The sequence below is a fragment of the Vanellus vanellus genome (genome assembly GCF_965231255.1).
Source record: "Vanellus vanellus genome assembly, chromosome: Z".
Taxonomy (NCBI): Eukaryota; Metazoa; Chordata; class Aves; order Charadriiformes; family Charadriidae; genus Vanellus; species Vanellus vanellus.
In genome coordinates this window covers 61,019,469-61,141,364 of record NC_138908.1, presented here as the reverse complement: position 1 = coordinate 61,141,364, position 121,896 = coordinate 61,019,469, and the positions used below count along the sequence as shown (strand labels likewise).

The following is a 121,896-nucleotide window of genomic DNA, read 5'->3' as shown; positions in this document are numbered from 1 at the left end:
CCTGGCGGGCTCCGCCGCGACCTCCCGGGTCAGGCCGGCGGGCAGGACGCCGCCGGTAAGCTCTCAGAGTCGCGGTGCCTCCGCGGCTCACGCCGGTGCTGACCCACTGCCTGGATGCGCTGTACCGAGGCGTAAGAAAGTCGCGTAGTAATTCACAGCTCCCTGGCGTGTGGGAAGCAATGGTGCCCCCCGACACTCAAAACAACAACAAAAAAGCAATATTCGTGGCTTTCGGCCAAAGAGGAAGTAGGGTGGTTTTTTTGCCTACGAAGCACGGGAGGCTCCTTATTCTCTGTGGGCAGGGAGGCAGGTGTGACACGCGATGCTCTCCTCCCGTTTTGCAGGGCCATTGTGCGCTTCTGGGTTGGAGCAATCGCGGGCTGGCATGTTTAAATACAAACAAAATATAATCAGCAACGATTTTGCTGTGGATGATCTGTGCTCCGGCTTTTCCAAAACTGCTTCTTACACGTGCCGTTTTCATTTAGAAGTATTCCTAATAGCTCCACGTGGTACTGAGCTGTGAAGTGACAGTGTGAGTCTCAAAAAAGGATTCGCCGATGAAAAGGTTTCCCAAGAACTCCACCCAAAGTAGTTGTTGTCAATGACAAAATCGTTCACGCCAGCTCAGTCTTTCCACATGTAAATACATTTTTCATTCTCGTCTTCAGTGTGATGCATATAAACCCTAGTAACTCAGGACTCTGTGTGTCCCTCTGCCCTGCCAGCTGCTTTCTTAACACTCACGTTTTCTTGAGTATCTCACCTTTGTTACTTGAAAAGAGTGAAGCATTACCAGTGGGATTTCAGTTGTTTGATAATACGCACAGCAATTGGGATAATTGCATATGGATATGACTAAGTCAAAGCAATCCAGTGTTTTGTACACAGTTGCAACAATTACGTATAATTGATACACAATTTAAGACGACCTCTAGTATCTCGCTCTGCTCTCCACACTTTTTCCATACCAGTGGGTTTTTTTAATATTCCATGATGATTCAGCACATAATCAAAATGCTAATTTTATCAACTGGGAGTGTTGTCCCAAAGTGGGGTCATTTACCTGGTGCACAAGACGCCAACGCATGCACACAGAGTGGAAGATTTAAATCGTTTCTGCACAGAGACGGGTGCTTGGTGGTAATCCACAAAGCTTTCACACCTGGCTGCAAACTCTTTGGAATATTTATACAGTTTGAAACACAGAAATACACACCCTTAATTACAATTATTGGTTAGTACCTTAACAATTTCTATTGGTTAGTACGGACTCTCGCTGTCATTTAAAGCTATGATGTCCTTTAATTGCTGTGCACATGCTTCAGCAGGTGGGGGAAGTTCTCTTCAGTCTCTAATTGAGTCGGTGGTCGTGATCTCCCATTGCCACCTTTACCTTTCCCCCAGTTACTGCAAATCTTTGTTGGCTTTCTGCTTCTTCCAGCAGCTGTCTGGTTTTCAGCCAGTTTCAGCACCTTCTGCAGAGGGAAGTTCCCTCATTATCAGCTGTCTGTTCTTCTTCAGGGGTATATTCATTAGCAAGGCATGGATTGTATGTACAAAGTATCCTGTTTCACAAGGTCTTGTGACCTTTTGACACCTCTTTGCTCTTGCTCAGTGAGGATTTTTACTTTCTAAAATAGATTCTACCTTTTTAAAGTAAATTTTGCCTTTATTTTAAAGTACATCAGGAGCAGGAGCCACTGCGATGATGTTGAACTCGCGGCCTGTGCCAGTGCATGGCCTGACCCTTCCTGCCCTGCAGCGTTCCCAGCTGTACCCCTCGGGGTGCCCTGCCTGCAGCCCAGCTCCATGCCGACCGAGGACCCAGCTGCTGCAGAAGCGGAAGGCAAAGCCACAGAAGGACGGGGCTGCCTGAGGAAAACGTTGCTGCAATTAACAGAGGACCACCAGGTTACATACAAGAGTGCTGCTGCAAATACGGTGAAAATGCTGGCAACCAACAATTTGGTTATCTCAAGCACGATCCTGCTCTTGAACACATGAACCACTCATTGTGCGCAGGACAGTGGATGAAGTTACCTGCTTAAACATGGCCGTGGTGTTACCTGTAAAAAGGTCAAATTTCCAATTCTCCCGAAACACAGAGACTATGTTTATAGATGAGACATTGCTTTATTCTGGCTAGGTTGCACGGAAGAATATTTTCACAAATCATGCACACCGAACAGGACTCTACATGCAGCTTATATACATATTTTACAATGTAATTAGCATATTAGTCCCTCCTATATCTATTTTATTGGTTAGTAATTTACATATGATTGCACAATCAAGTTATAGCTACTATGCATGCTCAGGGGAAAGGTCTTCGCCTGGGCCAGGGTCTTCTTGACCTATGGGTGTGATTTTTACTATTATAATGAAAGTAGTTTGACTCTGGACACTCAGAATTTTCACTTTTCTGCCAGGTTTCAAAACATGTAAATTAGGGGCATTTTCAAGGTCTGTACGCTCATATGCTCCAGGATGTTTCACTTCAAGAATGGTAACAGTACTTGCTTTCATTGATTAGGAGTTCTGTCACTACGGACTGAAGGACAGAATCCTCATTGTCCGCGAGAACGTCTTCGAAGTTCCTCAACTAACCATCCCCGCCACTCGTAAAGAAACGGCCCCAAGGCCGACCATCTGACCAAGTACACAACGAAATACTCGTATGCAAGACCCTATATCAAAAGTAAAGCTAATGCCAATTGTTAACAAGCCCAGCTAAATTTAAGACTAACAAAACTGGCTAAAATTTTAGCGACAAGACAATGGAAGTACTCAAATTAGGGAAGGGGAGCAATTGTAGCTGTCACACAGGTTGGTACATTAAGTGCTTTTTAGCTCTGCTGAAGGATGTGTGCAACAGGGCCAGAGCCAGGAGCCCAAGGCCAGTGAGGAGGCACAGACCCCTGGCCGAAGGTGTGGGGATGGCATCGCCACCACAAGTAGGCCGAGGATAGTGGTGCTGAGGTAAACTCGTCCCAATGGCTCCGAAGGGAGAGCTGCCCTTAACTTCCACTGCCACCACCCCAACCTCACCCATTCTGGAGGGGCAGCGCTTGCTGTGAGCAACCTCCCCTCTCCCGGTGTGCCTCCCCGTGACCCCTCCAAGGGCAGCCGGGCGCCGCGGGGCTGGGGCCTCCATGAGATGGCCGCCACCCCCTCCGCCGGGGGACGCCGCGTGGCACGCTGGGGGAAGGCGCGGCCGCCAGCGACGCCCGGGGGAGCGGAGCGGAGGCGCCATGGAGGAGCGAAGCGGCAGCGGCGGCGGGGGGAGCGATAGCGACGAGATCATCGTGGAGGGTTCCGTGACGGAGAGCGATGTGGAGGAAGAGGAGCTCCGTAGGAGGACGTGGTAACGCGGTGTGGCGCTGAGAAGCGCGTTCCTGTGGGGAGCGCGGCGGCAGGTGCGGCGCACGGAGAAGCCCCGGCGCCCGCGGCGGCGGCATGAGGGGGCCGGGCCTGCGCCGCCCTGAGGAGAGGAGGGGAGCCGCGGTCCCCGGCCCGCCCGGCTCTGGGGTCGAGCTGAGGAAAAAGCCCGCCAGGCACAGTCGTCCCCTTCCCCCCGTCCCCCGTCCCCCCCCCCCCCCCCCCCTTTTTTTTTTGTGGGCCTCCGAGTTTGTGCCTCCAGACCCTCTTGAACAACATTTTAGCTAGTGGAAGTGAAACATAACCAGACCCCAGCTCAGAGAAAATAAAAGAAAACGCTGTTAAATACGATGGCTGCTGGTGTTATTTCTCCACAACTGTAACTTGGTACCATTTTCATGACGGTGTCTCTTGCATCTTTTAAGACATGTCCAGAGACAGGCAAAGAAGCTGGTGAAGGGTCTTGGGCACAAGTCTTACGAGGGGCGGCTGAGGGAACTGGGGTTGTTTCGCCTGGAGAAAAGGAAGCTGAGGGGAAATCTTATTGTTCTCTACAGCTACCTAAAGGAGGCTGTAGCAAGGTGGAGGTTGGTCTCTTCTCGTAACTAACAAGTGATAGGACACAAGGAAATGGCCTCAAGTTGCACCAGGGGAGGTTTAGACTGGATATTAGGAAAAATGTCTTCACTGAAAGGGGCATCAAGCATTGGAACAGACTGCCCAGGCCCGTGGTGGAATTGCCATTCCCAGAAGTATTTAAAAGACAAGTAGACATGGTGCGTAGGGACATTGTTTAGTGGCAGTGCTGGGTTGATGGTTGGACTCGGTGATCTTAAAGGTCCTCTCCAACCGAGACAATTCTACAAAATTCTATGGCAAAGAATTGAAACTACCAAGCAGCTGCACATTTTGTACTGGCTTTGTGACCCAGTGTTGCCTAGAAATACGTAAAACGGTGATGTACCTCCCTACTGAAGGTTTTCTATGCAGAGTATCACGTATCTCTTCGCAGTCAGGGGGTCCTTTACCATTGGTGTTAGCAGAGCATACAACTGTTTAACGGCCTTTTTTAAATTTATTTATTTTGCCAAGGTTGCCTTTTCTTGATAAGAACACGGATTTAACAACTGAAATAAGAATTAATGAAGGTAGGACAGATTCTTTTATCCGTCTGTTTCAGTCAGTTTCTATAAACTGTTGCTGTCCCTATTACTTAAGTGATACATGAAGTTCATTCTTGTGAACTGTATGTGCTTTCTTACTACATCAATAGTTTTAGCTTGTGTTTAGAAGAATGTGCAGCACAAATTTAATGTATGAAAAAGAGGTTTACTCTTAGTTTTCCATACTTCCTGTGTACTATAACTGAGAATGCCTGGCTTGAGAAGTGTTTGAACTATATGTAGGGATATCCTTTTTATTTAGAGATGTGTATTGTGTTTGAGCGGAATAAAATAAATGGAATCTAGACATGTAATAGTCATATAAATGGAATTGAGACATATAATAGTCATATGTAACTATAGTTGCATATTGTATTTTAAAAAAACCTTTAATATACAAAACCTTAACGTACAAAATTTGGGTAGGGATATTTAAGTGCATTATTTTAAGTGTAATATTAAATTACTTTAAACATAAATGCATGCATGCTCATTTAAAGGCCTAAAATCTTCCCTAATAACTCCCTTAGAGCAGGTTGCGTGAGCAATCATGTTGTAGTTACATAATAGTTTTACTGGTACCTCCTTGCCATTTTTGTATAATCCATCTGACTTCCATCCTGTAGGTTTTATTCCAGCAATACAGAGATTGCCAATTCTTTAAGTGAAACAGGGTGTTCTTTCAGATTTTTTTTTGTTTCTCTTTTTGCCAATTTGAAGACCTGGGCGGACTACCGTTTTTTATTAACCTACTCTGAGTTAATATAAATCTTATTGACAGCCCATTGAAATCTGCAGAAACTTTTCCTAGGGCTGTGATTTCCTGATGCTAAACCTTTCATAGTTGCTCAATAGTTTTGTCTGAGGAAAGAAGCATTATCCCATTTTGAACTTACCTGTGTTATCCACTGGAATTAAGACCTGGCAACTTTCAAGATACATGGTTTAAGGCATGTTTATTTGACTCATTGTTCAGGTTGTGGAGTGAGCATTTGTCTGAGGGTTAGGTGGTTTTTTTTGTCTCTGTAAATGTAATAGATTATGGTATTTTTAGCATTCTGCTTGTGGGATTTTATATTCTGTAAGGTGGACTTAGTATTTCATTATTTGTGTATTTGTGCTTACTTCTGTAGTGATGAGATTTGGTTATGAGATACATAACATAAAGATTAATTTGATGGGTATTTTATTAATGTCAGTAACAACATTCTAGGTTTGAAACTTAAGGGTCCAACCTTAAGGGTTTCTTTTTTTTCCAGAGAGAAGTTCTTCCTTTACATAGTCATTAAAGAAAGTATTCCGTATAGGAGTACAAATATTTTTAGTCAAATGGATCAAGCATCTTACCAAAATTCCAGTTGTTAGTTTAAAAAATAAGAGGAGTTAATCTCCGACATGAACTCAAGGAGAGTTCCAGAAAGCTAAGTGAAATAAATTTTCCTCCCAGCTGGTTTTATTAATTTCTGACCTCTTCTATATTGTACTTTCAAAATATAGTTAAATAGGCCGTTTAACTTCTTAAGTCCATTGCATATCAGAAGCTTTGATACATATACCTCAGTTACTGAGTTATGTATGGAAAGTTATGTAGAAATTAGGGCAATCAAAACTTCCTTTAATTACCATATTTTTCTTCTGGTTTTGTTTTTTTTTTTTTTCTTTTTTTTTCTAGGAGCTCTCTCTCCAGAAATCTGTTTTATACAGAATTTTTTTGATCCTACATATAGTCAGAAGGAAGAACAGGTAAATCCAGTAGATATAGAAATGGTACATCTCCTGCTACACATATCTAACTATTTATTATTAATAAACTCACTAGGCCTCCCATTCTTTTATGTGCAAAAGAGCCTGGTGGCTTGCAGCTGAAACTAATTTTATGGCAAGATAGTTGTCATGTGTATAGCATATTCACTGTGGGAGGGTATCAAAGTCTCTTCCCTGGTGTTTTATGAGGGTATAACCTTTCAAATTTGAGAATCAAGCCCATGACAAAGATGAAGAAGTTGTGGAGCACAAACTTTTTAGTATGTTCCCTTCAGAAGCTGAAAGATAACCATCTGGATTAACCATGCCAGAGTACACCCTTAGTTACTCATTATGAGATTAGCTGTGATCCAATGATTGGATAATTGTTTCTTTAAAAAAGAAAGAGATAATAATCTGAAATGTAAAAGGAAATGTAAAATAAAATATCTGCTTGCATGATGATGGGGTATTTATTCCACTCTATGGATAATTCTGCATTCCATAATCTATTAGTTAGCCTGTGTTTTAATATATTTGCCACAGCTGGTAGCTAGCCCATAAACTTCTGTACACTTGAGCAATCAGCTTTCCACCTGCCTATAAAATGGTCATGAAACAATTGGAAACAAACAGGTTTCTACTCTTTAACTGAGATTGTCTTAAAACCTGTGACTGTTACCCTCCTCCCCTTAGCACTGTGGATTCACCAATCCAAAGACCGCTATCTATGTATCCTTATTCCAGTATAAGAGGGTTTTTAAAAGAACTAAACTGCTTCTGAGATGACAAAAACAACATTGAAAAACCCCCACTTCTTCTACTGAAGTGAATGTTTTTAGAGAGCATTACAGAATTGCGAATAAATTTTGTCTCAGCTGACAGTGTGGGAAACAGTGAACAAAATCAAAAAGATGCTGTTGTTTCACTCATTTCTCCATCAGTTTATTTTGCTGCTTGTGTGTCCCAGTGTTTATCACAGTTTTCTAAGGACAGAGGGAATGAGGGAAGTGCCCATTTACTCTTTCCCGTTCTCCTCTGGGAGCTGATCTGACTACGTACTGCCTAACCAAAGTCTTTGGCTTCGTGGCTCTCACCAGGTAGCCAGTCTGCAATCCCAGTAAAGGATTGTTCCAAGTCTTAAGGACAAACCCCCTGTCAGCAAAAGGAAAAGTCAAAAAGCAAAGAAACTTTTCAACAAATATTTTGGGTAGCTCTCGCTATTTTTTTTTTGTGAGACCTGTATAGCACGCCACCGGCAGTTTGGTCATGCACAGGATGGGGACAGTATAAAATTTAAATCCTTACTGAATGCTGTAAGGAACTCTTGGTCTGTCATCCTTGATACCTGCATGTATAGATTGCACCAGTGTGGCTCTTCAGCCACTCTGAGAGCCAGCATGGGACGTGCGTCCAATAGAATCTTTCCCTTCTACTGTGTCCTCAGAAATGATCCTATGTGAATACAGCGTCTTGACACGATGTGATATGAGGGTCATGCAGCCTGGAGAGTCTGATTTTTTTCAGGAAATGTAACATCTGTTTCAGTTGTTCCAAAGAGTCTTGGCTTTCTCTGTACTTGAGGTGGGTTGGGGGAGGCTTGGGATATACAATCCTACCCTTGATTCTACTAGAGATTGTAAGTAAGACTTTTTTTCCACCAGAGATGCATTAGATATACAGACAGATTTTGTAGGATTCAGGTTCTTTCCAACTGACAAGTTGTCTCCATTATCTGTTGACACTGTATTCCATGGCTTATTCAGGCAGCCCTCATGATTCTAAGTTTGTGCTTTCACCTTTTCCAGGCTTTTTTTTTTTCTTGCCCAGTTTGTTGAAGTGCACCTAAAGTTGTTAGATGGCACTTACAGCTTTTAAGCATTACTCTTTTTTTTGAAACACATGCAGAGTCCCCTAAGATAGTTGGCTGTATAAATAAGTGCTCAAATGAGAAAAATCAGTTGAATTTTGCAGGAATTTCCTTACCAAAAAGAAAAGAGCTGGACAAAAGGCTGTTCACAGTACTTGCAGTCAGTGGCCACAAATACTATTTGTGTAACTGCTGTGATTTGAGACCCATGAGCTAATCAGCAATACACTGATTTTGCTTAGAACTAATTTTTTTAGCAGACAAAGTAGCTCCTCCTTCTTCTGAGATACCACAGTTCATTGAGATTTAAGCATATATCTGAGCAATGCTAGCCAGTCAAAGAGGTTTAGTAGATGTTCTGCCCTCCTCCTGACCTCGCTTGGTCTCTGGATAATGTTCTGTGTAAATACCCAGGCTGATTCGTACAAAGCGTGTATTTAGCAAAGTCAGTAACTTTCTGCCAACTGTCCCATTGCCGTATTTTGGAAATAGATCAGTCAATAATCATTGCACAAACTGTTTCTAAAGAGTCTGTTTTGTTCCAGGAAGCCTTTCAGCAGTCCTTCCTACTGGGCAATCTCCACCTGTTGGTCTTCATGTCATTTTTAAAATGGTTGTTCTTGTTGTGTTGCTAATACCTTGTGCAAACGATATAAGTCATCACTTGGTGTCCACACCGAGGTGTTCTTTCCCAGAGTTTACCTAGTGTTGTGAATGTTCTCTACTGTATGTCAATGATTTGTTTAAAATTGCAGCCAGTAGGCTGATAGTCCACTAGTAATGCCCCAGTCTTCAGCACATCTGGAAGAGAACTGTTCTGCAGTTTACTTGCCTATCTTAATCATTCCTAGGGTGCCTTGGACTTTAAATAAAGGCTCCTTTTTCCATGCTAGAGGAGATTTCTCCCATACGTATACTCAGAAGCACAAAAAGCAGATCGAAGCTCCTTTTACTGAAGAGTTTGAATTTGGCTCTTGCTCTGACATTAGCTCTCTGCTTACCCGCATGCCTCTTTCCTGGGTCTGCATCTAGCAGCCCTGACACTTAGAGCTTTCTGATGCATGGGACTTGTCAGCTAAGTTCCTTAATTCTGCCTTTTCCAGAGATACTGAGAGTTGTGTACTGAACTCTGCAGTCTCTGGAGCAGCACCCTGTCTTATTTAATCAAAAGAGGCAACTGTTACAAAAAAAAAAAAAAAAGATTAAAACTGGGAGTTGAAATAAAAATACTTTGTGATTTGGTCTTTTGATGTGTAAAACACCTGAAGTTTAAAGCAATCATGTCCCACTTGCATAGGTACATTTTCCTTCTGAGTGAGTGTTGTCTTTCATAGTCTTGATTTATTTTTCAACATTTTTCTCAAATAGGACAAGTAAAAAAGATTTAAGTGGAATGGCTTTTGTATCTCATTAGTAATGTATGTAAGGATCAGATCTAAAAATTCCATTTCCCAGCTCAATCACAGAAGGAAGAAGATAAGCATGTAGTAAAGCATAGAAAATAAATAATAAAGTACTTTGTTTTCTAAGTTGTTAATTTTTTTTTCCATTCAGATACCTCAAGAGGCATATGCATCTGACCAGTCTCAGTCTCTACTGCAGTAAGTACAATACATCACACAGGAATTCCAGTCAGGTATACTGTAATTAAACAATTCTGTTATACCTCCATTTGTATGTTATTTTATTCTTGGTGTTCTGTTGTGATGCAGCTTTCTTGTTTGCTTAGTGAAGGATCTATATTTATGTCCAGGGTAATTCTGTGTCTAATATGGTTCAAACTGTACCTGGATTTGTTTTTATTGATGATATTACTGTTAATGGTATAAGGGCATAAGCAAGAGGAATGACAGTAAACTACTCAGGGAAAACCATTAGACAAACAAAAAATTTTATTCTTAGAAGCTATGGAAGGATTTCAGTAGAAGATGGATTTATAATTGAAATACTGAAATAAGTAATAAAAAATGGGAAGCACCATTTTTTCACTTAGGGAATGAACGTACAAACATACCTAGCTCCACTTAGGAAATCTGGAAGTCTTAGTTACTGCATGTCCTTGTAAAGAGAAGTATGCTTCTAAAATAACTGCATTTGTTTCTACAAATAATTGTAAGTGCAAAACTGCATAAATAAACTCAAAGTACTGTTGAAATTTTTTTAAGCTGAGCAGATTACAATTCTTTCTGAATAAGAACTTTTTACTGTATTATTTAATTCTAGGGGTTGGATTAACTTTCCATCACTTCCTGAAAATATTTCTAAGCCTGGTTTTGCACTAAATGCTGCAGTAGAGGGACAGCAAAATAATTCTGTAGGTATGTTCTATTATTATATTTTACAAAACTGAAAGTTGCTCTAGCTGTGGCAAATTTATTTGAGCTACTGAAGATGAGTAACTGTGTAGGTTTATTTAGAATCTGACTATATGTGGCCATTACAACAGTTGTTTAGTTTTAATAGTTGTCTTGGACTACAAGTTATGTTTTTGTAACTATTCTGTTAGGTTTCTTTGAAAAAATAACTGTTTTCCCAAGACAGTGGTATATTTCCAGCTTAAAATTATTTCATTGCTGTGGAATTTTCTGACAAAAGTTACAGGCCACATAGTACTCAAGTACCATATGGATGTGTAAGGTAAGCATGGATGTAATAGTCATTGAGGGTTCCTACATGCTTCTTAATAAAATGTCCAAGAATCAAAGACATCTGTAAGAAAGAAGAAACAAAAGTGATACTGGTCATTCCCCAGATCTGTCTGTCACCCGCTGCTGCTTCAGTTGTACTGCTGTTCCTCTGTGCTCCTAGCAGTGCAGGCCTGCCCCATCTGTTTTGCTGTCTCCCTGTTTGAGCTAATTTTTGCTAACCCAAGAGAAAACCATTCACTTTATTTCTTATTAGGAAATTCCCAGGGAGTCACATGAATGTCAAAACATGGTGATGGGAGTGGGGGGGGAGGGACCAGCTCTTTGTAGAGGCAGTAAGTTACTGGATTGTTTTAGCTGTATTGTCCAGTTGCATTGTAATTACAGAGGGCAGGGGATAGGTCTCATCCTGTGCAGTGGGTAGCAATTCCATCTGCTGATAGTCTTTGGGAACACAGGCCTCTAAACCGCAATGAAGAAATGTGTCAAAATAGCTCTGGAAAATAATTTGGTGACTAACAGAGGCTAACTAGAAATCTTATTGTCAATTCCACTTACAGAACGTGACTACAGAAATTTTTAAGAACATGTGAAACTTTAGCCTTAATCAGGAAGAGAGGCCATTTTATTAGAGATGATGAGAACTTTCAGAATTGGAATTCAGTGATAGTACAACTGAAATATTTGTTTACTCTTTAAATTTAGATATCACATTGAAAGGATTTCAAAAAGATTCAGAAGAAAAGGTTAGTGTGTTTTTGCAACTGAATATATATAAAATATTTAATTTAATAAGCATATGTGGTTCTTTCATTTTACAAAGCAGGCACATAGCTGTTGAGGTGACACTGAGTGCATTAGGTGAAAACAGCTTAAGAGCTAACTTTTATTTTCTGCTTTTTGGGTAGGAATTGCAGTTATTAAGCTTGCAAGGCACAAGGGTAGAAGCATAGCAGTAACAGTACAGTAGGAAAGACATCACCATGACAGAGAATCTACAAGGGCTGTTACTTAAGCTAAAGTAATGAAGACTTTTGGTAACTTAAAACATGTTTTCCACCAATGAAAATTTTGGGAGGGGCGTTAGGGAGGTCTTCGATGAGGAACAGAGTATCTCTAACTGCCCTTCTGTTTGGGAGTAATGACTTGTGGCCAAAAATAGATAGTACCAGTCTTTTGATATATCTCTTTGGTCATCCTAAAGCTGCTCATGAGGGACAGGTTTCACTGCTGATGAGGTAAAAGTGAGGGAATAGCTTTGGAGCCACTTTTTCTCCTATTTGTCAGCTTCTTTCTCAGTGATAGTGAATTGGGGGTAATTCCGCTCAGTGTGAGCCTGTCTACTGGGTGTTGCAAGATACTGCCCTTTTTCTTTGCCATGCATTTCTTCTTTTTCCTTTGGGCTAACACTAGCGCTTATTTCATCTGCAGAATGAAGCAAGTTTTGGGGAACAACTGTCAGATGCTGTTCAATTTTTTTTTTGTTGACTTAGTTTTCAGCTGTGTTATCTTTTCAGTCCAGTTCCCCAGAAGATTAGTAAGTGCCAGTGCAGCACACATAGCTGAAGGCAAGTGGAAGGACAGGGACTGTACCAACCCTAATCTAGATAAGCTGCATACAGTCTGAATGTTACGAGTGTAGTTCACAAATAATACTGGTTATTTTAGTAATTACCTGCAGGCAAGCACTGTTTTTGCATGAAAAAGAAAGAAAACCTTGGAGGGAAGAAGGAATTCCCTGACAGCTTCCAGAAAACACAGTAGCAAAAATTCAATATATCCATGTGAACCATCTAACCCAGAAGTATCTTGAGCAAGAGTTGAAGGTTCTGCAACCACCAACATAAACATCCAGTGGTCAAGTGTTCCCTTTCTTCCTCTCCGCTTCCCCTCCCCACTTTTTCCATCCAGCACTCCTTCCATGCTTGGTTTGCAGTCAATGAAGTCCAAGCAACAGTGGAGTACTGGCAGCATTTCATGAAGGAGTTCTTCACCTTTGCCTCTGTATCATCTGTATCCTGTCATCTGCAACTACAATGTTACTTGTGTCTGCTCTGCTACTTCTGCATTGTTGCTGCCTTCTGTTGCCCCTCTGAGGCACAATGTCTTTGTTGTGCTTTTTGATTTCTAGTCTCAGTTCATCCCTGACTGCTTCATTGCTTTCAGGTCTATGTATGCTGGACAAAGAAACTGTCATTGAAATTTGCTCTGTTGCTGTTGCTGCAGCAAAAAGTAACTGCTATTACCAACTCCTATTGCAATGTCATGGACAATTTTGAGGGTTTCTGCAGCACTAATGACATCAACTGCATGGGTCCTAGAGAAGTGAGAGGATCTTACTGGGTATATGTAATGCTTCCTGCCATTTGCAGCTTCTTAGGAAACCTCTCATTAACCTACATCGGGATACCAGTTCTGTTATTTCTTCTCTGACATTCCAGTGTGGAACAATTTACAGCAATACGCAGTGTAATTGTCTGCTGAAATAACCTGTTTAATGCAGAGACCATAGCATTATGACTGTTTCATCTACTGCCATAGATTTGTATCTATAAGTTAAAAGTTAGAAAGCTATATAAATCAATTTTACTTTCCTTTTTTTTGAGGGACCCTGATTAAGGTTAATTTTGGGGGAAAAACAGTGCTTGCTAAAATAGACCAAAGACAAATTTGAGACTAGTACAGCAAATTGTTCATGTTGTGTAGCAAATATGATTGATTACATGGTTGAGTATCCCTTGTCTCAGAACAAAGAAAAAAATATTAAATTCCCTAGGCTATTCCTTTCTGAAAAATGTACAACTACCTATATATAAATATAATACCAAGTTTCTTAGGCCATCAATGGCCATCACAGGCTTCCATGTAGTGATTTAAAGAAAGGGCAGGACTGACACGTTGACAACCAGAAGTGAGTCACTAGGCATGTTAGTTTTTTGTATCTATTCCTGAAAATACAAGATAAATTCATTAATTAACATAATTTCTGCATAGAAGTTCTGAAACCATAAAATGAGTCTTGCTGTGTTTTCATGATTTTGATGACACAGCAGCTCTGATTTCTGTTAGTCTGTCAATAGTGGGGCCAATACTGGTCAGCATCTTCAGTAATGATCTGGAAAATGAAACAGAATGCACCCCCAGAAAGTTCAGAGATGGTACTGAGTGACTGATATACCAGATAGTTGTGTTGCCATTCAGAGGGGCTTGGACAGGTTGGAGAACTGGGCAGAGGGGAATCTCTTGAAGTTCAGCAAGGGGATATGCAAAGTCCTGCATCTGGGCAGGAATAACCTCAGTCACCAGTACGTGCTGGGGACCAACGGGCTGGAGAGTAGCTCTGCAGAGAAGGACCCGGGGATCCTGGTGGACAATAAACTGGCCATGAGCCAGTGGTACACCCTTGTGGCAAAGAAGGCAAACAGTGTCCTGGACTGAGTTAGGAAGAGTGTTTTGAGCAAGTTGAGGGAAGTGATCCTGTACTTTGAACTGGTAAGGCTACCTCTGGAGTACTGTGTCCAGTTCTGTGTCCTTAGTACAAGGAAGAGATGCACTGGAGAGAGTCCAGCACAGGGCCACACAGATGGTTAAAGGACTGATGCATCTTTCATATGAGGACAGGCTGAGAGATCCAGAACTGTTCAACCTGTAGAAAAGAAGGCTCAGGGGGATCTTACCAATGTGTATGAACAGCTAACAGGAAGGAATTAATATGAGAGAGCTAGACTTCTCGGTAGTACCCTCTGATAGGACAAGAGGCAGTGGACACAAAAAGAAATCCCATCTGAACACAAAAATGCACTTTTTAGCTGTGTGGGTAGTCAGACACTGGAACAGGTTACCTAGAGAGGTTGTGCGTTCTCCACCTGTGGAGATACTCAGAACCTGACTGGATGTGGTCCTGAGCAACCTGCTGCAGCTGACACTGCATGAGCAGTGAGGTTGGACTAGATAATCTCAAGATGTCCCTTCCAACCTCAACTGTTCTGTGATTCCCTCTGCATCCCTCATGTCCCAGTATATTGCAGTAATCTTCAGCGCAGCATTCTCACAAAAGGTGGTAATGTTGATCCTTCTGAAGCCTTAACTCTTTTATAGAGATGCTCTTATATGAATGTAGTGAAAGGCTGAACTTCTCTGCTGTTGTTTGACTCAGTGCTAGCAGATACAGGAGTCCATTTAACATTTCCAAACCACTCTCATTATTTAGACTTTAGTATTACTTAGTCCAGTTTTATCTTGTAACATTTGCAAGCCACAGTCTGTGACACCAGGTAGCCACCGGTTTCTTGATAACTTTTTAATTGTTCTCAAACACATGGAAAAAGAAATCCTTGCACGTCAAGATTCACCAAGGTGATGCGAATGCAGTGCCATCTGCTGGAGGTGACAGGCCAAATTTAAGCTTGCTTACATAGGGCACAGGGAGCGGTAGACAACTAAGGCTTGGCTAAGCCTGTCTTGCTCACTGGCCTTTGGTGCAGTGAGTTATTAACACACAGTTTTTATATCCACTGGCAAGTAAGTTGTTTTTTTTTCAGATGAGACCTCTGCTTGACTTCTCTGTCTATCTGCTTCCTCTGGTGCAGGGCTCTGAATCAAATGAGGCTGGAGTTGACTGTGTCCATGCCCAGCTGTTACCCAGTGTGTGCTTACTGGGTAAGATGGGGAGATGAGACTCTGGGCTGGTGCTAGCAGGTCAGCAGGATTTGTGCCTAGATTATGGAGCACCTTGATTTGGATTTGTACTGGGAATAATTGAGACATGAGGATAGTGGGATTTAAGGCTTTCGAAGTAGTATGCTCATGCTCAGTGGAAGAGATTCACAGAGGCCATGAAATGGTTGGCATTCAGACCCTAAAAAGAATTAACAGCCTTATGCCAAAGAGATACCTTTTTCTCTTTGCCATTTGTACATAGGAACCCCTTTTTGAAATGAGTTGCTTGAAGCATAGCTCTTCTGGTGGAGGATGGACCTGAACAGGCAATTACCACAATGTTGATGTTTAACTCGTGAGCTACCGACTGAGGGCAAATCCTGCTCCTCCTTTGAGTGAAACTTACATGTATTTGGACTATACTGACCAGACTGGGGTCCGCAGAAGAAAGAACTCCCGGGTTCGGTTCAGTTCCCAGCTGGCTCAGCCCTGCTCCTTCAGCAGCTCCTCTGTTCCTTTTCAACAGACAATTGAAGGTGCAGGGACCTTAGGCACTAGGGCTTTAAGCATCTTTATGAATAAGTGGCAGCTGAGGATGGGTTTTGGGGAGGGAAGGTTTTGACTTTTATTGTGTTCTGCAGGTCTTAACTACTCATAGAGCAAGTCCCATAGGATTTTGCCAACAGAAATGAGTGCTAAAGAAATTTAGGTACCTCTAGTTGGATGAGGGGGTTGTGAACACCCGTCACATTTACGTGTTGGATTTCAGTTCACATTTGGGTTTTTGGGAACTTACAAAATTAGTCATTTATGCCTGCATGATCCTTCTATATTAATCCTTCTATATTAATATAAATGTAAGTTTCCTCTGCCATTCAACAAATGCACCAAGCCTTTTTCTTGGGAAATCTATAATATATATACATGCTGTTTTTATCACAGTTCTTCAAGCACAGAAAGTTATGACAGTGGGTTTTTTTTCCTAATTGTTTAAAGCCTGCACCAATTAGAGGAGCGGTCTAAAAAGAAACTGTAACTCAATACAGCAAACTAAAAAGTAGTTAGTACTTAAAAAGGAACAATTAGCTTCAAACATACAAGATAGGAAGCAGCACACTGGGAAATAATTTTTCAACAAAAAATCAGAGATTTGTAATGGCTTACAAACTGAACATGAGTCAACGCTGTCGGAGTTCTGCTCTTTCTGTTTTATTGTGTGTGAGCTTTATCAGAAGTATGTTGCCAGTGGTTAAAGGGTTCTTGCACTGCCCAGTATTGCCACTTGCTGGCAGCAAGAGTCTAAAAATGTTTTGAAAGAGATTATCTTAAGATCCAGTATTACTAAGCAACACCACGATTAAATACAAATGTTATATAGAAAAAAAAAAGTTTTAGGTCTGCTGAGGCATCTGATTTTCTCCTGCAGATGCATTTGAAATAGGGATAGGAAAAAAAAACAAAAAAGCTATTAATTGGTATAAAAGTGAGTGCATCTGTTGAAAGCGGCTCAAAGTGATTAAGAAAACAGTAACAGTGTTACTTTTCCAAGAATGGTCAAGATTTTGTGGTTCTGTACTCAGTATGAAAACTCAAATGTGCAGCCTCCAAACATATTCCTAAGGTTTTGAATTGAAGCTTGTGAGGCACAAATGGTCCATACCTGTGTGGGATCCACATAAACATATAATCAAAACTCATATATTGTGTTTTATTAAGCATGCTTTTTATATTATTGTGAATATATTCACTTTTATTGTTTCTGGGTGACAAATTTTTAATGCCTTTCTTTTAAAGTTCTTTAACACCCTCAGGTCATTGGCAATGGTGTAATATATTTGACTTTGTACCAGATTTAGTCTCTCTTGCTCTGAATTTTCATTGCTAGGGAAGTCAACAGCTGAAGTGTGTTACTTTTGAAACTGAGATCCCAGTATAACCCTTGTTAAGAAATTCTGTGAGTTCCTAGGGAAGGCATTGAGTCTTGTAGTTTATGCAAAAATTGCAAATAAAAGATATGTATATATATGGATGACTTCTAAAGTGACTATTAATTACATGTTTTTTAAAACAGCTGTTTCATTCCTGTCTGTAAACTTTTTTTTTAATGTTTTGTTTTTACAGAAATTAAGTGATGAAGATCTGTCTCCAGAAGTAAGCCTCCGTCTAGACGCCCTTCTAGAGGATGTAGTAACGATTCCAAAGGAAGAGATGCCACAAGATGTATTTCTGCATGTTTCAGAAGATTGCCAGAGAACCTGCATGACCGTTATTTACACAGATAACAGAGTGAAAGAATATTCCCCTAATAATGATACAGATCTTTCACTGACATCCCCAGGGAAGACTTTCATGGAAGCATTCACTGAACAGAGTATAGACACTGGTGAATTTGAAATCAGTGATTTTTTGAGATCCCCCAGTGATTCTGAGAGTCTTAAAATGATAAACCCATTGCCTGACAAGTTAGAGTGTCAGGGTCATGCCTTTTCCATTGATCCATCAGCAGATGAGAACAGTGATACCCTGCCAGTGCAGCTTGTGACAGCTCTGAATGCCTTGCCAGCATCTGTAGTACAACCTATCACTCCTGTTGCCCCAAATGAGAGACAGTTTAACACTGAGGGAGAGCAGTTAAATTCAGAATCCAGTATTCCCCAGTTAGATGGTGACTGTACACAAATAGCAAATGTGATTGAGCCTCAACTTGCTGCAATTCAGGTAGAAGAAATAAAAACCTTAACAGGATCTAACTTGCAGAGGACAACAAATGAGCAAGTACATACCCAGTTTAATCAATATTTGAAAATTTTTGTTTATCATAAAATATTTTATAGACTAGCCAAATTACTCAGGGATGTGATGTGAATCTTAGTAAAGGATAAGCTGGCATCAATAATTTATGTTTAATATTTTAAAATTGTTTTTGTTTTAAAAGTCACAGAATCACAGAATGGTCAGGGTCTGATCTGGAGATCATCTAGTCCAACCCCTGTGCCGGAGCAAGGTCACCTACAGCAGGTTGCACAGGATGGCATCCAGGCAGGTTTTGGATGTCTCTAGAGTGGGAGACTCCACCACCTCTCTGGGCAGCCTGTTCCAGTGCTCTGCCACCCTCAAAGTAAAGAAGTTCCTCCTCATGTTCAGATGGAACTTCCTATGTTCAGTCCAGTAGTGTTTTTTCTGTTTTGATATATCAATGTTATGAAAATGATTGAGGTTACTGGGATGGGAAGTCTTAGTAAAGTTAATTCAGTGACTAACATGGAAATCTAGAATCAGCATGGAAGTTTCAAAAACTCCTGGTTCTGCTGTACATCTTCTATGTCTGGTGTTCTCTCCGAGGAAAGTACCAAAACACTGTTCAGTTATTTCATGTTAGCACATTGGCATATACCAGCTAATTTCAACTCTAGGTTCCTACCCCGTCCAGTTCTGTTTTTTTCTCCAGACTATAGTATGCTGTTTTCTGCTATCGTAGTTCTCACTGGTGTAGCATACAAATGCTTTGCAAGTATTACAAAAAGAATTATAGTTCTATGTTTCCTGTGGACTAGAAAGATTACTTATGGGGATTTTTTACATGTATATTTAGAAGTGCATTTATTTTGTTTAGTTCTGCCTGTGCGAGACTTACTGAAAAAAATTGAGGCATGGTTTTATGTTCATGTCCTCCCCTGAAGAAGCCAGTATGTATGGATACAAGATGTGATCCTTCTTTCTGTTTTCTTCTCTTACCCTATTCTGTTCTCTCCACAATGTTATGTGTTGGGCTGTAAAGGTGATCTGGAATAGGTCATTTGAATTCAACAACACAGATACAAAAATCTGTAGAGGAACATGAAGGGAAAGCAATGCTATAGTCTCTTCCCATTTAGGTTATGAGAAGGGAAAGAGAAAGACACACTGAAGATGTATGTTTATGGTGTAGAGTGTAGTATACATCCCTTGTAAACCTGGAATCAGATTCTCTGCTCTGTGTTGTCTTTGAATAATCTGGATCTGTAAATCGATGATCAGCTATGCATAACTAGCTATGTAAGGTGGTTTTACAGCCACTTTGCTTCCCCATGATGGCATAAAACATACAAAGACTGAGTTAATTCCATCTTTTGCTGGTAGTATTAACTGCATGTAACAGTATGTAATACAAGGTGCCACAAAGGTAGCTAATTTCAAGGTGCTGAAAGGTCTCTAGGCTAATTGTCTCAGAACCATAGCAACTTACAAAGATCTTTCTAGTGTTGATTTCTGAAATTTGTAGCACAGCTGCGTGAAGCATAATGTATAGATTTACTCAATATTGCAGTTAAGATTGTGAAGCAGGGTCCTGTGGGAATGGCTATCTGTAACCTTTTGTCGATTAATAATTGATTTTAGCTTTTTTGTGCCTCTGCCGCTCTTCTTGAAGGCAGAAATTAGGGAGACAATTTAATAAGGAAAAAATACCAGTTAGGTTTTTAGTAATTGTTTTGTTCTAACAGTATATTATTATTCACTTTGGACTTGTCTCGTCCTTGTTTCTTCAGCTTATCCTTGTTGTGGTGAAACAAGTACCCAAAAGACAAGAGCCTGTACCATCCTGTAGATGCAATCAGGTTGCTAGATAGCCCGTTTATTTTAATACATGGTCCCTTATAAAGCAAGTTGCTTTTTTTTCTCTTGGAAATGTTTTCTTCTTCTTCTCTAACCCTCCTACCATAGCAGATGTAATGCCATGGAAAGTACTGCGTTGACAGTTTTGTAAACTGAAATATTTGGTTTTCCCCAACTGCCACGTTAACATGCATCATCTCGACCTGGAGGGACCACTTGTAGCAACGCAGTTCACCTCTTCAGCAGCTTCTCTGCTGAATATGTCAATTAAAACAATTAATCACCGAATTCTGCGTTTCCATCTGTGTTCCAAGAAAGGACTAACAAGTTCTCCCATGTCACTATGAAAGAATTTATATGCATGTGTGCTGAGGATGTGTCCTAAGAGCTTTCAGCATTACTTAAGTGTGTCATAAGCTAATGAGTAGCCAGGTTTCAACAACTTGAGTGATAGTCAGCAGCACATCACACTTACTTGGCTAAAACAGTGAATAAATTCAAGTAACTCAAATTAACTCCCATGTGATTACATATCTTTAGGGTGGGATTTCTCTCCTTTACTGTTAGAGCTAAGCCTCTGGTATACACCAATCATTTAGGTTTCCCTTTGCACAACTTAGGACAAGGTGAATCACTGTCATTTCTGACAGTAGCTCTTTTTCTTCACCATTGGTAGGGGTAATGAGAATGCCTAGTGACATCTAGATGCCTGGCTTTTAGAAGGCTGAAGGTAAGTGAAGTGAAGTGAATCTTGTCTGTGGTGGCTGTAGCTCAGGGATGGTGTGTCTTAAGAAATAACTTCTCAGCTGGGAGTTACACTAGGAGTTACTGAACCTTAGGTGAAACGTGGATGTTGATCTTGTGCACTTTTCTAGGCTTGTGCAAGAGTGAGATGGGCTAGCTTAAGGCATCTTAAACATCACTTTATTTTTAGGACAGGAACTCATGTCTGAAATTAATCCATTAAAACAGGCTTTTCATATATGCCCGACCAAACAACTTTCAGATGGTAGCAACTTTTGTTCGCTGTCAGCCAGCGTAGATTTAAGTAAGTTGAGATTCTGAGTATCCTAATTCCTTGACTAATTCTGCCAGGGGCACATGCATACTAGTTCAGGAGTGCCTCTCCTATGGCAGCCTCTGTCTCTCATATCTGTATCATTCCAGTTATTCACTTAAGCAACCCCTCCATTGTCTGTGAGCACACATAAAATTTGTAAGGCAATATTCTTGTAGCTGTTATATATACATCCCTTGTTTTAACTGCATGCTTACCAGTTGCTTGTAATATTTCTCTTTTGTCACAGCCTGTGGGTGATCAGCAGAGAGAAAAAGAAGTAATTTCAGACTACTGGGGTGCCACCTCTAGTGAAAAGCAAACCGGGGAGGGAAGTTCACATTCAGTGGAGGCTGCAGCATGTGCAGAAACAGCCCCAACAACATCAAGGACAGTGATGCAGTTAAGAGAGACCTCCTCAAGGAAATGCAGAGATCGTGTGTCCGGTCAATGCCAAATACTGGAAGATACTCAGCAGAGAATGACTTACAGTGGCATTACAACACGAAGCAAAGCTAAGGCTTTTAAGTATGATAAAATCATGCATAATATTCTTAAATTCTTTTTTTAAATTAACATAACAAATGCAATGCATAGAGAATACTCATTCCTCATATGAATTACTTTAGATGATCAAAAGGTAAAGGTTTTACCTTTTATTTAAAGATCTGGAAGTTAGTTTGTCTCCTGACTTACTCTTTATTCAATACTATCTATGTTAGCCTATATACTTGCATGCTATTTTAGGCTTCCTTTTAAAATCAAATATTCACATTCTTAGCTCTACTATAAACATCAATTTATATAGAGAAGAGAGTATTTTTATTGATTCTAAGCAAATCTCTTGTCAGTAAAATTCAGAAATCTACTTCTAAAGACAAGCAGGAAGTAACTCTGAATAAGAACAGAAAAGCTGAGCAGAGAAGAAGGAGCAAGAGACTGAAAACCAAACGAAGTAAGATACTCTCTGATGTTTATCATACAGATTATTTTTTTGTTTGAACATCTGTACTGAATCAAATATAATTCATAATTGTTCTGATATATTGTGGCATGGATTTCTGTTAAAAAGATGATAGAAATGTTCATTTTAATAATTACTGATAATTTCCCTCTCTTGTTTAAACCTCCATATTAGCAACCTAACAGTGGACTTGTTTGCATAAACTCATTAGGAATCATGAGAATTTTTGTAGGATTTTTATCGCAGTGTTATATATGAAAAAAAAAATATAGTGGATTCTGAAAAATATTTTCATGCAGAGTGAAAATGTAGATCCTGATATACATTTATATATCCATCTGTAATCTAGTATTCTGTGTGCAACATCATTCTGAGGGCAGTGCCATTCCCAAGAATCAACCTATACAAAACAGTTTATTCTATTTTGAATGCCTGCTGTTATCCTGACTGTTTTAAATATAGGATTACAGGGCTGTCACTACCACAGTCACGGAACACTCTTTGAAGTATTTTTCCTTGCAATGTGCTTTGTCAGAGGGAAAGATTGCTATTTTTCATCCTTTGAAGATGCATGCAGAGAAATTCTTTGCCTCACAGAGGAAGTGTGTAGGAGAATACAGAATTTCCTCACTTAAGTGTTCACTCTATTACCTTTAAGATTGGGGTGGCAAAAGGTGTTTTTTTTAAACTAAGCCCATTCAGTTTGGATTTATCTGTGCACATTTAAATAATTTTAAATGTTGCATTGTTTAACTTCACATTTTAATATTACATTTAAATGTTAATCATTTAAAAGGTTACAAATTTTGGAAATATTTGAACTGTAACAGCTACATTGTAGATCTTACAAAATATGAGTAATTCTACCTCCAATTAACAACCCTTCTCTTTTGCAGTGTTTTAATTATTCCCAGGGGAAGGACAGTTTTAATGAGATTTAAAGTTGTATGACTTTGTATAGATGTGTGCTTATCTTTTTCAAATTGACTTAGTAGTTTCCACTCAAAAACCAAGCTGTTGTTTTTTTACCATGATGTCTGCAGAAGGAGTTGCACTGGCTATATAGGTAGCTTCGTGTTAATCCAAACTAGCAAGTTTAGCTCCCTTTTGCATCAGACCTAGTAATCATGACTCTGTGAGTCATCTTAGTTTGGTAATTCACTGAAAAAACAGCCCCACAAAAATTTTCGGTTTGGGTCAGCAAGCATCACTTGTTTTGCACAAGGTCAGACACAAGGAAGGCAGTAGGGAAAGCAAGGTAGAAGTTATGGGAAATACTCTTGAATTGACAAGTTAAATTAGGTTAGGCGTAACATAAAACTGTGCCTTGTTCTGTGTATGTCTGTGTGGTTTAACCCCTCCTGAATTGCTTGGCTAGTTTAAACCAGCTTTAACTAGGGACTACAGTATCTTAAATGATTAAGGTCTTGCAAGGCTGGACAGGTAGAGGAGAGGGACTGTCCATGTGCTCAGCTGAGGGAAGGTCCTGTGTAAACCTGTGTCTGTTAGATGCTAAAACTGCACACAGAGTGAAGAATTTAAAAAAGTTGGGAATAAGTCTGAGCTCACAGTATATCACCATGCAAAAACCAGCAGAGATGTGAGGCTTTGTGTTCTGTGTTTGAGTTGCAGTTCTAGCAGAACTGTGTTTTAAGGTCACACTTAAAATTCCTGATGCCCAGGCGGAGTTTTAGGACCAGTGAGCCACAGCTGCTACAACTTGCAGAGAGGAGCAGTGTACATACCCTGTTGTCCCTGAAAACCCAAGGTTTTTCATTAGTATGTCAATTAATGGCCTAGGCTATGCATTGTGCTTTCCTGCAGGCGACCCTCCTGTCCTTTGCTTCCTCCCTTCTTTCTTCTCTCCCTCGTTTTCAGAAGAGGCAGTAGACAGGATGCCCTTCTGCACATTATGAAGGGATGCTGGGATGGCACTGCTGGTGAAGTACAGAACCCGCTCATCTATGTGTTGGAAATAATTTCACCCAAGCTAAAAACTGTAATGAGTGCATAAGGGGAGATAGCATTTGTTTTGTAAAATAATAAACAAAAAATTAAAAATAGTATCTTTTACATTTTATTTTTTACATTTAGGCCTCATATTCCCAAGCAACTGTTCACGTTTCGCTCATTGCAGAAATGGCTGAACTGGTTGTGAAGTAATGGGGAAAAGTAATCTGAGAGCACTAATCTCAATCACTATCCTAGTGTAAATACTCCTTGCTTACAAACTGGAGGTTTTAAAACATGAGTACAGAAGTACTACTGATAAGTTTGACTTTTAAGAAAAGAGAAATTGTTGAATAACGAACTAGCTATTGAAATACTCATCTTATAAAGAATTGCAACCTAGAACAGCAGTTTTATCATCCAGTGGGAAACAATGCACTTTGCAAAAATGTCATTAAAAAACAAAAGGTCTAAACTTAACACTCTTTTACACAGTCATATTCCTCCATGTAGAATTTCAGTTGGAGTTTTGTTATGGAATTCACTATGGCATCCTTCATTGAATTGTATCTTTATTTAATTGGTAATGCGGTTTTTGCAATATTAATTTCTACTAGATTGAATGAGCATTTTTTCTCCAGAAAGCTTATTTACTAACTGTAGTGCGAAGTGAAGCCTAAGTGAGAGATGCAAGATACTTTTCTGTTCAACAGATCTTTTATATTATTTTTCAGGACAAGAAGCCTCTGGTAGGAAATCTGTAAATCCTGTTTGCCCTGTTTCACTTTCAGCAATCAATAGGAGGAATACTTACAGTGAGTTTGTGCAGTCAACAAAACTAGGTTTGTAACGAGTCAGTAGATTATTAAATTTTGATTGGTTTAACTTGGTTATTGTTCATAGGAAAATATATAGACCTATGTATAAAAGTATATTAAAAAAGAAAATTTTGCGGAAAAAGTGAGCACTTAAAAAATTACAAAGTGATGCAATTAAGTTTACTTAGCTTTAATTCAGCAATCCTGCGCATGCTTATCACAAAACAGTCCCTTAAGTAAATAACCAACATAATGTTTTTTTAAGAATTTTTTTTTGGTCCATTTCAGTGGCCAGCTTGAGATGCCATGATATAGATTTTCCAATTTAATTTTTCAGGGACTCTGATTTTGTCCCTTGCATCTTGAAGGAAGTTGTGGCTTCATAATTTAGCATTGCTTTGATTCGGTAAAGCTGTGAGTATTTGATATTTTGCATTTTTACTTCATCTTGGGCACACACAAAAAAAAAAGAATGACAAATAGAGGCCAGCTGTGAATGTTTTGGTTGAAGCAATTCACCTTATCCAGCTTCATGTGTGATACTCTGTGTCAAAAACATTGCTGCACCCTGAAGTATCAATTGATTGTTTCAAGTGTAAGTCTCTTGTTCGTTATTTTGAAGTTCCCTGTCTCATCCACTGGGCTCTGATAAACTTCCGTAACAAAAGAGAAAATGGTTTCACAGACAGTTGTCTCATTGGGTAGAAAACTTTGATTCATTCTTAGGGTGTTTCCATCCTGTGCAGTGGGTAGGATTTCAAAACTGTTCTGTAAGAACAACAACAAAAAAAGTGTTCTGCAATTAAAGGCTATTGCATAATGCTTGGCATATAACGGTCCAAAATAAAAGTAGAAGTTCTCTGTCTTCTGGAATATACTGAGAGATAGATTGGATCAGCAGCAAATTTCAGACTTTTACAGCATGGGACTCTAGTATTTAAGCTAACAGAGTGACTCATAATGTGTGTTAACTTGTAGTAGAGGTAGATGAAAATGTATTTTGTTGGTGGGTTTCAAATCCACCTGCTGACAACAGCAAAACATTGATAGTGTGGGTTCAGCTGCCGCCCCTGTGGGCAAGCAGCTAAAGATTGCACATTTTGCCAGGCTACTGTTAGTTTTTAGTGTGAAACTACTACAGCTGCACAAAATTTGGTTTAGTTGAACTCCATGAAGAGATGAGAGGCTGACCTGGCCCTACTTCATTCTCTTTTTTAATGAGGGAGGTATAACCAGAAAGAAGTAGTGTTGCCAGACCTGTGTCATTTTGAAATGCACTTCCATGTCCCCCTTTTTGGGAATCATTGTTCTGATGATTATATTCTGTCTCTGTGCCTTTTCTCTTCTTTTAAAGACCTCCACCAGTGATTATCCATATTTTAGTCTTGTATTTTTCGTTATTGCTGTATATCAGTACTCTGCTTCAGTACCTTACTAAGTTCTTGGGTTCTTTTTTTTTTTTCTCCTTTTCATTTCCTGGATGTCAGCACATAGGATATGGACAGCATGGGAAAGATACTGTCTGTGCTCTCTTTTTGAATCTTGATTCACAGTGCCTTGAGGAAGCTGAAAAACGGTTGCAATGAAACCTGTGTTTCTCCTTGGTCTGGAGCATGCACAGTGTCCTTGGAGAATTGTGTTGCTAAACTCTAATGATTATCAATTGAATATGTTGCAAGTTCAATTTTTCAGGGGCTTATTAGTATATCAGATAGAGGATGCTTTTTACGGAGGGAGAAATAGGTACTTTCCCCTCAGTGAACCTTTTTTATCCTCACCTTAACAGATTGTAAGTTTTTGCTCCAGAATATGGAGTTACTAGAGTTTTTCAATTAAATAGGCTCTATAAAACACAAGTAAAACGTTTTACAGATGATACGGTTAAAAATCGTTCATCTTGAGGCACTATCAACATTAAGCAATGTAGCTAAAACTTATTTGAGTTTCAAGCTTCAGGAACAAAGCCTAGTAGCACAAAAATTTTGGACAACCTGATACAACATCCTGTGCCCATAATGAAACCAGTTCTATAAAAATATACAATATTCTGGGTTGGCTGGAGTAGAAGAGAGCCTCAGGAGTTTCTCTTTCCATTGAAATTAAGATAATTGTGCTTAATGTGAGCAGAACAGTCTTAACAAGAATAATTCACATATTAATGCACATATTTAGTGTATGAATTAGACCCAGACAGCCTTCTGATAATGGGAGATGGTTGAAGAGTAAGGCTGTCCATCAAAATGGTCTTCTGGAGGAAAGGCTGGTTTAAGAGCTGGAACGTAAGAAGTGGAAGATCCTCTGTCTCTTTCCCTTACTTTTGTCAGTCTACAAAAACAGTCACATAATGAATGTTTAAGGAGCTGATGCAAGACTTTGCTAGACCCAGTTCAAAGACTTATTTTTCCTCAACACCTCCTTCATGGAGTAGAATTGTTATGTGGTTCATGAAGGTCATATCTTGGTTTATTCTGTATAACTGGGAGCGGATATGGAATTGCTAGTAATTCCATGGGCTTCACTGTCTGATACCTGAGCACCAGTGAGCACTCCTTACCCAGCACAGTTGCTGTACATTGGCAAAGTGTAAAAGATAATGGTGTCCAGCTTTTTCTTGGGCTGGAGCTACCTTTACATTTGAGAGGAAGATGTGAAGCATAATAGTTGTTGCCTATCTAAATGTAAGATGGGGCATGGCTGATGGTTGAGGTATGAGCTAGGGATAAATTTTGATTCTAAGCTGTCATAGAGGCTGAATTTTGAAGGATCCGTAAGATACAGGAGGAGGATCTAAGATTAGATCTAGATCTTAGGGGTTGTCAAGCCTTAACTGCTTATCCGTAACTGCTAGTGTTAGGGCTGGGACGAGGGTAATATTACTGTAGGTAACAGCTAGTGAGTTTGCAGGGGATTGTAGGTGAATGTTTTGGCTAAGGTGAGAGTTGGAACTTGAACAGTCTTAGGAACTAAATTAAGAAGAAGGTTCAGAAGAGGCTGCTTGGTCATGAGCAGGTACAAGGAAGTGCCACAAGATAAACCTTGATTAGTGGTAGAACTAAGACTATTGGACACCAATGGGCCAGCGTGAGCTGTGGCATGTTTAAGTCTGGAAAGAGTGTCCAGCCCTTGGACTATTACCCATTATTGCTCTTCCATGTGGGTGGCAATGAAGCCACAACGTGTAGTCCAAGGGCAATCAAAGAGACTTCAGGGCCTTGGAAGGGAATCTGGTGCACAGGTAAGTTTTAATTCTATCCTTCTAGTTGCGGGCAGCGACGCTGGAAGAAACAGACAGACCCAGTCTATTAATACATGGCTCTGTGGCTGGTGTCACTACCACAGTTTCGGGTTTTTTGATAATGGGATGGTCTGCATGGCACCAAACCTGCTGGTGTTGGATGGGATTCACGTTTCTCAAAGGAGAAAGAGGGTCTTTGCTCACAAGCTAACAGGACTCATTGCCAGAGCTCCAAACTAGACTTGAAAGGGGAGGGTGATAATGTCAGGCTTGCTTGAGACAAGCTGTGGGATGACACACCAAGGTTATAAGGCCAGGGTGCTAGCGACAGCCCTCAGCCTGTTGCTCTGAGATGTGCTGGGTAAACTGGAGCACACTTGAAGTCTTACAGACGTGAGCCAGGAGCTCCTGAGGCAATAGGAGCCAACAGGGAAACATCAGGGAAATGCCTCAAAGGAATTAAGGTGTGTTCCTCTAAAAAGGTAACAGGGCTGACAGTCCAGCTGAAGTGCCTTTACACCAATGCACGCAGCGTGGGCAACAAATAGAAGTTGGAAGCCTCCATGCTGGTGGAAAGCTGTGACCTAGTTGCCGTTACTGAAACTGGGTGGGCTACTTTGTAGCTACTGTAACAGATTAGCCTGACAGGGACTGCTGTATTTGGGAGGTCCCATGATTACAGGGACCTCGATATTCTGACCCTTACAAAGATTGGTAGGCTAAAAATATGTTCAAGATATGGTTTAGATTAGGGTTTGGCTTAATCAGTGCTCAATAGCTGGGCCATTTGGCTTAGTTTAGGACTAAGACTAGCAGGATCCAGTGGACTAACAGTGATCCTGAGGCTGGGGTTAACACCTGCCATGCCAGATTTCCTGAAGTAGTGGAGAAAGAGTTGCCATGCTGTGAAATACCTGTTAAATTTAAGGCTGGTTCCAGCATGGGTTGTTGGGAGATTCTTAGGGCTGGGGTTGGGGTTCACGTTGCAGTACAAAATAACAAAGGGTTATTTTATATGTATATATACATATATATGTGTGTGTATATATATACACATACATAATATGACATATTAGCCAGAAGTAAATGCATAGAGTTGCATGGATTAAGTAAGTATATTAATATCTAGGGTAAGATCTTAGTAGCTGCTATACTCTTTTTATGCCATTTTGTCAGCACAGAAGGGTAGCTGGAAAGCTAAAGCAAACAACCAGTAAGGCACTGAATTGGTGCTGGGGAATATCCGTGCCTATTTTTACACCAATGACTCCATCCCTTTCCCTGCCCAAATATGCTATACAGGGAAAAATGTAAGCTAGGCTGTCATCCCACCGTCACTGGCTTCAGAAAAATCTCTTGGGGATCAGGGAAACCTGTGAGAAGTTAGGGAAATATAGTAGCTCCTATAAGTTTCAAAAAGAATTGCTCAGGTCGCAAATCTTCAAAAAAATTTAGAAGCATAATGTCATACTTTACTCTCACCTGTCCTGGCTCGTACAAGATGCTGTCTGCAACAAAGATCAGACTCCAAGATTTTAATATGTATTTTATATATTGATATGTTTTAGATTCTAATAAAACCCTTATGGCTTGATAATTTTTCTGGATAGCTAAATGTGGTAAGTACTGTTACACACAAAATTGTGGACACGAGATAGTATTTAAAGAATTATGGTCTCTTTTCAGTTCTGGTTTCTTTGTGTCTTTCATTTTCATTTCAGGTGGAGGTAATTCAAAGAAAATGTTAAATACTAAAAGCATAGAGGATACAAACCCACACCAGGTACATCTTTACAAAGAATCCTGATGTTAGCTTGATACTGAATTGCTAAGGGCTTGGGTAGCAGTCTTCAGTAAACTAAAGCAGAAGACTATTTCTGAAATGTTCTTCAAAACCAGCACATAATGTACTAGATGCTTCATACCTAGCAGAGACTGAAACAGAGTGGCATTCAATTTTACACCAATTCTTTGGCAAGCAGTTGCTGATCCTTACTAGTACTTGGAATAAGTTGCAGCATCATGAGGATGCAAGACAGAGGCAATCGGCAGCCTCTCATGGACAGTGGTTCTTACTGAGTTTTTGCAAGTGCTGCAGAGGTGATTTACAACAAGCATGGTATGTCAGTGCCTCTTTGTATTTGCAGAAACCCGATTGAAGCTGCAAGATGTAGCCTGGCTTGTGGCAGTAGGGTAGCTGCTTCTTGCCTTTGTTTAGTAGGTTGTGTTGCATTTCGATAGGGAGCCACTGTCGTGCACAGGCGTTGCACAGTTCATGTCATGAGACCTCACTAAGATTTGGGAGCTAATGCCTCATGTGAAGACAAGACACCATGATCACTAACTCAGCTCATAGTTTGTTTGCATATAGCACAACAGCTTTTGGCATTAAAAGCTGTGCTCTCCCCCTCTCATTTTCTCCCCTTCGAACAATGATAACTCATAATATCTGAAACATATAATGCAGTGTGCACAGACACTTTATTCTTGCTTCCTAAACTTTTATGTGGTTGTGATAACTGTCCTTGTTACTTACAGTAGTGCAGTCTACAGTGTCCTTAGAAATGTTATGCTGTAACAGCGTCCATGGTGTGTAGTCTTAGATTACACTTTAAAACATTAGTTGATTGATGAAGGATATTCTCCAAGCAGAAGGTGTTGTAAACATTTAATTGGGAAAACCTATTACTGTGGCAGCGTACCTGGTGATTTCAATAGTTGTGTGTGTTGTTGCAGTGTTTGTGTTCTGGTTCTATCTTCAGATATGAAGTAATCAATGTTATAATTCTAGATAGTCATTGGCCTTTGGAGCAGTTTTGTGCTGAGATTGGCATAAGTTAATTCTGCATGGTTTTGCTGTGTTATTTCCCTTTCTTTATAATTTCCTAGAATCATTTCAGGCAGGTTTGCCAGAAATGTGAAACTGTAGCTCTGGTATATGACAACAGAATCAATGTAGGTGTAATTTTTTAAAGGCAGAGTATGAATTTGAAACCAATTCAATTTTAAAAAATAAATAAAAGTATAAAGCACTTCAGTAATATTTATAATTTGATTTCACCCATTAATTTTTAGGCTTTTATAGACATATTTCTTAGTTCCCTAATTTCTTTGTCCTGCTGTGTTAAAAAGCTGCACAGGCAGCAGAAATCAGTTAATTTTACAATAGCACATTTTTCTTTTAATATATAATAAAGCAATTTATCAGAAAATGAAAGAAAGTATATGGCCTGTTTTATAGGTAGAATTAAATGCAAATGGCACAGTTCAACATGATAATACTGAAGTGTCAAAGGAAGTTTTGCTAAAAATGAGCAAAGCAGAAAAACAAATTTGGTGAAATATAAAAAAACCCCAGTTCTTCAGGATTCTGAAGGCAAAAAAAAAAAAAAACCCGAAAAAAGTACAAGCTCAAAAAGCCAAATAGATTTGCTATTCTTATAGCAGAAGCTACAGCCAAGAGTAAAACTATTCAGAAATAATTTTTCATGTTAGATGGACCTCATGTTTAGGTCCACCTGCAAACCAAGGAACAGTTAAATTGCAGAAAACGTATTTCCCTGATGCTGGGCCTAATAAAATGGGCCACACTGTTGCTGTTTCTAATCATAATTGTTGCATCCCAGTTAATGTTGTAGGAAGACTGAGCCAAGTCAGAATTGCAACAGGAACATTAATTCAACAGTGGTAACAGTGAAAATCTGTTTACAGGAGAAAAGGGCAGAACCAGTGGAAGCTCAGCAACTTGTGTTGTAACAGGGGAGGAGATCACCAGTTTGCATTGCCCTACATCAGTGGTTTCTGGGAAAATAGTGTCTGCACAGCATTCTCAGACTACTGATTTAACAGGACTTGATTCTTGGTCAATACTTACTTTTTTTGACTTCTTCTCACAATGTATTTGTTTTAAAGTTATAGCAAGAAGTCAAGAGTTATGACATTGATCAACATAGTCTCTAGAAGAATAACAGTAGTAGTTTGAGTGACAGGAATCTAAATACTGATACGAGGATACTTTCAGAGCAAATTATTTCTTTGCAAAACTTGACAAATCGAGTTAAATCTGATGTTGATGGAAACAAAATTAATGGATCAGATCTAAGTTTAAAACTCTCTTTGCCTTTGTTTGAACAGATTTCCTTACAGACAGATGAGTCAGAACCAGTGTGTGCAAATCTTACGAATTCAGGCATCACAGACATACTGCAACAGACTATTGTAAGTGAGGTGCAAAACATTTGTACAAATATATCTGAAGATGGAACCAGCTGCACTGAACAGACACGTCAAGCAAATGCAGAAACACTGTTAGCACATGAACTTTTAGCAGCTACTAATGAAGAAAGTGTTTCTGGAAGTCCTTATAATTCTATTGGAGGTATACTAAACACCATTGAACAAAAGCCTCCACAGCTGGAAAAAGGAGGGAGGATCCTGCTTAATGCAGAAGAAAGTGTTGAAGGAAGTCACATTGAAACTGAAAATGCTAGTAGCTTAGAGATCGAGCCTGTAGCTTTACAACCCCATGAGAAGGGCACACTTCAAATTGGAGGAAAGAGAGAGGATCTTCAGGACACCAACTCAAAAACAGATTTGAATTTTGGTATTAATGTAGTCAGCAAGTCTCCTCATTCATTTCAGATTGTGGAAAATGTGGAGAAAGAAACCTCCCAGAAAACAGGTGCCATGTTTTGTTTGAAAATAATTATTTTGTGAGTTTTTTGTAAGCATTCTCTGTATTTTATTAAAAAAACCCACAGCTGTTGGTCTCTAGAGAATGTATTTTGACACAAATAAATAGCAGACACATGGAATGTGTTGTGGTAGAGACCACTATGCAAGATTAACTAGTTAGTAATTTTTACTTTGTGGTTTTTGGGGCTGTTTTATATCCAAGTCTCTGTTGTATTTACCAACCTGTGACCACAATGGTCATTACAATAATTAGAATGAAATTCCTAAGTACCTTATTTTTTTTAATACCTAAGAATCAGTAAAGGTCATATTGTCTCAAAAGAATCTTTGAATTGTTTTGGATTCAGTTTCAGTACATTAACATATGGTCAATAGTGGATAAAGGATTTATTATGTTAAAGTCTCTTCAAAAGTTGTGTGAGTTACTGCAGGCATTTTTTAACCTAGACTAGGTGGTCATTTTGAGATTCATTTTAATACCAGTTCTAATTTCTGAAATTACTGAATATTATGTCATAGATGCTCTTAAATTCTTTTATTAAACCAACAGATGAAGGAGTATTTGCTGGACTAAGCGGGACAGAAGGCACTGAAAAAAATGGAGAAGGAAATGCAAAGACCAATGTGCTTTCACAGTTTACTGAGACAGAGGGAGTCCAGACTAAAAGAGTAAGATTATACCCTCAGAAGACAAGCCAAAAGACAGCCTCATGTTCCAGTAGCAGGAAAACCAACCTTTCATCTAATCAATCACAATTCAGTCAAGCATCAGAACAGCAAATGTCTAAGAAATCAGGTGAAAAGTTAATAATATTTTATAAAAACAGCAGGTTTTTTCCAGACATACATGAAGAAGGCTTTTTGTAATACACGAGGGAAAGTTTAGAAAAATACATACAACGTGTTGAGCAAATACTCTAGTGAGTCCTAAATACTTGAACTATTTCCAGAACTTCTGTACTCTGTTTACAGAATGCACATACTTACTATATTTTGTTTATATTACATTCATCAGTCTTTCAGCATTGTGGTTGAGGGGATGCAGGATCATAACTGAGAGCTTAAAATATTATATTGATCCTTAGTTATCTATGTTACATAAATAATAGTTTAAAATGACACTGATGTGGTCCTCAGTTAACTATTTTACGTATCAGAGACCAAAGAAGAAAACCTGGCTCTCCGTATACTTGGCACACATATATCCACTTATAGACTGTATCCTCACCAGGTACAGCTCAGCATAGGTTCTGATTGTACTGTTACATTTGGTTTTAGCTGTAGTGTAGAAACAAACCTACTTACGTGAGAATGAAGGTTTAGTGTCCTCCAGTAGTTATATTCTCTTCTGCCTGCACATACAGCTTTCTGTTTAGCAGTTTCATCCCATGTCTAGGACTTGCATTTATCTTGTAGCCTTACCATCACAACAGAGCCCTGCTCTAACTGATTGCTCATTGTAACCCCTCAAGTATTTTTTACTTAGTGCTTTTTTGATAAAGCTGCCAGTCATTTTGTGTACTTTGGTTCTTTTTGGAACCAGAGAGAACCATAGCACTCAAGACCTACTAAAACCAAAATGTGTAGTTCAAACAGGATCCCTCCTCTCTTAAAACTTTTAAATGTAATATATCTGGACTGCTGATTCAAAAATTTTTATCCTCATATCATTTGGCATTCTCCTTAACTTGTGTTGAAATGAAAAAACCTGTGTCATTAGATGATAGGGATTTCTTGTGTAGCTTTGCCTCGATATGGAATGGAGTATTTCTCTTTTCTGTTTATCTTAGACAATTCTGTCATTTCTCTGTAGTAATCAAGAGTTTGGGAGTTATTTTTTCCAGTTTTGATATATTTTGAAATACTGCTTTTTAGGACCTTACCTGTCCGTGACTATCTCTTTGTATTCTTTTGTTTTCCACAGCAGTTTTCTACAATTCCTTATTTATATTTGCTACCATTCACTTCTGATTTTTTCATTTCTTATTTACTGTTGCTCTCTAATTCCTTTCCTAAGACAGGTCAGTTTTTGACTCGGTGCAGCTTTTCATCTTGAGTGTGGGGTATGTTGTGAAATGCTTCCTAGCTATTATTCATATTTTTCTGCTGACATTTTTTCTTCAAACTGTTTTTTATTTATAATTGTTTCCAGCTCTATGAAACTTTCCCTTTCAAATAACTACTGTGTCGACGTAAATGTATGCTTTGTATACACATACATAGGAAAAGGTGTTTTTTTTATACGTATAGGTTTATAGAAATATGTGTGAATGCATGTGTATTTGTGAGTGGATATAACATTTGATTTATGTTTTCTAAGTGTGTGTGGCAAAAAAATTTAGTTTGTCCTTGGACTACAGTTATGTGCTGCTGGGGTCTATAGGTCAAACTTTTGTTGCCTTTGAGTGGGGTGTAAATGAATGCTAGCATTAAGTAGTTTGTATTTTGAAAATCAATGGGATTCATGCTCTACATCCATGAAATGCTTTTAAAAACAGTGTGCATAACAGCGTGTATACTTAAAATAGTATGTATAATAAATATACACACCCACCCATACACACAAACACACACACACACACACTTGACAAATACATCTACGCACATACTGTCAACATTCTCGTTTGTTTACTTCTTTTTGTTATTTGCTTAGTACCGTCCTTCTCTTTGGAGACTTTGTCTGGATGCTTATTAGTCTTACAAGTTGATTTAAGGACTGATCAGCCAATCTCTGAATGTCCTGTAACACATGACAGGAAACATCCAGAAAACTATGTGAAGTTCCTGCTGATCCTTTTCTCATTGATAGTCACAGTCTTCTTGTCCTGTTCTACCTTCAGCTATTTCCTTTTCCTGTCTCAAGTAGTTGCTAGTTTTCAACCCATACTAAGTTCCTGCTCTCTTGAGTTTCTGGACTGCAAGCTCTCATTTTCTTTTGGAAGGTGCAGGGAGGAGGAAAGCATAGGTGCTTCTTGTTACTTACTGCTCTCCAGTACTTGGCAGCATCAGTACTTAACTTTCCTATCTCCAAATTGGTTCCTCTTGTTGTAGGAATGCCTTTATAGTTCATTCTGGAGAAAAATCCATGGCGTATCTGGTACATGTCATCATCCACTGCTAATCTTTGAAAGAATAAACAATGAACATAGAAATTGTTCCTTTCCCTACAGTTGTTCTTTTTGGTAGCTGCTGTATTCCTGCTCAATTGTTACAATAAGGTCTATGTGCATTAATACATTTTTGAATTTTTTTCCTTTACATTTTTTGCCTTCCATATACACAATTATGATTAAAAAAAACCCCCAACTTTATTCCAAACATGTGTCTTACATTTTGGTCCCCTCTGCAATAGCATTTCACAGATTATTTTTTCCCCCAAGAGAGATTCCTCAGGTAATGTTTTATTCAGCTAAAATTTAATTATTTCCTTCATCTCAGGAGAATGTTTCTGCTTGAGAGGTGGTGCGAGAAAGTATAGCCCTTCATACAGTTGAAGGCATTAATAGCATTAGAGACTGGGACAATGGCATTCAGATTGCAGCAGAAAAAAGTGGAAGATGGGATAATGTTTTCTGATTTGTGAGGTTTTCAGATTTTTTTGCTGTCTCATGCCTCTTCTTCATTAACTGGCTTTTGCATCTCATCTGATTGTTTCTGTGTCCCAGTGGTTTTTCTTATATTATTCTATTCTTGAATAAAAATACTTTCTTCCTAAATGACCGAGTGTCAGTTTCTTCTACAGTCAGTCACTTAACTAGAGTCTCAACATTCCTGTTCTGCTTATACAGAGGGAAGGTACCAACGGATTGCTTCTTTTCTTAAAGTTCAATCTGTGGAAATAATTACACATAGACCAATGTTGAAGTATTCAAATGTCTTTTTGAAGGAGGATATCCTTGACGTTGTTGAGATGTGGCAGCCTGATCTATTCTGATTGCTGGTTACTGTAATCTCTCCATCTTATCTTTGTACATGTGCTGACTGGGTTTTGTAATTGCCAAGTTCCTGATCTTTCCTGCTCGTGACCCAACTGGCAATGCATTCCACAGAGAACCAGTGTTTTGTGATTCACGTACCAATGTCCCATTATGTTTTTGCAAATTTTTCCTAAGAACCATGAAGAAAACTGTTGTGCATGACAACTTAACTGGAAAACTTTGCAATTATTTCTGTTCACTTGCAGCCAATATTGCTAAGGGTCATTAGCTTAATGAGCTGTTATGCACCTTTTTTTTTCTCCCACGTCTCTAAAGAGTCCCTAGGATATTCTCCCATGAATCAAAGGGGAAGAAAAGGAAGAACCAGAAAGCGGATGATTGCTTTGGGAGTTCAGACCCAGAAGCTTTCAGACAAAACACAGTACATTATCTTACAGAAAAGGAGGTCTCCGGTTGGAGGAGTATTTCAATAATGTGACCCCTCTGTGTGCTCTAGAATCTCAGCTTTCATTTAAAAAAAGAAACTCTCTAGCTCTTCTGGTTGCCAATACGGTGTGGGCCAAGCACCCCTAGTGCAAAGAGGACTGTCTGAATGCTTTCTGACAGGTTAGAATAGCTTCCAGTGAGCTCCATGCTGCCATAGGCTGGCTGCAGCAGTACCTGTGCAAGCTAGTTTAAAATTAGTATGGATGCATCCTTACTATATGTCTGTCTTTTGTATAGTTGCAGTGCGTCTTTCATGTTCTTCCAAACAGTCTTGGATGACAAGCTCAGTAGCTTACCTTAAAGGAAACCTTGGCAAATCAGATTTTCCAGAAGGCAGGATGACCCTGAAGAAAGGCAGCTGTCAAATCGTGGAAGATGTTTGATAGCAATGGATACTGATAACTGAAAAAAATTGAGGAGACAGCTTGTCAGATGAGACGAGGAAATGGGATACAGCAAGAAATTGTTCGTAGGAATAATTAGAAAAAAAAAAACAAACATGGATAAGAGTTGCAGAATACTTATTTTAAACCTTACACTTTCCTTTTTTTTGGTTGAATTATAGATTTTGAAGAAATCTGAGAGAGAATAGAGTGAAATTTTTAGAAACTCTGATAGCACAGTATTATAGCAGGAACAGGAGTTTAAATAAAAGCTAACATGCATGGTAGAGCTGTTGAAGATTTATACACCCTGCATTTTCAGTAGCAGTTTGGCGGAAGGGGTTGTCCTTACACTATATGCAGAATCAGTACTTTTTTAATCTTTTTTTTTTATTATTTGTATCTCTTACAATTTGATATGTCTGTTACGTGAAGCCTTAGAATTAGGACCTGTCTGATGATCACATGATAAAATTTAAAGTGGATGTTGTTTGCTTTGTGGACCAATAAGATAAGGATTAAATCGTTTATTTACATTTATGGGTCCAATTAAAAGGCAGTTCAGGTATGTCACTTGACATTAATTGAGGATCTGTAATAAGTCTACAGGACTTTTTCACATCACAGCTATAAAAATGCCTTATGTAGAAACCTATCCCTTCCCTGATACAGAATTAGGAACAGAAAAGAGGTGATGGTCAAGTCTTCACTTTTATATGGTTTCTTAAATACCTTTATGTGTGTACTTTATATGTTTAGCAGGCGTGCCTCCTAACTTGAAAGCAGTCCATGGAGAAACATAACACGCTCCCTACTTCTGTACAGTATAAAATTTCAACCTTGTTACCTTTTTTGTTGATCCCTAGTCCGTTGTACCCTTGTTAGGTCATCTAGATTTGAACTGTAGATTCTTTTGCATAGGGTCTGTTTGTTATCTGAACTGTTACACAGTACCTTTAATTTTTTGATGTAGTCAATTGATGTTATTGAATAATTAAGGCAACAGGATTGCACACATTTACATGAATTCAAATGGGTTATGAAGCTTAATTCTTTGTTTATGATGAAACTTTTTTGTGGTTCCTAATGAACACCCGGTATGTGTTTAGAATGCTCCCTGTCTACCAGAAAAGAAGCTGTAATTTTACATGGTACCTGTAATACAAGAGCTAAGAGAAAGACAAAAACTAGGAGAAATGAAAAAGGGGAAACTCAGCTGCATATTGCTGCTAGGAGAGGAGATTTGTCTTTGGTGAAAAATCTAATATCATCTGGAATTTGTGTCAATGAACAGGACTATGCAGGTTTGAAAATTTCTCTCTTTTGGGCTTGTTTTATGATATAATTTTATACAATTTATGGTCTATATGGTTGAATATTATTTGTTTAATTTTAATATAATTATGGATTCTTGATTTATGATATAATTGTGAGGAGGAAAGGAAGTCATTCAATGAGTGCAAGCACAATCAGTGAATCCCTGGATTTTATGTCTCAGCATGAAGATAATGCAGCCTTTTTCTCAGCAGGGGCATTAAATGGGTCTTGCTCCTCTGCTGAAGAGAACATTTTCAGAGATATGTATGGAAAGGCAACTTGAAAGTTCATTGGGACAGCTAATGCTTATGCACATGAATACATACACATGTGAAGCACATTCACACAAATCTTATTTCCTTAGGAAATGAAGACAAAAATCAGATGACAAGATTATTTTTTCTTTTTTTCTACCTAAATGTATAACACATTTCTATTTTTATAGTCTCAGAATGGATGGTATTCTATTTGGGATGCCTGGCAGACTTGATATTATAAAATGCCACTGGGATTAGAAATCAGACTGTTAATGTTATTCTTCTGAGTTTTTAGAGTCTTTCTATTCTATTGTTTTGGGATTTTAATTACTTTTAGTAGTGTAGTAGAAAAGTAAACAATATTTTTCTGCTTAATATTGGATACATTTTTCTCTAAAGTAAACTGAATTACACAGGAAATAATTTACCTCGGCATTTCAAGATGATTTTCTGTATAAGATTTGTTTTAAAGAGAGTAGTCTGTTGCTTGTAGTACAGCAAATGCAGCAAAATGTATAATCACTAATTAGTGATCTGTGTGGATCTTTCCAAATGAGATGCATGCTGTGTGTATCATTTTGCTTTTATTAGGTTGGACAGCAATTCATGAAGCTTCCAATAGGGGATTTACTGAAGTGATCATAGAATTACTGAAAGCTGGTGCTAATGTTAACAGCAGAAATGTGGATGGTATTTTGCCAATACACGATGCTGTTGCTGGCAATTATTTAGAGGTACGTTTTTCTTTTACATTTGATTTCCTGAGCCTGATTTCTAGCAGAAGGTCAGCAAAGCAAAACCCTGGTTTAAATAAGGAAAGTCAAAGCCACTAATACAATTTTAGTGTAGATTTGCATTTAGGTAATAAACCAAAATTCTTTAAAGTGATCAAAATTAGGGAAATATTTTTCAATAGCAGTAGCTGAATCTGTACAATTAGTTGACCGTTTCAGTCCAGCAGACAAATCAGAAAAATTCAGAAGCTCCCCATGGTTCTCTACCACATATTGGACTTTTTAAAAATAATACTGAAATTGAGCATTCTCAATTTGATCATGTCGTCCAACCCCCCTGCCATGGGGAGAGACATCTTTCACTAGACCAGCTTGCCCAAAGCCCCATCCAACCTGACTTTAAACACTTCCAGGGATGGGGCATCCACAACTTCTCTGGGCAACCTGTTCTAGTGCCTCACCACCCTCGTTGTAAAAATTTTTTTTTTTTGTAAAGAAAAACACCCTAGGCCTGCTGTTTAAAAATCAACCATTTTCTTTTTGCATTAAATGGTCCCTTCAAACTCAAGACATTCCTTGGTTCTATAGAATAGACTAGACTATTTATGTTGGAAGGGACCTAAAATCATCATCTGATCCGAATGCCTCACCAATTCAGGGCTGACCAGAAGTTAAAGCATGTTGTTAAGGGTGTTGTCCAAATGCCTCCTAAACACTGAGAGGCTGGGGGCATCGACCACCTCTCCAGGAATCCTCTTACAGTGTTTGACCACCCTTTGGGTGAAGAAATGCTTCCTAACATCCAGTCTAAACCTCCTCTGGTGCAGCTTTGAACCATTCCCATGTGTTCTATCACTCCATCCCAGGGAGAAGAGATCAGCACCTCCCTCTGCACTTCCCCTCCTCAGGAAGCTGCAGAGAGCAATGAGGTCACCCCTCAGCCTCCTTTTCTCCAAACTAGACAAACCCAAAGTCCTCAGCCACTCCTCATAGGACATGCTTTCCAGACCTTCCACCAGCTTGTTGCCCTCCTCTGGACTCTTTCAAGGATCTTCCCATCCTTCTTAAGTTGTGGGGCCCAGAACTGCACACAAGTAAATAAAATGTTGTTTTGGCACAGTAGGTTCCAGGGAACTGAGCATAAAAAGGTGGTGCCAGATTGACTCAAACAAACCACTTTTATTCCTGTCAGAAGAGCTGATATTTCATTACATTTATCTTTTCTGTGAGCAAAGATAAAACGAGGGGGATAATTTCACAGGCCTGGTGCCAAACTATCAGTAGGGTTCTTGAAAACATGTAAGCTATTATTCAGTGTTGTGGGGGAAAACTGATGAAGAAACTGATGACGAAGAACTTCTAGAGAGTATTCTGATACTTTCTGATACTTGATAGCACTCTGAATGTAAGAAGAAATGCTAAAGGTGAGAAGTCATACGTATGAAAATTCTTTACCATCCAAGCTCTGACCTCATCAACACTTTCCTATGATCTGAATTTTAGGGGGTAGATGATTCCACTGACACTACTAGTCTCATTTCCACATTTTACAGTTAAGCAAGTGATTTGGAATTAGGAAAAAAATAATCAGTGCATGTAAACAAAAAACAAACCCACTATTAAATAATTAAAGGGGAAAAGTCCACTTCTTTTCTGCACTTTGGTCTTAATACAATTGACCAGTCCCTTTTAATTTATATATATAAAGTTTTGTAATTGCTCTCTATAAAAATACCATAAAGTTGGTAGGTTTAATGTCAAGTTGTGAATTATTTGTGTATTTCAGGAGAAAAATTAGAGCTGTATGATGCAAGTCTGTGTTTATAATAGCCAATTAAACTTGATTTTTAATTGGTATTGCAAGTGTAACAGGTTTTAGAGTATCTTATTTGTACTTTTATTGTTTGTGATTTATAATAGATATAATACATATAGTTGTTTTGTGAGTCTGCAACAAGAATAATCACAATACAAATAATAATAATATATAATAGGCAGCCAGGATTCTACTACAGCATGGAGCGAGTCCCTGTGAGAGGAGTGGTTCAGGGAAAAGTGCTTTGGATGAAGCTTATGATGATGAAATGAAAGAACTGTTGGAGTCTTATAGTCCTATGGACTCTGTACTTCCTGTTAAGACTATTGAAATTACAGGTAAGTTTGTTTCATAATATAAATCAAAGGATTACCCTGTAGTCTTAAGGAAAAACTGTGCATTAGAATGCTGCTGATTTGCAGAGCTGTATGTTGCCTGGCACTGGTATTTTTAACTCTATTAACCACTGAATTTTATTTATTTATTTATTTTCAGAAAATAGGATACATAAGTTTGGGTTTTTTTTTCCTGAGAGAATGAGGTATAAGGACATATTTGACTCTTTTTATTATCCATATGTCCCTTCACAGGAACCTTGTGTTTTTGAAAGTGGTAACTTTGAAGACTTATTTCCTTATGCTACCTAAATTTGATCTAATTTGCATATACAAGGTTATTTTTTTACGATGTAATCTACCACTGCATCTTTGTAACCTATATTAGCTAATCTAACCTGTTATGCTCCTGCAAATTCATTTTAAATTCTATTATTTTTTTTTTTTATTGCGGAGAGAGGGAATGTCTTTCTAGGTCAAGAAGATCAAAACGTCTTTGTTGCAACTACTGTAAAAATGATGATGCAGCTTTGGAGACACAACATGAGAAATACAGTATTGTAAGTATAGATAATAGAGTTTTGTTAAACTATTTCATAGTATAGTACTGCATAGTGTCATTTACTGACTGAATAACATAAAAATATCATTTAAATAATTAACCCTTTAGAATGTATGTAAAAAACAGCATCATGCAGAAGCTTACAGTATATAAGCTGTGGTTTACAGTATATGTGTATATATTGTCACTTTTCTCTGTTCGTGATTCCTATGTACTTATATTTATTGTGCAAACAGTAGTCAGTACTTACATACATTTCTTATTGCCTATACAAATAGAAAAAGGATCAGGAATCCTGAGGCTTTTTATCACATTTCCAAAATGGCTCTTTGAAAGAGTAATGGTTTTTCTTCATGATAGTGAAGGTATTTAGAAGTTGTTTAATCTTAATTTAAAACAGTCAGGAAGATTTTTGCACAAGTGTACGTTAGGAGAGCTCTTGCTGGTATCTGTAGGCTACCATTGTCTAGGTGATGCTATCATGGCGAAATTCACTGCCTAATCCCTGCAGTGTGCTCAGGGGTGGGAGTTTGATCGTGGACTAGTTTGAAAACTAAGCAAAACCAGACTGTGACAGCCCCTTGCAGAGCATACCTTTGGCACTATGTATTTCTATCCTACCAGTGCCCCCATTGCCTTTACACAGTAATTCCCTGCCTGGAATGACTCGAGTCCACCAATACCTATCCTGCAGACCATGCATTATGGCTTGTGTTTCATATGGTGCTCTTGGCTCTGCTTCTAGCTATCATTTCTGTGTTTGTTAACAGGGGTCTGTTGCTGCTATACAAGATGCAGAAGAGAAGCAAAAAGAACTGTTGCTACTTGAACTGAGAACTTCCAAAGATGCAGGTAGATGTAAATTCAAGTTGTTTCACTTTTTGGGGGTGGTGGTGGTGGTGTAAATATCTTTGGTAATATAATTGTTTTTGAAATAGTATTGCATGTAATATATTTTAATATCTCCTTTGGAAAATGGAGTTTCAGAGAATAAGATTTTAATAACAGCTCCCAGGTAAGTGCACTTCCTGAAGTACTTCCAGTTTACATAGGAATGAATATGATGACAAAAAAGGGAAGCATCCTGCTTGGAGGCAAGTGTTGCAAGTCAACCTAATCAGATAAAAAGGGATCATTAGGTAAGAATACACACTGTTGGCAACATTATTCAGTTACAAGTACATGAGCCCTTCCATGATCAAGAACAGCTACGTCTGTATGTAAAGTAACAGAAGCAGCTTTTGCATTCTAGTGCGGCTGGACTTTCAGGAGCCTAAAATAATTCATGAGGGAAAAAAGAGAAATCTTTAAGGCAGACACTGTGGATGATGGGCAGTTTCAGAAATGCTGCTGCCTAGAGGTGTAATTTGTCTTAGGCTATCAAATCTCAGTTCAGATTAATCTCAAGAGCCTACTGAGTGACACTGACTTCCTAGGAGATCACGATGCTGGTGCTTTGTAGCAGTTTGAATCTATTGTGTCTGTGCCATGACTGTTCAAGTGGCAAAGCTTGTTGCAGGAAGGCCTTTGACCAAAGCGTTTCTCCTCAGCTGCCCTTGACATCTAGGCAGGGCTGTTTACTTTGGAGCAGCTCATGCCCATGAAACACTTTTACTTCCTGACAGAAAGGGTGGTTTTACATTTATTTTCCTGAATGTAGGGTGGAGCTTTCAAATTATATTTAAAGCTGTCAGTTTATCCCTTTAAAAATAAATGTGAAATATGGAATTATGCAGGTTCATAGCTTCCAACTCAAATTTATGGCATATGAACTGTTAATTAAAATCTATATGTTTTCTTGAAAAATATTTGACAAACAGGTAGATGATACAACAGGCAGAAGCCTATAGGCAGAGATCGGTGCAATTTCATAAATGAGCAAAATAAAACTATCAGACTTTCCCTGTTTAGGGGTATGAGAGAAAATAATATGGTGATCTTTTACCACTACTGACAAAAGCATTAATAATCTAGCACCTCTTAAACTAAATCATAGTTATTACTTGTGAAGAGGCACAAGACTGAACAAGAATGCAGAAGTACATTGACAAACTTATAATGCAGAACAAAATCCTCAAGGTATTTGCATGCAATACAACCTATTGTGAATAATAGATACAAATTCCCCATTAAGCTGACTTAATAAGAGCAGTATTTCTGTATTTTTCTGGTTTAATAAGAAAGTAAATACTGGTAGATACTATGAAACAGGTTTGGGGAAACATTTTATAAATGCCATTTTTAATCCTGTAGTTTCCAATTATTCATGATTATGGAAAGCTCATACTTTCTGTTTTGGAATTTGTCCTGGAATTAGATTACATGTTTAGCATATTATCCCAGTGGTATCCGCTGGTCATGACTTCTGAGCTCTCCCTTATATTATATTGCTAAGAGATACGGCAGATAAAGAAGAATTTATAATTGCTTTTTTTATTTTAGAAAAATCTAGCTAACAAAAATGGACAACTTCAATTTTATTTTATAATATGGATTCAAAACTATGTAAAACTATGATACATATGTTTTTACCATTATATGTAACTTGGAACAGCCTAAACTCATTAAACTGTTTTATAATACTTCAGACATAAGGGTTTTAGCCACCCTCTTAAGGTGGTGTAACTTCTGCAGGTAGCCTCACATATAATTGTCGTGTTGTGTAGCTCCTTGCAACACAAAGAACTTCAAAAGTTTCAGTGCTTATCGTCTACAGGACAGTTCTTTTATCTATCCTGTTCTCTTTGTAATCTTCCAGACAAGACACTTGCACTTAAAAATTTTCCAGTACTTGGGCTATTTCCTTTTGAGTTAAACTTGTATTTAATTCTTTCTATGAAGGATTTTGTTAAAAGTCCTATACTTGTAAAGAGCTGTCAGTATGCATGACAGTATAAGGCACTGCTGTAACAATGTTTTCATACTTTGGATGTGTATTTGCTACATTTAAAATGTTATTACTATAATTATTTTCTACTGCTTATTGCCATCATTATTTTGATTATATCAAAATATTGGACAGATGTGTATATCCGAAGGCTGTCGCAGATGCAAAATACTTTGAATGAAATGATTGCAAAACAGAAAACAGAAAGGGATACCCTTGCTAAAAAATACAGGTAAGTAGAACACAAGGATTGTATTTACAGGAGGCTACTCTTTATAGCATTAGTGATAGAGGTTGTTAGAAGGTTAGCATATAGTAGTGTGAAAGTAAAACTTGTGGTTTTCATTCAGATTTTGCGAAAGTGTGATCCATATTACCTTCACTTACCTGCAGTAAGAGTTTCAATCAAGGAAGAACTTTAGGGTTTAGCTAACACATACTAATCAGTTACTGTGCACACAGCGAGCATTGAAGTTAGGTAGTGGACATACAAAAGGTGTGGAAAAATACCTAAGCAGATATTAGGAAATGGAGGTACCAAGTCATTAGATTACTATTGCAGCATCATGGAGGAAAGCAGTAGTAATTCAGACACTACTTTTAGTGTCCCTGCCTCCAGTTTTGTTTCTTCAGCAGCCCTAGATTGGGAGTGTTCAACCACAGCCCATGAGAGCCATTAAGAGCAATGGCTTGAAACATGCTTGCAGACATTTATCTTTTGTGAGGACACCTCTAACGTGAGCTGGAAGTGAGCATGGACTATGTAAATTGTCAGCTTCCTGCTGCTAGCTCTCACAAGGCCTCTTTTTACTTCCTTCTAAGAGGGACTACCTGACTGCTGATCATGTGGTGAGTCCTCAGGTAACAATGCAGCATCATGTTCAATGGATGCTTCTAGGCCATCTGTTGAGGGTGTCTACATATTGTTTCTGCAAGTAGTACTCGTTTTATGGTCATGTAAAAGCAATGGTGTGCAGCTTTCGGGTACTTCCATGGCAAAACACATAGGCTGGTTGAGCAAAAAGACTGAAACATTTCTGTTGCAGACCATTTTGCCAGCTATAAACTGTAAGATACATAGATTACTCAGATAATGAAAAAAAAAAAAAGAGGGCATCATGTGAGAAGTGAAGGTTCCAGATCCTTGTGAATGAACTAGTGACTGAATGAAGAAAGAAGAACAGTAAAATTCATATCTACACAAACTTATTTGCCTTCTAATATTGAGAGTGAAACTGTGTTCCAGGCCGAAGTGATAAATATTTCTGGGTATTGCAGATACCCTGCAGCTAATGCAACAGCTATCCATCAACAATGATGAGCTACATGCCAAATTACATTACATTTCCTTTTTATTATTTATATCATGAACATTTTATTTTTAACTAATTAGCATAAAAGCTTTTGTGAAATGGTACATAAATGTACAGAAAATCAGGAGGCATCATCCCATTTTGCATCTTTCTGATGTTCATTTAGTTGGCCCAGGGAGAGATACTACTAACACTTTTCCGTTTTTGTCTGCTCCTTTGAAGATATTAAGACATATCTCTCACCTAAGAAAAATGAGCAAAAAAAAAGCATTGTATTTGTTAGTGGCTGTAAGTTACTTTGCCTTTGTCATTTCAGTCACACTATCTGTGCTGCTTCAGTTGCAGCTTCTTCTGTACCTGTATAGCAACACAGCAACAAAACTTCCCTGAAGAAACACTGCCAGAAAAGTGTGTTGGGACCTCACTGGCCTGTGTAGGAGTCCATAGTTGTCAAGGCTTACTCACATCAGTGATTGACTATATGCTGATATGTTGATTATATCATGGGCTCTAAATGCATGTGATAGCAAGCAGTGTCACAGTGCAGACAGCAGTACTGTCACAGTGTGGTTTGGCTGTCCTTATTCTGCACCAACTAGTCTTGCTGTACCTCTGTCCTGATCCCCTCAACAGTCTCCCTCTTCCAAGAATGGGATGGTTACTTACATGGCACCTCTGCTGTGGGTGGAGTTAAAAGTAAACCGTCCTGCTATTCCTTTTCCCACACCTTGTGGTACTCCCCTGTGTTGCCAGCGTGGTGCCAGAGTGGTAGTGCAATCACTTGTCCTGTGAGGGGGAATTAGGAGAAAAGAGTATTATGCTGGGCACTTGTGCCAAAGGAATTGGGGAAAATAAGGAAGGAGGTAATGTCCCCCAGGGAAGGAGTCTCACAGGGAGAGCAGGTCAGCTAGGGACTAGCGTCTGATGAAGGGAGAGACATTCCCAAACTAACATACAACATCCTAAACTGCTCTATCCTCTTTTCTTAATGATGATGTGGTATTATTACAGTTGTGGCTTCACAAAATGTTTTGTTGTGTACTCTTTAAAAAAATTCTGATAGTATCCTTTGGTAGCTCATCCTGAGTTCATTTTAAAAGACTCCAAATTAGAGCCACAAAGGCATTGAATTCAGTGAACTATTGTGATTTGTGGGGATAAAAGAGCAGCCAGTGGTAATACAGACCCAGTTTTGATGCTATGAATAAAGGGTGGTGTAGGGGGACAAGGATATTACTAGAGTTTTGATGCTTTGCATCCTACTTCTAGATTGCATTCTGCAGTTTGTTGTACATAAGTCTGGGATTTGAACTATAAACTTTATATACGATAAAAAGATTGTTCAAATTTTCATTGTTGGCGGAGTCCTTGAAACATATTCCTGTTCTTAGTGGGTTATGTCTATTGAAGTGTTTTTATTTTGTGTTTACAGTAACTCTGGTGTCCTTATTATTACTTTTTATTATTATTATTTCTGTAGAGCTTCAGTGGATTCTTTTAAAAAAGGAGCACTGAGGAAACAATTAGTTAACCTTGCTTCTAGGCAAAAGCGTCTGTTGACTGTTGCCCAAACCCAGGAAGAACTAGTCCAGAAAATACAAAATTACAGAAGAACAAAGCAAGTGTTCACTGCATCATGTTCAGAGAAGCAAATCTCAAACTTAGTTATTTCCTGTGGAAATGACAAAAGACAAAGTTTAACTGCTGATGAAATCACGTGTTCTGATGTAGTTACATTTAGTATGGGGCTTGATGCCAGCACGTCTAATGGAAACAGAGTAGAAGCACATCTCTCTTTAGAAAATAGATTTTCAGCTCAGGAATGCAGCCAACATCCACACATCTGCTTGGATGAGACAGTAGCAAATAAAGAGGCAATTAGAAGAAAAGAGGCTTCTGAGCATGCTTTGGCATCCAAAACCAGGTTAAGAGAATATCCCTTCGACAACACATCAAAGCTGACAAATGCTGTAGAAGTGGTCACATTGCCTTCAGAACGTACTGTTTCCATTGCTAAAACAAAGTGCTCACAGCAAAAAGACATTGATTGTGTAGCAATTGCAGAACAAGGAATCAAGTCTTTAAATCCCACTTCAGTGACCAATGCATTAAATATTGTAGAACCCCGAAGCACTGTTGTCAATAACAATGTCTGTCAGCCAGGCAGTGACTGCCAGCAGGTTCTTACAGATGAGGATCTGCACAGACGTGTAGATAAGAAAGCAGCTTTCCAGCAGCAGCAGCAGCAAGTAATTTTGTCTACATCTACAAAGAACTTCCCTAATACTCTGGAGCAAATGATGTTTTGGAGTAGTGAGAACTCATTTAATGCCAACTCGGTGCTTACAAATCTTACTTCAGATACAGATTATCCAGAAAAACTCTGTGAAAAATCTTCCCAGAGCTATAGTAATCAGGAATGTGGACAAAAACAAGCAAGGTATGGAAGAAAAAACAGGAAAAAGCTTCAACTGATAGATCTACTTGAATTGGGAAGGATTAAGCCAGGAGAAAATGTTTTAGAATTCAAACTACAGGTAATGGTCGAGACATAATAATGTTAATATTAGCCTATAATCAAAAAACCCCAGTACTAAAATGGGGGAACAGCAGTTTTCATGGTTTAATCTGCATTTTCAGCACTTAGTATTGAAAATTTTTATTCATTGGTTGCAGATAATATTTTATAAGTTTTAAAGGAAAATTTCAGCCCTTAATTTTAACACCCAGAATATTGCATATGTAATATTTTTGTTTAACTTTGCATTATCCATTTGTTAACATTTCCTATTGCTAGAACCACAGTGGAATCGGTTAATCTACTTTATATAGTACCTGATTTTCATATTGGAAGGAGCAGGAACATTAAGGTTTTGATGACTTAATGTGATTCTTGGAAGCAACTATCAAGTCCCTTAAATAAAGAAATGTGGCATCAAGGATTTCATAGTGCTGTGATAAACATGAATATATGCAAAATTACTTGCTTACATGCCAGCTGGTTCTATAGTTTACAGTCTAGTGAGAACCATATTTGGGAAAAAAAAAAAAAAGGAAAGAAAAAGAAACCTCTTTTTTTTTAATACAAAAGCATGTCCATGTGTCTCCAAATACAGAGCAGATTTGCAAGGCAGCTGCTAGGGGACTGGCTTGGTATTGAGCAAATGACGGAATTATTGACTGAATTCCCAGCTGCGAGCTAGTTAATTTCCAGGGCAACATACTGATTAAAACATGAAAGGTTCTTTTCAGCCAACTCACCAGGTGTAGTTAATGTAGAAAAGACTCCTTTTTCTGAACATATAATCTGCTTGAGAATGCTTTTCTGCTGAGAGCAGTGGTTTTGTGTGGTCTTGTGTTTTGTAACATAAGGCAGCGTGAGTAAGTCACAAGCCTCTACTTTGGGCCATGTCATAGCCCATAGCATATACATGCTCCTTTTCTTTAGAGGACATGTAATATTCCTCTGAACCTTAGGATGACTAAATGGAAGGATGAAGGATTCGGTATGCTTACTGTTGTTTGTCAAGGCTGTTATCTGTGATACCGGCTTGATGCATGTGGATCTTAAGAAATTATAACCCTGTATTGGAATGTTGATGTTTGGAGTGTAGACAAGTCAGTGATTTTTACTAGAATGAAAATTACACTTATTTATGTCTTGGAAGACAGTGTTATAGATAATGAAGCTTAGAAGCTGGTGCATTGCAAAGAGGAGATGATCAGTAAAGTTTCCTTCTTTATCGTGATAGAGATGTATTTCTTACTTAAGGTTAGCTTTGGGCAGGCAGAATACAATTTTTAAACACTGTAGACCTAAGCTATGAAACTGTGAACTGGATTGAGTGTTCATCAAAATATTTGTGTTTAACATCTTAATTTAGATTCTTATAGACACCCTAAGCCAGTGGATATGTTAGGATGTGGTTCAAAATTTGTTGGTGGATCGTTTTCTTATTCTGTTTAACTTCATGTGTGCTAAGCAACCTTACGAAGTTCTAACATAGTTTATCAACGGCTAATTTTTGCATTACTGAACTATAAACAACTGTAAGACGTGCCTCTGGAGATGCATATATGTTTGCAGAACTGGACTGTATTAGCAGTATCAAAGAGGCAGTAAAAGTAAGTACTTAATTTTGCATAAGATAAGGCTGTCAGCTTCCTCCTAAAATGTGTAAGTGATGTCCCTTGACACAAATGAATTTCTATGCAGGTATGTTTCATCTTTGAATCATTGCTGGAATTTCACTGTGACATGCATTTGTTCCACATGCGCAAGGCAAATTGCATTTGAGTAACAGTTTCCTGTTGCACAGACTCACCTCCTGTGAGATCCTGAGTTCACTGTTGCAAATTAATTTATTCACAGCCATGTTATATCAAAGAGGAACTAAGATGCAAATACAGCTCTGATAAATACATGTAGGGAGATTTGTCCTCTGACAGTGGTGTCTGTGTGGCCAAAACGTTTTATTTTGGTGGAATAAATCCTCTTATTTTACATATCACAGTTTATGATAGTGGCATTAAATTCATTAACTGTTTTCATGGGAAAACAGAATTCGCTGCAAATGTTTAGCTATATTGTTCTTTAGCATTTTAATTCAGATTTGTTAATTTATGAGTTGAAAATTATTTCTTAATTTTTATTTTTTAGGAATTTAGTCATAAAGCCACGCTTTTAAACAATGGCAAGATCAGAACCAGTAAAAGACAAATACTGGAGAATCCAGTTCAGTGGGTTAAAGACCTACTTGGAAGTGATATTTGTGTGACATGGAAGTATGTGTGGAATAAGGTAGGCCTGATTTTACTCCCCAGAATAGCAATAATAAATGGCAATAACAAGTTTCACTAATCTGGATCTCCTTACTGTTCTTAAAGCAAAAGAAGGTACCAGCCTGAATTTTAAAAAGTTGTCTTACTCTTAATGAATACACAGGAAAGAAAGAACTACATAGCTGTAGCTGTACAGTGACAAAATAGTTACGAGTGTTGAGAGAATGTGGAAAGCCCACTATATAAGCTGTCAGTGCATTGAAAGAGTCATTTTAAAGATGATTAAGAGATTGACAGAAAAAGCTGAAAAGTAGTTAGAATAAAAAGGAGCAAGCTTATTGAAATGTCAGGGTGACAGGGACAAATGTTGCAAAAATACTGGAAGAGTTTAGAGAGCTTTGCAGATGGGTTGTATTATGCTTTTTTAAATTTAGAATTCCAATTAGCAGAATTTCTGCTTGATCTTGACACAGATTAGACTGTTAAGTGTATAAACTCAGTTTTATAAGACAAGTGAAATCTTTACACCTATCAGAAAAAGCCAGTTATCCATTTAGATTTGTTTGTACAGGTTACATATCTTGGGACACAGTTGTCAAAATTTCTTGTTGAAGAAGCATCAGTTTCTAGTGACCTGGAATTACCGTCACAAGAAAGAGAGCCTTTCGGTATGTACCACTTAAAATCTAATATCTGCCATGACTGAAAGCAGCAGAAAGTGGTTTCTAAAGAGCTTAAATTCCAAAATTCCTCTGTTGCTTTCTCATTTTTTTCTGGGCTACATGCTTGAAAAATAAATAGTGCCAGAGTTTAGACATGATCTCTAAAGAATTATGTTTCTTTTCTTCCGTAAATTGGTTGTATGAAGAGAATAATTACTAATGACTTGGTTGCTATGTAAAAAATATTTACATAACATTTTACATTAAAAATATTTACTATGTAGTGAAATTTTTAATAAGCTAATTTAATACTTTTTTTATTCCGTTGGAAACTCAGATACACTTGCATAAATTTAATTGCATGTACATCTTAAAATCACATTAAATAATCTGTGTTGGTGGAAATCCAAGTATGCCCAAACAACAGTAGTAACTAGGGGGATATTTCATTCTCTAAAAATAAACAGTCATAAATAGACTGCATTGATATGACAAAATGACATTGAACAATTTTTTCAGAACTGCCTGGCAGACTTAAGAACTTCAGCCTAATTTTGATAAATAATGTGTTCCTAGGGAAACCGAAGTCCCTTTGACAGCCAGTTGCACTTGGAGTCTGAAAAGCTTTTGGGCTTTTGTGTTTGGTTCTGTTAATTTGATGATACACTGCACCTCACATGAACTAGGATACCAGGCTTAGTCTGTTCTTAACTTACTAAATGTAAATTAAAAGATAATACTTTAAAATAATGAATTTGATATTTAGACTACCATGTTCTACTGCTATTTCCTTCAGGCTAAGAGCATCCAGAAGATGAGTTTACATTGCCCTGCTTCAGTAACTTAAGCTTATACCAGGTGTAAGAGACTTAAAAATGGATTCAGTCTCCTAACTTTCTAACAGGCTTTTGAATATTTCACTAGTTCTTGCAAGTTATTCCTCTCATGGAAAATTTATGGTAAACATTGCAACTTCTAAAATGGAGAAATCCATTTATTCAAAAAATACTCTTTACAAATAAAAATCAGCCTGAAGATCAGTAAGTGGTTCTTTTCCCCTGTTTTTTGCAAATAGATCAGGGAAATCTGGGGAAGAATATTTGAAGAAGTTCTTTTGTTATGTGTAGTTTAAGATCATGGTAATGCCTAACCATTAGCCCTAGGTGAGAAATTGAGGGAGGGAAAGCCAAAACGTTCTCGGTTTCAGTTCCATTTCAGATACTATACAGCCAGATACATAGTAGGAAATTAAACAGTGTCTTAAATCATTCCAGAAGAGGATTAACCTGCACTGTTGTATTGTGGGAACAGTTGCAGGTATTGGGCAGCTCCTGAATAGTTTCCAGGCAGGGTTCAGGAGTTAGCTTGTTCCAAGGGCTGTTCCCAAGGGGCACTTTGCCTGCAGCCAGCCTTCTGGAAAGTTTGCTGATGTGGATGTGAGCTATTCTGTGCCACTTGCCTGGGGATGTTCCCAGGTACTCTTTTATCTTTCTAATATACTTACAGCCTGTGTGTATTTTAGAGTAGACGTTTATCCTGCTATTGTAAAGAATTAATCTTCTTTTTTTCTTTCTGTATTAATGAATTGAATTTTTTTCTATGCATCCCAGAGCATCGTTAAAAAAGAAAACTGGAGCTTGATAATTTGAGGAGTTGTTTTTGGAGGAGAATGCTGTTATTTTAAATACCCCTCACCCCCCCCCTTCCAGCTTCCCATATCTTAGCTTAATGTTCATTGAGCTACTGTATGAAAAGGATGGGGAACTGGGAAGAAAATTATTACAGGCAGTGGCTATGTCTAGCCATCTTTTAACAGAAAGAAGCAGCTACCACTGAATTTTGTATAGAGCCAAATTTAGGAAGCATGTCCTAAGAACCTCTACCAAATCAAGGTCCCTAGGCAAGACAGGTGAAGGAGTTGCTGCTCTGTGGCTGTCAGCATAAGAAATGTTCCAGCTTTTTAGCTTGGTTGAGATTAAGGTGCTTCAAGGTTTGTATAGCAGCAGATTTTTAGGTAGCTGAGGAGTGTTAATGCAAAATACTTGTAGAGCTCATGAAGTAAAGCAGTCCCAGACCAATGCAGGTGTTTAACAGAAGCTTTAAAGTTTTCAATTTGAAATTAGCTGTCTCAATCCTAACTAAATTTCATGTTATGTTCCTTCTTTGATCCTGAGCCTTTAATCTCTGCTAGGATCACACTAGCAGAAAGCAGGAATTACTGTACTCAAGTCTGAGTGAGAACTAAACATTTAGAAAATAAACAGTACTATTAGAGTGTATATATATATAGGAAAGGAGAAGAAACAGTGATTATATGGCTTGGAATTTATTCCTCTGTGCTTTCTGGTACATGTAATGATGACATAATGTTTGCTAAAAGTGACCAAGAATAACAAGGATTCAGAAGCAGATGTCAGCTGACGAGCAGATGTCAGTTGCAGAGCAGATGTTGGTGTTAGATATTTCACACTGAAATTCCAGCAAAGTGGCTTAGAATAAAAGCATATCCAGTTGTTACAGTAAGCATGATATGTACGTTCATTTTGCAGATTGCTATTTCAGGAAGGTGGTCTTTGGAAAACAGCATGACTAGTGCAATTCTTGTGCTCTGGCAATCCCTTACTGCTTTTAATAACCACTATAAAGATTAGAACAACTCTTGCTCACCATTAGTTCATGAAAGACCCTGAAGTTGTGTGGAATAAAGACTGTTTTCAAGGAATCCAGATGGTTTCTTAATGGATGAACAGTGGGAGCTGTTTCAGAAGGTTTATATTAGTGTTAGTTGGGGTATCTAGCATAAAATGAGCAGCTAAGCTCAGTAAGGTTGCATGAAAGCAAATGAGAATAGTTTTGCTGTGATCATATGTGATACTGTGTGTTTCTGTTTTCCTTGAGACAAGCAGTGAACGCATGCATGTATTTAATAGGCTACTTTTCAAATTAAATTTGAGTGACATTTAATGTAATTTTGCCAAGTAAGACATAAATTAAAAAAAAAAAAAGAGAATGCCTCGTTCATCTTACAGCAGCCATGGCTGGGCTGGTAAAGAGGCAGCGAAAAGTCTGCCCTTGCATGTTAGGTTGTGTGAGGCTAAGTGAAAATTTCAGTGTTTACCTTTAAGAAAAATAAAAAGTGTAACTGCTCTGTACATTAAACCACCAGCGTTAAATAATACTGTTTGTTCTTAGAACAAAGTAGTCTTGACCTTTTTGTGCTCTCAGAAAGGAATTTTATCACGAGGGATCTCAGCAACCACAACCAGCACCATGAGACTCCTCGTACTGTCTCCATTGCTCAGCCTCATGAGAGCTTTGACCTGAGCAATATGCATCCTTGCCACAAGCAGAAGTTGTGCAAACATTGCGATGCACTGAAAGAGAGGCAGCTATTACCAAAGAATTTAAGAGTAAGATTTTTTTTAACTGCCTAAAAAACCTAATGGTGGGTGCAAAGGATATACTAGAGATACAAAAGGAAAAAGAAAGTAAGGTGGCATGAAATTGATTTATGTGGGGGAGAGAAAGAGTGGTAGGGAAAAATGATGATGAGTTGGATTGATCTAAATGACCCAATAATGAAGTTTTTCAGAGCTCAGTATTTGACTCTCTTGTGTCCAAATTAGAAACATTTTGTTATTTTGCTGTAGTTAACAAAATAACTCCATGTCATTTTAAGTACTCAGTTAAATATCTCCACAAAATAATAGCATAGACAAATGTCTTCTGGATTTAGATGGAGAAATATGATACAAAACCATTGCTGTATAATCTAATTTAACCTAATTTAAAAGTAAGAGTGGAAATGTTCCTGAAGACGCTCTGATCTTTGTGGAGTTGGCTGAACTTTTAACTTTGTGTTTTCATTATTACATTTTTATGTTGATTGCACATTAAACCCTATCTGTAATATTCATACAATTTTAACAGTGCTTACGGCACTTTGACCTAGTATTTTTGCCTTTACCATGTTTGATTACACTGTGGATTGACCACAGCGCAAAGTCGGACTGGTCAGCTCAAACCCCCACTGTGCCCAATGTCAGGTAACACTTTGCACTGAAGTGGGTAACAGTGCTGAGTCAGGTCTGCTGTGGGAGACAGTAAGAAGCAAATCAGAGGTGAAGTGCATAATCAGTGTCAGCCATTGCAAATTGAAAGTGTATCCACACGAGAAAGCACTGCTTTCTGCTTCCGCAAGTCTATACAAAGGCCCTGCAGCTACAGTGCAAAGGATTAAATAAACGCCAGAGCTGAGAATCCTCTGCAGAAAATGCTTTGATATCCCACTTCTTTTTTGGTTTTTTTTTTGGTAACAGAAGCAAATACACTTAGTATCTTAAATGCCAGAGCATAATAGTTGGCAAGAGCTGGTCTTTAAAGTTACAAAAAATAGATTGTGTTGTAGATTGCATTCACATTTACGTATGAAAAAAACAGGTTGAACTGCCCTTTGCTATGAATTGAAAAGTTACACAGGTTATGGCTCATACGAGTTATGTTTCTCTGCTGAACAGATAAACAGCCACATTCACGTTTTCTCAAATATAGTTACTAGTTACAGTTCTGCTTACCAAGATAATGGTCTGCTAGCATGTATGCTCCTTGCCACCCTGTATCTGAGTGCTCAGTCCTGTGTGGAAATGTAGCAAGAGTGTAGAGTCATTTTGTAGCAAAGGTAACCTCTAACAGACAGTGGGGATTATGCAAAATTAAAGATTCATAATACAATTGGAAATTTACAGAACTGTTCCTCTGTATATACATTTTTTGCTTATATCTACTACAATTACACTGTTAATTGAAGGAAGAAACTGCTTAACATGGAATATAACCTTTAAAAAATGTAACCAGCAGCCCAGTTTTCACATCTCTAGCTTGTAGAACCCAAACCTTTTGCATCCAGTTCTGAGAAGCTTTTCAAGTTTCATAGTCTGACCAAAAATACTTTTGAAAGCAAACTACGAAAAGCAAACTCCTACTTAAGATGGAAATTCCTTTAAAAACAAGTGTCTCGGGGTGAGTATTTCATTGAGTCTCTTAAATGAAGATTTGGAAGTGCCATGAGAAGCCCCATCAGCCACATATGGATTTGCTGTATTTGTTTGCCCTCTGCATTTGTTTCCAAAGATCCAGTCAGATACACAATGCCGTCACTGTTTTACTTCATGCTAAATAAATTGTGAATGTAAAACTCAGCTGTATAAATTGGCTTTTAACTAGTTTACTTTTTGAGCTTTGCTAGGGCTGGAAAATTATAGAAGAGTAATTAATTTCAGTTTTCTTGCTAGTCAATCTTACCTTCTTGTCTGATGCACCAGTGCGGAGTTGTGATGCTGAAACTGCTGACTTGGCAGGAGAATATTTAAATCCAAATGAATTGCTCCAGTAGAATGAAACCAAGCTATTAAGTATTTCAATACCTCCTAGATAGGCATAAAATTGGCTACTAGTAAGCATCACACGTGTGTATTTGCAAGAATCTTCTATTAGATTTTAAATTGTAAACCCCTCAGAAGAGGGATCTCATATGCATCTTTGAACTGGTTGAAGATATTACTTTGGTATTAATCCAAACAATACATCTAGCCCATTGTAGTATATTTTTCCTGCAATATGTTTAAAGCTCCATGTAATTATAACGCAAAGAAATGTTAGCCATACTTGAAAGCTTGCAATATATTTTTGTGCTGCATAGTACTCTAGTTCAGAGCCCCAGACTCTGCTTTGGCTCAGAAAATTATGTCAGAAACTACTTTCATTTGAAAACGGTACTATTCTTATTTTCATTGGAGGAAAGCTGGAAAAGATGATGAATGTTGTTTAGTGACTGAAAAGTCAAGATGTAAACTGAGAACTCCAAGTTTATTTATTATTTTTTTTACAAAATGGCATGACTTAAAGGAGCATGATTCTGTATATCTGAATATTTGATTTGGGTATTATTGAAGTAGTGGCTTGTCATCACCATCAATAATGGCAATAATAATATGGAAGAGGAGAAGTACTTGGAAGTGTTAAAAAAACAAAACAACAAAACAACAACAAACAAACGACAAAAAAAAGTAAACCCCAAAAACCTCACAAAACCAAACCCCTAGCATCTAATATATGTTTTCCTTGTTACCTATAGCAGAATATTAATCAACTACACAATGTCCCTGTTTGTGTGACTGTGAAAGATGGGGAGATGAACCATAAATTCTTTGTATTTTGTGCTTTGTAAGCAAGGTGAGATTGTAGACAAATACTTCTATCCATAATATTTTTCCATCTCAGAGGTATTTCAAGGTGCTGCTATTATACTGTTTTCTTTTCTTTATGGCTTACAGACAAAATATTTAAAAGTATTTTCCAGTACTTTAAAGTTCTAGGCATTTGCTTTAGGTACTTACATACTTTACAAAGAAGCACATAGTTCTGTCAGCAGAATTTACAAAGCTGTATTTCCCAGTAACTTTCCATACCATGACTGAAGTATAGGCTTCCTCCATCTGCAATCTCTCCCTTTCCAAAATCCTCTACCTGCTCTTATTTGACTGTCAGCAAGGTAGAAGGTAGAATGTTGCATGACTGACTCAGAGTTGAGCTATATGGCCAGCAAGAGCCAAAAAAAAAATCACTTTTTAGGAGGCCAAAAAGGAAAAAAAAAAAAAAAAAAAAAGAAAAAAAGAGAAGCAGCTCTCAAGGACTACATGCCATGGAAGCCAATTCTAAGAATTTAATGCCTGTCTTTCTTATCTGTCAGCCAGGTTTTTCTGAAACTGGCAAATCACTTCAAAAGTAGCTAGGTGACACTGATTGCACAGAACCATCGACCAATGTAAGTTAGGTGGGGCCTCTGGAGGTCTTTAGTCCAACCTCCTGTTCGAATTAGGACTAGCTTCCAAGTTAGATAAGGTTGCTCAGTGCCTCATCCTGTCAAATTCTGAATATCTTCAAGGATGGACATTCCACAACATCTCTGTACAACATATTCGTATGCTTAACCATGCTCATGGTGGATTTTTTTCCCCACATTCCTAGTTGGAACCTTGCTCGTTAAAGCTTGTAACCATTGCTTATTTTGTTGCGTACAGAAACCTTGTTTCCTTAAGAAACCTTGCTAAAAGTAAGTAAATTGAGTCCTGGTTGGAGCTTTAAACACTGGGTTTCTAGCTAGCCTTTTTACTTTGTGAAACAACTTTTAAAAGAAATCCTTTGATAACTGACCCATCTTCTTAATTCATCAGCTGCACTATAACATTTTCAGCTGCTTTGGTGGTCCTATGGAGACTGAGAGAAGACTAAGACAAACAGAACTGTTGTAGATAGTCTTCCTAGAACACATCTATCTTTTCTTATCTTACTTATGAAAGCAATAAATGAAAGGCAATGTGACAAACAAGCAAGCTTCAAGAGGCAGTGACTTCAGCTAGCGCTTTCCTTGGAAAGGAGAAGACAGACTTTCTTGATGCCACACTCTGGTAAGGTCAAATGAAAGCATTTAGGAGACTACCTGATGATCTTACTTTGGTAAGCGTTAGGATTATATCACAATTCTATCTTACCTTTTTCAGGAGTGACTTTTAACAAAGTTAGGACAAAGCTTCTAAACAAAACAACTCAATCTTTAAATCACCACATGATAATAGCCTAAGAGAAGGCTCTAGAAATTGTTCTGAGGCGGTACATAAAACCCACTGAATGAGTCACAGCTCCTGTAGATTTTGCCAGTGCATGAAAACCATGAGGTATTGTTTTTTCTATCAAATAGCTGTTCTGACCGGAGCTGAAACTTGATTTATACTTTTCTTCCATTTCTTCCAATCTGCATTTCAGTGTGCTATAAACTGCAAGAATTTTTAAGTGTTCTGTTTTTAATTGCACAAGGTTGGCCCTGGAACCGCTTCTTATCTACTATCTTGGTACAATAAATTCAGGTTTTCTAAAATGGTTAGAAATAATTTTAGAGAACTATGTATTTTCCTTCCAAATGAGTATACAAGTGAATCATTATGTAATCAAGTATACAATAATAACTCAAAATAATAAGATTAAAAAGAAATAAACGTATGGTGGGAACCTGCGCTTTTCTAGTCATGCCAAGAAATACTCTCCTATGAATGGTTTTAAAGCAATCTTAGTGCCTTTTAATAAAGCATACTAGTGTATGCATTTGTTGTTGTTGAACTCAAACTCAGTAATTTGATATTTAAATAGAGTGATTGACTTAGCTGAGAAACTGAAAGGCCATCCGGACAGCTGTGTAAAAATATCAGACATTATGTTTTGTTTTAAAAGTACTTATTTTCTTATATTTTATTTATTTGTAAATTCCATCTTGACTATAGATTGTTTTCTGAGAGGTTGTATGCATTTCCTGATTGGTATTTGCATGTATGTCAATTGTACCTCTCACCTTTTGAGGAAAAAATCATGTTACAGCTATACTAAAGAAGGTAAGAGCCACTGAGGTTTTAAAGTGTGCTCTTATTTTCCTGATAGGTTATTGTAATGTTGATGGATTTCTGTAATAGATTGGAGGTTTTGAGTTCCCCACATTTTTAAATGAAAAACTTAACAATATCTTAATACACCAATCCAAGGACCCTGAAAAATAATAATTCAGAATATATCATATCATACAAAGTACTTGTTATTGGCTAACAAGCGTATTCCCCATGTATCTAGGAGAAGAGAAAAAAGTTACTGTATAAGATTTTGATGTAGGCAAAAGTTTTAATGGGGAATAATATACTGTATTTATATCACTTATCTGGACAATGCTTGCAAGAAAGCTATAAAGTATTTTACATTTTTCAGATATTTAGAAACAGAAAAATTTACTATTAACTGAGTCTCTCAAAAAAAGTATAACATCTTCAGGTCCGTGTGGTGGGAGCAATACTTTCTGCCACAATAAACTTAAAATAATCAAAGACATTTCAGCATAAACCTCAAAGCCGATGCTTAAGAATAGAAGGCATGAATTCTTGATCTTCAGACATACCTGCAAGTCCTTTTTCCAAGCAGATACAGAGTGTAACTGTTATGAAATACTTTCAAAGAAGAATGATTCCAGATACCTAATCTTTTTTCTGCTTTATGACATTGCTTTTGCTGATCTCACTGGACGACAAAAAGAAGGAATGAACTTCTGAGGAATACTATTCTTTATTGAGCAGAAGAAGAAACATTACTTTCTCAAATCTAAAGTTTTATCTAGAAGCAACAGAGTAGACTAAGGAATTGTGAAAGTATTAATTATGTTCCCCATTATTGCTATACAAATTCTTGTTATAGACAAATGATGAACTGAACCTACAGAGCATCCATAGTGAGTTGTGTCTGATATGTGAAGGAAAGAAGCGTAGGCTGAGGGGCTATCAGAAGGTGCTCTTAAGTCCTTCTGGCACTGTTATAGCTGTGCTATGAAATATTTGGTCATTATAGTCCATTAGGTAGCTACCAAACTGAAATGATTTATTTATTTCATGAGGTGTTATAAATAACCTTCATTTTTTTTCAAAGGGTCGTAACTACCAATGCAAAAAATGCAGCATGCATAATTTAAATCACCTGATAAATAAATTCTTGGGGGAAAAGTACTTTCAAAATCAGGATGGGGGTGGACACAGAGGATCACAAAGCAATTAGCAAAAATCCCTGATGGCCTATATATTTTAGGGGATGGACACCTTAACTTCAGGAGTCTGACTGGCATGGTATGTCTGATTGTTAGAAAAAGATCATTCTTTCCTGATTGGTTTGTAAAGGCAGAGACCTTGGACTCCAACATTCACAGGAGAAAAAAGAATTAAGATCTATATCAAGTGAAGTGAATCAAGAACTGTGGAGAGACCTAGAAAAAAGCAAAAGCATTTTGAGGGTAAAAAAAATTTTAAAAAACTACCAGGAAAGCATCGTATTTTCTCAGAGAAAGATCTAGTCTTACAATGATGATCTGTCCAGAGACATCTCTTTTTCCAAGATGCTAGGTCTTGATCAGCTGAAAGAAAAGTTATTTTCAAAATTACCACTAGCATGGGCAGAATGCACATGCCTCAATTCAGTAGCAGCCTTTTAAAGAGCCAGAGGATCCAAAAGTGTTGTTTATGCCAGGCACTGGCTGTCATTTCAAAGGCTTTACTTGGACTGAATGAACAATGCCTGTTGGGACTCCGGGATTGTGACTGTTTTTTTCTAAGTTCTTGTGAGGAGTGTGGGTAAGGCCCAAGAAACTCAAAAGCTCTTAAGACAAATTTTTGTTCTAAATACTCCCTTCTGGCTCTCTAGATCAAATGCTGTCACATTTAAGTGCATTGTTCTTAGATCTTCTGTTTGCTTATGCATCTGTATCCCACGTCTAGACTAGCTGCACTGAACCAGATCCATTTCAGTCAGAAGAATAACATCTCCTGTGACTTTGCAACAGACACTGCAAATCAGTTCATCTTTCCCTCAGATGTGATAATAATCTTTACCTGTTTTACAGAAGTATTGAAAGTGGATTTACTGATACCTGTAAATTGACTCAAATATGTTGCTCGAACTGCAAAAGCATTTAAATTCCTTTTACAAATAATTTACACAAGTAAAATAGTTATAAAATGCTTAACTGTATTTCTGGATAGTTCCAGGACTTTCTTGCTTGGAAAAAATAAGGAGGATACTGGTGGAATAGCCATTTTTAAAAACTCATCTTTCGGGCTATTTTAACAATCAGAGAATGGTGACTCTGCACAGAAGTGGCAATCTTTGGTGACTAACTTTTGTGCAACTGGAGATTCTGGTCTGACATTTATATAGCTGCACCACTAACAGGAAGTCTCCTTAAATACAGTTTTTCCTGTTCTGAGCAGCCACAGAGACAAGGTCTTGTAAACCTGTAACAAAATGGAAACAGAAGTCGAAACGCATGTAGAATAGTTTCAAAACTGTAAGGGTAAAATAGATGCCAACAGTGACAGAAAAGCTATTAGCAAACAGGATGGAAAAAGTACCGAGAAATGATGTGTTTTCCCCAGATTTGTGGGGAAAAAAGCTCATTCTGCTTGATACTGATGGATACTTTATCTTGTATTTCATGAAGATGGCAGAAAACTGGGAGAAGCTACCAGGACAGCAAGGGCAGGAAAGCAGAAAAGACCCTGCCTGTGTGCATCTTGCCTTACTAAGCCGCCTTCTGTAACTGAGGCACTAAGATGAGTTTTGGATAGCAGTATGGGAACCTTTGTCCACTGCTTACAGTCTGTAAGCTGCCAGTCTTTTGTAAGGAGATGAGAGTTAACAGACAACAAAAGGGAGAAAGGAAACATCAAAGTGGGTATTAAAAGATTAAAAATAACAGTAAGCAAAGGGAGGGAGAAAAGGGGAAAAAAAGAAAGACAAATGGAAATGGGAAGGACATTAGTTGGCTGTGTCAGAATATGGAGGAAGAAACACAGGGATTAAATGTTCAAATACTGATCCATCCCTAATGGGGAAAAAAATTCTCTGTGGATATAGAAACTTTGATATCAACCACTGATGTCAGAACTGATGAAGCCAGCTTTGGGATGTATAAATTACTGTGCTTTGCTAACTGTTGACTGTTACCTAAAATTACTGAAAAGTAGAGATTAGAGAGAGTAGAGATTTTAATTATTCACTCAGGTAAAGTTGTATTTATGGTAGAATGCTGATATTTAACCTACAAAATCCAATAGGCAAAACATTAGTTTTGCTTCTTGAGACACTTGGTGTCTGAACACTGGTTTTTGTTGGCTCTTTGGTTTTTTTGTTTTTTAAACAGAGGCCACCCCTGCTTTCATGACAGCCCTCCCTATCTTGATAACATCTGCTACATGTGACAGTTCTTCCCTCACTGGCAGTTTCTGTGTTGGGCTGGTTGTGGCAGCTCAGCAACTCTTGTATTTTGTGCAAGGGTATCAAAGGGAGAAAAATGTGGACAACAGGTGAACAAAAGCAAGTAACTGTGAAAATGACCGTTCCAAGTGCCTTGTAGAATCTGTGCTGTTATGGAGAAAATGCCTTATAACAACTCTTACTGCTGGATCTTTACTGTGGTACTTTGTTACTGATTTTAACAGTGAAAACTAAAAGTTCAGCTTCTCCTGCACTGACACAAGTTTATGCATAGCAATAGTTGCTTCGGTCCAGCAGGTGTTTAAATATCGCAAATACCCATTTTTTCAGTTGTGCAGTTTCTTGTGTACAGCTGTATGCCTTCCTTTTTATATAGGTCTTTTGGGGCTGTAAGAAGGGAATTCCCTGTGAGAGTCATTCCTTAATTTTGGGGCAGTACACTAAACTTATGCCTCTGTGGATATGTGTAAAATTCAAGCAATACTGAAGAACAAGAAGAACAACTGCATTTTCCTGTTGCATAACTGGAAATGGCCAGGACGGTTGACTTCTCACCCTGAGCACTACTGAAGTGTAGTACAGCCCTTGTCTCACTGAAGTCTGGGTGCAAGTGAGAGATACTGATAAGCTGGCCGGGGTCTTACGCTACAAGATTCCTAGGACACATTGCAGATTCCTAGGGGTTGCTGATGCTTATGTGGTTCTAACAAGCTGTTGGCACCTCTCTAGATAATCGTGCCAGTGACTGATTCCCATTACTCTAATATACACTTAGTAATCGTATGCATTCCTTTTCAGCAGGCTCTTCTGTCCGGTTCAACTCAGTGGAAAGTCTGACACATTTTCTTCAATTCCGTGAGGTAGTAATGATAGGTAAAGAGGAGTTTCTACCATGCCCTCTAATGGAAAAGCACTGGAATTTCTACAAAGGATGTGAAGGTTTTGGATTCTAAAGACTTCTTGAGTGATAACATTTTTTTTCTTCATCGTCACTTAAAAGTAAACATTTGAGCTTTTAGAACTAAGTGCTTTGTTACTGTCGTTTTGATAAATCATTTGCCCAGCACTTGGAGTGGACTGAAAGATTGTTTGGGTAAATGAGGAACAGGGGAGTACTTTGTAGCAGGTGAGGATAATGGTCAATATTGAATTTTGCACAGTAAGATTAAGAAATAGGGAAGTTGACAAGGACTGTTATACACTAGTGCTCATTGTGAATTATATTCCAGGTTGATAACTTTGTATGAAATTCCACTGATTTCAGTGACTGCCCGTCCTTGACGGGGGCTGCATGGAACCAGATTGGGATCAACACCGATGGTCACTTCCTACATCTAAACCTGGAACTGCTCTGCCAGAGCATGTGCTATCAGAAATGGCTGCACATGTTTGTGTAATAACATAAGCTGTTAGGTTAGTAAAAAAAAAAAAAAAAAAAAAAAAATCAAGATGGGCAGCTTTGAAAATCACCAGCAGCTTTCCTTTGTGTGACATGGATATATACAAACATTTGAGAAAAGGGTGGGTGCTGGGAGAGTTTAAAAGAGGAATCTTGGCCATTGGAAGTGCTCAGGGAAATTCCATTCATGTTCCAGCCAAGTCTTTCTGATAGGCAGAAATCATGCTGGCATACAGCAGGAAATACAGTTAGCCTTTTTGTGGAACACGAATTTTTCCACCTAACAACATCTTAGATATTCACCCCAATCTCTGGAGGATTTCTATTTGTTTTAATTTTACAATGTGTGAATCTGGCTCAGTAGCGTATTTATACCACATTTGACTGTCATGAGAGTTTTCTGCATTCAAATGGCATCCTTGCTCTTTCGTTGTCTGGATTATAAGAAGAGATGAAATAATAGCACATGCTACTGCTAACACCAATGAATGGGGTGAGAAATATCTCCTGTCAATACGTAACAACCTCAGCTAGCTATTTGGAGTGCGAAGCGCTGTTCTGCAGAGATTTGATTAGTATTTTAAACAGAAGGTTGTTTAGGGAAGAGAGAGGGGCCTGATGTGCTGGTCTGCTGTGCCCTAGGATGCATGAGCAATCATAGCCTGATGGGCTGTAAGGATAAAGAATTGAAAACTGCCTGGAAGTCAAAAAAGTTAAAAGGCTACGGAGTGACAGGTATTTCGTAAAGGTCACTTTCCACACAGAAAGAAAATAGAGCCGTCTCACAGCTGCAGCAGCAAAACAAACCTGAAGGCATATTGGTTTAAAGGAAATGTTCGTTCAAATACTACACTTCTGCTTTCACTGAAAAGTGAAAGACGTTCGGCTGTTAAAATGACTACTGAATTACTTACATGTTTGTTCGACATTTTTTCTGTGTTACAAGGTGTCTAATAAAATTAATGTATAAAAATGGGAGGATTTGACTGTAATACTTTTAGTCCATTATATTAACGTGATTACATGACCTAAGGCAATCCTAAGATTCAGTGACAAAAAATCTGATTCATTCAACCTGGGCAAAGAGGTAGAAATGCAAAGTGTTATGTGAAGACCACTGTCTCTTACTGATGCTATATGTAAAAGTAAGCTACCAGGTTTTTTTTTCAATATTTATATTTTATATATGCATCTTGAAAAGCGTGTTAGCTTGGCAACATATGTTTTAATATGACTAACAAATGTAGGAGTCTGCTTCCCAAATCTTCTTACAACTGTGAATTTTCCATATTGTCCCTGCTGGAATATTTTTCTCAACGTAAAGATCCGTTAAGAGATGGTAGAAAGTTACACCATTGTGAATAGGATGTTTTGTTTTCTCTGTTAAATTTATGCTAAGTGTCCTTTTGCGTAAAAATATAAGCTGTTACCACAGGTCAAAGGTAGGCAGCTATTAGTCATCCTAACTACAGCAGAGCAATAAAGCCTCTGCTTGCAAGTGGCAAACAGCGAGGGTTGGTCCTCCCGGCCCCTCCTGCTCCTTCTCATTCAGTTCTTTTATTTAGTAAACCCCATCTCCGCTCCTAGGCAGTGAGTTGGCGCATATTTTGTGGTGCAGGCTAAACCGAAAAGGACATAAAATGCAAAGAATACAAAACCCCTGGCACTCTGCCAGCTGTTAATATTCAGATGGGGAATAAGAGGAGAAAGAGATGATACAGCGAACAAACCCCACGAATTCAGATTCATATTTCCACCTATTTATTTATTTATTTATTGTCGAGATGGAGTTAGAAAAAAAATCAGTGGGAAGATTAATACCAGTGAGGAAGAATGTGAGGCACAAAACAAAAGAATGAGAGTGAGAAGGAAGATAAGCAGCTGGGAAGCAGACAATACGACACAGGATTCATAAATTTTAAGGCCAGCAGGGACCCATGTGATAAGCTGACCTTCCAAATAACACAGGCCAGAGGTTATGGAAAGGTATAACCAAGGGAGACATGGGGAAAAGGGAAAAGAAATAAAGACAAAGATGCAGATAGAGCTAAATTCACCGCAGGGAGAGGATCAGCACAAAACATTGCACCTTCTTGCCAGGCAAATCTGAACTATAACCAGTGAGAGCAGTTATGGTAAGAGAACTGTGGGAATGAGGGCCAGATTTGGGCAGGTATTTAAAGTACTGTATGCACCTTGGGTTTGTGATGGTGGAAATGCAGCTAAGGAGCAGGGGAGGCAGAAGCAATACCAGAAAAACATTGCCATAGGTATTTGGATAAATTCTTGGAGCAGTTGCAGTTGGCTAGTGTTTTTTCATAATGACACACAGGCAAAAGACTTTTTTTCCTGGTTTTCCAACCTTAATGTTAACTGGAGAAAAACACCCTGTTTAAATTATCAAGAGAACGAACAACTGCAAACATGAGATTCAGGGCCTTTTTCTGGTCACCAGTAGTCAGGTAAACAGTTGGGTATGAAATCATATAGATGATCCGGAATTTGAATTACTAAGTTTCTGGCCACACCAAGAAAAAAAAGCTTATATGTGACACCTGGAGGGAGTAAAGCATTTCAAAGATGGAACAGGATTCAAAGAATTTCAAAGTTCTTCCATATATATATGGGTTTACGGGTTGGGGTTTTTGGTCGTTGTTTGTTGGGGGGTAGCGTGGGGGGCTGTTACTAAGGCTTTGATTTCATTTCTGGGAGAAAGTGTCCCGACTGACTGCAGTGTTATTACAGCAGAGTAACCTGCAGGTGAGTTGCCCATTGAGTGCGCCCTTTTAATTTCCCTTCTGCTTCTATGCAAAGCGCTCCGGCGTGTGGTTACACAGAACTCGGCTACAGTGGCTTAAGCAATTAGCAGCCTTCAATCCGAGCGGCCACAGCTGTGCCCAGCTGCAAGCTCCCCGGCAGCAGCAGACAGATGTCCTCCGCTCCGGCGCCGTCTCCCGAATTTCCCACTGAACCCGTGCGGGCCCTCGGCAGGGCGGAACCATCCAGCTCAGCCCGACCTTCCAACACCGGCCTTTGCCTGGAAGTCGTTGGGGAACTGACACATTCCAGCGCAAGGGCGGGTTTATCCCACTATCAGCGGAGGTTTAAACCCACACCGCGGCTTATTAGTTCAAAACAGCAGCCACGGCCGGCCCCTCCCGGCACCCCACGCCGGTCCTCCCCACCTCCGTGCCTTCCCAGGCCAGCCCGGCAGCGGCCGCCGCCGCCCCGCAGGGGAGGGCGAGGAACCCGGGCCGCGGCCCGTCCCCGGAGGCGGATGCGCCCGGGCCGTGCCGGCAGCGGGGCCCTGCCCGGACGGGTCTCGTCGCCTTCCCCCCCACCCCCGGCTCCGGGCCCCGATGGGGCTCCCTCCCGCCCGCCGCGTCCGCAAAGCCGCGGCGCTTCCCCCGCGGCCGCCCCTCCTCCTCGGGGGCAGCAGTGGGGGCGGGTCCGCGCCGCCTCGGCCCGCGGGGCGGCGGGCTGCTGCCGAGCCCAGGTGGCGGCTCCGGGGCCAGGGCGGCTGCTCCCCCCTCTTCCCCTTCCTCCTCCTCCTCCTCCTCCTCCTCCTGCCCGCCAGGTTGCGGGGCGGGCGGCAGCCCCTCCTTTTTCCTCCACGTCATGGGGTGCGGTGTGGCACACATGTCCGTGCACACACATCGTATATACACACACAGAGGCACACGCGCGATCGCGGGCGCCTCCGAGCAGAGGAGCCCGCCCTGGCCGGGACGGCCGCGCTCCGCTCCGGTGAGTGCGCTGCCAGCGGGAACGTCCCGGGACAGCGGCGGCGGGGAGGGTGGAGGGTGGAGGGTGGTGGGGGATCGGCCCGGTCCGGTCCGGCCAAGCCCGGCCCGGCGGAGAGGGGCCCGAACTTTTTTTGCGTGGAGGGGCGCGCTGGGGCCGCGGCAGCTGCCGCCTCCTCCCGACCGCTCCGCCATAGGCGCAAACTTGGAGGCTCGGCCGCGGCGGCGGAGTTTGGGGAGGAGGAGGAGAAGGAGGAGGAGGAGGAGGAGGAGGAGGAAGAAGAAGAAGGAGGAGAAGGGGCAGGGGCGGCAGCTGCGTGGCCCCGCGGGGGCGGGAGAGCGGGGCAGGGCGCGGCGCTGGCGGCCGGAGGAGGAGAAGAGGAAGAAGAAGAAGAAGGAGAAGAAGAAGGATCGGTGCCGGCGCCGGCGGGTGCTGCCGGGGAGGTCCGGTAAGAAGGCGTCGTGCGTCTTAAAAGTTAATGACGAGGGGGGATTTTACGCCTGAGGAGCAGGAGGAGGCAGCGGTTAAGAGGCTGCGGGGGTCTGAAGTCAGGGCGCACACCTGCCCGCCGCCCGGCGCGCTGTTGGTGTGCCCAGATGTTGCAGCCACATCAGCTTCGCTTGAGGAGCAACAGTTACACCAACTTAACATGTGGTTTGATAACAGGAACCGGGTTTGTTATGATGTTGGCTGAAGTCTCTCGTCGTTTTTTCGGTTGTTTTTTTTTTTTATTTTTTTTTTTATTGTGTCAGTAAATTGTTAAAAATGTACACATTAGTTTGTGTCTGTGTTTAATTTGCCAAGTGGACTTACTCATTTCTTTAGTATGGAAAGAGGCTCTTTTTCCTTGTGAGGAAACCAAAAGCAACAGAACAGCAAGGTCTGTCAGAAAAAATTGTTTCTTTCCTGGAGGAGAAACGGTAGCAGCTTCTCTGTCATTGTGGGGTGAACAGACTTACTAGTATCAGAGTAAGGCTTGTGGAAGGAGACCGTAAGGGGAACTTTCCTTGAGGGTAACTGGTCTACCATGTCCCACCCAAGGATCTGCTCCATTGAACATCCTCTGACTTGTTCCAAAGATCTAGTCCATGAACCAGCCTGTTTCATTTTGAGTTAGGCAAATTTCCTTAATAGTAACCTTTTAAAACAAACAAACTTCGTTAATAATAATCTTTTTGCATGTGATAGCCTGGGAGAGAAACAGTTGAGGGGTAGATATGGTAGATAAGCTTGCAACCGAAGTGGAGGCAGTGAACAGGAAAGAGCTGCTTGCTCTCTTTCAGACCGAAAATTACCACAGCCAAGTGACACTGGAAGGCAAAAGATTGAAAACAAGTAAGAGGAAGAGGGTTTTTGCACAATACTCAGGTCAGCTGTAGAGTGTTTTGTCCCTTCCCCAGTCTACTGGATGTCAGAAAACTTATGTGAGTTCAAAAGCACCCGGATGGAAGAAATCGAAATTTCATGAGAAGCAGAAAGTTGTAACCCCTGGCTTTGGAAACTGCAGAGCTGTAAGGGAACAGAAGCTGAAAGAACATGGGGAGAAGACATGGAAGAGTATTTGTTCTTCTTCTGCTCCTTCTCCTCTTTCCGAGCATCTGCTTTTGGGTACTCTGAGACAACATCCTGGGCTAGATGGGCTCTATGGATGTGATGTAATGTGCCTGTTCTGCCATACATGTAGCTTTTCTGAGACGGTTATAGAAAGGGAAGTGAAATGCTATATAGTATATTTGTGCACCTGTGGTTTTGGTCTTATATGTCTGATATTGATAGGTTTTTGTCCAGTTCTTGTGTATTTTGCTGTATGCTGCCCAGCTGTAAAGGCATTTAAAGATCACTAACAATCCTGGTTAATTCATTTTGGCACATGATTCATATAAATGAGCAGTTCTTAAGGACTACAACTTTTTGAGAAGCAGTAATAGGGATAAGGGATACATTCAGGTTTGAATTGCTTGTATTAGCACAACTGGTGTTCTGGGATTACACTGGGGATTAAGGAAAGTGGACCACACACTGAAAACTATTTGTGTACTGGGTTCTGTAGATTTTGTGGATGAGAACCTATACTGTGCATGCTATTTTCTGGCCTAATATATGCAAATTATTCTAGTCATTCAACAGGCTGGCTGTGATCATCTTAAAAATGCCTTGGTGGCTGAGACTAGATCTCTGAAATTCATTAGAAGTAGTCCAGATGAGCTGGAAAGAATTAACCAAAGGTAAAATTAAAAAAATCACAAAGGGTCAAAGTGATGTGCTATCATTATGTATAAAGAAACCAGTGAGTGCTGATGTGTAGGATTCGGGGAAGCATGGAAAATGTGGAAACGTTGGTTGAGAACCAACAGGTAAGTCCAGAGATTGTTGATCACGTGGATCTTGTCAGCCTGGTAGCTGTTTAGCCTGGCCAGGTATGGCTGAGGGCCTTAGCAGGTGTCCACAGTGTACAGTATGATTTCAAGAAGCTTTACGTGCACTAACAGGACAAAACCACAGCATTTTCAGACTTCAACAGAAAGATTTCTGGACAGGGTGATGCAGGGATTTTGGAAATGCATTAGCTGTTGGTCAGAGCTAAGGGTGGAGCACCAGCGAGGTGCTGATGTACCTGCTTGGCCGTTAGTGCCGGTGGTTACTGTGTACCTATGTGACAAAGTGACTTCAGGTAGGAAATGGGTAAGGAGTGTGGTCTGTCCTGATGTGTGCTGATGAAGCAAGTTTGGTCTCACGAACAGATGATGCTTAAGAGGACTCTAGCAGGAGCTTGCGGCATTTGCGTAGCTGTTACGGCTGCTGGAAGGTGTCAGGAGTGATACGGTGCATCCAGCTTTTGAGGTCTCCCAGGAAATATCGATAAAGGAACTAAGAGATGCAGCAGATGAGTCACAAAAAGCTTATTTCTGTGACATAAACTGCAGGGCACTGAATCCAGCAAGGGAGATGAGTTTTGCGTAACTCTGTCAACAAGTCAAGCCTCATCAGGCCTCTCACTGAAAAACTTAAAAATGAAGAAGGCTTCACCAGGATTTGCAACGTGACCAAGTGTGACGCACAGGTCCCCCTGCTTTGAGTACAAGAGGGACAACTGTGAAGAAAGAGGAGTTCTCTGATTGCATCACGCCCAGACAGATGCATCATTAAGCAGATGACAGGTTACATACCAGCCCGTTGGAGACCCACACATCCTTGTGCTCTGTCATACTGTCTAACTGCAACGTGGCTTGCGTGGTGCATCAGGAAACTAGCCGCTGGCCCGGGCAGGATTCCCTGGTGCTAATCAAAGACCTTTTCCTTCTGGATCGACGCTGCGAAGCGTGGTTGGCCTATGTGTGTTTTTTGTGGCGTGTCATCGCTTGATGGAGGGGTCTTTCTGCATGCTTGCTTTTCAGGCAAGGACAAGTCATCACCCTAAATCTTAGGCAAAAGACGCACAGCTGCCTGCAGGCCTTTTCCAATTTTGCATGTGCTATGAGCTTTTGTCTCACAGGAGATTCCCATAATCTCTATATTTCTATTTTTTTAATTCTTTTATCAATTAATGACATTTGAAACCATTGCCCATTTTACACCCCCCCTTGCACCGAAAAGGGGTGAAGTTGACTCAGCTACTGTTCTGCCACATTGCGCCTTATGCATACAGGGAATGCCAAATATTAAGTGGGGAATTTGGAAACTATTCTCGTTGTGTGAATTCACTGTGCTGGGCCCGTTGAGCTAAAGCAGGACTGTAGGATCCCGTGGATCTGCAGCGCCCAGACCTCTCTTCGGAGCTTGTGAGATTCAGCCTGCTTCTGCTGCACTGGAGAATGACACATAAATAATAAGCTCCATAGTACAAAGATGTGAGGTTTAGAAATCCATATGAGCTGAAAGACTGATGATGAAGAGGAGGATGGTGTGTACAATACTTGGTCAAAACGTGGATGGAGAGGAGGAGAATGCTACATATGCCTTAGGAGTACCACTGCTTTGCTTTCCTCAAGGGAAAACACTGCAGTGTTTGTTTGTGGTACATGCAAATAGTACAATGTTTAGTTCCTCAAATTTGTTTGTAACCATTATGCACACAAAGCTTAGGTATAATATCACAGAAATTTATTTCTTGCCATATAAGAGACACGTATACCGTATGAGGTTCTCATGCATAGGTGAACTTGCAATGCAGGTCATCGTGTCTAAACAGAGTTTCAGAAAGTATCATCAGGACTGTGGGTGTCATACCAGTAGCCCAAATTTCTGTCCTTGGCTCGGTGGCAGAGCTGTTTTATCTGTGGGGGCAGCAAGGCCATAGAGACATGAAGTGTAGGTTCCTGAAGTAACATGCGAGTCTTGCAGTTGGTGAGGCTTTTGACAGAGACTCATCACATCTGGGTGCTTTCCTGCCTCTCCTCAAGTCCTCTTCACCCTGCCGTAGAAGGAAGTTAGGTTGCTTTGATGTGATCTGTACCTTTTACGGTGTTTTTTCCCCTCATTTTCTTAGTGCTTAGAAATGCTATGTGAGTAAACAAAAATATACGCGTATTATACAGATAATGGTTTCCACAGCTTATCCCACAAAGCCTCCATACTCAGTATTTTTCAGCTAGCATTTTACACTTTTCATTTGTGCAAGCAGTGATGTCGTCCCTGCTACTTCTGTACATCCGACTGCATACGCGCTTGAAACACTGGTAGAGCTGAAGGCTGCAGGCACCGGCAGGATGGAGCAGACACCGGGACTTTGTTCAGCCACTGAGCCGGCCGTGCCCCTGTCCATCGTCTGGCACAGAGCGTCCTGAAGAGCTCCACCAGGGGAAGAGACCACAGCAAAGTCCAGGAGGTAGGTCTGCTGCTCCCCTTGAAACGATCTTGCTGATGTGACAAGCTGTGACTTCAGCAGTGAAGACTTTGACGTGGGGGGAATTGACTCGGAGGGAGTGATTTTACAGCGGGGGCTGGCAGACGAGGCTGCAGGCAGCTTGGCAGAGAGGTGGAGGAAACGGAGAAATATTTTGAGCTGTTAATGGGAGCTTTTCTGCAGCACGGTGCAGTTTCTGCTGCCTCCCTGTCTAACAGGAAACTTCCACCCTCTTCTACGTTGCTGTTCCTTGCCAATGTACACAAGTTCCAGCCCTTTGGGCCCGATTTTTATGTTATGCGGTAGTTTGGGGTTAAAGGTTAACCCTCTCTCCACCGTAGCAGTAGTATTATTTTAAACTCTTATATGAGTCGGAACGAAGCTGTTAAACTCTAGATTGCCTAGATTACTCTAGAACTGAGTAAACTCTATTTACTGGGCTTTGTGGTTTTTAAAAATAATTAATTAACTATTTTTATTTTTATCTTGACTCCTGCCTTTATGGCGCATTAAGTCCTTGGCAAACAGATACTCCCATCTCTTAAAGTCAGAGAATTAAAATACTCAACATATAAGCAACCAGGCTTGCGAATTTCCATGGCCGACTATCCCTGTTTTTTCTAAACATTTCCTTGCTTTAACAGGGCTGCAGATCCTCTGACTGGGGACAGAATAGTTTGGGATATACCAAGGGATGTGCCGAGACATTTTTCTTTCCAGGCCTCCACCAGAACAGCGCCCACCAAAAGTTACTGTAAAGCAGTCCCAATCAGTTGGGGATGCAGGGAGCCAGTTCACTTCTCTCTTGTGCTGATATCTTCTTGCATGACCCTGCAGAAGTTGCTTGCCTCATTTCCTGGCCAGAGAGCAGAAGCACTGACTTTCTATACCTCAACATAACTCTGGGACGTGGACATGCAGGAATTAATGTTAGTTATCTTACTGCAATTATGGGGATCACCAATGTACTGGAGGGAACTAGAAAAGACCATCCAGCCTTTTCTAAAGAACGTGTAGAGAGTTGGGGTTGAGCAGCAGACAAACAAACAAAACAACTTGCTGCCAGCACCACAGGATCTGTTAGGAAACACAGATCTATGTATCGTGTGCAGTGAAGAGTCCTCGTGTTCAGCACTGGGACAAAGTCATATGTGATACCCATAACTGCCAAATTGTTTCCCATGTATGTGGTGAGAAGCTGTCTTTCCTCTTCCAGAAGCACAAAACAGTGTGTGGTAAACTGTAGATTTTTGTTGTTTTTTCTCTTGGGTGGTGTGGTTTAGACCAAATCGACCACCGGGCAAGCAACAGATGCTCCCTCCCACCCATCTTCAAGGAGAGAGGCAGAGGAGGGAAAGAGAGACATGAATTTAGAAGGAACTAAACTACTTTAATGAAAATATTAATAATAAAATAAAAAAAGAAAATAATAAAATATATACACAGCCGTATCAAGCTCCCAGGATGACAGTCACGTCACCGGCTGGCACTGGGGAAGTCCAGACTGGACTCAGTGACGGACGGGAACTGGATTCCAGATCTGCATTCAGGATCGGGATCAAAGGCAGATGAACAGACAGAGTCCTCCTCAGACGTCAGCCATTGCAGAAAGAGGCTGACCCTTTGATCCCTCAGCTTTTATACTGAGCATGAGGCAGATGGGATGGAATACCCTGTTGGTCAGTTTTGGGTCACCTGTCCTGTCCGCTCCTCCCTGCAGGTGGGACCCCTCTATGTTTTTCCGCTTCCGACCCTCCAACGGGGCAAATAACCCAGTTATCTGGCCTTGGTTGTTACAGCAATAAGTATAAGCAAGAGCCTCTCTGCATACCATTCCTCGGCATCAACTATAAACGTAGGTCTTATCACTCTGAGAGCGAACAGTGTCTGCACAATATGCAGTTAATTTCAGTAGTTAGAAGAGGCCCAGCTAAGAAGCAAAGTTACTGAACAAAATTGGTCCTGCTTTACCTCAAACCAGGACATTGGGGTATTGTGTTGTTTCAAGTCTTCAGGGTCTTAAAATTGGCAGGCTTATCATTTAATTAGGCTTGGGTTTAAAAGTAACGGTGTGTTTTTCCACGTCTTGCAATTAGAGGTCCATAAGGCAGCGTGTAAGTAATTGTAGTTACTTAGCTCTTTATTAGAGGAAATCTAAGTATTACATCAGGCAGGCGAGAACAAGGTGTGAGCTGTGTGGAACCAGGCCGGCAGTGGACACCGCTATGTTACAGGGGCATAGGCTGAGGCTCCAGTGCAGGGGAAGTGCGTGGAAAACCAGACAAACTCGATAGAATCAACTGATCTAGATTTAATGCCAATAAAAAGTAATCCCACAGAAGCTCCATGATTGCTGTCAATAGATAATGTTGCGATGGAAATAACCAGCTTGCAGCAGTAAACACCAGCACATGAATAAATTAACTTTCCCAGCTTCCCAGCTAGCAGCTTTGAATAATCAAGTACAGTTAAAAGTTTAATTCAGGCAGACAGTTTACTAAAAAAAAAAATAATAAATCACTTAGCAAAGCACATCATTACTTTTTTCCTTCCCCAGCTTCTCAGGAACATCGTCCCCTCTACCTCCCCCAGAGACCCATCAGGTGACTTGATTTGTATAGAGTAGAGGAAAAACCATAAGGAACTAAGTGAGTCTTTTGGCAGACTTGGTCATGCAAACAACTCGACCGAGTTTGCATTGCTGTGTGAGCGGGTGTGTATTAAGCAAACAGATATTTTATCAGGGAGAACTTTTCACACAGTGCTTTTGCCGGAGGAGAGGGAATTGTTCCCATAGTTTCTGCTATTATAGACACTGGTTTTGCCTCAGCTGCCTTTGAGGGACGGGGGAGTAGCAAGTCAGAGAAAGCACCTGTTTTGCTGCTCTGTTTGATTTGTTGTTGTTGTTAATGCTACCTACATGGCAGCACTTACCCTCATTGATCCCTCTCTCCATTCTCCTCTTTCATCATTTCCCAGCCTCTCTTCTGCTGCTCCTACTCTCCTCAGCACCCATTCCCTTTTTATTTTTTCAAGCTGAGTGGTAAGTGAGGAGCCTGGTTCGTGCTGTGTGTCGGTGGAAGGGCTTTTGCATGGGAGAGAGAAGAACGTGGTGGGGTAGGAGCACTCCTGCTCCCCTGCATCCGCTCTCTCGGTTTCCTTTCTTCCACAGACTTGCATTCAGACTTGACCTTTTCACTTAACTCTTGCTCTGTGGCAAGCACAAAAGCAGGTTGCCCTGCCACAGCATTCATAGTGAGTACTGTGTATTTCAGATCCACCGAGGAGGGAACACTGCCTACTCACAGCCTGAATTTTCCAAGAATCCCTATGCTGGCAGCAGCCAACGTCTTGCCTCTCCACACTATGGGTTAACCACTCCCAAGCTGATGTGACAACAGACAGAGATGGTTTCCACCAGCTGGCTGTCTGGCGTGGCACCAAAAATTGTTTGCGGCATCTGTAGTCAACAGTAGAGAGTCGCAGACCTCTTCGATGGGTCATGCTAAAGTAGAAAAGAAGTAGTAATAAGTTTGATAGGGCTACATGTTAAGGGAGGTAATGGCTTTTGTTTTTCTGTAGCTCAATGTACTTGGTTGAGCTTGGGCTTTTGCGTACCTACTGAATGGATCCTTTAGGAAAGACTGGCGGAGAGCAGAGCAGGGGGAGCAGCGGACATTGGCTAGTACATACCTTGCATTCCTCAGGAAAGTTGTGATGCGTTGGTTGTTGCAGGGAGACAAGTTACAAGCTTCCTCAGGTAGCCCTGTCTGCATGTCCTGCTGCTGAACCTGTTGCTTTCGGAGCTGTCTGGAGTGCCTTTCCTTCTCCATGGTGCCAGCCTGCTCTAAGCAGAGATCCCTCCAGTGTCCCTGGACAAAAAACAACCTCCAAAGCAAGATCTTCATCATTCTGCTTGCGGGGAGGCTTATGGTGCATCTTGGTCCCACCAGGGTCTGGGCTTCCTGTGATGGACCTGGGCAGTTCATGACAGCTCTACCCTGTGGGCAGCATCCAGGGAGCTTCTGGGCTCTGTAGATTCACCTGGCACCTTCTGCCTTTAATCACTGAAGTGCTTCTGTTAAGTGGAGCACAAGCTATATCAGAAAAGACACAGTGAGGGAAGGGAATGAAGTGCTGGGGAGTTGCAAAATTCCTTGTAGTCTAAACCAAAGTGGTTGACGAGCTGTTAATAAATCAGTGCAATGTGAATACGGACAAACTGGGAGCACCTCTGCAGTGCATAGGAAAGGTTGGAAGAAGACCACAGATTCTGGTGAGGTGTAGTGTTTGGGCTGGGCTGGTCACTAAATGAATGATAAATGAATGAATGACAGATGCTCTCTTTAGCCTCTCTCCCTCTTCCAGAGAAGGGAGAGAGAAAAAGGGAGAGACTTATGAGTTGAAAAGGACACTAAAACTACTTTAATGAAATAATAATAACAAAAAGAAAAGATAATTATATTAATAATAGAATAATGAAATATATATACAACATATACAAAACCAGTGTCAAGCTCCCAGAATGCCAATCTTGTCACCAGCAGGCACAGAGAAAGTCCCAGACTGGACTCACTGACAGGAACTGTACTCAGGAATGCACGTATTGGGATCAAAGGCAGAAGAACAGACAGAGTCCTCCTCAGACACCGGCCATTGAAGAAAGACGCTGACCCTTTGATCCCTCAGCTTTTGTACCAAGCATGATGCAGATGGGGTGGAATACCCTGTTGGTCGATTTTGGCCAATGAGACCAATGACACATTTGCCCTTTTTGGACCGGTTAAAGCAACCTCTTCATTGGGTACTTTTTTAGTTACAAATGGTCTCTGTTAAAAATAGCTTGTGTGAACCTTCACTGTTTTTCATGGTTGAGTTTGCTCCGTGGGAGTTTTTGCTAAATGGAGAGAAGGAGAAAAGAGTAAATGTTAAAATGTAAATACCTACAGGTCTTTGACTTTTGAGTTAAAGAAAAATTACTTTGAATAATGCAGCTGTTACTTTAAAGGAACAGCTTTTTGGAAACTGCTTTATTCCCAAGAAGGCTGTTTCCAATAGCCATAGAGGAGTTGTTTGCAAAATAGAAGCAGAGGCTTCTGGAGGGGTTGGGGCTGCTTCTTCAGTGCCAAAGGGGCCTGCTATCTTTTTTCCTGAAGGCAGTCAGTTTTCATATTTTCTGATTTGTACTGGTGATGCAGGGATGCAAGAGGTGGTTGACTGTGTGGACTGCAGGTGAGACTTGCTATGCAGAATGAGAGGAACATGAGAGTTGGTAATTCGTTCCAGGGTGAAGAGACCTGCAGACTCCTCCTGTGCAAGAATAACATTGGCATCACTGAGTTGCACAGACTGGGAGTTGCTGTTACTCTGAGTACATGGGGTTTACGGAAAGAGCAGAAATAATAGCTTGAGGAGCAGCAATAAAGCCCTGGGCTGTCTCAGGAACCAGGGCTCTCCATATGTAAACCATTAGGGTCTCAGTAAAGTGGAAACACGCCTGCAGAGAGGCAGCATGAGCCCAAAGCCTGCCAGTTTCTCTGCGCTGCTGAAGGGAACCTGTCTGTTTCTCTGGGTTGCTCAAACCCCTCCTTAACCCTTTATAGAGGGGTGGCCTCAAAGAAGGCTGGAGCTGCTGTAACCCTGGTGGATACAAGGTGTTGTAGGTCAGCCAGAGTGGGAGCTTGGTTCTCCAGGCCAGCGCAGGCTTGTGCTGACCAGAGCAGCTTCCAGGCTGGCTTTTCTCCATTGCTCCTGAGCACTTCTCTGGGGTGGAGGAGTTGCTGAGGTGTTACTGGCAGAGGATCAGGGTCAGACGCAACGCTGGTACCCCCAGAACGCTTCACACCAAAGGTGCATCAAGGCTGCACCATTGTGAGCTGTGTAACTTGGGGAGGATCTGGACAGAAGTCCTATGCCTGGTGAAGTCCCAGGGCTCCTGTGCTCCTTGAGTGCTTGGCTGTGCAAACTCTCCCCCGTTCCTGTTTGCATGAGCTGAGTGTCTGCTGGAGGGATGGGGAAGGGCAGGCACAGGAGAAAGTCACTGACCAGCGGCTGTGCTCTCGTGCAGAATCCTGTCCCGTCCCCCTGTCAGCACCCAAGAGCAGAGCCCCGGAGCCCATGCTGCACCGGGCTCGGTGTGGGAAGGAGAGGGGAGGAGTGAGGTGTTGTGGGTGTTGCTTCCTTCCGATGGAGAGACACCCAGTCAAGATACGTGTGTGATGTGCTGCACTCTTTGCTCATGATAGATCTGGACTAGCCATGCCCCAAAGGCATGCTTAGGGAAGTCCACAGGGTAACTGCCTGGTGGCATGTAGAAATGTCATACTCCATAGTCAGTGGAGCTAGAGTTAGAATTGTTTTAATATTTTTTTCCCTCTGAAAAGAATCCTAAAAGGTGGCTTTAATTTACCTTTAATTAGCCTTTCCTTTGGTTTCACCTTGCAACCATTCAACATTTCAAGAAATTACAGTCTGTCAGTAGAAATTCCACATTTCTGTGTTGTTATAGTAAACTGTATTGTAACAGCCAAGAGAAATTGGTTCAATTTGCTTCTTTGGCCCTTATAGGTGTACTTTACTTTTACCTCTGTGACAGTGTTGAGTATGAGCTTGGGTGATTTACCCAAGCAGGTTGCCTATGGATGGTGTACAGGTGCAAACGCTGCTTTTCACGGGGTTTGCATACTTTTGGGTACTCTGCAGCTTCACTGGCTGTTAATTTACGTTTACAGATTGTTGGAATAACATTCAGAAGTTTGCCAGCAGGAGCAACAATTTTTCTCAGGAAGGTAAACTTCTGCACATCTGGCTGATAGGAACTGGAAGTGACTATTGAGGCAACAGGTCTTTACAGCTTTTCCCATGTGATCAGACCATACTTCACTTCCCCAAACTTTGCTGTGTTACCCAAAATATATAAATGACTATTGATAGACAAATATGTGTTATTTCCTCTGTGTCGCTGTCAGGACAGCCAGACTTCCCTCCCATGTCCCCAGTGGCTCACCTACTACAGGTGTCTTCTTAAATATGATCCGGATCCATCAACAGCTCTGCCCGCTGTCTTCAGCTTCACTGGGCTCCGTCCCCAAGACTATTTCCAGTCGTCTTCTTCCTTAGCATCACATTGGGGTCACCATTTGCGGCGATTGAAATGCATGGACTCCGATATGCAGGATTGAAATCCAAATCCAAATCAGCTTTATTAAGCAAGCGTGCTCTTTATATACTTTCCTACCAAGGCCAGTAATTTTCTACTTTACTTGTTTACACCATCGCGTACTCTAAAAGATCACGTTCCCACTGAGAAGGGAATCTCTCTTCCCTGTGAGCAGCACCTCCTCATCTAGGGAGCAGCTTCACACAACTTCATCATCTGCCAGAACAGTGCTGCAGCTGCTTATTCCTCCCTATTAGTTCTACCACACTTAACCCTTCCTTTGCCTCAGTCCCCACACCTCTGTTCATATTTCCGTGTTCTCTCTCTCTTCCCCAGTTGCTGCAAGTCAGTAGAAACCAAGGTCTAATTCTAGTGTATGTCCTTACATATATTTTCCAGCACATTTTTGCCTTCAGCTTGGCCTTCCTTCCCAGCACTTCCTTGAGCTCGATGTTATGGTTTGAGAACCCAACAACAATTTATTGTTATTTTGACAATTATTCTATCACCCAATGACTTGTCCTCACACATGAGGCGGAATCAGGGAAAACCAAGGAAACCCAAGTGTTGAAATATAAACAGATTTAATAGAATAACACTAAATAATTAACATTATTAATACTAAAGAACCAGTATTGATCCCAATACCAATATAAAATATACAAGTATTATATTCAGCTAATTCTATCTGTAGGAAGCTGTGCACTCACAGCAGTGGACAGCAAATGTGGGACACTGCGAGCGCAACAGCTTCGGGAGGAAGGGAAGGGCTCAGGGGTCCGGCACCAGGGCAAGAAGGTCTCAGGATGGCAGCCATCAAGGAAGAGAGTGCACTTAGCAGCAAACTTTCTGATTTATATTGAATGTGACGTTCATGGTATGAAATAATCCTGTTGACCAGCTTGGGTCAAGTGCTCAGGTCTCGCTCCTCGTCATCCCTGCACTTGGTGAGCTCAAAACCACTGAGACCTTGAAACCCACACACCACAGCTGGCTATAAAGTAAATATTTTCACAAATTCAGTCTTCTAAAAGTGCAGTTTTCCCAAGCATTAGAAGAGAAATTAGTCCTGTGTTGCTCAAACTAGGACACTTAAGTTCATAACTTTCAACACTTCCAGTACACAGGAGAGAAAGCTTATCCTGTGGTTTTATGGGTTTTACGGGTTTTATGAGTGTTGTATGAGCCCCAGGAGTGCTGCACAATTCTTCTGCAGCCTCTCAAAAGATGAGACGTGTGCCCTGGATTGAAGCACGGAGGAAGGAGTGGAGCTCCACTGCCCACATGAAGAGTGCCATGTATTTTCTGGTCCTTCTGCAAAATCAGCATCATTGCCTGAGGCAGACACAGACAGCTGAGCCTGGCTGGAGTGCACCTTGGAGGCAAGGACCGAGAGTTTCAATTTGAGAGCAGCATGGCTTAGCCTTTGCTCAGTCCTCTCTGGAGGGTTTATTCTGCTGACTAAGGCCAATACGGCGTTCAGCGAGCGGAAGGACTTTTTCAGGAGGGTGTGAAATTCTCCCACCACCTTGTTCCTCCTTTTGTGACATTGCATAGCTTGTGCAGTTGCAGAAATCAAATTATTGTAAGCGTTTGAAGGTGGAAAGCTGCCCAAAACAGTTTTTTGCAGGGAGGAAAAAAAAAAAAAAAAAACGGCAGTGAAATACCCTAGCAGAAAACCTGGCCGTTTTCTTTTGCAGTACAAATACTGCCGTCATGGATCTAACTAGCAATCCCTCTTCTGGTCCAGCAGTAGATAAAAGCAGATTCAGAGAAAAGAGTGATGGTCACAAGAAATGTTTTTATTGGTAAAAATTTCCTGTTAAAAGTCTTGGCAGCTGGTAACTGCCTGATGTCGTGGTTCCATGGAATTTAGCTTTTCATCCATATTTATGTATTGGCGAAGGTGACTCTGGAAACTCTCAATAGCCAGCTGATTGCCTAATTCCTTCTTGAATCTTACTGAGCTCATGGTCTTTAAGGTACCTTATGAGAAGCTATAATTATGTGTTTTGTTACACAACATGAATGTGTTTCCCTTGTATTTGTTACATGTCTGTTTTCTTTGAACATCCCTTGCTTTACAGATGCAAAGGATAAATGAAAACATTTAGCTTCTCTGAATCATTCAGTACTTTGCATCCCAGCCCAGTGAGTGCCCTGACCAGGTTAGATGCTGTGTATGTGTGTATATAGACCAGCTGTGCAACATATGTTTGTGACGAGATCAGTCTTCACTCCTTTCCTCAGGAGTCTTCTCACACATAGAAGAGGAAGTGCAGACACTTTATGAAACAAGGCAAGATGGTAATGCCAAGCTCCTTTCCGACTGCAAAATCTTTGTGCAAAAGATGGAATGTTGGTCCTGCGTATAGTATGGTAGCACCCTAGAAAAAAATACTCGTGAACAAGATAACTGGAGATAGCATCTGGTCAGTGCTACCCCAGGTGGGTGCTTCTGGTAGCTCTAGGTGCCTGTTCCCGTCTGCCACGTGTCGTTCATTCCCTTCTCCTCCTCCAGAGAGGACTGTGTGTGTTGCTGTGTCTGAGTAGGGCTTTGAGTGCTGCGTGTGGCAAGAAATAGGAGTTTTGCACTTGAATCAAAACCTGATGAGATTTGTGGCAGCCCTAGTGACCCAAAGGATTTCATTCCCTGGTCTCACACTGTTCCTCAAGAAATCCCAGTCGTTTGCAGACTTCACCCTGGTTAAAAGCAAATGATTTGTGCTTAACGAGCAAAGCTGTTCCCTCATACCAAGCCTGGCCATGGATTGTGTTGGAGGTAACAACAGGAGAGTATGAATTTAATGCGATACGGATGGAGCAGGAGGGACAGTGGGATATTAGTAGTGGTGAACTGCACTGCTGGAGAGATGTTGGAGTACTTAAGAGTGGTTGGGGTCACATATGGCCTGATTCTGTCTGGACCAGTTTGGTGATGGTGATATAGCATGTGTTGTAAAAAAAACCCACACCACCACAAAACAAAAAAAACAAGCAAAAAAAACCACACCAACAAACAAACAAACAAACAAACAGATAGGGCTCTGGATGTAATTGGTGGCTCCTGATGCTCTCATCTGACCAGATGCTGGCCAGAATCAGGGGGAGATCCTTCATAAACAAGGGATTTGGCAAAGGAACTGAGATTTCTCACCAGTGCTTCTTAATTCCTTCCTCCAAAGGGAATTTGAAGCATGTCACCCCAGTCTTCCAGATTTCTATGACCTCTTCATATGGCAGTATAGTGTCTTGTGGTTGGTAGTGCCGAAAATCGTAGGAAAGTTCAGGGAGCTGAGCATGGATCCTTTGCTCATCAGCTGCAAAAATGTAGTCCTCGGTGCTGTCCAGGTGGTTTCTTGCACTAATTCTGGACAGCACTAGGCTCCAGTGGTCTGGATTGGTAGTTCCAGGCAGGTAAGCGTGGTGCAATGGCCTATTTGTTGTTTTGTCTAGAAACAGAATGTTTGGCTCTGGGTGGAAGCTGGCCAGGTCTACCATAGATAGAAGGGTTTTGGAGCAGTGGAGGATATGCTGTTTTCCCCCTCCTGTTTCTTCGTCCGGGCTCTCTTCTGCCTTTTTGAAGGAAGTAGACAGGAAGGGAAGATTCGCTGCTTGGAGAGACAATCCCTGTTCAGCCAGGAGTGGTAGGGGTTGTCCTTGGTAGCCAGGGAGACCATTGGGCAGAGGCACAGGGCAGACTTCACAGAGAGAGCGCACCACACAGGTCTTCTCCCTCCAAAGAAAAAACGGGGGCAAATTAGCTGTGTTCCCCTCTGCAGGGCTTCTGTCACATGGCTGGAAACCTGGCTTTGGTTAGGAGCGGCTTTTGAGAGTGGCTTTTCTCCAGGCACATAGGTACAGGAAGGAAGTAGGTAAAGGGGGGACCTGGATTAGACATTGAGCTGGGATTAGTTTGGAGAAGAAGTGAAGGAAAGCACGTGCTAGCTAAGGGGGAAGGTGGGATTTTTGGCTTCATGAGGAGATAGAACTGTTCTTTCTCTTTGCTTGTTAGCATACCTGGAGGCTGTTTGTAAAACCTGCAGAGAGCTGCTGAGCTCTGGCTTCTACAAAATAGGTACGTGTTGGCTTACCCTGCTCCCTCCCCCAGTCTATACCTGGCACCCCCAGGTGAAACGAGGAGGTAGCATTTCCTTCTCCTTTCCGTTGCCCCCAGAAGAGAAGTACCAAGGAGAAAGATGCACAGGGAAAGGGAAAGTCAGGGAGAACAGGCTAATGAAGCAGCTCTGCCTTGAGAGGCTGCATTTTAACTGAAGCTACAGCTTGCAAGACCTGACATTGGTGGGAATGCTAAAGATGCCTATGTTAGTCTTTGCAGTAAGTGTTGCATGCACACCTCAATACCTGATTTTACAAGCATACATGGGATCTGCAGACATCTGAGCCACTTCTGGTGGCCCCACCATTTTATTCACTCTGAAGCATTCTGGAACAGCTTCTCAGAAAATATTTGGAGCTGTTCAATTTAGAGACAAAGTAGAGCTTAGTTTAAGATAAGTAGAGCTAAGGTTAACGTTGCATCTGGCTGTGGACTCTGGTCTAATTTTAATTGAGGAATAGTAACAATGCTGCTTGCACTGAGCTGGTAAAGCGAGGCTATGTGGAAAGGGGATCCCTGTAGTTAGCTTTTATTGTGGTAATACCTCAGTTGTTAAGTTGCTACACAGGACTGTTATTAAATACCCTGCTGCATAAAAAGAGACCATGTGTGTTTTTGCAGTTGTGTCTGAGGTTGTGTCACATGGCAGAGAACAGGACAGATGTGCTGTTGTTGACTACTATCCCTCCTGCCTTCAAAAGGTTACATTATATACTCATTCCAGTGGATGGAAGTGCTATGTCTTCATCCATATCTCTCTTCAGGGCAGATTAGCAGTATTTTCCAGAATAAATCTAGACACAGGGAGGACTTTGGGCTTGTCAGACCCTGTTGGGAGAGGACGGGAAGGAAATTAATTTGCTCTTGGACATCTTTGTGGGTCAGCCCCAGTGTTAGAGACAATGAGGATGCCCTGACTGAATTCTAAATATCTACCGTTAAGCAGGCATTCTTTGCAGACTCACAAGAGATCCCCTTGCTGCTCCCATTGAATCCCCTAGAGTTACTCAGGAAAATAAACAATCCTTCCTACTCACTTAGAGGACAGTCATGTTTCTGCCAATGCAGGCGTTGCTGTCCTTCAGTTTGTGACTCATAAGAAATTAAAAAAAGGTTTGGAAAATAAACAGTGGGAGTCTTGTTCCAAAGCTTTTATTTAGCTGGAAATCATCTGAAATCTGAGTTGGTTTATTGCCTTCAGTCAACCAACACGGGGGAATGAAATCATTGCATATTATTGTGGTAAAATCTGCCTTCTGGATTAATGTAGAATCATAGAATCATAGAATGGTTTAGGTTGGAAAGGACCTTGAAGATCATCGAGTTCCAGCCCCCCTGCCGTGGGCAGGGGCACCTCCCACTAGATCAGGTTGCCCAAGGCCACATCCAGCCTGGCCTTGAACACCTCCAGGGATGGAGCTTCCACAACATCTCTGGGCAACCTGTGCCAATGCCTTACCACCCTCAAAGTGAAAAATTTCTTAATAATGTTTAATCTGAACCTGCCCTCTTCCAGTTTAAAGCCACCCCCCCTTGTCCTATCACTATATGCCCCAGTAAAAAGTCCTTCCCCAGCTCTTTTGTAGGCCCCCTTTAGGTACTGGAAGGCCACAATAAGATCTCCCCAGACCCCTCTCTTCTCCAGGCTGAACAGCCTCACCTCTCTCAGCCTCTCCTCATAGGAGAAGTGCTCCAGCCCTTGGATCATCCTCATGGCCCTCCTCTGGACGCACTCCGGCAGGTCCATGTCCTTCTTACGTTGGGGACTCCAGAGCTGGATGCAGTACCTCAGGTGGGGTCTCACGAGAGTGGAGTAGAGGGGCAGAATCACCTCCTTTGACCTGCTGGCCACACTTCTGATGCAGCCCAGGATACGGTTGGCCTTCTGGCCTGCGATCGCACATTGCTGGCTCACATTGAGCTTCTCATCAGTCAGCACCCCCAGGTCCTTCTCCTCAGGGCTGCTCTCCAGCCATTCCCTGCCGAGCCTGTATCTGTGCTTGGGAATGCCCCGACCCAAATGTACGACCTTGCACTTGGCCTGGTTGAACTTCATGAGGTTGGTATGGGCCCACCTCTGCAGCTTGGCAAGGTCCCTCTGGATGGCATCCCTCTCCTCCAGCGTGTCTAAACAGCTTGATGTCCAACATGATGATTAAGAAGACACTGCAGATTTCCAGTGTCCTGTCCTGCTAAGGTGGTGTTTATGCTGTAGACAGACCAGTGTGCACATGTCTTTGTTAAAAGCTGGAATTGTCTCTGATGCTTTGTTCCTGATTTAATACCAACATGTCTCTGTTTTCGTGCAGAATGAAGAGACGCAAGTGTCCCTACAAATGTCCCTCACGAAGGAAGATCCTGATCCTGTGTGTTACCGGGTGGCTCATTGCAATGCTGAAGCTCCTCCATGTCGAAAGACACTTTTTTCCCTCTAAGGGCATTTATTTGGTTGAGCACTTCTTGAGCACTTCTTCTTATGTTAGAAACAGGTATTCCTACCTTAGAAATGAGTTCCAGTATGAAATTAATTGTTCATCTATATATGAACAAGATCCTCATGAAATAGGCAAAAGTTTAGAGATAAGAAGAAAAGAGATAATTGATTTAGCTGATGAAGATGTTATAGCAATGACCAGTGATTGCCATATGTATCGTTCACTTAGGAAATACCACCTAAAACTTGTTTCTCCAGAGGAGGAGAGTTTTCCAATTGCCTATTCTTTGGTTGTTCACAAAGATGCAGTAATGGTAGAAAGGCTCATACATTCACTGTACAGTCATCAAAATATTTACTGCATCCATTATGACCAAAAAGCAGCAAAAAGTTTCAAATCTGCTATGAACAATCTAGCTAAATGTTTCCCCAATATTTTCATTGCGTCAAAATTGGAGACAGTGGACTATGCACATATTTCACGGCTGCAAGCAGATTTCAATTGTTTGTCTGATTTGATGGACTCTTCAGTTTCCTGGAAGTATGTTATTAATTTGTGTGGCCAAGATTTCCCTTTGAGGTCAAATTTTGAGTTGGTTGCTGAACTGAAGAAACTCGGCGGAGGAAACATGCTGGAAACTATAAAGCCAAGCAGTAGCAAAAGAGAACGATTTACTTATCACCATGAACTTATGAAAGTGCCTTATGAATACATGCAGATGCCTGTAAAAACCAACATTTCCAAGAGTCCACCACCTCATAATATTGAGGTATTTGTAGGCAGTGCCTATTTTGTTTTAAGCCGAGCATTTATTCAATATACCCTTGAAAGCTCTCTTGCAAAAGATTTTTTCGAGTGGTCAAGGGATACATACTCTCCGGATGAACATTTCTGGGCCACTCTTGTACGTGTTCCTGGGGTCCCTGGGGAAATTCCAAGGTCGGCCCAGGACATAACAGACCTACAAAGCAAAACTCGTCTGGTAAAATGGAATTATCTTGAAGACCATTTGTACCCTCCCTGCACTGGTACCCACCTTCGTAGTGTCTGCATCTATGGGGCTGCAGAATTAAGATGGCTTCTGAATTATGGGCACTGGTTTGCCAACAAATTTGACTCCAAAGTAGACCCTGTCCTGGTAAAATGCTTGGCAGAAAAACTGGCAGAACAGCAGAAAGAGTGGGTATATTTGTCCTCTGATAAATACTTTCTGCACATAAATTCTATGAATGCCTCGCTATAGCAGCACAGTCTTCCCTGCTCTCAGTACTGTGTACTGTTACAGCACAGCGCCTGGAGTCCTTCTGCCTGGACCTGCTGCAGGATGTTAGCAAGCGGAACATCCATTCTGCATAAAGTTCAGGGCCCTGGAGAGCCAGGTGCCTGGCCATTTATTTATGAAAAGTCATGCCTCTCTGAGTAACTGTTTTGTAACTTGCCATAATAATCCTGTTATTGTTCTTCAGGGTGATTCTGAGATGGTGAGGTTTGCTTTTGGAGGCTGGCGCTGTCTGTCCCAATGGAGTATTTCAGAAACATGTTTTACATCAAGTGTGTTTGTGTCTTTCCTATGAAACTCCAGCACATCTGTCTGTCCCCCTTTCCTTCACTGTTGTTTTTCTTAAAGGTGTGAAACAAAGACCTCTCTATCTGCTACCTCAGGAAAACTGGAAGTGCCCAGCTCACAGACAAAACCAAGAGATCAGCATGACACCAAATGAGCCGTGTGCCCTCACCTGAAGTCCCAAACTTCCCGTCTGCAGGAGCTAACAAAGATCTTTGAAATGTGAATATGACTGGATGATATAAGGGAAAGAAAATCCTTAGATAATGCATTGTCCATAGCATCGTTCTCATCTCCCAGATCATCTGTGCATTGCTTTTTCTTCTGTGAAGCGTGTGATCAGGTTCCGTGCCATGCCTATGAAATTGGTGGTGGTTGATTGAAACAGAATTATTCTTCAAAGGCAGTATACAAGTGTGCCCTAAGGGCAGTCTCTGCAGCCCCTTAGAGTAGATATCCATGCCAAAAGAGGTCAATCTTCATTTCTGTCTCTGCCTGTAGAGATATCCTCCTGTGAAATCACAGTCCTCTTGAGACAGTATGTCTACACACAGTGGATAACAAGTGCTATTTCTAATTAGTGTTCAGCAATGCGGTGCTATGTTGAAATGCAAAACATGCAAAGTCGAGAGGTAATCATAAGAACAGCCATATTGCAGAAATGAAGACCCTGTGTAGACATGTCTTTCTGTGCAAGTGTCTTGGCCTTGTGCCACCACGATCCCAGTCTGACGGCTGCCTAGGCAAGACCTGGTTCAGCTGTAGAGCAACTGTTCTCCAACAGTCCCTGCTTCCCATGGCCTTTCCAGGCTTCCTGGTAGCAAAGTGGCCCTGGAGTCTCCTCGTAGCGGGGCTGCCCACGGTGCAGCGTGAGGGAAGTGTTTGTTACAGCAGGGGTCTCTGCAGAAACTCTTACAATTCAGAAATGCCTCTTGGCATTTTGGGGATTTCTCTGGAATGTTGCTTTGCCACAAGTTCAGTTTTGGTGGTTCCAGTGGACCCTGGGGCCTAGCTTAGCTGCTGCTCCATGCTGCTGTCCTCTTTCTACCCATCTGGCTTTTACTAAGGGGCCTCTTCCCATGAGTGTCTTGGGGATATCTGGTCTTATCGATCCACAGATTGCTGCAATAACAACCATGTCTCATACCCATGAGAAATCTTTGTTTCTTATTTGCGTTGAAAGAACCTAAAGAACCAAGTCATTTTTTGGTCTCAGTTTTTGTTTATAAATTTAGTCATGGTCAAGTCATCTGGGGCTTAAGATCGGGTTTGAGAGTCAGGAGTCGTGGGCATTTTTACCCGTTCATGACACTGATTTCCTGTGAGACCTCAGACAGGTCATCTGAGTTTTCTGTTTCAGCTGTTACAGCTGTAAAATGGGAACAACAATGTTCTATTATCTTGCTAAGCACTTCAAAACCTATGGGTGTTGTGAGTTGGTTGCACAGTACTAATTGCTTATCAAACTATTTATGGAGTCTGTGGACGCACAGGTCAAGTATTTCTTTGATGTACTGTTTCTGAAATAAACGAGGATTATTTTTAAAGCGTGTGTTGCTTACTTCAGTGACTTGCCATGTTTGCCCAGGGCTGTTCTGACTTGATGTGATTTATAGACACTTTGTAGAAAATGAAATATTAACAGTGTTTACAGATTCATACATCAGTGCTTGTATATAAAGTAGAGAGTTCCCATGTGGAAAAAGGTTAATAAAAGAGGATGTTAGGATCCCAGAGGGCCAAGCCACAGCCTTCTGTACACATAAATTGGTGTTTAATGATATATTTTAAATTTTTTATTTAGTTAAGTTGGCTTTATGTATGTGCCCATTTGTGTTTAATTTAAGTGGTTTGCTCTACCATAAATTTATAAAAAGTAATCCACCAGCACATTAAACTTAACTGAAGTAAATAATTTTAATCAACATGCAACTTTGTGCTACTTTAACTGAATTGGGTTGAATCACACCTGTAATTTAACTAGTTTGAAATAAGGCAGCTCATGCTTCCTAGGTAGCAAAGAAGTGGATGTGGAGATGGCACAGTATGAAGTAGCATCACCCATTACAGTGGTAAGTTCGCTAGCTGGGGAAGTACAAGCTGTACAGGCATAGTTGCAACTTTATGGAAGTGCTGATTTTCTAATGAATTATAAATATTTCTGTTTTTTGAAGGTAACTTCAAGGGCTATTCAAGCTTGCAGAAAGGCAGTTCACAAAAATCATTCAGGCTGGAAGATCATGTAGCCCAGCCTCCTGCTCACAACAGGTTTGACACTAAATTTGGGCTGGGTTTCTTGGGCTTTGTCCTAGGGAGTCTTGCAGATCTCTAAGGAAGATTCTGCAGTCTTCTGGGGCAATGTTTTCTGATGTTTCCAGGAAAAAGAATAGCCAAAATATAAGTTCCTTAACTTTTGAATAATTTTCTCTCTGTTTTTTGACATTGCATTCAGCAAAGTAGATGCTTGTATCATAGTTAAGTGATTGTACTACAGGGGTAAGTAAAAACTTTGTTATTTACCTTTTACTTCATCATCTTTGTTCTTTACACAGGTAGGTCTTTCTTCGCTGACAACGGACCTGACGCATGATCCACAAACACCTTCCTCTCTGTGAGAAAAGTGGCTGAACCTAGTTTATGGCAAAGAAAATATGAAAGTTTATTTGGGTTGGAACTTAGATTATAGGCAGTTGTCTGCCATTCTGCTCTCCAGGAATTATTTTTTTTGCCTTAGTAAAGCTCAGACATCCCTTTCCTCTTCCTCTCTTCCCCTTCCTCACTTCTCCTGAAAAAGATTCCTCTTGTAAGTTAATTCACAAATCTGAAATGCACATATATTTGCATGTGTTAGATGGTTCCCTCTATCTTTGTTCTGCTGAAGAAGCCACATCCTGGCTTTCTTCCACCCACCCTGCCCTGTGCTGGCTGCATGGAGCATCTGGACTATCAGTTAACCTGATTTTTCCGTTCAGGAAGGATGTGTGGGCAAGGCGCTAGCACTGCTCCTGGCTGTCAGCACTGGTGTACTGGTCCAGCCCACCGTTTTGTTAGTGGCTGAGAACAGCAAAAATGCTGAATGCATTCTAACATGGAAAAGTTAAGTGAGGAAGAAAAGGAAATAATGAGCTTTAACGAAAGAGACGCAGAGACAGCATTTGTACAACTTGTCTCGCTAATGAATTTACTAGGCTGGACATGGAGCCAGGAGGATAGTATGTACAAACATAAATGCCTCACTACGTGTTTTCGTTGTCATTGGAATAAAAGGATGTGAAAGGAAAGACTGGAAATCGGACACCTAATCTGTAATTGTAATTGAAACAGACTTGGCCTGTTGAGCATTTCTCTGGCTGCTATGTCATTACTGTGGCATTTGAATCAGAATGTGTAAACATGAGAAAAACAGTTTTGGGCAGCAAATAAGGAATATATGTGGCACACTAGCGTGTGTTTACAGTGTGCCCTTGATTTTTAATTCGGGTATAATATCAGTTTCTATTTGGTGTTTTTACAGAACTTGTGTCATTCTTGATAATTTCCACTCACATAGAAATGATACTTCAGAACAATGTGATCTTTTAAGTAAGATGTGATAAATCTGTTCTGAAAGTACCCCAGTGCTGTTTGGTATTTCAAGCTGATAGTTGAACACTCCATCCTGGTCCTGTTTTTTCAGCACTAGCAGGCTCTGATTTTTCTGTGGCTAAAGTATATTAATCTTGATAGTAGCAATCCCTCTTAGAAAAGGGAGAAAGCAAATGCCATGAAACTTTGGACAAGGCATTTTCTCAAGTTAGACAGGAAGGAACCAGATGGTATATTGTAAAGGGAGACAGGAATGATATGTTTTCTTGCTGCAGAGCTGCTGCGTGTGTGTCTTAGCAGAGATTTGCTTAAGTAGAAATACTTGTATATAGCACGGTTGCTGCTGCCATCTGTGATCAAGGTAAGCTAGACTTGAGTTAGTACATTCTGAAAACAAAGGTCAGTTAGGAAATAAGGCCTGGAGCCTGTATCAGTTTCTCGTAAAAAATATGTGCTCTGAAAAATCTTGAAAATTTACTGCAGCTTGACCAGGGGGTTACAAAAAGACTCAGGAGACTGGGCTAGTTGCATCAGAGAGGGCAGAAGAAGGACCCTCTGATTTTTTTTCTCAGGCAGGTCAATGTTTTTTAATGATGCTTGCTGTGTTATTTGTAGAAACCAATTTAAAGATGTGCTAATTTGAAAAACCAGTGACTGACTTCCCCCTTACATCTCAAGTGTTTGCTATAACGCATATGAGTTTATTTAAAATACTCTTCCCTGGGCTACAATTAGAGACTTCATTGTGATTTAATTAAAGGCAGCAGCTTTTCTATTGCTGAGCCTCTTTTCCCTGCCTGAGTTTGTTCTCTGAGATGGAAAGGATGGTAAGTCTAAGCTTTACCTGGGGCGATGAAAAGATTAGAGACTATACGGAGATACTGCAGGTGGCATTATTACCACTATGGCATAACAGCTGAGAAATAATAACTGCATCTTATACTGTAGAGGTTCAAGTCACTATTTATTCATAAATGTAAGAGGAATTGGAAATCATACAGCTGGAAATAACTACATGTAAATATTTTAGTGCTAAATTGTTGGGGGTCACAGGAACTAGGATGAAAATACAGGTGGTATGTGCATTTTTATCTGACACATGGAAAAATTAGTTGTAGATTAATTGCAAGACCTTACAGTTAGCAGAAAAGTAGAAGTCCTCCTCCTACAGAGGTTCGAAATGGCAGAATTGAAGGCCTCAGCTTATTTTCTCCAAGAAACGTTATGCTTGCTTTTGTTTCCTGTGGTTGTTTCTTACCTTTTACTACAGCAGTCCCAGCTCCTTTATGGCCTTAAGATACCCATATCAATTAAATTTTATCACTTACCTCTCATTTACTCTAAGCTGCCTTGGAGTCCAGAACTTTCTGTACTGTAGCAAGTCTAAGGGCACTTAATACAATCAGCATGTGGCATGGCTGAATTTCCATTTAATTGTCTTTAGTGGACATATGCATGTGCTCAGCTACCCTGGGCCTGAACTGGTACAACAGTTATGAGCTTCCATCACTAGGAGATTACACTTGTTTTACTCTGCCTGTACTTCAAGGAAAAATTATCAAAGGTATCCTTTGTTCCCGTGCCAAACTTAAATTCTTCCTCTTTTCTTGAATTCTGCTTGGTACAGGCTATATATAAAAAAACTGTGTCAAGAAGATACATCCAAAGGAGTAAAATTATGTACATTACTAAAAAAGGAAAAAAGAGAAAAAAAAGTTGGTTTGGAAAAGTCGTTTCAAGTAATTGAAAAAACAGATGATGAATTTTATCCCTGAACAGGGACCAAATATCCCTGAACAGGGATAAAATAAAAATATCCCTGAACAGGGATAAAATACATGCAGCTGTTATCACAGCCAGTTGGAGAGTCACGTCTCTGACTTTTGTATTGCTAATAATGTTCTTAAAAATGCGCTCTTATTTCCAAGATTTTGCTCAACTGGGATGTGAATGCCTGCAATTGGTAAAGCTTCATCCCTCTTTTTTGCAGATCGGAGTTGTACCCTGTGAAACCCTGAGCAGGTTTAAACGGTTTATTTCTTTGCCAGGCCTCAGATTCCAGACTTCCTGTAAGGTAGAGCAGAACCTGAAAAGCATCTGGCCCTCGGCACGCAAGTGATGGGACAACACCGCCTTCCGAGGATGCAGCTGCCTCCAGAAACTGAGCTGGAACTGGAGTCAGCCCGCTCAGCCGGCAGAGCAAACACTGTCTCCGTTTCATTTCATTAGACCACATCAGCATTATAATTTTCAAGACTAGCCAGCTAATTGTATTATCTGTGTTGTTTTCATTGGCTGAAGAATCTTGGAATTCTCCTTTATGGGTTTCTTAAATGAAGATTTATTTAAAATCTCAGTACATATATTTTGGGCACAGACACAGTATGTCTTCTTGTACTGCATGCCTTGTTCTCATTTGAAACCAAGGCAGCCAAATCAGGTTCTGAAGTAATAAAGCCATAAAGAGCCAAAGACATGAAGAACTGAGTCATCCTAAAATTAAGTAGCCGTAGCATTTTGCTTCTCTATGGTCATTAAGTGGATAGTTTTATATTCAGTTGCAGAAACCTGAGGCATTTCATAAATTGGAATAGCAAGGAGTGGAGATATTAAAGAAAAATTTACCCAGAGCACTTACCTGGAAGTTTTTGTTTCAGTCTGTGTGAAGCGAGCCGCTTTCATTTCCGTTGCTGGATAGACGCGCACACTACAGAGCTGCTGCTGGCACCGTGGCACCATTGCCACCTTCCCCAGTGCCTTGGAGGCTGCGCTCTACCCCTGGTGAGGCACTGCTCACTGCAGTCACCAAGCGAGGGGGCAGAAGAGGTGGCCTGCGTCCCACCGCTCTAGAAATAAATCTTTGGGCAGTGATCCTACCTAGCAGTGCTTAAAGGCTGTTGGAGCAGATAAACATGACAGACGATGAGCTTCAATGTTGCAGCCTTGGGAAAGAGCATAGGCAAGGGCTGGGCTGCAGGGGATCCCAACAACAAAAAACACTCAGGCTCGATCGTGCAGAAATGTGTACTTCAGATGAGCAGATGGAGAAAGTGGAGGTTTGAGTTGGGATAAGGAAATGTGTTGCGGTCTGCAAGCTAGTTTAACCTGCAACAGGAACTCGCTTGCTTAATCCAAGAGTATTTGGTCACCATTTCGTCAAAGCAGAGTTTTCTCTGCTGTCATAATTCTACTACTTTTGTTTGGTTGGGTTTTTTTGACAGGTATTTTTTCAAGTCTACTTCAGATTTCCTAACTGAACTGCTGAGTTCTACATGGTTCTCAAGTCCAGCTAAGGGGTGGAGTGACATGAACTTGATTTGACAAGGGTTTCAGCTGCCTTACAGGCTTTCCACAATTGCCAGGTGCTGACAGTAGGGTTAAGTTTGGGTGTTGCTCACAGACAGTTTAAAATTAAACTGAAATGTTTCCTGTTAAACTAGTGGCACTTTACGTAGTGTCTGAAAGTGATGGCTCTGAATATCCATTCTGCTGGTGGCTGGTGCCTTCTCCTCTGACGGAGGCACGATGAGGCAGTGAACCTTTGTGCTCCAGGAAGCACAGTGTCTGCTGGGCTATAAGGGGAGAGCATCCCTGACCTCTTATGGGTGCTGTTAATTGAGGTGAATGTCCAAGGTTGGGTTAGCTGGCAAGACTGGTGAGAAGCTCATGTTTGTCCACCCAGACAGGGCATAGGGGTCTGTATTTATCTGTGCCTGCTCAGACAGTTCAGTTAAGATTTGGCTGGTTTTGCAGAGTCAGAAACTGATGCAGACCTGGAGTGCTATCAGTTGAAGGGTAGGGCACCCAGCAGCTTTCCTTGTCTCCAAGGTTGGGATGGCAGTGTGTTTGAAGACTGGAATGCCAAACCTGGGAGGGGGGGGTTGGTGGGGGTGGGGGTGGCGTAGCTACAGAATCCACCCCTGGGTGATTACATTGCTTCAAAACAAACTGTTCCTGAAGTCTTTCTAAGCATGGATTCATTCTCCTTTGGCCACTGAGTAAATGCTCCTACAAAATCCTTCTACTTCTGTTTTCTATTGAGTCTGTTGTTATATTCAACCATTTGATCGTGTTTCTAATTTTTTTGATATGTACAGAAAAGCAAATCCATATGTGCCTCCTTGCTGAAGAGTCCTGGAAGGCACAACTGGGCCATTGCTCATTGCTGCAGTTGACCCCGCTGATGCGAATGAACCATGTGCTGAATGTTTAATGGAAACTGAGTTATGGATGAGTGACTTGTCCAGATAAAAGTGAAATAACACCCAGAGGGAAGGGAAAGCAGCCAAAAAGATGTTATGTCAGTGCTTCTGATAAATGGAGATACCTGCCTTTTTTCCCCCAAGCAAAAGAGCAACTTGATCTTGGGCCATAAATGCAGAAAATGAACAAATCAGCTAATATGGTATTGCTTAATCTAGCAGACAGAAATATAATGGAGGTCTAGTGGCTGGAACATGATGCGAGATATTAGCAATAAAATTCAAATTGTAACTCTTTTTTCAGCAAAGGAATTTTCCTTTGGAACAGATTACCAAGGAGTATGTTTGATCCTGTGTCATTTGAAGATATTGGTAGTTTAGCTGTAACTTCAAGGCTTGATGTGGGAATTACTCTGATTTTTCATGGTCTGTATGGTGCAGAAGGCAGGCTGCATTTGATCAAAGCTGCAGATAAAACCATAGAATTGACTTAGGAAAAAATGCAGCTAAATTCAAGTGGGAGTGGGAGTTGCTCATATTGACTATTACAAACATAAAGGGCCCTTGCATTAATTAGCACCAGAGATAGTGGTCTACATGTAAAAGTGGCTAGCTATAATTTTTCTGCTCTTGTTGAAACAGCTGAAACTCTAGTAGTAGGAGGAGTTATGTTTCTGTAACAGTTCTTATCGTTATGTAGATTATTCTTGTTAGGAAGGAGAACAAGCAGTGAAGGGGAATATCATCTGTACAGCACATATACATGCAGCTACATCGGTAACACTTCATAAGCCTAATCAAAGACACTAGACCAGTACAGACACTTCAATGTAAAGGCTGGAAGACCTGAGATTAGGGAACCTGATGTGGACCCAGGGATCCAAACTGGTAACCGTGGACCCTGGGACATGAAGTGTTGGGGCTCAGGTGTCAGCCACAGCTAATGACGCTCCTGGCTCGGGTATGTGGGGAAAGTCTGCAGCTGTGACTTGTGATTGCTGGTCCTGCAGCAGTAGCATGGTGTAGGTGAGCTTTCATGCCACAGCCTTCTGTACCAATACGCCTACTCAGAGTCTTGGTTTGCAAGCCAAAGGAAAGTTAACAGCCAGTGATGCAAACTCGGTCTAAAAGCCAAGCTGAAGTTTTTGGTGAGTCATATGCTACCGAAAAGCAACATCTGCAAATGAAGGTAATGAAGAGGTGCTGCTGCTGCACAATCATACCTTGAATGCTCCTTGGTGTATGCTGGTAACCACTTTCTCTCCCAGCACAATCCCACTTCAGACTTCAGTGTTTCTCCTCACTGTTTGTTGCCTCCACAGGAATCCTGTTCCTGCCACCAGGTAGCTTTAAAAATTATAGACAGGGCTTACTCAAGGACTTTCTGAAAAGCCGAATTCTTGACAGTTGCAAAGCAACTTTTCCTGTTCCAGAAACTTCTTTTTCCATTTCCTGAAACAGAGTTTTAAACTCCAGTTTACCAGGCTCTGTGGGGCCCCCCCCTCAGAGAAAGATTAAAGTTTAATTAAATATTAGGAGGAAAGGGAAATGGTTGAAGCGTGAATGAGCTGTGGAAGTAAAACGTTAATTTCTGCTAGTAATTCTGGCTGTCATCTCAGGAGCATGTGCCTGTGCTATTGGCGTCAAGGGACTGATGCTTTCTTACTATGGCTGCGGCAGCAGAGCTTGGGATTTTGCTTGTTTTCCAGTGTCAGGAATGGCCTCTATGGCAAATCAGTTTTACACTTCTGCTGGCAAATAAATATTTAATGACTCTGAAATGGCATTTGATGTGTCAGGGCAACAGGAGTGTTAATAAGTGAACTGTGGTCCTGCAGCTGCACTGGACTGGTCAACTGGTTTGTCCCCGTGGACAAACCGCATTACCCTACATTTATGAAATGTTTGTTTCATAAATAAATTGGCTAAAAAAAAAAAAAAGAAAAATTCTGTTTGTAGATACTGCTGTGGGCGCAGGGCTGCTTTATGAAGACAAAGGTATCTTCTGGGGCTGGTGGCAGAGCTGAAGGACCTTCTGCTGCAGGGGATCTGTGGGAGGGAGGCATGGAGGGATGTTCCCCTGGGCACAGCCGTGCCAGGCCCAGGTGGAAGGAGCGGGGAGGTCTGCAGCCCCCCCTTGCTGCTGGGAGGGAGGTGTTTGAGGCTGGGGTTTGTGAGGGATGCGAGGGATCACTTGTGCTGTGGGGGGAGAAGCGAGGGCTGGGGAAAGGCAGAGAAGGGAGTGTCTGCATAAAGGTGGTGGGGAGCTCCTTGCAGAGTACATGTAACATCTGGACGGCTTGAAGGCTGGTTTTGGGGTGGTATTTTTTCAATATGCATTTGTTGTTTTAGCTTTTGTCAGTATTTTTCCATTGTTAGTTTTATTGCTTTGAAAAACACAGGTTATCTAAGATGATCTCCAATTTAAGATCTGAGTCAATGCCTTAATCACATGCCTGGGGACTTACGTTCTTCCTGGATCTGTATGTAAAGAAATAGCAATTTCTGAGGGCCTGAGTATAGCCAAAATAGTGCCAATCTGTGTATGCTGGCTTTATTGTGCTCAGCTGAGCCATCGTTTAAGCAGTATTGCTTTTGTCTCTGTCCTCTCCCACGTCTGTACAAAGATGTAAATTCAGGCAGCCCCTGAATTTGGTGGTTTTGATATTGCAAGTAATCAGGTGTGAGAGCAAAGCATGAGTGATGCTATGAGGAAGAAGAGACAAGACATCACAGGTGCAGAATATCTCTGGAAACAAAAAAAGTTTAAAAGTAGGAAGAAATTAGTCTTGCTTGGATTCTGTCATGACAAAGCCATTTAAATAATGTCAGTTGGATGCTAATTTTATCTTGTTTTGAAGCAAAGCTCTGAGTTTGATGTTGAATTACTATGAGGCTTTGAGGAAGTTACCAGTAAACTTATAAGAAAATATCTGCTGAAACTGCTGTTCTACAGAATACTGGACTTCTGATTGTTATTTCTTCTGCAACCATATTGACATTCCTTTGAAAATGTTAAGTTTTAAAGATCCCCCTTGGTTTTGTTGTCACTTGAACATGAAAAACTCAGGTTTTCAGGTGAAACGTTTTCCCAGTTTCTCAGTAAAAATAGTTGCTGTGAGGTTGTAATAGGTAGCATGCTATTGGAAGTGAATAGTTTCTGTTTGCAAAAGATGTTGAAAAACAGAAGTGCTAATGAAAGTTATGCAAACAAATCTCAAGAAGGGTTTGACCAAATATTAATAACTTCATGGCACGTATATACTCTTCAAATCCTCTCCAAAATATATATTTCTCCTTCTGCTTGCTTGTTTTCTCATCTTTCGCTTTTGGCTTGTCCTACATGGCACTCTTTTCTGTATTTGTGGCTGGGTAAATTCTACTCTGCAGCCTGTCTGCAATACCACTTATCCTGATAAACTGAAGAAAAAGGAATTACCAAGGTCTATACTGCCTTTGAATATGGGGAAAGGAAAACCTCGTTGCCATATCCTTCAAACCTGAGGTCTAAAACAAGCAAGAAAGCAATATGAACAGGAGCTAAGACTTTGGACTTGACCACCCACCCAGCACGCACAGAACTGGCGTGTTCAGAATACATACTGAAATTCTGAGACCTCAAGTCACCTTTAGTATTAGAAGTGTAAATAATTCTTGCAAAGCAAGCTAGCAGTAAATAATAAACAAGCGTGGTACCTCTATTAGGAAGTAAGCCTCCTGCAAACACCCTGTGGCTCTGTGTATGTGTATATATGTCCTTGTTACCTCTCTGCCACGAATAAACATTTGACTCACCGCTTGGCACATAGATTTTCAATCAGCCAGTGTATGGTGAATAATGCAACAGTTACCAATGTGATATTTATTTCTAGATGCTGAAAGTTGGTTTTTGTTCAATAATTTACGAAAATTAATCATGCTGTCTCCATCAACATTGGGAATGTCTGCAGCATACACCAGCCCAGAAAGTCACTCTGATGATTCTTTTCTGATTGCTTTATACCGGCTCCCTCCCACAGTATTAAAGAATAAAACCCTCTCCTCAGTATATTCTGCCAATTAATATAGACGGATATAAATAGATGGATGTGTGTATGTATGTGTGTGTGTTTTCACTGTGATCTATCTCATAGATACTGATTTGGGGCTTCATGTCCTTATTTGACCTGTCTATTGTTTATTTTGTGCTTCTTTCCTTTCTAGTCTACATAATTGTCTTGCAACGACCAAGGAACCTGCAGGGCAGTTCTTGTGCTGCTTGTGAGGACAGAGCAGCTGAGCAGCAGACTTTAATAAGGCTGAGCTTGGCTAGAATAAACATGATTTTATGCTTCAGAATCTGGGGCCAGCAGAACTCAGGAGCATGAGGTCTGTTGGGAAATGCAAGTAAGAGAGCAAATGTATTAAATCCTGCTACAACTGCACTGCAGGCAGATCCTAGAGACCATCTTTAGAGAACTAATGAAGTTACAGCCAAAGCAATTTCCTATGGTGATTTGCTCATTATCTTTCTATATTAGCTTACTTTCCATTTACTCATATGCCCTTCTTATAAAAGTTGTCTGTGGTTTTATAGGCTAGAAGGTACAGCGCCTTCTCCTCTCCCCAAAGACATGCTCGTTGATGGAGGAACCCACTCTGTTCCCCTGCAGACAGATGTGTTGTAATGACAGGGGCTGTCACCCTTCTGTCAGTAAACCAGGTGCGCCTTATATTTCTTTAGACTTCCCTCGAGGGCCAGTAGCAAGAATGAAACTTATGTATTACAAAAAGGAAGAGGGAGGACACCTATGAAATTCTTGCTTTTGTCCAACGCACTTGAAGGAGCAGGAGCGTCATCATCTTTTCTAAAGGCTGTGATGGACAGTGGTTGTAACTGGAACACACTTTCTCCAGACTAGAGGAGGAGGGACGCTTTATAGTCCATTGGAACAATGAGGAGCAATTTAGGATATATAATAGAGAAATAACAAGGCTGTGGTTTAAAATTAGTTGAAAAAAGGAGTGCTTAAAGAAATGCAATGTTGGTATCGTAGCACCAAAAAAGTAACAAGCTGTTTACAGAGCAAGGGATTCCGAGCCATCCTAATTTACAATGTCAAAGCAATCCCTTTGGGCCAAAGATATGTCTCCCTTTCCAGTACAGGCTATGTGTCTATTTACTGACAGCATCGGAACTCCCTGTTTTGGGAATACTATGACTGTAGGGCTCCAGGATAAGAGCTATCATTTAATCCCAGCCCTTTTACGAGGCCTAGACTTAGTAGCTACCATAAGACAATATAGAGATTAATACATGCTGACTATTAGCGGTAGAACACCAGGGTAGTTTAGCACATAAGAATAAACCTTACAGGGAGCCTAGATCGATTTAATGTTAGGCTAACAAATGACAACCAGGAAATGTCAGAGGTGAATGATAGACTTGAGCCTGGGCTTTCCACAAGTGGTAGGAAACAACAGCTTGAGTACCACGTTCCCAGAAAACATAATTTTTCTCTTATTAAGATGATGTGATCATATACAGTTACCGGATATAAAGTAATATATATTCTTAATTAAGATAATAAATAATTGGTCTGGCACCATGACTGTATTCCTCTGTCTTTGAACGTAAAAGTTCGCATCTGCACATAACCAAACCCTTGTTGAAGCTTAGATAAATTTAGCAAAATTTCCACACTAAAAGGGGATTTCCCTGGTGTTCATTACATTCTTTCCTCTTGATTCTAAAGATCTGTTTTCCTTCTTTCTACATTTGTTTGTATTTTCATTCCATTTTGACATAGCCATCATTTGCATACGTTTCCTACCCCTGTGGCAATCGATTTGTCATGTTATATCCATATTGGGGTAGGTTCCTGGAGCTCTTATGATTTCCTTGCTAACGTCTGTGAGCAGTACTGCTTTTTATTATGTAAGAAACAATGTGCCTAGAAATCTTGAACAGGAGTATAGTTCTCTCTTTCAAGTTAATATAACATGTATCTTACTGAAGAGATTTTTTTACTGCTTAATAAAATGTGTGGTTTGTATTTGCTGATAAAAAGTGGTCTGTCATGCTGCAAATACAGCTGCTGCAAAGGAGGCAGCCATATAGTTCGGGCAGTGGCACTGGTTGGTGGGCCAGGAAGCAGTGAAAACGGCCTGAAAATTAATCTTGGAAAAATCACTGCGCTGAATGCAGGCAAGGTGATACGACTAAACATTAAGAAGTGAAAAATATCAGAAAGTTTTAATTCCTGAAAATTGCTGACTTGAGTTTCATGTATAATGCTCCTGTGAATTTCGCATGAGGGGGCAGCTGTGACACACAGCATTCGGAGCAGTCTGCATAACCACAAGACGCAAGCAGTAGAATTTGCAGTAAGGAAAAAAAAATATAATTCAGTTAGTTTGCTGGCTTCTGTAGCAGCAGTAGGAGAAATGCATAATGGAGCAGTTTACTGACTTACCAAGCTTAATGCTCCACTTCACTTTTCATCTTAGACAGCCCTGATATGAAAAGCTATTAGGAAAACTCCTTGAAAAACAATGTGTCATATTTTGTACAAAACCACTTGAGGACAAGGTACTTACCACGCCTTCCTGAGCGCGTGGTAATGACCTGAAAGAACGACTGAAAGATTGTTTTAGGCTCCGCCTTATTGCAAAGAAGACAAATAGTGAAGGTCACTTAGGTACTCTGTGTTGTAGGGTTGATTTTATTCTTTGTTGATGGTTTGTGAGAGCTCTGGGAGGAACTTTGATACCTAAATCTCATCTAGTCATCTCTTCAGACAGTGACCTTCAAAACAGTGAGTCAGCCAGTGACGGAAGCGATGCAGAAACACAGCCTTCCTTTTAACAAAATCACTGCCTTTGCTTTTGTGGGTGGCAGTGCTTCATAAAGGATGAAAAACCGTGGGATAGGACACACGAGGTACCGCTTCTGAGCAGTGAGTGTGCAACTTGCACAAAGCACCCACGTGGTTTTCACAATTCATGAAGAAGGTTCGTAGCTGCAAAGTTTGTGGCAAAGGGGAGAAAAGTTGTTGTTGTAGCACTTTCCTTGCAAGACGGTAAGGGCGGGGGAGGGGAGTAAAGGTGGCCAAGTACATGTCAGTTACCTTGGTGATTTATACGGGGTTGTCCTTTTGATGTTTTTGTTTTTAAGCAAAATTGAAATTCCGCCATTTGTGCTATGGTTTCCTTGTGCGGTACCTGACCTAACCACTCAGGTTGGTCATTAGAGCTGCTTTGAGGAAGACTTTATGGCTCGCCTGAAATATGCATGTATATACGTCCACCATTCGTCCAGCTACTCAGAGCTGCATTTACAGGTGTTGTCAAATGGAGGAACATGGTGGCTGTGCTTGGCCAGGCTGCTCAAATTTGGAGAGGCTTGTTGTGCCAGGGCCTGCGCCACGCTGCTGTGGGTCTGGCTTGCTGTGGGTTTGCCCTGTCTGGGCCAGGCCCTGGGAGAGCTTGGTCTGCTGCCCTGGCACATCTCTGCTCTGGTGAAAAGCCTCTTCCCTCCTCTGCTTCCATGGACTTAAGCCTTTGCACTTTTGCTGCCTACCAAAGTTCAGAGTAACCCACTCACCCCACGGCAGATTTCCTCAACCACAATAAGCATGTGCCATCCCCTAAAGCAAAGCATAAAAAAACATAACCACAGGGACAAAACTGTAATTCATATAAAGTTTGTTTCCTGCTTTTCTATCGCAGTTAGAGCACTAAGCTCAATCTCTTTTAATTTTCTGGTCTCTCGGGTTTACATCAGGGCTTACCACGTGCTCCCATGTGAAAAAGACATGGGATCCTTAATGAGCACAAGTGCTAATGTCTGATTTTCTCACCTGAACAGCTCTGCTGCATCTTATTTAGTAAGAGAGATGTACAACAACTCATGGGAAAGAGGTGCAATCTATTGAGGTCCCAACCGCTATTGTTGTGGTATTTGATTATTCCTAGGTGACATTCGGTTCAAACAGTGATGCAGTATGAGACTGACAGTCCAGGGTGCAGTGGTTTCAGGACAGCAAGACTTGCGCAGTCTGCCTTAGTCAGTGGGGAAATCACTGTGACAGTGGACATTTTGTGCAGGCAAGCCCTGGAAGCTGGGAGCAAGATGCAATCCCATTTGCATTAGCCGTTGCACAAACAAACATTAAGCTCCAGCTTTTAATATCCATTTGTTTCATACAAAAGCTATTAAGATATTGCGTGGAGTGTTTTCAGGACACTTATTTGCAGAGATAACTAGTGACCTAGGAAAATTTTCCCATTCTGCATAATGTAACCCATGGTAATTAGGACTTCCAACAAATGAACTAGAAAGATATGATTAATTTCATGAAAAATTACGTTAAAATTAGAACAGGGTGCTGTAATATGGGCCAGCTAGTCATACACATTTATAATCACTAAGAAGATTTATGTCAAATGACACGAGAATTTAATTCCGTACATTTGCAACAACTGCCCTCCTCTTTTGCAACACAGAAACCCGTTCACTGGCCGAGGATGAATGATATTTCATGTTTTTCATAGAGATAGCTCTTAAAATCAACCTGGTGTCCTGTTGCCAGTGATTGTCTGGTAGTGATAGTAAGTGACATGCTGTGCGAGGCACCAAATAGAAAGTGTGATCACCGGTGACAGTCAAAAAGCCAGGAAGGTGCTGCCCGGGTCAGCTAACCATGACCCATTAACACTGGCCCATTAAAAGCAACTCAAATGGTGGGAAATAAGGCTGTGCTTAACGCGATAACTAGGGGAATGTGAAGAATAATTTATATCTGGGAGAGATGAGTGAGATTCAAACAAGCCACTATCTGCAAGAAAGCAACTGGAAGCTCAGAACGGAGCTGTTCTGGGAAGGAACAGGACAGTCAAGGGTAGCAAAGTAAGAGCAAAACTGGTAACAGAAATGGGTAGGGGTAGGATGAAGATGAAGAAAAGGGCAATGTTATCTGGGTTGCATGCACATGAGGAACTTGTCAGAGAATGATTGATGCCTCTGTAGAAATTGAGGAAGCACAATTTTCCACTATACAGTTGAGTTAATCTGGATTTTTCATAAATAAATTGGAGCCCAGCAGCCTGTGGTTTGTCTCTTGTAAGCCTTAGCAATGAGTCATGCTTGTTGCTACCCAGAAACCTGATTTGCTGGCAAGGGTTTCCTCCCTTGTACTGAAGACGGTTGTTTTTGCTTCTGGAAAGTGGAACAGAAGATCATGTTTCAATGGGCACTCATTCGTTGCTCCCTGGCGAAAGTGGCTCAGCCTCTGCAAGGTGCCAGAGAACGTTGTGAGACCAGAACTTCTACAGACAACTCTGTACAGAAGAATCATCAAGGGTTTTGTAGAAAGCAGTCTTTCTGATGGGTGGCTGAAAAAAACCCTACAGCATAAGTATCAGACTATCCTACTTTAAAACTTAAAAACACTTTTTTTTTTCTAGTATTCACAGAAATGTTACTGTTGTCTGGGACAGAGAATTGGCTCTGACGAAAAAAAAAAAAAAAAAAAAAAAGAAACAAACCAAAACCAAAACCAACACCTCAATGTGTTTGTTTTGTCAGTGATCAAAGCACTTCTTTTTTGGGTGTGTTTTATACCTCCTTCCCCTGTCAAATTTGGCTCTAAATAGACATAATGTTCTGGAGGGAAGACAGGCAGGGTGATGTTAATGTTAAGGATGCTGTCCTCTGCATTGGATCCTCAAGTGAGTGCCATTGTGGTGCTGTTCCTCTGGGGAGGACAGGGGGAATGGCTTAGACACTGCAAACCTGTGGAGTGAAGGGGATGCTTCTGCATATTTCCCATGAGACTTCAGGTTGCTCAGCTCCTTTAGTGTGTTGCTGATTGCTCACAGCTTTGAATACTTCCCTTTCTGTTCTCTAAATAGATGAAGATGCTCAAAAGCACATCAGCAGTAGCTGCAGTATTTCTCAGGACCACAGTCTTCTGTGCTCAGCAAGTGTTCGTCCTTCCAGAGGATTGTGGTTTTTGCTTGGGGGGGTCACAGCAGCACTGAGGAAGGGACAAAACCGTGTTTTACAGGATGAAGAGTGCTCTTTAAGACAGTAGAAAAAAAGAGGAAGCAAAAGGGATTTGATTTGAGCGTGGTGAGTTAATTTTATTGCAGGCGTGTTAAGTGTTATGCACATGAGAAAGTGATAAAAAAACTTAGAATCTGGGCAGCAAAATCACAGAGAATCCTGAGCCTGTGTTGCTAGGACTGCTCTCTCCTCTCAGCTGCATGCATAGCACCAAAGAGACTTAAGGGTGGTGAAGAGAAGCTGTCTTGACAGGCAAAAATGTTTTGTGTTGAAGCCACGTTCAGGTGGATGCACATGATTGAAAATGGAATCCTTTGGGCTGTGAAGGCAGCGGGGTTGCTCCTGAGCTGTGAGTGGCAGGGTCAGAGGCTGCAGTCTGAGAAGTGGAAGGCTGCTCAAGCCCCTGGATGAGCTCCAGGGATGCTGCAAGCTCAAAGGTTAAAATCTGATGAAAGAGATAATGACGGGAGTTTGTGATGCAGCTTGAGGAGGAAGAATGAATATAAATGTCAGGTGCGTTTTCAAAGAAATCCCGCAATAGAAAACCTCCTTGCGCTTTCAGAATTAACAGTCTCCAGGGAAAAAGAGGAAGTTTGCCAAGGCTGGATTTTTAGAGGGTCTCCCTCAAATGGCAGAGCAAGTCTGATACACTCTGGGTGGAGAAAATGAAGGAGGCTGCAAGGACTGCAGCCTCTGCCACCAGCTGCCTCTCCTATTTCCTGCTACTGACTTTTTTTTATAGTATTACTTCTGTATTATTGACAATGCTTTCTGAGGAAGCGTGCTAGGAAGGGAGCTAAAACAGCTTTGGGGAAAACAGGAAACTGTCTTTCAGTGAGCAAGCTTCTTTGCACAGCAGAAAGTTCTGCTGCTCCCCTTGGCTTGGTGGGCTCAGCCACTTGGCAAGCTGTCACTGGTGTGCAGCGAGCAGGGCATCAGAAGCTCCTCTGTGCCAACTACTGTAAGGAGATCTTCGGGTCTCTGCTCCAGCCGACAGTAGGTTCAAAGCAGGACTGTTTGCATCTGGTCACCCACTGGAAGTGGAATTTAGTGGGGCTGCCTCTGGTTGCTCTGGTTGCAGAGACAGCAAATGCAGCATCCCTGTGCAATCATGTGTACGTGCATAAATACATATATATCTATTTCTGTGTGTACTTATGTAGGTGTACATGTATAAATACACACTTTTATGCAAATACAGACATAAAAAACATATTCTAAATGAAAGGCCTTGTATTTGCTTTCCTGATTCACACGTAATTATGTTGCTGTACCTTTCAAAACCAAAATGCTGCAAACAGCACCTACAATTTGTGTCTTTCTCTTTGGCCTCTGCTTAAGTTCTGTCTTGTTGTTCTCTGTACTTAGGTAGATGCTTTCATGAGTACAAAGTGCCTATTAATTGCTTTGGCCAATTTCTTCCCATTTTATTGGCATGGACTTTAGAACATTTTATGGTAGTTTGCTCAGATATGAATGAACTCACCCTTTCCACTTTTCCCTTACTCCTACTGGCTTTATTAGGACATTGCTTAGATTTGATCTTTAGGATCTCCCTTTGATGCTTCCCAGATCTTTCCCTGGAAATTTTGAAGGCTGTGTTAAAAAGAGAAAAAAGAGGGGTGTGAATTTGGTCACATTAGCCTGACTGTAACAGCAGTATTTGGCCCAGTCACTGGGCAGAGCATATCACTTCATGTCCTTCTGGGCTGTTCTAATGCAGTACAGCCTGGCCCAGTAGGGAGAACTCAGGACTTTTGTTGCTCTCCCATCCATCCTTTCAGGATTCAAAAATATCCCCGTAGCAGGGCTAGGGCATGGAAATAACATGGGCTGCATAAAATGTGGGGAGGCTTTCTGGCAGCTGGGAGATCAGCATCCAGAGTCTGCTCCTTTGTGCTTTTGCTGGTCCTGCATGACCCGTATCAACAGTTCTTTGCCCCTGCTCCTTTTTGCTTTGCTTTGCTTCAGTGTGTCAAAAACACTCAATTATTTCTTTCCCTTCTTTCTTTACATCTGCTTTCACTGTGTCCCAGATAGCAGAGACCTCCTTCCTTGTGTCTTTGAAATAAAACTTTTCTTCCATGAAGTCCTGATCATCTCCTCAGAGGATAAAAGTAAATCTCCCAGAACCCTCAAAAGGTTGTCATTACCTGGCACATCTATAAGCTCTTGTTGCAGACTATATCCTCTTTTCCTAGCAAATGCTTTCCTGACACAGTGTTTGTTTCTGCCACTCATCCAATAATAGTTTAATGTAAAGTCTTGTGGGTCTTGTGGATGTGAGCAGGCTTTACGTGTGAATTATCTGAAGAGAAATTGGTGATTCAGATTGTGCTTTACAGCAAAGAAATCTACACTAGCTCTTTCACTCTATTGGATCTGCTATTTTCATAGTGCTGGAGATAAGAACCAAAAGAAGTTAATTCTTCAGAAAAGGGTCAGCAAAAAGAGCAGCCATTGAATTATAAATTCATTGATGCATAAATACCTACAAAATATCCTGGAAAATTCATCATCTCCTTATGTGTACCAGAAGGTGAAAGATCACAAAACATTCTTTGCAGTGCTTTGAACAGATTTGTTCTTTGGAGTGTGTGTGTGTGTGTGTGTGTGTGTGTGTGTGTGTATGGGCAGTAGTAATACCAGGAAGTAAGCAGAATCTGATTATAATGCTACTACATATGAGAAAATGTAGAAGAGGAAAATCAATAGATTAGATTATCACTGACGCATTTGTAGTTCATGTCCTATTAAAAGCCCAGGCTGTGTATTTGACAGAACAGGAAACTTAAGACTCTGTATGAATGTGAGCAGTTCTGTCCATGGAGATGTAACTACAGGTTGCAATCGATCTGCTGTGAGTAGGGCAGACAGATGGTTTTCCAGGCAAATGTTTCCCAGACCTATCTGTGAATGCTGCATAGGAAACAATTTTTCCATAGTCCTTTTGGATCTCTACAGAAAAGAATCACCAGATATATCAAGGGTTTGGAGCCCCAGCCTTGGTGCGTTGTTTGATGCTAGAGTTCATGCCAACTGTTTGCAAGACCCAAGAGAGTACTGGAACAAGGCATGGAAGTAGAAAACGAGGATACATAAATTTTTGACCTCCAGAACTTGCATATCTTTCTGATTGCATAGTCACAAACTTCTGAAACACATTTTTACTCTTTATCAGGAAGAAAGTTCATTATCATACTCACTCTCAGGCAATTGTCAATGGGGAAAATACTAATTACTTGCAACACTCGAATATACTGAGTTTTTTATTAAGGGCTGCAGTTGCAGCGAACTCCATGCTGAAAGGAGTTCTGCATTTAGCTGCCTCCCTGAGGTCCTGTCTGACTTCTCCTCAAAGCTGTCATACTAACATTAGTTGGTGAAAGGAACAAGTACAACAAAATCTGTCTCACGCAATGACTGTGTTCAGTGGGAGCCCATTAAAGCCAGCAGACTGTGTCTGCTGGATATGACCCTTTGCTGCAGACGTCTCCATTTAGTATCACCCCAGTTCGTATTTACCAGGGTTTTGTAGGAAGCACACAGCAGGTGGAAATCAGACAGAAAAGGGAGAGAAGATTTTCCACACTACAGCTTGTGGCTCAGGGCACACGGAATGACAAAATCAGTCAGATGAAGAAGTGCTGCAACACTGGAACCTCATACTGTAGAGCACCACCTGCATTGCTGGCCCAGGCATATGAGAAAACAGGTCTAGCTGTAGTCAAGTGGCCATGGCCTCATTTTAGCCTGTGCCAGATTTTTTGGAAACTGGGCTGGGGGTGCTGCTTCTGCCAGTATAAGGGGTTGAGGTGTGCAGGTCTTGCTCCTCCTGGTGACAGCACACCTCTTCCCAAAATAACTCACAGCTGATGGTAAAGAGGCATAAAGATTAACTCTCCACAATTCCTTTTCCACTACTTTTTCCCTTCCTGGGTGCACAGCAGCATGATGCCGGTCCAGCCCTGGCCCAGGTTGCTGATGTGGCCAGACAAGCCTCCAGGCAGCTCTGTGGCAAAAATGCATAGCTGAACCTGCAGTGCTCGTTTTCCCAGGCATGGGCTGGGGTAAGTTTGTGTTCTCTGAATGAAAAAAAAAAAGTGAAATATAGCTCTGTTGTGCTCAGACACAACATGGAGTAATTTTAAGACTCTTCTCTCTATCCATGTAACTGCTGGTCAGAGGCAGAGAGAGAAATCTTCACAGTTCCTAGGCTACTGAGTTAATCAGAAAGGCTGAATCTACCTAGTATTATGAGTATTTTGTGTTGCTGAAGCGTCTGAAGCACTTGGCAACGCCTTCTGCAATCCAACCCCACTGGCATTAGCACAGCAGACTCAAAGCAAGTCCGTAGCCAAGGAGATGCCTGTGTCCAGGAAAACAGGGCCATGTTTGCTTTCAAACCGTTTAGAGATACCCTATACTACACTGCGGTGCAAAACAGGGCAATTAGCTCTACCACTGCCAACACATAAAACCCACCCACTAACTGGGGACCTATTTGGCTCAGTGGCCAAATAAATCAAATCAAAACACTTGGGATTACTGGATCCTGTTTAGACAGATAATCTCAGGCAGGCTGTTCTGTCCCCATATCTTGAAGCCCTCTCTATAAGGAATGTAGGCATTCACTTCAGGGAGATGGCTTTCCTACGTACCTAGAATTAAGGTATGACTAAAGTGGTTCAGTCAAGCACAGTAAAGCCTACCTGGGAACCAACAGAAAGTTAGTCTCTTCTGGCCAGCGGCCAGACAAAACCAAAATGTGTTTGATGGAGCTTCTGTACTGACAAAGAGAAGTCAGTGCTTGCTAATAACCAGGAACAAAAGGGAATGAGAAGAGACAGCAGTCTGGAATGGCCTGTTTTTATTGACAGAAATGTCCTGGATGCAAATCAGGTTCCTTCTCAAATAATTTACAAGTAACCTTATTTGACCTGCCCGTAGGTAAGAATTGCAAGCTCTGCAACGCACTGTGGAATGATATCATCAAAACTTGCTTTGTGATCTACAAATACCTGTGGTCCCTTCTTATCAGATTATACACCAGTTTTGTTAGGTCTAAACCTAGTACTTAGTAAGTCTTGGGAAGGTTTACCCACCTCTAATGCTTTGCCCTTCTCTTTCATTGCTGCTTTTCTTACGGTAGTGCAAGGTGCAGAAACATCTGGCTTGGCCTGATTCTCAGCATTTTCTGCAATGATACCAACGAAGCAATAGCATTATATGGCGGCCTCCAGTGAGACGGCAGCATCTCCTGCTATGAGTGTTATCACATAGATTCCGGTGAGAAGAATTATGTTAGGGTGATATTTTATTGCTTTTTGTTTGTTTGTTTGTTTGTTTTTTAATTTCCTGCTCACTGCTGATTGAAATGATAACATATCATAGAACCAAGGTGCGGGCAAATTTGTTCAGAAGAGATGGGGACAGAAAACAGAACATGTGCAGGGCAGAAATTGTAGTTGTTTTTTCTTAGTAATTAGGGAAAGTATATTTCTGTGACTCTAGCTACAAAAGCCACAAAGTTAGCTAACATTAAAAGGTTTTACACCATATAAAACACTGAATTGCTTCTGGAGGGACCTCCTTGAACTAACCAGCGAGCCTAATGCTTCTTACTTAGGCAGCAGTATTTGTTGCCAAAAATTAAATGGTGTGGCTCTTCTGTTGGCTTCTACCTCAGCCAGACACAAACCAGTCATCACGCTCTGTGAGTGATGGTGCTGTGGAGCAGATGAGCAAGTGTAGCTCTGCCAGCTCCTTACAAGCCGTGTGATTCTCCTGCTGCTTCCACCACTTCTCGCCATCCTTTCTGTGGCCCTCCTGCAAAAGGAGATTATAATTTTTTCACAGATGCACTGACAAAACCAGAAGATACCAGATGTCTTAACCTGATCCAGAAGCTGAGGCTCCTCAGCGCACAGATATTAATATCTGTGTCTGATAAACCAGTCTCCAGTGGACCCTGATTAACTATAACAAAGAGCAGAGATGTAATAAATCTACATGTAGGGCATAGTTCACCTGGGCCTTCATGACCACCCTTACAAATGACGGGGCGATCGAAGATTTGGGCCCTCAAGACCCCAGTGTAAGACACTACAGAGGTTAACAAGAAACGATGGACTCAAAAAGCACATGGTGACAGATCCTGCAAGGAAAATGAATCAAAGCCTGCTTCAAGCCACCTCGTGGGTGTAGTGCTGAGTCAAACTCGCCTTCAGGGCCAATTGTTAGTCTGAGTTGCATGACAGGACCCTCAGGAGCAACAGGGGGAGAAAGCATAAAAAAAGCCCTACAGCTTTCCTACCTTACTGCTGAGGCTGCGGGCAAACGTGATCATTAGACAACACGTAACTTGATTAGGGAAGCAAGTTTCATGTTTCTGCAGCAACGCAGACAAGACCAAACCAAAGCAAACCACCCCCCACCTTCACCCTCAGTTTTTGCCCTCTGGAGAAAGCCAGGTGTGTATCTCTCCCTGAGGGCAGCAATGTAAAAAGGAAGGAATTTTCATCATTCATCAGATTTCCTCTCTTCAGAAGCTGGTTGCTCAGGTCTCTGCTTCCCCCAGGCCTTTCCCAGCCCTGGAGCAAGAGGCTGCCCTATAAACTTGTGGGATTTATGTGGTGTGCCTTGGGATTGACTAACAAAGCTCATTAACCATGCCATAATCTATAAATCCTAGGCTGGTCAGCAGAACAAAACAAAGCTCGGGACTCTCCTGGACTGGCATCTTTGGCAAACAAGCAGGGCAGCCAACACCAGGCCTGTTTGAGGTTTTTGTCTCTTACCGTCTTGGTCTGCTGGTTCCAACAATCTAATCAGACAATCATTTTCATTAACTATTGCTAAAAGAAAAAAACAGAAATCGAGCTTAATATGGTGAGTAGCCACTGTAGTTTGTTAAGAATCAGCTCATTTGGGAGATGAAAGCTTTTCCAGCAGTATTTTTTTTTCTAAGGGGGGAAATACTCAAAAATGTTCACACTTAATTGATCTACACTTTTTCTAAAAAGACAGCAAGACTTTATCCGTGTTTTATCAGCTCTATTCTTTTTCTGTCGGGTGTTTGTGTCCCTCATCACCAGGAGACGGGCACAGAATTTTTCCAGTGCTGAGTATCTCTGCAAATCCTGCTTTTCATCTCTGGATAGGGATCTGGGAACCAGATCTTGAACTTTAATTACTGTTACTTGATCTCTGTGTGCCTCTAGTCTAACTATCTCTGTGGCTAAATGAAATGAAAAAAATAGTTCTCAGAAAGTACAGCTCCCCACCTGCTTTTCTAACTAACTTATTGCCTACAGTAACGCACAGCAGCTGTGGGAAAAGATCAGCTTGAAAAGGTAGACTTCTATCACTTGAACTAAAAAAGCGACCCATTAGCTGTGAGTAGCAGGGTGCTATAGCTGCTAAGACCAGGCAAGACAGGGACACAAGATCAAATACAAAGCCAGGATACAGCACTTTGCAATCAGAAATTTGGCGGTGGTTGTCAGGAGTGTGAAGTGGACCGGTTGAATTTAGTGATGAGGGTTTCATTGAACTTGATGGAAATGAGATCTAGACAATAAGGGCAAGCAGCAAGCAAGAGGACAAAAGTGGTGCTTTTGTGTAGCTTTAAGTATACATGAAATTGATGAAATCAAAATTTCCTCTGAAATATTTGCTCCTTGATGATAGCACTGTGAGGTTTTGGGGGCCCACTACGGCAGAGAAGAGCAGCTGTGTGCTCTGCAGCACCAGCCGGCAGCCCCACTCCTGCACAGGCAGCGCCCATGGGTGCCGTGTCCTGACATGCAGTCCGCGTGGGCAGCCACAGGACTGGCACTGCAAGACACACCACGGCCAAAGCTTCCAAAGCACTCCAGGTACCTGGCTGCGGAGCTCCTCCATCCCCTACCTCATTTCAGAGATCAGCATTTACAAAGAGCAGACAGGGACAGAACTGCATCCATGGGGGAATTCCCTCTGCGTGTGGTCATTTAGAGACTCTTCCCTCACCTCTTCATTGTGTGAGTTTGGGAAGGGGATGCTGCTGATGGCAGGCAAGACAGGGCTTGAGGCACAAATATAGGCTAAGGCTGTGCCTCTTGTAGGGTGCAGTGCAGACTACAGATGGACAAAGCCATAGGTATTTATTGTTTGTGTATAAGGAGTCACCTCCGAGACCTAGTGAAGAAATTATCCTTTCATTTCAACAGGGTATTGTCAATGTTTCCTTCACAAGTAATGTTTATGTTGGGCTGGGACTTTGTCAAAGCATGCTTTAAGCTCTAGTGGAAACTTCTGCTTTGCTAAGTTGCCATCAATATGCACAAGTTATTTTAGTATTAGAGCTTAAATATACTTCTCTTTGAAAGGCATATTTATATTCATGTGCTGCAGCTCATCGCGATTGGTCGGAAGATTCTCTCTAGCTAGATGAAATACCTTTCTACTTTTTCAGTTCATCTGCTATTCACCTGGCATTTCTGAGAGCTCCAGGCTGGGAATTTTTAATTTCATATTCCAAATGTGAAACCTCAAATGCACGTTTTAGGAGGTCAAAGTCAACTGTCTTTTTTTTTTTTTTTTTCATAGCCAAGCCATCAGAAACAAGGCGGGATAAGTTACCACTTAGTTTGGTTGGTGGAACACTAGTGGCTGGGTAACCCTCTGGGAGAGACTGGGTAAAGAGAAAGGTGAAGCCAGTGTCTGGAAGGCAGTATCAATTTTAGGAGTGGGCTAGCAAAGGAAACTAGAGATGGGTTGGCACCAAGTCATAATGGGAGATACAGATAAAGCTTTGTGGTCTATGTGTAATGCCTTTTGCTCTTATCTTAGAAATGTGGATGGGAGATATCAGCATGCCTGTTTTTTAGTGTGAACAAAAGCAGACAAAGATAGTGCTTGTGATTCTTGAGCTGTGAATTGCCTCACCTTCTAATTGTGGGGATTTTTAAATAATGGTGCTGTGCTTCATATTAACAGACATTTTTAGTTACTTTATCTATAATTTTTTTGACCTGGGACCCAACATTTTTCTATTTGTTTGAATGCCATTATTCTTTACACACAAACTTTATGTTTTCTTTACACACATATTCTACGTTCCACTGATACAGACAAAAACTTAACATGCTTGAAAACTACTCCCACCAGTGGTAAATGCATCATGCCCATACAGACTAAGCACACAGTCATGGCACTGTTTTCTGCTCTGTCTCTCTTACGTTACACAGATCTACTCCCTGTCCCAAAGCACAAATGCGATGTTTCTCTGCAGTATTGAAACCTGCTGCATTCCACCCCAGAAGGGGCTGCTTGTGACTGCCATTTTCCCTCTAAGGGGAAGATTATGTGAGGTTATTCAGCTGTTGCGGGTTTTTTTGTTGTTGTTTTTTTCCCTCTCATTTCTGTCTTCTGTGTCATGTTTGACAGGACTAGAAGTAGATGAGAGGAATTACTTTGCAATCATATGGCATGTTGTAAAAGAAATGCGTGTGGTCCTCTCACGGGGTTTGCCCTCTTATGTAACACTGTGTTATGTACTGTAAATACGTAATGCTTTTGACCTTATTAGTAGCTTACCTTTGTGTTCAGCCAAATCAAATCCTCCTTAAGCATCTGCAGAAGTGATGCATAAATTGTTAAATATTTGGGTTTCCAAGCATCTTTCCAAATGCACTGAATATTTCAGCTGTCTTGTCATGTTACTGCTATTTGCCTTTCATTGGGCTCAGCAGAATGTATCTGGTCCAGATTTACAGTAGCTTAATATTAAAGCGTCTCTGTGCCAATACTGTGATTTGCTGACTTTATAAATTATTAAAGCATCTGGGTGCAGGAATATACTTCAGAGAAAGCTTTGCAGGCCTTTGGCATTAACAATGCTATGACAAGATAGCCTGGGAGCTTTGGTACCTTGAGGAACGCGGTTTGCTTGGGGAACACAAATGTGTCCGTTATCTGAACTGCAGCGAGCAGAAGCCCTGAAGGATGTTCAGGAACGGGGTATGGAAACTACATGAGGTTTGCACATTTGTGTACCAATATTTGCAGAGTGCTGATGGAGAGAAGCCCATGGAACCTTTAGGAGAGAGAGTTGCTACTTCCAGCCCCCTGGCCCTGGCCCAGCTGCCTCAGGGCTGCGTGGTCACTGTTTGTAGAGCCGGCAGGGCTAAGGGCAGCTGAGAGCCTTCGGATCCTGATGAGATGAGGGGGTGCTCCCAAAATGCAGAGACATCCAAGGTGAGGAAGGAGACACAGCAGCATCCAGGGCAGCTGAGAGTCACTGTGCTTCCAGCGCTTCTTGGGGTGCTATACGGCCTTCTGTTATTTAATCTGCTGTTTGCAACAGATGTCTGGGGAAGAACAAGTCATTGCCAGCATCCAAGCAAAGAGTAAAGCCCCTCAAAAGAGCACAGCTGTTCTGGGGAGATTTGGACGTAAATCAGCGTGGAGCAGCTCATGCCAGGTGGCAACCTGCTGCTGACTTGGCAGTGGTTTTGCTTTTGCAGTGTCTCCCTGGCCGAGCTGCAGCCAGTGGGGTCCCGTGCCAGGTGTCGTAAATGCCAGAAGACACCCAGCAGTAGATCGTCAGCTGGGCTGTGGCCAAGCCTTCCTGCAATTTAAACTGGTTTGTCTGGTAAGGTGTATGAAGGGATTATAGACTCCTAAGCAAAAATTGATATAGATCCTAAGAGTCAGACTCCAGCATGGAAATTACTGAATGTTCTATTTTCTGTTTCATATTTTGAAACATGATCCCATTAGTATACTGATTAAATGCCACATTAGATATTTAATTTCAATATTAAAGTTTTAATTTAATCTAGATTAACTATGGAAGCTATTTAATTTCTATATTTAGTATCTCTTCCCTGCCACATAACCCAGAAGGGGTTGTGGATGTGATGTGCAAGTTGAATTTCCACATTGCTCTCGTACAATTGGACTTCGTTTTTGAATGATGCATGTAGTCAAGAAATAAATTAGTGCAATGGAAAGGGAATAGATTTTTCCCTTTCATATTTAAAAAATAATGAAGTTAGATGAGATTTTAATATAAGAGGCTGAATACCAGGAGGCTTGGAAAGGGGATATGAGGGGGAGAGCATGTCTGTTCACCGCAGGGTTATGAAAAAGGAGGAGGGAGTGCAAACGAGAGATAATGTGCAATCTGACCAAAAAGCTGGCCTATGGCCAGCCAAATGCAGAGAGGATTTTTTTTGAACTTTGGAGAGAAACATCTCAGTTGAAGTACTAGCCAGAGCGTTACAGAAATCCCCCTGAACCATGTACAGTGGCAGGCTTGCCGTCCTGTGCCTTTTCATAGTAAGCTTATTTCAGTACATCCTTTTTGTTGCTCATTTCCTCAAAAGTGATACTGGAAGGCACTTCACTACTCGGCTGTTCAAACAGTGAGCTCTACTTGTCCAGGAAGCAACTGCTGGCTTGGTGTAGACCATTACAACGACATTAAGAAGTGCCTTTGGTGGCTAACACTAAATGGCAAGGATCCTGGTCTATTCTCAGCTTCTTTGTGACTTCAACTAAAGCCTGTTGAAGTCACCAAGAGCCTATGATGTCACTAGGAATAGAAGCTACAGGACGGTCAGCCTTCCCTTGATTCCTGGGAAGGCAATAGAACAGGGAGTCCTGGAAACCATTTCCAGGCACATGAAGGACAAGAAAGTCATCAGGGGTAGTCAGCATGGATTCACCAAGGCAGTATTCACAAACTGAAACACAGGAGCTTCTGTCTGAACATTAGGAAACCCATTTTTACTGTGAGGGTGACTGAGCACTGGCACAGGTTGCCCAGAAAGGTTGTGGAATCTCCATCCTTGGAGATACTCAAAAGCTGTCTGGATGCAGTCCTGGGCAACTGGCTCCAGTTAGCCCTGCTTGAGCAAGGGGGTTGGAGAAGATGACCTCGGGAGGTCTCTTCCACCCCCAACCATGCTGTAATTCTGTGATTCTGTGAATCATGGTATGATCCATCATAGGCAAATGACTCAGCATATCAGTATCTCAACACATTTAGTTTCAAAATGAACATATTACCCACTGTGCAGAAGGACTGTATTGGTGCCCTGGTGAAGTGTTGTGAGACTAGGAGTACAAAGTTATAATAATTTCTGCACAGCTTTATTAGCATTAAACTGAGATCTCAGTCTGATTAAACCCTGCTGACTTTTACAGTCCTATGCTTCTGTTCTTTGTGGGTCATCTTTGAGGAGCGTTAGGCAGTGTTTGGGACTTTCTGGGAATGGGTATAGTGACTGTCTGGTAGATGTAATCCTTCTGAATGAATTGCCCCATAAATTTGTGCAAGCTTGTGGGGGACTGTCTTGATGGCCCTGACAGTCTACTCCTGATTTATGTTCTTCTGTGGTCTCTCCGAGGAGAGAGGAGGGCCCTTGCACCCCTCCTTCCTGATGCATCCATATCTCAAGTCAATGTCCTCTGTTGACAGAGGTGACACGCCCCTTCTGGGAATCACATCCATCATAGACGTGATGGCCAGACAGAATGAACTAGGGGACTGATATTTTTAGATTCCACTATTTCAGTGTTCTTCCGTAGGATGGGAGGAAACAGTAGACAGCCAGCATTCAAAGACAAGTCAGAGACAAGGAGCTGGATATCAGGAGCTGGGAACTACATACTTAAATAAGTTTGGGGCCTCACTGTTGACCTGACATTTTCGGATGCAAACACTGTTCTGGACTACTAGCATTGGTTCACTATTTCAGACATGGAGAAACTGCATGCTGGGAGACTTTCAGAAGCATCTGGAGTGTTTATGATAAGAACATAAGGTCTTCTGGAAGTCAGTAGGGTTTCTGTCCCTAAATCTTTCAGCAGGCTTTTAAACTCAGTCCTGTAAACTGCAAATAGCCAGGGTAAAAGGAATTAGCTTCTTGGCAATTGTGTCAGAAGGTCAGTGACTGTGTCACTGAGAGGGAGAAGCTACATTGATTGGTTACATGCAGAAACCTCTGACTGCTTTGAGGCCTTTGCAGCTGCATTATTGCAGATTGCATCTCAGGAATTCATTCAGTGCTGACCCACTGACCCTGTTAATTATTCAAGAAGTTACACGACTGGCGACGACCATATTTCTTTGATTGCTGTTACATGTGAATTCCCCAAAGTCAGCCTCTCTTGAGACAGAGAAGAAAACGTTACCTGTCTCTTCCCCATGAAGCTATGGTCAGGTCAATGGGCATTGTGAGTAGGGCTCAGAGTAGCTATCGTATATCCTGTTAGGTGGAGAAATACAACTTCTCAGCTTAGAATTTATCTCCTGGCAGTCTCAAATAACTGACTGATTGCAGATAAGATAATCACTCACAATTATGGGCGATGCTGAGGAGCTTGTGTCAGAACAGCTGAGCCCAAATTTTTGTGTCTGATGTAGCAAAGACAAAAGTTGCTTTGCCCAAACCATCTGCCATCAGTTTAAAGCTGCATGGAGCTTTTATTTGATTTGGGGCTACGTTTTCGTCTCTGCTTGTTTTCTAAATTATTTTCATTCGTTCAATTTCTCTTCATCAAATATATGTCCAGGAGTGGTTCTTGAACGCAGACAGTAACTAGCTGTGCTTCCGGAGCCTGGATTAATACAGTGCGGTCACAATGACCTTTTGACCACAATTCAGTTCAATAAGCTTTATAAGGAGGTAAGTCATAATAAAACTTCAGGTCCATTTGAAATAGAGATAATACTCGATTACTGCAAAATGTTTAACAGAGACCTTCCTATCTTAGCCCTTAGAAATGAACAATTTTCGCTATTTCATTAGAACTACTATTTAGACAGTGGGACAGGCTGACCTCTGTTGAGTAATGACCCATGTTTTGAGGACATTAGAAAATTAATTTTGAAACTGCAGAGAGGCAAAAGATGAGTTACAAGTCTTTAAAGATCCCATGCCAGGTTTCTAGGGAAATGAACTCTCTCTTTGTAAGGAGGATTCTGTCTGTTGTTTAGTATAAAATGCAGTAAAGCCTTGTAATACAAGTCACATGGTAGAAAATAGATTGGCCTAATCAAATTTGTCTAACAATTAGATTAGGGTAAGGATTTAACAGCCAACTAATAAGAAGGGCTGAAAGTGGGGGTCAAAGAAATTCTAGGTGTGGGGCGAGAACAGAGGGCTGCTGGCTCGCTCTTACCAGTGAGAACAATTAAATATTTGAACAACTCAATGTAATCTTTTTCTCTCCTGGAGGAATTTTTTATCACTTTTTGTGGGCTTCACACCAAGATGGGAAAGGTTTTGAAAAAATATGCTATAATTGAGTGAGGAATTTTTGGTTGGCTAGCTACTTGTGGAATCTTGTGTTGTAAAAGAGATCATATCATAGTGTTGTGATTTAATCCCAACCAGCAACTAGGATCACACAGCTGCACTCTCCCTCACACCCCCACCCTCACCCCAGTAGTGTAGGGAGAAGAGGGAGAACAGGAGGGGGAAAACCAAACAAATAAAAACTCGTGGGTTGAGATAAAGACAGTTTAATAGAACAGTAATGGAAGAGGGGAAAAAAATGGTAAAGGAATATACAAAATAAAGTGATGCAACGCAAATGGCTCTCACCACCTGATGACTGGTTGCCCAGCCTGTCCCAAGCAGCAACCACAGATGCCTGCCCCCCAGCCAACCCCCATTTATATACTGAGCATGATGTCTATGGTA

The 121,896-nt window shown here is 41.0% G+C and overlaps 2 protein-coding genes across 2 annotated transcripts; both read left to right on the top strand.

The window, feature by feature from the left end:
* Positions 1-3,254: 3,254 nt before the first annotated feature.
* On the top strand, positions 3,255-66,350 carry ANKRD31 (ankyrin repeat domain 31; the record flags this gene model as incomplete). The annotated part of the gene is made up of 20 exons (XM_082497996.1): positions 3,255-3,367; positions 4,474-4,529; positions 6,217-6,311; positions 13,029-13,145; positions 14,004-14,219; positions 17,583-18,236; positions 20,775-20,784; positions 21,291-21,664; positions 32,213-32,759; positions 33,324-33,569; positions 38,690-38,884; positions 39,746-39,888; positions 41,883-42,046; positions 42,521-42,599; positions 43,372-43,453; positions 45,624-45,720; positions 48,282-49,338; positions 51,462-51,602; positions 52,155-52,251; positions 64,897-66,350. The coding sequence occupies 20 exons, from the start codon at positions 3,255-3,257 to the stop codon at positions 65,046-65,048; spliced, it is 4,635 nt and encodes a 1,544-aa protein (XP_082354122.1). The 3' UTR covers positions 65,049-66,350.
* A 3,276-nt stretch (positions 66,351-69,626) lies between these two features.
* On the top strand, positions 69,627-89,604 carry GCNT4 (glucosaminyl (N-acetyl) transferase 4). Its single transcript, XM_082498103.1, has 3 exons — positions 69,627-69,686; positions 73,860-74,063; positions 87,670-89,604. The coding sequence occupies exon 3, from the start codon at positions 87,671-87,673 to the stop codon at positions 89,036-89,038; it is 1,368 nt and encodes a 455-aa protein (XP_082354229.1). The 5' UTR covers positions 69,627-69,686; positions 73,860-74,063; position 87,670; the 3' UTR covers positions 89,039-89,604.
* The last annotated feature ends 32,292 nt before the right edge of the window (positions 89,605-121,896 follow it).

What these genes read in the sequence shown, in the direction of transcription:
- GCNT4 (XM_082498103.1), top strand. Translation starts at nt 87,671, where the DNA reads ATGAAGAGACGCAAGTGTCCCTACAAATGTCCCTCACGAAGGAAGATC.